Consider the following 106,814-nt stretch of genomic DNA (forward strand, 5'->3'; position numbering starts at 1 on the left):
TCGCCAAACGGGTGATTTAACAAGCGCATTCGCGAAAAAAGCACTGTCGTTGCACCAATGTACCTAACTATATACATCAAATCCTTTCTTAAAATCAATACACAAGTGTGTTTTTTTAAACCTGCATATTTAGTTAAAATAAATTCGTTAGCAGGCAATATTAACTAGGGAAATTGTGTCACTTCTCTTGCGTTCTGTGCAAGCAGAGTCAGGGTATATGCAGCAGTTTGGGCCGGCTGGCTCGTTGCGAACTGTTTGAAGACCATTTCTTCCTAACAAAGACCGTAATTAATTTGCCAGAATATTACACAATTATGGCATAACATTGAAGGTTGTGCAATGTAACAGCAATATTTAGACTTATGGATGCCACCCGTTCGATAAAATACGGAACGGTTCCGTATTTCACTGAAAGAATAAACGTTTTGTTTTCGAAATGATTGTTTCCGGATTTTAACATATAAATGATCTAAGGCTCTTATTTCTGTGTGTTTAATATAGTATAATTAAGTCTATTATTTGATAGAGCAGTATGACTGAGTGGTGTTAGGCAGCATCAGGCTCGTGGTAGGCAGCCTATCAACTCCCTAGATTAGGCTGGCAATTCTATAGTGCCTATAAGAACATCCAATAGTCAAAGGTATATGAAATACAAATGGTTTAGAGAAATAGTCCTATAATTTCTATAATAACTACAACCTAAAACTTCATAACTGGGAATATTGAAGACTCATGTTAAAAGGAACCACCAGCTTTCATATGTTCTCATGTTCTGAGCAAGGAACTTAAACGTTAGCTTTTTTTACATGGCACATATTGCACTTTTACTTTCTTCTCCAACACTGTTTTTTGCATTATTTAAACCAAATTCTACATGTTTCATTATTTATTTGAGACTAAATAGATGTTTATTTATGTATTATATCAAGTTAAAATAAAAGCGTTCATTCAGTATTGTTGTAATTGTCATTATTACATATATATATATATATATATATATATATATATATATATATATATATATAAAAATCGGCCGATTAATCGGTATCAGCTTTTTTTGGTCCTCCAATAATCGGTATCGGCGTTGGAAAATCTTAATCTGTCGACCTCTAGCCTATACAGTATGTCTCTGTGTATGACCATACAAGTCTAATTTTATTTGTCACATGGGCCCGATACAACAGGTGCAGTTTTTACCCTGAAATGCTTGGTTACGAGCCCTTCCCAACGATGCAGAGTAAAAAAATATATAATAATAAAAACAGTAACACAAGAAGAATAAAATACACAAGAATGGAGCTATATACAGGCAGTACCAGATCAATGTTCAGAGGTACAAGGTAATTGAGGTAGATAATTACATAAAGGCAGGGTAAAGTAACTAGGCATCAGGATAGATCATCTCCTCTTGTGACACTAGTACTTAAGTATGGCCATATTTAAATCAGCAATCAACAGGAGAGGACATCATTTACTACAATGTCACTCTCACTTTAAGCCCATTAGGCTTTTGACAGCTAGTGTAATTAAACAGTTTTGTTTCTAAAGTAATGCATTACCACCCAGTCTTACAGGGCTCCAGAACATCCGTTCATCTTGGTGTCCGACATTCCCATCACTTTTAATTCAGTGGTGAGACCATCAATATTGATTGGCTTTAAACAAAGTTGATGAAGACAGTCATTGTTAATAATATATATGTGTTTGTGTATCTATTGATCCCAGAGAAGAGTGCCTATGTCACGCCCTGGCCTTAGTTATCTTTGTTTTCTTTATTATTTTAGTTAGGTCAGGGTGTGACATGGGGGATGTATGTGTTTTGTATTGTCTAGGGGTTTTGTATGTTTATGTGGCAGTGTCTAGTCTAGGTGTATGTATGTCTATGGTTGCCTAGATTGGTTCTCAATTAGAGACAGCTGTCTATCGTTGTCTCTGATTGGGAACCATATTTAGGCAGCCATATTCATTAGGTAGTTCGTGGGTGATTGTCTATGTCTATGTTGCATGTTAGCACATTGTTTCTATAGCTTCACGTTCGTCGTTTTGTATAGTTTCTATAGTGTTCTTCATTTTTCGTCTTCAATAAAATATGTATTGTTATCACGCTGCGCCTTGGTCCTCCTCTCTTCCACCATACGACGATCGTGACAGCCTACTGGCTTCTTGACACGTAGGACTGTATATCTGACCTCACCCCTATTACTGGTGTGGTGCATATGCAGAAAATACTCCCATGTAAAAACAAGAAATGTGACAACACTGAACACTGTCCCAAATGGCACCCTATTCCCTGATCAAAAGAAGCACACTATATAGGGGAAAGGGTGCCATTTGTGATGTAGTCTTTTTGAATGACCCACTCTGTATGCACCCTAGACTGCGGTGTTTTAGTAGATAGTCCTCCTAATACATAAAAACATCTCTCATTTCAATTAATTTACTACTGCAAGGTGATGACTCTACAATCTCCACATAGATAATACCCTTTTATAATCAGAATGACAAATTGTATGAAGAGACTCCCCGCCTTCCTTTCGGCAAATAAGACCACAACTCTATTTTGCTCCTCCCTTCCTATAGGCAGAAACTCAAAACAGGATGTACCCGTGCTAAGGACTATTCAACACTGGTCTGACCAATCGGAATCCACGCTTCAAGATTGTTTTTGATCACGCGGACTGGGATATGTTCCGGGTAGTATACGCTGATTCGGGTGAGTGAGTTTATAAGGAAGTGTATAGGAGATGTTGTACCCACTGTGCCTATTAAAACCTACCCTAACCAGAAACCGTGGATAGATGGCAGCATTTGAGGAAAACTGTAAATGCGAACCACCGCATTTAACCATGGCAAGTCGACTGGGAATATGGCAGAATACAGAGTAGACATTCCCTCCTTAAGGCAATCAAACAAGCAAAATGTCAGTATAGAGACAAAGTGGAGTTGCAATTCAACGGCTCAGACACAAGACGTATGTGGCAGGGTCTACAGACAATCACGGACTATAAAAGGAAAACCAGCCACGTCTCGAACACCGTCTTGCTTCCAGACAAACTTAACACCTTCTTTGCCCGCTTTGAGGATACCACAGTGCCACTGACGCGGCCTGATACCAAGGACTGTGGGCTCTCCTTCTCCAAGGCCGACGTGAGTAAGACATTTAAACGTGTTAACCCTCGCAAGGCTGCCGGCCCAGACAGCATCCCTTTCCGCGTCCTAAGAGCATGCGCAGACCAGCTGGCGGGTGTGTTTACGGACATATTCAATCTCTCCCTATCCCAGTCTGCTGTCCCCACATGCTTCAAGATGGCCACCATTGTTCCTGTACCTAAGAATGCAAAGGTAACTGAACTAAATGACTATCGCCCCGTAGCACTCACTTCTGTCATCATGAAGTGCTTTGAGAGACTAGTCAAGGATCATTTCACCTCCACCTTACCTGTCACCATAGACCCACTTCAATTTGCTTACCGCCCCAATAAGTCCACAAACGATGCAATCGCCATCACACTGCACACTGCCCTATCCCATCTGGACAAGATGAATACCTACAATTGAAGTCGGAAGTTTACATACACTTTAGCCAAATACATTTAAACTCAGTTTTTCACAATTCCTGACATTTAATCTGGGTAAAATTCCCTGTCATAGGTCAGTTAGGATCACCACTTTATTTTAAGAATGTGAAATGTCAGAATAATAGTAATAGTAAACTATGCCACTTTATGTTTTTATACCCTACATTACTCATCTCATATGTATAGACTGTACTCTATACCATCTACTGCATCTTGCCTATGCCGTTCTGTACCATCACTCATTCATATATCTTTATGTACATATTCTTTATCCCTTTACACTTGTGTGTATAAAGTAGTAGTTGTGGAATTGTTAGGTTAGATTACTTGTTGGTTATTACTGCATTGTCAGAACTAGAAGCACAAGCATTTCGCTACACTCACATTAACATCTGCTAACCATGTGTATGTGACAAATAAAATTTGATTTGATTTGATTTTGAGAGAATGATTTATTTCAGCTTCTATTTCTTTCACAGATTTTTCACAATGTTCAAGTTTGAGCTCAGCAGACCAGAAATTTGCTCAGTACCGAGAAGAACTTGAGGGAACATTGATCATGACTCTTTTCAGTTCATAATTCGCCAGTAGGGGGTGCTGCATTCTCTGGGCATTACTGAATCAAATGAACAAAATGAGAAGAAACATTTGTTCCTCTACCTGAACCAGTCTAAAAGATCCATCAGTAAAAAGAGCCGAACTTTCCATCACTACTCTCTATGCCTCTTGTTGACGATGTGTTCTGTTCCTCTCCGTGTCTGTCTGGCACACCAACAGGCTTGCCCCGGCAAGAACCAATGGGAACAGGCAACTGTAGGCGCAATGGATTCTGGGCATTGTAGTAAATTACAATTGTCCCACAGTTGAGAGGACCGGCGCGTTGAGATGACAGAAAAAAACGAACTAAATGGAATTCCAATAATTGAACCAACGTCAGTGAATTAGTTATTTAAAAAACAAAAATAAAATAAACTTTTGGCTAATCGCTCAGCATTACTAGGCTATGTAGGGAATAGGGTGTCATTTGGGATGCACACCCAGTCATTATAAATGTGCAAGAGCATCCCTAATTGATGGGCTCATTAATTGTGCTCTTAAATCCCAGTCTGAATGAAAAATGCAGTTAGGCTATTGTGTCTCTCAGAGACATGAAACAATCTACGCTGTACTGCAGCAGGATCATGAATGTGTGTGTTGTTCTGTGTTCATCTGTCAAATCTTCTCTCCTTCTCCTCCCCCTCGCTCTCTCTCTCTCTCTCTCTCCTCACCCCACTCTCCCGCTGTGAGGCCTCTTCCCTGGGGCAGCCATGATCCTGTCCACAGCTGATAATGAGAAGCAGATTGTGCCTCTGACCTGGAGCTAGTGTACTGCCCTGGGGAGCAGCCTGGTACAATACAAACACCCAACACAACACACACTCTTTATACAACACTACACTGCTTCCTTCTGCCCTGCAGCCGTTTACACTGAGCCAAAACTGCCGAAACGGTCGCTGTCTCCGTTCTCTTCGGGATACGCCGTTGGTCCTGCGTGGCCATTCTTTCAATCCAATTAGAGATGTTTCTTTGACCATTCATCGAGAGACTACTAGTTGTTTCTACACAACATATTCAGATAATAATATTCTCTTTTTATCCAGACAAAATGTGTAGTGTGCATCGTTCCTGTCAAGAGTGCAGAGTGCGTACTGCGTAATACACTACAGCATGTTTCATACCAGTGGATACACTAAACCACTACCAGGGCCACATCACAATCTTTATCCTCCACCCAGAGAACACAATGATTATTGTCTAAGACAGCCCTAGGAAAGACACCTGGCTGTGATAACCATGCTCTGTTGCTAATCGGCCCAATCTCCCTCCCTGCTTTCATCACCTCACAATGGACCACTTCAGCAGAGCAGGTGAAGAACACCTATAGCCTGGAGGTGTGAGCCATATGGGAAACAGTCAATTGGAATGGGTGGTGGGGACTGGTAGAGAGGTATGTAAGGGATGGAGAGGTGGTGGGAAGGGAGGTGGGGGGACTGGGAAGGGGGGAGAGGGGAGTGAGGGGAGAGAGAGAAAGACTGGCAAATGAGAGAGGAAGAGGAAGCGAAAGAGGTCTGGGGAAAGGAGAGATTGCGTCTGGTCTGTCCCACAGAGGTCCATCTGCTGAACAGACTTACCCTAACCTGATTATCACAGACCAGGATGACAGAATGAAAATGGCTGATTGACTTATTAAAAATCTGAGGGGTTTTAAGGGGGAAAGAAAATAAAGTGGGCAGTGATATGGGTGAAGCCAATGAGATTAAAATGAGTCTGGACAGCCAGTTCTTTCTCTCTCTCTGATTCTAATATAGGACTTGCAAGTGATGGTCATGGTGATGTTGGTAGTTGTGATGGTCATGGTGGTTGTGGTCATGGTGGTGGTTGTGATGTTCATTATGGTGCTGGTCATGGTGGAGGTTGTGATGGTCATTATGGTGCTGGTCATGGTGGAGGTTGTGATGTCATGGTGGTGGTGGTGGTTGTGATGGTCATGGTGGTGGTGGTGGTTGTGATGGTCATGGTGGTGGTGGTGGTTGTGATGGTCATGGTGGTGGTGGTGGTTGTGATGGTCATGGTGGTTGTGATGGTCATGGTGATGTTGGTAGTTGTGATGGTCATGGTGGTTGTGGTCATGGTGGTGGTTGTGATGTTCATTATGGTGCTGGTCATGGTGGAGGTTGTGATGGTCATTATGGTGCTGGTCATGGTGGAGGTTGTGATGTCATGGTGGTGGTGGTGGTTGTGATGGTCATGGTGGTGGTGGTGGTTGTGATGGTCATGGTGGTGGTGGTGGTTGTGATGGTCATGGTGGTGGTGGTGGTTGTGATGGTCATGGTGGTTGTGATGGTCATGGTGGTGGTGGTGGTTGTGATGGTCATGGTGGTGGTGGTGGTTGTGATGGTCATGGTTGTGATGGTCATGGTGGTGGTGGTGGTTGTGATGGGCATGGTTGTGATGGTCATGGTGGTGGTTGTGATGGTCATGGTGGTGGTGGTGGTGGTTGTGATGGTCATGGTTGTGATGGTCATGGTGGTGATGGTGGTGGTTGTGATGGTCATGGTTGTGATGGTCATGGTGGTGCTGCTCATGGTGGTGTTGGTGGTTGTGATGGTCATGGTTGTGATGGTCATGGTGGTGCTGCTCATGGTGGTGGTGGTGGTTGTGATGGTCATGGTGGTGGTGGTGGTGGTTGTGATGGTCATGGTTGTGATGGTCATGGTGGTGTTGGTCATGGTTGTGATGGTCATGGTGGTGCTGCTCATGGTGGTGGTGGTGGTTGTGATGGTCATGGTTGTGATGGTCATGGTGGTGCTGCTCATGGTGGTGGTGGTGGTTGTGATGGTCATGGTGGTGGTGGTGGTGGTTGTGATGGTCATGGTTGTGATGGTCATGGTGGTGGTGGTGGAGGTTGTGTTGGTCATGGTTGTGATGGTCATGGTGGTGTTTGTGATGGTTATGATGGTGCTGGTCATGGTGGTGTTTGTGATGGTTATGGTGGTGCTGCTCATGGTGGTGTTTGTGATGGTTATGATGGTGCTGCTCATGGTGGTGTTTGTGATGGTTATGATGGTGCTGCTCATGGTGGTGTTTGTGATGGTTATGGTGGTGCTGGTCATGGTGGTGTTTGTGATGGTTATGGTGGTGCTGGTCATGGTGGTGTTTGTGATGGTTATGATGGTGCTGGTCATGGTGGTGTTTGTGATGGTTATGATGGTGCTGCTCATGGTGGTGTTTGTGATGGTCATGGTGGTGCTGGTCATGGTGGTGGTGGTGGTGGTTATGATGGTGCTGGTCATGGTGGTGTTTGTGATGGTCATGGTGGTGCTGCTCATGGTGGTGTTTGTGATGGTCATGGTGGTGCTGCTCATGGTGGTGTTTGTGATGGTCATGATGGTGCTGGTCATGGTGGTGTTTGTGATGGTCATGATGGTGCTGGTCATGGTGGTGTTTGTGATGGTCATGATGGTGTTGGTCATGGTGGTGTTTGTGATGGTCATGGTGGTGGTGGTGGTGACATATGGCAACTGTACATCCCAAAATACAGTCATGCTTGGATGAGGATGTGAGAGTGGGTGATGAGTCAATTACGTAACCACACCATGAAATACAGAAAGAGGCTTTGTAGCTTGGCCTGTTGTTGTATATCAGAGAGTGGTGGTAAACGGCATGTGTCACACCAAGAGGGATGAAAGAAGGTACCATCGCGCTCAACCAATTTGGGAAAAGTAAAAGCATACGTCATACGGAGAGGGGGCTGATAAATAAGGTCAGTATCATCATGTTTCCAGAAGTATGATTCAGGTTCAAGGTGTGACACTGGGGAGACAGGTGTATGAATGTGAGACTAGGCATGTCTTGGCTGTGGCCTTTAGGCCCCACAGCATCTGCTACAGTGTTATGATAAAGACATGAGGTGGATAAACCTTCCTTGTGAATCTGGAGTCAGGCACTCAGTTGATCGTTTGGAGCCAACTGGGGTTTGAACCGTTGTCTCCTACGCCCTGTACGCTACAAGACTGTTAACGCAAGTCTTGCAGTCTGGAAGGTTACTCATCAAACCAGTCTATGGGCCCTGGTCAAAGGTAGTGCACTATATAGGGAATAAAGTGCCATTTGGGACACATACAGGGAAGAGTCCGTACAGACTAGAGACTGGGACAAAGCTAAACTCTGCTTTGATCCTCTCTCTCTCTCTCTTTACTGTGTTACCGTTGGCTTAATGAGAGCTTTAAAAGGTGGTGTATTGCTCTGTATGTGTCAGACCGTTTATAAAACACAAAGCTCTGTGTTTGTTTGTCGCAGGCAGCATCGAGATGCAAGAACAAAATGGCTTTATATTTAGCTCCGCGGGTGCTTTGTAAAACGCTTAGGCTCCGACTCTCTGCAGATCCCACTTCTGACAGCACCAAGGCCATCATGAATCCTTGGCCTCCATGGGAGTTAATTGCAATGACTGCACTTAGATTGCTGGAGGTGGATAATTAGGGAGAAGAGTAAACGAACAACGCAAATAGAAATAAAGAAAAGGCCTATGTCTTTGTAGCTCTAACAAGAGAAAGTGAGTGGATCTCTTTTGGGTGAGACAGAGTTCATTTGGATGCAGGATAGCTGGAAAGAAAGTGTGAGGATGGATCTCTTTTGGGTGAGCAAGAGTTCATTTGGATGCAGGATAGCTGGAAAGAAAGTGTGAGGATGGATCGCTGTTGGAAGAGCCAGAGTTCATTTGGATGCAGGATAGCTGGAAAGAAAGTGTGAGGATGGATCGCTGTTGGAAGAGCCAGAGTTCATTTGGATGCAGGATAGCTGGAAAGAAAGTGTGAGGATGGATCTCTTTTGGGTGAGCCAGAGTTCATTTGGATGCAGGATAGCCGGAAAGAAAGTGTGTGGGTGGATCGCTGTTGGAAGAGCCAGAGTTCTTTAATCTGGATATCACTGTATACAGTTGAAGTCGGAAGTTTACATACACTTAGGTTGGAGTCATTAAAACTCGTTTTTCAACCACTCCACAAATTTCTTGTTAACAAATTATAATTTTGGCAAGTCGGTTAGGACATCTACTTTGTGCATGACACAGGTAATTTTTCCAACAATTGTTTACAGACAGATTATTTCACTTGTAATTCACTGTATCAGAATTCCAGTGGGTCAGAAGTTTACATTCACTAAGTTGACTGTGCCTTTAAACAATTTTGGAAAATTCCAGAAAATGATGTCATGGTTTAGAAGCTTCTGATAGGCTAATTGACATCATTTGAGTCAATTGGAGGTGTACCTGTGGATGTATTTCAAGGCCTACCTTCAAACTCAGTGCCTCTTAGCTTGACATCATGGGAAAATCAAAAGAAATCAGCCAAGACCTCAGAAAAAAACTGTAGACCTCCACAAGTTTAGTTCATCCTTGGGAGCAATTTCCAAATGCATGAAGGTACCACACTCGTCTGTACAAACAATAGTACGCAAGTATAAACACCATGGGACCACGCAGCTGTCATACCGCTCAGGAAGGAGACGCGTTCTGTCTCCTAGAGATGAACATACTTTGGTGTGAAAAGTGCAAATCAATCCCAGAACAACAGCAAATTACCTTGTGAAGATGCTGGAGGAAAAGGTATTTATATCTACAGTAAAACGAGTCCTATATCGACATAACCTGAAAGGCCGCTCAGCAAGGAAGAAGACACTGCTCCAAAACCGCCATAAAAAAGCCAGACTATGGTTTGCAACTCCACATGGGAGCAAAGATCGTACTTTTTGGAGAAATGTCCTCTGGTCTGATGAAACAAAAATAGAAATTGTTTGGCCATAATGACCATCGTTATGTTTGGAGGAAAAATGGGGGGGCTTGCATGCCGAAGAACACCATCCCAACCGTGAAGCATCTCAAGACATCAGTCAGGAAATTAAAGCTTGGTCGCAAATGGGTCTTCCAAATGGACAATGACCCCAAGCATACTTCCAAAGTTGTAGCAAAATGGCCTAAGGACAACAAAGTCAAGGTATTGGAGTGGATATCACAAAGCCCTGACCTCAATTCTATAGAAAATTTGTGTGCAGAACTGAAAAAGTGTGCACGAGCAAGGAGGCCTAAAAACCTGACTCAGTTACACCAGCTCTGTCAGGAGGAGTGGGCCAAAATTCATCCAACTTATTGTGGGAAGCTTGTGGAAGGCTACCTGAAACGTTTGACCCAAGTTAAACAATTTAAAGGCAGTACTACCAAATACCAATTGAGTGTTTGTAAACTTCTGACCCACTGGGAATGTGATGAATGAAACAAAAGCTGAAATAAGTAATTCTCTCTACTATTATTCTGACATTTCACATTCTTAAAATAAAGTGGTAATCCTAACTGACCTAAGACAGGGAATTTTACCCTGATTAAATGTCAGGATTTGTGAAAAACTGAGTTTAAATGTATTTGGCTAAGGTGTATGTAAACTTCCGACTTCAACTGTAGTCGTTGTAAGTTTAAACACGGGACAGACTTTTTCCCGTCTGATTTCTGGCTGCTCAGTGGATAGTTGAGTCACTTGGTTGGTTTGGACTACAGTCAAACTGATGAAGCGCTGAAATAAGTAATTCTCTCTACTATTATTCTGACATTTCACATTCTTAAAATAAAGTGGTAATCCTAACTGACCTAAGACAGGGAATTTTACCCTGATTAAATGTCAGGATTTGTGAAAAACTGAGTTTAAATGTATTTGGCTAAGGTGTATGTAAACTTCCGACTTCAACTGTAGTCGTTGTAAGTTTAAACACGGGACAGACTTTTTCCCGTCTGATTTCTGGCTGCTCAGTGGATAGTTGAGTCACTTGGTTGGTTTGGACTACAGTCAAACTGATGAAGCGACTACATTGTGTACGTATGACTGAGGGTGCCAAATGAATTAGGCTAAATGGTTCGGATAAAGTCAGTTACTGAGGGTGGGTGCTCAAACTAATGGTAGGCCTCAATCAAGTCTATATGGTAAATTATTTATTGTGATCAATGAAAGTCTATGGTTTAATACCAAAGAACCTACAAGCAGAGATCAATTGTTCACAGGGATCACATCTTTGAGGAAATCTTGGTTTGAAAGACCCCTGAAATGATAAGCAAGGTCATGCATTCTAACTCAACAATGGAGCATCTCGTCTGCTCTCAGGAAAGACCAAGGACTGTTTTTCCTCCATAATTTAGTTTCGTTTTTTCAAAGGAGAGCTCTCTTGGAGTCATACAACACAATGGATGCACATGCCAATGAAAGAGAATTGAATAAAAATCATTACTAACAAGGGTGAGCAGAGGAAATGTCTAGGAAATCCATTGATTGACAGGTGAAGCACACACAAACACATACCCTCACACTGCAGCATACACCATTCAATAATAGCAGATTACCTTGATTGCCCGTATCTATGTAGGCCTATGCTGGTGTTCCAATACAACAGTCCTTGTATTACAGTGACTAAATTACTGCATATACTGCTGAAGAGCCACATTAAGGTAGAAAAAGCAATTTGATCTTGTCCAATATTTTCAACAAAATGAAACAAGCTCACTAATAAGATTAGTTATAGCTTAAAGGGGTACCAATTCCCACCAGCAGTGCTGCCTCTGTCTATACCAGACTACTAGCTGTGCATAGGGGCTCCGACCACTAGGGGGGCCCCAACCAATTTTTTTATTTGAACATGGCATAAATCATGGCAAAAGGGCCCCAAAACTCTAGAGGGATCGCGGGCTGCCCACCAGACTAAGTTATTCCACATCAATCACAAGTGTTGGTAAAATGAGCTGCAGTGAGTGAGTGAGCCTTGTTCGTCTACTCTTATCTTCCTCTAGAGGAGAGGGTGAGGACGGATCGTTGGAATGGATGAGATTGGATCTGCCTCTCTGATTGTTTGCTCCGGTGTCAGATAGCACTTTTATCAAGCTTTCACACATAAATGGTTTAGGGGAAACACTTGTTCACCCAACTCACAGACTAAGGCAGGTTCCATCTCAATGGATCAAAAGGCATCTGCAAGTTTATGATGTTATTTTTATGTTTGATAATCCAAGATTCTCCACTCACAGTATGTGATAAATTTGTTTTTAATTCTTGCTAAATATTAAATCCATGAAATGAAATCCTTTAAGACAAAAACATATTCAATATTTTGAAAGGTTTAATTAAATAAATACTTTCCACATTGAAAAGGCCTAATATGCTCTGTAAAAATAAGAAATTGATAGGCTTACTCTTGTGTTTTTGTTTGTAATGTTTTGTGTTAACAATTTTTACGAAGGATGTATAGATTTTTGTAACAAACCTGAATTTGTATTCTTCAAAACGCATTGAATTTTAATACAAATCCGAAATAAACGCAGCGAGACACACAATGGCTCGAGCAGCCCTGCTTGGAACTTGACCGCCCACATCCCCAGCATGCGCCCTAAACCCAACCAACGCGCACGGGCTGCTCATCGCATCTGTTCACAACTACCCTCCTCTGACAGAAGCCGCTTTGAAACTCCCGCTTTCAGAAAGTGTTTACTGATTTAATTATAGAAAAATAGGCAGCTTTAAAAACACATGAATTAACATATCGTTCTCTGATCAAAACACATATCAAAGTTGGAGACAGCTGTGGTGAAGGATGATAGATGGACATTAGCATCCAGTGCATTATTAAACAATGGACCGCAGTATTGCAGTTTAACAGGTGCGCTATCTCGGTATTCTAATAACGCCGACACTTATTAATCAAGCGAGCCCTGTTTATCCACGTCTATCCACGTGCACAAAGGTATTAAAGCTTGGAAATGGTTTTATGCAACGTTGACCATCCAAACATGCGTACGTGTGCATGTGCGCTCATCGCTATTATAAAACTAGCACCTATATTTAAAATTAACCAACCCAAACATTTATTTTCTGAGCAAAGACACCATGATAACAAAATGCATATTTTCTTGGCGTTTTATTGTTCCTCTCGACAAAATAACGTCCGTGATGAAGTCCAAATTATTAATACAAAAAACTGATTTTCTGAATGTTAAATCAGTCATGTCCCGATGTAGCAATAACTGCATTTTGCTGTATTATTATGCAGCACATACTTAATAGCAAGCAGAGAAAGGGTTAGAATACGACGTGTTTACAAAAAGGCTACATAGACCGCAAAGCACCAGAACGTGCTCAGTTGCGCCAGACAGAATCCATTGAACAAAGAAATCACACAAATCTAGCCAACGCCAACTTTTCTTTTAAGCCAATTTTCGAAAAGGTCAGCTATCGATTATAATAATAGGTCAAGTCCAGACAATGCATTAAGGCACGAAAATTGATGATACATTGAAGTGAAATCAATGTGGGTGCTTTGTCAATAACAGCGTACTGGGTAGGATATAGAGCAGGCTCTGACAGTCCAAAGCAATAGAGGCTTTTAGGCGACCTATGACCTGGAGGTTGGCTACTTACGGGTACCATCGAAGCGGGTGGCGATAGTGTCCAGGAAGGTGTTCTGCGGGGCTAGCAGACCCCTCATCACCGGCATCCTGGTCCGGGTCGACTGGGTCCTCCTGCCTAGGCGACCCGGGGCAGTGGACTCCTGGTCAGACCCGAACCCGGGCAAGAACCTGGATGTTCCGGGCGCGCATCCTAGCCCCTGGAGGAGCGCGCCGATCCGAGATACGCGTGGCTCCACTTTGAGACCGGGGTTGTGACCATATCCTTCAAAAGAAAACGTGCATACAGGGTCTTGGAGAACACAAACCTGGCACCAGCTTTTAGCTATAGACAACCAGCTATAAATAACGTAGTGTGTTTATCTGTTGCAATGATTCTGTTGTTGAACCAGCCCAGGGTAAGGACAGCGCAAGTTTCGGTGCTGAGGCTGTGAACTGAACTCCGGAGGAAAGCTCCTCCTCGGCAGTATACAGAACAGCACGCGCTCTCCCCCTTCGCTGTTCCCTCTCCCCCTCGCGGTTGCCTGGTTTCTCTTAGTTACTTATGCGAGCAGATGTCATGTCACGTGATACATTTTGGGGACTACTTCCAGAGACCTATGCTCCTGAGTGCATTGGAGAGGCTTGGCAGGGTGATGATCCCTTGTGATGCCCACAGACTTTCCTTTGGGTTGGATGAGGATTTGACAATAGTAGAGCCCTCTTGAACAGAATAAAGGAGCTCCACTGTTGTAAACATGTCATATGCTATATCTCTCCAACTCACTCCATAATCCAAAAGTGTGTCCCTTTGATATTTTAAGTAGAAATTGTGCACCAATATGGAATTTTAAAAGCCTGCTATATTCAATGAAGTGCCCTTTAATATAGACCACATAGAGAATTTAATAAATAAGATTTTATATGAATGACTTCTGCATTTTGACATGTCCCTACATACACCCTCTGTGACTTCCAGGAAGATTTTAAATTCCCTCAGTTTAAGGGCCACCCTGCTATGTGAACCGAACTCTTGTTTTATTATGGTGAAACTATTCCTTTTCCACATAAAAAAATCGAAAGAATCATTGAACATCTAATAGTCAAATCATAGTGTAAAAGCAGGTGGGTTGGTTCTACCTTTTTGGCAATTTTCTGGTGTTTTGTGGTGGAAAACTGAGTGGGTCAAGCATAGCATGTCAACTCTGTTACCCATAGACAGGCTAGACATTTTTAAACAATTTCATTTTTTTGGTGAAGCTTGCATTCAATTGCCCATCCATGTTGCACACAACAAGATCTCCATTCCCCCTGTCACAAGGGGATTTATGGCTGATTTAAGATGAATTGTCAACCCTGTTATGGTAAACCCTGTTACTTTATTTGGCACTTAATATGCATTTACTAGTTTATGACAGAATGTTAAAAGTAGGTGAACTCCAACGTTTTTTTTCACCAAGTTACACATCTCAAAAGGGACTGCGAATTGGTGGAAAGACCCCAAAATATAGGCAAAATCCAAATATATTTCTTTCTGGCTTAAACAAAATCCGCCCAAAAACAAAATAATATGTACAGATAGGCCAAACAGCCCCAACATGTGTTTCTCTCCGGTGCAGTTGCTATGGTGGCAGGCAACTGCTGTGATTCAATGGTGCCGGTCAAATTAGGGAATCAATTTTGACCTGTCCCAACATACAATAACAAAACCACAATAGCCCTGTAAAACATTTTCACCGAAAAACGAAAACCCAATTATGTTCTCAGGGGAGTACTAAATTGCTTGAATCAATGCCACAGAGGTGAAAGCTTTTGACATGTTCCTCCCTTTTTAGCTGTGTTTTGACATGTTTGAGATGTTTTGGTGCCTCCTCGGCTCTCTAACCAATGCCTACCTGTTGTTGTGGTAGTAAATAGGCTACATTCAGAACATGAAGACGCGTAAAGGGCATGCGGTGCAGACGGTTCATCATCATGAATAAATAAACAACGTTTATTCAGTCCAACACGCTTCCCTTGAAAAGTCATTTGACTTGTTCATGTTTTAGTATTGACTAAAATAAAAGTTGGTTGCGCAAACATATTTCGAAGAATTGAAAGTCCTTAACGGTCCTCCAGAGAGGCCGCATTTCTGCATGTAAAGTGAAATCCTGCCATCTTCTGGGCAAATTGCTCCTTATGGCTTTTTTGTCTTAATTTAAGGTTTGGGTTAGGCATAAGGTTAACAGTGTGGTTAAGGTTCGTTTTTTATTGTAGAAATGGGCGGGGTTTAGCCAAATGTATGACTTTGACATGTTAACCATAGATGACTAACAGGTGGTGCTGTTTTGACGCCACCGCAAAGCCGTTTTGGTACTCCTCCATTGTATTTTTTTGGGGGGGGGCTATAGAAATGCATTTATTAATGTCTACATTAGAGGAGAGGATTGGCAAACTCTGGTATGGAGGACTGCTCCTTCTCAGGAGTACCAATATGGCGGATGGTGGCTTCAAAACCTCTCATTGGCTATTACATAGCATCAGCAATAGAGGCTTTGTACACATCATTGGTGCCAACCTACTGTAATAAGATTTTCACCCAGCCTGTATTGAAGTAGACCTCTGTGCCTTATAGCCTACAGTATAGTTTTAGTTATTTCTCCAATTGATTATTGGCTCAATACAACCTCTATGAGCTCTCAAAATATCAACCTAACATGTAAGGCTACTGTCAATTATTTTTCTTTTAATTAGCCTATACATTGAAGAATAGAGTTGAAGGAGCCTATATGTCATTAGACATTGTCCCTATGAAATGAAATGTGTTGGTAAAAGGGGCAGTCTGTAGTTCAAACAATAACAAAGCGGCTATCCGCCTCAAGCTGAGGGATGGGCTGGAGAAATGTAACCACTTAAATTCATAGACAGAATATGGATACAAGGACCAACAATCTATGATATAAAAATATAGTTTTAACCATTTGAGGCTATACCGTAAGTTTACAATTACATTGTTTATAAACAATGTAGTAAAGCACTTATATTTTGGGTTGTGATGGGGTAGGCGAGTTTAACTAAGTTCATGTGGCATTTAGAAGTTATATTCTTCAAAAATTAATGGATATTGGAGTATGGACGCTAAAAGGTGTTGAAAGCGTGACACAGGGATGCTGGTCCATGTTGACTCCAATGCTTCCCACAGTTATGTCAAGTTGGCAGGATTTCCTTTGGTTGGTGGACCATGATAGATGTTTCCTGATAGATACAGGAAACAGTTGAGTGTGGAAAAACCCAGCAGCGTTGGAGTTCTTGACACACTCAAACCGGCGCACCTGGCACTTACTACCATACCCTGTTCTAAGGCACTTAAATATTTTGTCTTGCCCATTCACCCTCTGAATGGCACATACAGTGGGGAGAACAAGTATTTGGCACACTGCCGATTTTGCAGGTTTTCCTACTTACAAAGCATGTAGAGGTCTGTAATTTTTATCATAGGTACACTTCAACTGTGAGAGACGGAATCTAAAACAAAAATCCAGAAAATCACATTGTATGATCTTTAAGTAATTCATTTGCATTTTATTGCATGACATAAGTATTTGATCACCTACCAACCAGTAAGAATTCCGGCTCTCACAGACCTGTTAGTTTTTCTTTAAGAAGCCCTCCTGTTCTCCACTCATTACCTTTATTAACTGCACCTGTTTGAACTCGTGACCTGTATAAAAGACACCTGTCCACACACTCAATCAAACAGACTCCAACCTCTCCACAATGGCCAAGACCAGAGAGCTGTGTAAGGACATCAGGGATAAATTGTAGACCTGCACAAGGCTGGGATGGGCTACAGGACAATAGGCAAGCAGCTTGGTGAGAAGGCAACAACTGTTGACGCAATTATTAGAAAATGGAAGAAGTTCAAGATGACGGTCAATCACCCTCGGTCTGGGGCTCCATGCAAGATCTCACCTCGTGGGGCATCAATGATCATGAGGAAGGTGAGGGATCAGCCCAGAACTACACGGCAGGACCTGGTCAATGACCTGAAGAGAGCTGGGACCACAGTCTCAAAGAAAACCATTAGTAACACACTACGCCGTCATGGATTAAAATCCTGCTCAAGCCAGCGCATGTCCAGGCCCATCTGAAGTTTGCCAATGACCATCTGGATGATCCAGAGGAGGAATGGGAGAAGGTCATGTGGTCTGATGAGACAAAAATAGAGCTTTTTGGTCTAAACTCCACTCGCCGTGTTTGGAGGAAGAAGAAGGATGAGTACAACCCCAAGAACACCATCCCAACCGTGAAGCATGGAGGTGGAAACATCATTCTTTGGGGATGCTTTTCTGCAAAGGGGACAGGACGACTGCACTGTATTGAGGGGAGGATGGATGGGGCCATGTATCGCGAGATCTTGGCCAACAACCTCCTTCCCTCAGTAAGAGCATTTGAGATCGGTCGTGGCTGGGTCTTCCAGCATGACAACGACCCGAAACACACAGCCAGGGCAACTAAGGAGTGGCTCCGTAAGAAGCATCTCAAGGTCCTGGAGTGGCCTAGCCAGTCTCTAGACCTGAACACAATAGAAAATCTTTGGAGGGAGCTGAAAGTCCTTATTGCCCAGCGACAGCCCCGAAACCTGAAGGATCTGGAGAAGGTCTGTATGGAGGAGTGGGCCAAAATCCCTGCTGCAGTGTGTGCAAACCTGGTCAAGAACTACAGGAAACGTATGATCTCTGTAATTGCAAACAAAGGTTTCTGTACCAAATATTAAGTTCTGCTTTTCTGATGTATCAAATACTTATGTCATGCAATAAAATGCAAATTAATTACTTAAAAATCATACAATGTGATTTTCTGGATATTCCGTCTCTCACAGTTGAAGTGTACCTATGATAAAATTACAGACCTCTACATGCTTTGTAAGTAGGAAAACCTGCAAAATCGGCAGTGTATCAAATACTTGTTCTCCCCACTGTATACACAATCCATGACCATGTCTCAAGGCTTAAAAATCCTTCTTTAACCTGTCTCCTCACCTTCATCTACACGGATTGAAGTGGATTTAACAGGTGACATCAATAACGGATCATAGCTTTCACCTGGTCGGTCTATGTCATGGAAAGAGCAGGTGTCCCTGTTATGTTTTGTACTCTCAGTGTATATTATTAATTTTAAATTCCAAAAATGGACGCACCAATCACAGATTGCCCCTTTATGCCAAAATAATTATTATTTAACCACCATCTCTCATTTGCGTATTCTTGCACTTGTGCAGCCCAATCTTTGCCGTGTAAAAGTCAATGTAGGCTAGGCTTAAAATGCACAAGGCTAAGCCAGATCAATAAAAGCAGGGTTATTCCTACAGTGGAAGAGTTGTTTGATATATTTTTGATATTTCCTAAAGATTCTTCTTGCTGCATTTGCGTAGCCGATCATCGAAATGTTACAGTGGTAATGATAATGAATGACAGCCATCACCGCTGACACTGAATTAGGATACTAATCGACCTAGAACAACTGTGGTAGCACATATTTCCATATTCAATCATAATAGCTAGAGGTCAAGGATAGGGGAGAGAGACCTTGAGTTTAGAGAGTTGTAGCTCCCATTTGTTTTATCCTTTCACTCATCCATTTTATTCCTATAAATTGGGTATTGGACACACAACAGAAATAAAAGGGATAAATGCTGGAGTTTCTTCAAGAGGCATGGATTGTTTGGCACTCAACTAAAAGACAAAATAACTATTGTGTTTAACAAGGTAAATTGGTTGCAGGTGTGCTCAGAGCATAGAGATGTATAAAGGACTGATGTTGTGATCTCTATACATCTCTATGGCACAGAGGTGCCTGCAGTTAAAGAGACAGTTCCCTGAAAAGTGAAATTAAAGGAACAGTTAACTAAAGTCTAAAGAAATGTTAACCTTTTCTACATATACATTTTTTTTCTTCAAAAAATGGAAGCTCCAATCACATTTAAGCCTAAATAATTATTATTTAACCACCATCACTCATTTGCAAATTCTTGCACTTCTGCAGCCCAAACCTTGGCTTGTAAAAGTCCATGTCGACTAGGCATAACATGCAATTTACCCACAAAACAATGCGTGTGTCGTTTTAATTGATCTGGTTGAGCCTAATAACACCAGGGTTATCCCTACATTGGGAGAATTGTTCTGTATTTCCTAAAGAGTCTTCTTACTGCATGTGCATAGCCTATCATCTCCGTTTTAGTGGTAATGACAGCCATAATCTCTGACACTGAATCAGGCTACTAATCGACCTAGAACAAGTGTAGTAGCACATATTTCCATATTCAATCATGATAGGCATATGCTTTCCTGGAAGTAGCAGGAAACAAGTGAAATAGTTAGTGTAATTGATCGTTAGACCTATATAACCCAATCCACACGCACATCATTATAATAGTGAATGTTGTAGACCAGGGGTGTCAAACATACGGCCCGCGGGCCGGAACCGGCCCCCAAGGAGGTTCGATCAGGCCCGCAGGATAATTTGAAAGTGGAAAAAATGCATAAAAGACATGGAATTAATATTTTTAATTCGCTGCAATTCATGGATTATCCGCTAAGGGGCGCACTCTTTCCATCAGAGTAGAAGACAAGCCGCATCACTGAGACAGACTGAAAACAGCAGACGGTATCAATGCGCCATCTGCTGCTTGTTACGACGTTGTTAATACCTTGGTCTCTACCTCTCCGCTACACCCTCATTAGCCAAAATGTCGTTATCCAAACGGAGAAAAGTAGATAAGGAGTGTAGAATTTTCAAAGAAAAATGGACCACGTCCTATTTATTTACAGAGATGCACGGAAAACCTTCGTGCTTGGTGTGTTTGCAACAAGTTTCGGTATTTCGGTACCTTTAAAATGCTGCCTTAGATACTGTTTGCATTGAAAGAATACAGCTCTGTGAAGATGAATCCTTACTGTGGTGATTTAAAAAATGTGCACTTTAATGTTAGTCAGCAGCTTCAAAACAAAAGTTGTGTGATGGAATTCTACTGTTCATACAACTCCATAAATTTTCAGTATGTATTGTATGTGTATGTATGTTTCATGTATGAAGTTTACAGATTTACAGGACAGGCGAACACTTTCTTCATTACACATTTAAAATCACTCTCCTTAGTTTGTAAGGTGTACGCAGGGATTACATTTAGATTTTATATGCGTATGTGTAAGTGGTTTAAAAATTCCTTTCTTTAAAAGTCTCATTTAATCTTAAAGTGCATTACTATATTTTTCAGTACCAATTAAAGTTTTGTGCCTTTGTACAATCAGTGGGATCAGTTGCAATGCATATTTGTGAATGATAAAAGTAAATTGCACATTTGTCTAAGGAAATATGAGGTGTTTCATGAAATGTTTTGTAAAAGGATAGTTCATTAAATTTCAATATTTTCCTAATGTTCTTGTGCTTCTTTACACCAAAACAAAGGAAAGACATGATATTTTGGTTATTTATAGCAGAGTATGGTATAATTTTAATGGTCCGGCCCACTTGACATCTCCCTAGGCCGTATGTGGCCCACGATGCGAAATGAGTTTGACACCCCTGTTGTAGACTGTGGGACCGCAAGACATGTTATCATTTATTTCAAAGGGGGTTTATTAAACCCTTCCAATTATTCATTTTGTCTATAAAACTATCCCCGATCCAGTGTAAAGAATAATAAAATAACAAAATTAAGTTTATACATTTGTCTGGGGACCCATCATATACTTTTGCTTAAACAATCTGAATTTACGGGTTTTACGCACCAACTAAACTTCTGGGAGAGCGCGATGATCCCCTTTTGATTGTCTAGCAACTTGTTCCCTCAGTTAATCACATCCTATCTAGCCAAATCACCAAAGGCACCCCACCCATAATGCACAACGTTGCACTCTGAAACGAACCCTCCCCCCACGCAATAGCAACGACACCGCCGGAATAATTGTATTTTCTAAACGTGAAGAAGGCAGCTCCTAACAAATTAGGCTACTTCATTTACAGAATGAATTTCGTTCGTAGACTACATATTCACAGTTATGCGTGACTGATGCCACTATGGGCCACCTTCTCTTCGGATTAACCTGTTACGCCAGACGACGACACGCACGGCGATAAAGTAGGAACGCCAGAATTATTTGATAGCACAGACAATCTATTATATTAACAAGATACTTCAGTGGCCGCTCTAATGATGAAAAAATCGAAGGCAGTCGGGGGAGCGGCAAGATCAGGTGGGACAATTCTAGCCAATGAGAGGGCAGATACGCGTGTGCAACAGGCACAATGGTTTCCACTAGTTACCACAGCCAAAGTCAAAATTGGCTATATGGGTCATTCTTGGCCTCGGGTAATATTTCAGTCCCTCTGACTTTTTATATTATATTTCAAGTATTGGGTCACCAAAATGAAATGTTAAAATATTTGTATATAAATTGAAATGTCCAGTATAATGAATTGAAATAAATATACATTAATTTAAACTTTATTATTAAAATAATCGTATTATTTAACTGACACTAAGAATTGTGTCATGTCCCCCAGGAATTTCACTTAATTTTTACTTGGGAAATTAATATTAAAATGTGTACATAATTCATAAATCTTGCCATTAATGCAAACATATATTTGTGTTCTTTTGTTGAGAAAGCATTTTTATCAAATAAATGCATAAATAACTATTGATTAAAAATCACACAATTTAGCTCTGGCCCTCTGTCTACAACCCTGTCACGCCAACCAAACTCCGCCAATAAAAATGGTCAGTCCATCCTTATGTGCCATCATTAACAGGAAGTGACATCATTCAACAATTTTCAACTGCATGGTACAGAAACAGGCAAGTAATCACATTATTTTATATCTGTATTTTGTTGTTTTTTTAAAGTCAGGTGGGGATCGTCGATCAGACCAACTCAACCCCGTTACATTAAATAAAGATGGAAAACTAGTACTTATCAAAATTATACTTTAACCCATAAAAATGTACAATCTATTAATTTCATGCACATTATGTGGTCTCCTGTCCTTCACCACATGAGGAGCAGAGGCCATTTTGAGCCAAAAAAAACTCAACCCCGTCACGTTTCATTGTAACAGGGTTGCTCTAGATCCTAAACTACTCAAGGAATATAGTGGTTACATGTATATATTCTAAGGCACAAAGGCCCTCCTGCTATATGTAAACACCTCGATCCAGTGCTAGACTACCTTCAGGCCACACATCCACAAGTGTCTGTATTGCACTTTTTTAGGGGTGGGCCTTGCACACAGTATAAGCAGAGGCAAATTCCTGCTTTTCACAACAGAATTACACAAACGTGGATTCAAAGCTGGTACATGTAACTTTTTTGAGTCAAGCCATGGAAAAGGGTCTCCTGATGGTGTGGGAGGAACGTTGAAGAGAAAGGCGGACAGGTTGGTGGCTAAGGGCCGTGATATCAGTGATGCACAGGAGCTTTACAAAGCTCTCCGTGAGACAAGCACATCAGTGAAGCTGCTCTTTCTGAAGAGTGCCGATGTTGAACGTATGATGGAGATGATGCCAAGTCTGATAAAAGCAGTGCCCTCCACCATGAGAATACACCAGGTCATCACCCTTGCTCCTGGTGAGCTGATGTCTCGTGATGTCAGCTGCCTTTGTTCAACAAAAAAGGACCTAAACTGTACATGCTTTAACTCACAGCACTTCAGTTTCAGGCTGCTCCAGAACAGCCAACCAATGAGGGAAATCCACAACCTGTGGACGAAATTCAGTGGAGAAATGCAGGTGTTCTTGGGCAGTGGTGTGTAGTGGAATATGATGATGACCTTTATCCAGGCATCATCCTCGGCACGGATTAAATGAGTGTACAAATGAAATGTATGCATCGTGTAGGACCAAACAGATTTTTCGGGCCTTCTCGAGACAACATCCACTGGTATCAGTTTGGTGAAGTCCTTGATGATTCCACCCCCACAGCGTGTGACATCCCGCCACGTAGAGCTTGAGAGAGATCTGTGGGCCAGACTCTCAGGAAGAAAACCATGAATGAATGAATATGGTGCTCCTGAGAAGGAGGATAGTCATGCTGACACTAGTACTGTAGTTAACAGCTGTTCTAGCTTTCTAAATGCCCTTGGAAAATGTTCCTACAGTTTGATGACACTTAACTTTTCTGATGAAACCTGTTGAATGTTATTAATTACCTTAATGTTGACATTTTTATTTGTTTCAATATTTACTGCAGTTTGGTTAATAAAACCCAGATTATTTTAAATATATCTAATGTCCTTATTACATGGTTGCATACAATGAAATGCAATGTTTTGGGGTAAATCTTGGGAGGGATTTTGATAGTAAACTAAATTAGTTTATATGGAAACCGATCTCTTCAACGCCGTTACAGTATTCAACCGTGTCACCCTAGTCTCAACCCTGTCACATAACAATATTTGTTAAATAAAATGGTAAAGATTAATAAATAGGAATTTAAAGTTTTCTGAGTTCAGTCTGAAATGTTAAGGACAATCCCAAAAAGATTAGATAGGTTAAAATTCTGAATTGAAAACATTTATTTAAATGATGATCCCACTGACACATAATGTGTCTATTTCAAGGTTTAATATAGCAAAATTCTGAGATTTTACATACATTTTATATTTATAATTTAATTGGTTTAGGGGACACATGAGCATTAGGTACATGTTGATTTACATAAGTATCTTTCAGAATCACATTCAGACAACTTCCATATTGTCTGGGACGGGGTTGAAAATAAATGGTTTCCATATCCGACAAAAATTGACAATAAAAGAGCTTTAATGCCTGAGGTGGTAAAATATGTTTTCTTGAAGGTTTAATATGTACTTAATGTTGTGGGGTTTTCAGAAAACGCATTTATTCTTTATTTAAAAACAATGTTATTGCAGCGCAAGAATGACTCCTATCATAAAAACATTAATGTGCTTTTTGGTCTTAAATTAAGGTTAGGCATAAGGTTAGGTTTAAAATCACTTTTTAAGAAGATACATTGTAGAAATGGGTGGGGTTTATGACTTTGGCTGTGGTGTGAAGACCAGGCACAAAGTTACCAGGATGTCACGTGTCCTACTTATCAGTACACTCGTAACAAACTAATCATTACGAAACTTCTATTTGATCAAATAAGCCACGTAGCAATAAGCCCTTCATATTTTTAACTAAATTCGACACTCATTGACCGCCATACAAAAACGAATGACTTGGTGAACGAAAAACGCCACCTGCTGGACAAGACCGATTTCTGACCCAGTTATCCTTCTCGTTTAGCCCTTTGCTCTCTGGTGATAGCCTAGCAACTACATCATTTTGAAATAGGTTTATTTGAAATCGCATGAATGTCATATGACGCATTTTTTTTGTCAAAACCTACCACAGATGATCTGATCTATAAATCTACCGAATGTCTAAACAACTTGGTTATGAACAGGTTCTTATGTTGCAATGATTAGCATAGCACACACCGACCCTCTTGAACAAACACCTACCCGATACCCGCCAATAAAGACGCGCCCACAGCTGTGGGGGTTACTTTATTGGCTGTTTTAGATTATACATCTCCGTTGATTGGTACAGGGAGTGTCTTTCGAGCGGGCGAGTGCACGGTTGCCGAAAAGGTTGACGCCTCTGTTGATACTTCAGGAAGTCGGTGTAGAACAAGACGTTCTACTGCTTCATCGAGTATTACTTGTTCAGATTGTGGTTCAGGTAGAAAACAAAGGTAGGCATTCATAACATCTTCTTATGCATTTCAGGAGAGTCGCTTATTATGCCTAAAAGCTTAAATGTGTGTTCATCGCAAATCCCCATTGTGTTCTGCAACAGTAACCATTGTTGGACTAAACAAAAGCTATTGGGGTCCTTTAAACCATGAAACCGCTACATGAAACGGGAATATACACTGCACAATGCATTGAAATGTTGCTTACAGATCGTTTTAATGTAGCCAGAGATGTAGGCCTGTTGAAAATCAATCACAAGTGTGGAGCTTTGTTGTAAAGGATGATAATGACATCTATTTTCACACCCGGCTCACATACATTCAGGAAGTAGAAAATCAGGATTAACATTAGGTAATTCAGACAGACTGTAACGTGAGATCTAAAGTTTATAACTTCGTCTAGTCTTTGCCAGTGTATCCCTATATTACTAACTCCTCCTCGTCATACGATGTCCATGTGTGTTTTCGTGTAACATTCTGCGGCTGCTCTTTCTGGGTCGAATGATGAAACATTGATACAAAGTTTTCAGAAGAAACAGTGTAGGCTATCTACTCCAAACTAGCACCAGTACTGCATTGTTGATTGGTTACATTTTAACTCCAGGGTTGTTGTTGGTCGAAGTAACTGAACACATCCTGCCTGTCATGTATCCCATGTTCACATTCAGAGAAATAGGAAATAGTTGTATAAATACATTTTGGTCGAGATATTTGTTAGACTTGTGAAACTAGTCACCCAGAGTTAACTGCGTTCATGTTAGTCTGATTAATCAGGCTGTAATACACAATTAATTGGCCTGAAACTAATGCCAATATACCAATTAATTGTGTATTTCAGCCTGATTAATCAGACTAGGTTCATGTTAGCGCCAGTATCGGTGCATGGGTAAAATCACTGGGAAAGCCAAGCCATATTACAACCTATGTGTTGTGATAATTGCGTTGTTTGTTTTATAACCTGTTAATTCATATGCCTTGCGACCATGATATTCAGGCCTAAAGGCCGAGACAATAAGAAGACACAATGGCAGAATAAATTCAATCACACCTTTTTGTTTTGTCACAAAACTGGATAGCAATCTAGGCTACCTGGCTAAAATGCGTGAGCGCTAGGCTAATTTCCATTAATGGACAACTTTAGTTAGTTAACATTAGCCTTCTACATATAGCTACAAATTGAACTTCCATCCTCTCAGGCCAGGGGCACAACAATGTATGAATTAATGGTTGGATCAGAATGGTCCTTATAATCATTGGCCAGTCAGAGAATTAAGTAAAGTCCAAATCCCTAGCTCCATCCATGGCTAATTTAGAAAAGTTCCAATTTTAGCTAGCTAGCTAGCCACCGGAGGACAACAACATAACCAATGGGATTTGATAGGAGTGACGCCAAAATCCAAGCCGGCTTCCGTTTACTTTTTTTTTGTTGGTGAGCCAGAACAATTCACAGTTGAGCTCGCTCAAAGCTGATTGGCAAATTTTGTATACTTTTTTTAATCAATGGAAGCCAAATGCTTGCTGGCTTCCCTTGCCTTCAATGCTACGGGCGGCAACAATGTCATACTTGTTTGGACCAGATAGCATCAGATATATGGCCTACACGTAGATAGACAGAGGGGCGCTGTTTCGCTCGCTCGGATGCTTTCTCCTGTGAGTTACATTCATCCTCTTGCAAATTGAAGGAAAATTATGAAACAGAGAAACTAAAGATATTTATTTATTTTGTATATATTTGGGGAGTGGGGGGGCTGGCTTCCCTTGGCATCCATGAATACATGCCACTGGTAAGCGGCAGGTAGCCTAGTGGCTTTTGGGCAGTAAACAAAAGGTTTCTTGTTTGAATCCCCAATCAGACTAGGTGAAAAATCAGTAGATGTGCCCTTGAGCAAGGCACTTAACCGTAATTTCTCCGGTATGTCGCTCTGGATTAGTGTCTGCTGAAAGACTAAAATGTACATATAGCTGGCTAAAATGGCCATAACAGTATCACTCCTGAAATAACTTCCAACGCTCAAAAGGCTTGGCAGTATAGTCTCAAGCTTGCCAGTTGCCCCTTTCTTGTTACCATTGACTCTGACTCTCTCTTCCCTTGTCTATCTCTCCCCCAAGTTCCAGATGTCTCAGAAGATCAAGGCAGGGTCGGTGGTGGAGATGCAGGGGGATGAGATGACCAGAGTCATCTGGGAGCTCATTAAGGAGAAGCTCATCTTCCCCTACCTGGAGATGGACCTGCACAGGTGAGTTATACCTGCTGACTGTATTCATTAGTGAACACCGTAGAAAAGCGTTTTGTAACGGGAAACGTCTTTCAATGAAAATGAGCGCTTCTTAAGAAATTCACGTAGACCGTCCCAGTTCGGGGGGGGGGGGGGGTTGTTAATGGGGGGTGGGGGTAGAAGACTTGTCACACCAGACGAGCTTGTCAACACCTGCTTCAGCTCCTCTGTGATTCAGTTTTTACCTGATTTGTCGATACTCTCTTTTTCCTGGTCAGGTCACATAGTCAGGAAAACCCATTTCCCTGTAATTTCCAGGAGTACACACAAGTGATGTGGAAATGCTGATAGTAGCTGTGCACGGCACGTCACTACGCTAACCCTTGACACTAGCACAATATCACCAAGGACACACCTGTGTGTTAGTTGTCACTGCATATTATTGCGCAGTATACAACGGGTGGGTCTAATCTGGAATGCTGATTGGTTAAAAATTCATTCCAGCCGTGTCTATTCCACCAGCTAAATCTATGACGTTAAAATGCCTATTTACTGATTGCGCAATCCACTGTCTCATCAGCCCAGCCAAGCAATTTATAAAATTGATCTCCACTATAAAAAGCATCTGGACATTATCTCACATTTCTTTTAGACTAACATTTAGTTTTCAACAGTGGCGATTTGTATAAATCTTGCTGTCTGTCTCTCTGACATTTGCAACATTGTTTCAATATTTAAATTCAATCTCCAGCTGTCCCATGGTAATGAACGTGTCGGGACGAGACAGACAGGCAGGCAGTTTCTCAGCCAGTCGAAATCATGAACAGCTGGCATAATTTTTATGGATATATACAAAGGAATGTCAATTGAAAAAAGGTCAAATGAAATTAAGTGCAGCTAGTTTGCAGACTTTCCAGCTTCAGTTTGAAGTGATTGTGTTAGCTGTGTTGTTGGCTAGCTCCTCTGAACAACAGTGTCCTGACGAGTGAACAAATGTTGTATGCCAGACAAAATCACACCTCATTAGCTCATTGTTATGGATGTATCCAAATAAATGTCATTAGAAAACAGCTTAAAGAAATGCAAATGTGGCTACTTTACTGTTATTCTGTCTACACTTTTTGACGTGACTGTAAGTTAGCCGTAGTTGGCTAGCTAGCAAGCAAGGGATAAGAACGTTGCCAGCCAGTATGGCAATGGAACATTTAGAACAAACGACTGGGACACGTCCATAGATACAGAACAAAAAGACTGAATGACTGGGTCGTGTCTCTAGCAACCAAACTGATTGGCTTGGGTAGTAACCCTAGATTTGTTTCTGGCCTATATCTTGTGGAAGGATGAAATGCATGAATAAAATCATAAAACATTTTTTTTTTTAATGAAAATGTCAATCATTTGAATATGTTGGTAACCCGTTGTATAGAAGTGATAATACCCTTGAAGCCGGTGTTTGGAGGATATATTGTCACGGTTTGCCTAACATCACCTGTGCCAATATACCCTCCAAACACCGGATTCTCTGGCATTATCACTTAAATTTGTTTTTATTGTACTCTTATGCTACCCAGTGTTAGATGTCTGTTCAGCATGTGTGGAGTGTTTCAAGTATTAGATAAGAGAGAAGTGTGCTTCTGTTGTGCTGCCCAGATCAAAGGGAGTTGGTATAATAATTGATCACTTGTATAGACAAATGCATATTCAAATTCTGAGGACGAGTCTGTCCCTAGGTGTAGCATAAAGACCAATGTATTATCCAAACCTGCAGACAATCTGATCACATGACATCAGCAGTCTACTGTAGTTGCTACTCTACTGACTGACCTAGGACGATCAAGAAAATATAATTTTCAAGATGTACAACTCTGGTCTGTATATCTGAACAGTTATAGTCTCATTCTCTAGTACCGTCCATTGATTTCCCACTCCTCCTTTTTGCACAGCCAGTATATGCCCTTTAGACTGGACTGATGACACACACACCAGTGTTAATTTTGGCACAATTTATTTTTATTTAGTCTAGTCTTCTTTCATTAAGTCTTAGTCACATTTTTGTCATTTGAATATTGATTCAGTCTATTGTCAAAATGACAAACAGTGGGCCATTTTAGTCAACTAAAAACCCTTTAATTGTAGTCACATCGCATATTTACTGCCTCATTAACTTACAGTAAACATAAATCACTGACTTCCATGTGCACAAACATATTTTTATGCATTACATTCTATCGCATGATTCTCTTCCCAATAGCCAAATTGGCAGAAGAACACATTACTCAGCAGCAGATTGAAAATCCCCCCTTGACAGGGCTCCAGACTAGCATTTTCTCCTGGTGGGATTGGTGCCAATTACTTTTTCAGTTGGCGGCACCAGCCCATGATTTGGTTGCACCAATTTTCCCCCGCGGCATCACACCATATAAAAAAGGTGTTATCACATCATTCACAGTGCTTTAGACTGTGTAATATACTACTGAGGTGGTAGGCTATTCAATAAATAAGTTGTTTCATCTAACATGTCCAAGCAGGAATGCATGATTCACTCGGAATGGCCGATCCATGCTTCCTATCTTAAAGCCATGTCAAATATCTTGGTTGTAAAATAGTTGCTATTGAGCTCAATATTAAGAGATGACAAATAAATAAAAAAATATAGCCAAAGAAAGTTGAGAACAACAGTAGTTGCATCCAAAGCTTTGTATTTCCCACAATTGCATTTTGAAATGTACAATCAGAAGCCTTTTTTCCCCTCTCCCGGAGCACATCCGGGGAGAGAGAGGGGCTCGCTCATTATTGAAGCAGGCCCAGGAGCTGGGTAGACTTTCATTAAAGGAATTGTGAGGATAATGCACTTTACTGTTTGACCAAATCATGGTTTTATCTGAAAAAATAGGACGTTTTGAAACGTTTGATTAATGTGACCCTAATGATGATCAGCTGGCACTGATGCAACCAAGTCAAAATGTGACTAAATGTTTGCAGTCTGGAGCCTTGCCCCTTGACATACTGTAGCTAAATTGCAATCAAAGTTCTGTCAAGTAGTGGTCTGTTAGGTTGGAGCAAACTAACTAGCTAGCATTATAAATATTTTATTACCTGAACATATACGGTATATTGGGATGGTGCGCTTTCAGATTTCTCTTGAGGTTGGTAGTATTTTCCCCAGTCAACTTGTGGGTGCCAACGCTGTCTACTCCAGTGGTGGAAAAAGTACCCAATTTTCATACTTGAGTAAAAGGAAAGATACCTTAATAGAAAATGACTCCAGTAGATGAGGAAATTCACACAGTAAAATAGCACTTGAGTAAAAGTCTAAAAGTATTTGGTTTTAAATATACATAAGTATCAAAAGTTAAACTTATAAATCATTTCACATTCCTTATTAAGCAAACCAGACAGCATGATTTTCTTATTTTAATGTATACTCCAACACTCAGACATCATTTACATACAAAGCATTTGTTTTTAATGAGTCTGCCAGATCAGAGGCAGTAGGGATGATCAGGTATATTCTCTTGATAAGTGTGTGAATTGAACATTTTTCCTGTCCTGCTAAGCATAAAAAATATTACAATTACTTTTTGGGTGTCAGGGAAAATGTATGGAGTAAAAAGTACATCATTTCAGGAATGTAGCAAATATAATATGTAGGTAATATAAACTCATCAAAAAAAGAAACGTCCTCTCACTGTCAACTGCGTTTATTTTCAGCAAACTTAACATGTGTAAATATTTGTATGAACATAACAAGATTCAACAACTGAGACATAAACTGAACAAGTTCCACAGACATGTGACTAACAGAAATGGAATAATGTGTCCCCGAACAAGGGGGGGTCGAAGTCAAAAGTAACAGTCAGTATCTGGTGTGGCCACCAGCTGCATTAAGTACTGCAGTGCATCTCCTCCTCATGAACTGCATCAGAATTTGCCAGTTCTTGCTGTGAGATGTTACCCCACTCTTCCACCAAGACACCTGCATGTTCCCGGACATTTCTGGGAGGAATGGCCCTAGCCCTCACCCACTGATTCAACAGGTCCCAAACGTGCCCAATGGGATTGAGATCTGGGCTCTTCGCTGGCCATGGCAGAACACTGACATTCCTGTCTTGCAGGAAATCACGCACAGAACGAGCAGTATGGCTGGTGGCATTGTCATGCTGGAGGGTCATGTCAAGATAAGCTTGCAGGAAGGGTACCACATGAGGGAGGAGGATCTCTTACCTGTAACGCACAGTGTTGAGATTCCCTGCAATGACAACAATGATGCTGTGACGCACTGCCCCAGACCATGATGGACCCTCCAAATCGATCCTGCTCTAGAGTACCGGCCTCGGTGTAACGCTCATTCCTTCGACAATAAACGCGAATCCGACCATCACCCCTAGTGAGACAACCGCGACTCATCAGTGAAGAGCACTTTTTGCCAGTCCTGTCTGGTCCAGCGATGGTGGGTTTGTGCCCATAGGTGACGTTGTTGCTGGTGATGTCTGGTGAGGACCTGCCTTACAACAGGCCTACAAGCCCTCAGTCCAGCCTCTCTCAGCCTATTGTGGACAGTCTGAGCACTGATGGACGGATTGTGCGTTCCTGGAGGGATTGTGCGTTCCTAACTCGGGCAGTTGTTGTTGCCATCCTGTACCTGTCCCGCAGGTGTGATGGTCGGATGTACCGATCCTGTGCAGGTGTTGTTACACGTGGTCTGCCACTGCAAAGACGATCAGCTGTCCTTCCCTCTCTCCCTTTAGCGCTGTCTTAGGAGTCTCACAGTACGGACATTGCAATTTATTGCCCTGGCCACAACTGCAGTCCTCATGCCTCCTTGCAGCATGCCTAAGGCACGTTCAGGGAGATGAGCAGGGACCCTGAGGATATTTATTTAGGTGTTTTTCAGAGTCAGTAGAAAGGCCTCTTTTTAGTGTCCTAAGTTTTCATAACTGTGACCTTAATTGCCTACCGTCTGTAAGCTGTTAGTGTCTTAATGACCGTTCCACAGGTACATGTTTATTAATTGTTTATGGTTTATTGAACAAGCATGGGAAACAGTGTTTAAACCCTTTATAATGAAGATCTGTGAAGTTATTTGGATTTTTAAGAATTATCTTTGAAAGACCGGGTCCTGAAAAAGGGACGTTTCTCTTTTTGCTGAGTTTGTTTGTTTGTTTTATTTATTTATATATATATATATATATATAATCTCCCCAAAAAATACTTATGTATTTTTACTTAAGTACTTTACACCACTGGTCTTCTCCCGTGGAAACGTTGCATTCGGTCTTGTTTGAATCGACACAATAAGTACAGTGGCTCCAAAAGTTGCCCCCTTTTCTACGGGGAGCTTGTGCCGTGCACCGGGAGAGTAGCCATGGTGTGTACCTTATTTGCATCAATGATGTGTGTCCACCAGATTGGAGAGCTGTTCAATATCTCCAAAAACTCTTGCCCATTCCATTTACAAGTCAGATTTTAGTCACAGAGATAATTTAGTCTCATTTTCGTCAACTGAAATTAAAAATAATTTTCATAGTTTTTTCTGGGTCTAGTTAATTGCCACTGAAAATAGGTGTTTGATGAATATTTTCATTATTTTTTTTGACAAAATTAACACTGACACACACACACAGGAGTTTAGCTGCAGTGCAGTTAATATCACAATTCACATGACCTCACCCTCTGTCTTAACTCAACTTCAAAACTGAGTTTTGGACCGAATCACCTAAAGGCCCGGAATAAATCCATAAGGTCGGTTTGTAAGAGCTGATTTCACAATATTTTCAGTATTAATGCAAGAAGGTGTATAAAGTGTAATAGTAATTATATAACCAACAGAGCCACATGAGCACAGTCAAGTCATGATACAAACCTCCAAGTGTTCCAAACCCATGACATCAGTTTCCACAAGGAAAGGCCTACAAGCAAATTATGGGTATTTATGCTTAGTCTTGTCTTTTTGGAAGTACGAGTGCACACAAAGTACTATTTTTGTGGGGTGATGAAACTGGTGTTCCTTCCTACACTACCTTGTTTTTGTGAGCAGAGCATCCCCATCCCTTGCGAGGATGTGTTGGGTCTTTCAGAGGAGTTTCTTTTGTTTGCATCTTCTACTATGCCTTCAGAAAGTATTCACACCCCTTGACTTTTTCCACAATTTGTTGTTAATAAGTGGGATTAAAAATGATTTTAATTGTAATTTTTTTTGTCAATGATCTATACAAAACGCTAATGTCAAAGTTGAAATGAAAAGGGGGAAAAAACACTAATATATCTTGATTTAGGTAAGTATTCAACCCCCTAAGTCAATACTTGTTAGAATCACCTTAGGCACCGATTACAGCTGTGAGTCATTCTGGGTAAGTCTCTAAGAGCGTTCCACACCTGGATTGTGCAACATTTGTCCATTTATTAATTCTTCAAGCTCTGTCATATTGGTTGTTGATCATTGCTAGACAACCATTTTCAGGTTTTGCCATAGATTTTCAAGTAGATTTAAGTCAAAACTGTAACTCGGCCACTCAGGAACATTCACTGTCTTCTTTGTAAGCAACTCCAGTGTAGATTTGGCCTTGTGTTTTAGATTACAATCTCCCAATGTATGATGGAAAGCAGACTGAACCAGGTTTTGCTCTAGGATTTTGTCTTTGCTTAGCTACATTCTGTTTTTTTTTCCCCCTGGTAAAACACCCCAGTCCTCAACGATTACAAGCATACTCATAACATGATACAGCCACCACTATGCTTGAAAATATGGAGAGTAGTACTCAGTAATATGTTGTATTGGATTTGCCCTAAACGTTACACTTTGTATTCAGGACAAGTGAATGAATTGCTTTGCCACTTTTTTTTTCTTCTTCAGTATTACTTTAGTGCCTTGTTGCAAACAGGATGCATGTTTGAGAATATATTTTTATTCTGTACAGGCTTCTTTTCACTCTGTCAATTAGGTTAGTATTGTGGAGTAACTATGTTTTTCATTCTTCCTCAGTTTTCTCCTATCACAGCCATTAAACTCTTAACTGTTTTAAACTCACCATTGGCCTCAAGGTGAAATCCCTGTGCGGTTTCCTTCCTCTCCGTCAACTGAGTTAGGAAGGATGCCTGTATCTTTGTAGTGACTGGGTGTATTGATACTCCATCCAAAGTGTAATTAATGCTCGAAGGGATATTCAATGTTTGCATTTTTTTTCCATCTACCAATAGGTGCCCTTCTTTGCGAGGCACTGAAAAACCTCCCTGGTCTTTGTGGTTGAATCTGTGTTTGAAATTCACTGCTCGACTGAGGGACCTTACAATTATCTGTATGTGTGGGGTACAGAGATGAGGTAGTCATTTAAGAATCATGTTAAACACTTATTGCACACAGTGAGTCCATGCAACTTATTATGTGACTTGTTAAGCACATTTTACTCCTGATCTTATTTAGGCTTGCCATAACAAAGGGGTTGAATAATTATTGACGCAGGACATTTCAGCTTTTCATTTGTAAAAATGTCTAAAAACATCATTCCACTTTGGGGTATTGTGTGTAGGCTACTGACAAAAATGTAAACCGAAATAATTTGTTTCCTGGGTCCCATGCTGCTTTGCTACAGTGTGGCTCTGTGAACTGGTAGAGCAGGGGACTCCATGGTGAGGTGGTTCAGTCATCTGAGGTAGCGGTTTGGATTGGGAATCCCCACTGACTTCATTATAGAAGGCTTAAAACCAACATAAAAAAACACACATTGTATCAGAATTAAATATGATTGTATCATAGTATAGCCAACTGTAAAACAAATAATATAATGTCAGATTAGTTTCACAGCCCAACCCACTTTTCATGGCATTTTCCCTCCCATGAAACCTGAATGTAACTAAATTCTACTTTCTCCCTACCCTGCTCCTCTCTTCTGCTACCCTCCCTGCACTTCCATCAGCTACGACCTAGGCATGGAGAACCGCGACGCCACTGACGACAAGGTTACCGTTGAGGCGGCGGAGGCGACGCGACGATACAACGTGGGCATTAAGTGTGCCACCATCACGCCGGACGAGAACCGGGTGGAGGAGTTCAAGTTGAAGCAGATGTGGCGCTCGCCCAACGGAACCATCCGTAACATCCTGGGAGGCACCGTGTTCAGGGAGGCCATCATCTGTAAGAACATCCCCCGCCTGGTGCCCGGCTGGGTCAAACCCATCATCATCGGCAGGCACGCCCACGGAGACCAGGTAACCTTACCAACCGTTCAGCAGTAGAACCCTTACTAACCATTCATCAACCCTCCTTTACTCTATGCACCCCTAATGAGTCTCTCAAGGTCGCTCTCTAGGCCCTTCTTCGTCCCTCGCTTCCTTAAATCTACCATTTTTGAAGGTAATTGATTACCTCAAAGGTGGAAGGATGGATGCTAGGCCGTAGGTAGACGACACAATGTGTTTATTAGTTCCTTGTATCTGTTAACACGTTTTCAATGAAGGGAGATCTTGTACACCAGTCTCAAAATCAGTAACCGACCCAGTTGATCACATGTTAACTTCATGCCGACTAGAGCTGTGGTTGTCAGGCCTGCTCACAGGGAGACAGATGGGCAGGCAGGGGCCTGGTGTTGTCGCTGAAGGCTCAGTCAGTCACTGATTAAATGGATCTGTTGCCCTTTGGACCATGATGTTGACACTTGTCTCCCTGGATCAAAGTCTCAAACTGCTACATCATTCATACTGTACAGCAGCTAGAGGATAATAGAACATGTACGTGGCACCATGCCATAGTTAATATGCTCAAATGACAAATGAGGTGAGCGCTGGGTTGGTTACTGATTGTTGAGAATCGTGTCACGTTACGGCCTGGATGCATGATACATGTTTTGTTTTACTGCTATTTCTCGATTTGCTTTTTCTGTTGCATCCACACTCCTGATTGGTAGAAGCCATTCGGAACAATGTTTCATATTAGCCCAATATACAACAGCATTGTAACCTGTCATCTATTCATAAAGAACTGTTAGCATATCCCCCTGAGACGCCCTTGGAGAGTGGGGTCACAACCAGGGTCTGCCATTATTACCTGTTGCACCAGACAGGGGGTGGCATTGCTGTTTTTCTCCACTAGATGGAGTCCTGTCTGTATTACATCTATTGACCTCTCCTCCTGCCTCTTTTCACAGTACAAGGCCACAGACTTTGTAGTACCAGGGCCTGGGAGATTGGAGATGAAATTCACACCCAAGTCTGGGGAGCCAATGAACTTTGTCGTCCACGACTTTGAAGGTAAAACAACATGTTTACTTGTCGATGAAAATATTTATTTGTTCTTGTATAGGCAATAATGTCCAGTACAGATTGTGTCCCTTATATAACACTGTGTTAGCCTATGGTGCCAGCCTGGGTACATCATATTGACTATCTTTACATTATGTTTGCAGTGTAAATATTACAAAATGAGAATAGCGTTATCTGATTTAACTCTGCTTGTAGGATAAATCAGCCATGGACCTCCCTTTCCTGAACATACTCTAGACAAACCTTGAACTTTGATTAAGGTTGGCTCCATCGTTCTGTTTGAATGAGAAAAGGCTGTCTTAATGAGGCTGTGTGTGTGCATGCATGTTTCTTTGTGTGTGTTTGTGTGACTGTGTACCGTATCTACATGAGAATGATGCATGTGTCTGTCTCTCTGTCCTCCAGGTTCAGGTGGTGTAGCTCTGGGGATGTACAACACAGACAGCTCCATCAGGGACTTTGCCCACAGCTCCTTCCAGATGGGCCTGGTTAAAGGTTGGCCTCTGTATCTCAGCACCAAGAACACCATCCTCAAGAAGTATGACGGACGCTTCAAAGATATCTTCCAGGAGATCTACGAGAAGTAAGACTGCCTAACCTCAGAACATTTAATCAAGTCGAGTAAATCATTATTGTCCCTACTGGCAATATATTTTTCAGGAAGTAGATCATACATGATCATCATACATGAAACATGATCATTATAAATAAAGTATGGTTGATATATGGTCAATGGCAGGCAAGCCCCCCCCCCCCCCCAACTACCATGCCTCTTTTCAATGTATGGCTCACAAGTTTAGAATGGACAGATTGAGGGTTTGGTGTGTAAACCCTGTCCTCAGACCTGTTCCTGTGTGTGTCGCAGGGAGTACCGCTCTAAGTTTGAGCAGAAGGGGATCTGGTATGAGCATCGTCTGATTGATGACATGGTGGCTCAGGCTATGAAGTCTGATGGAGGATTCATCTGGGCCTGCAAGAACTACGACGGAGACGTTCAGTCTGACTCTGTAGCACAAGGTGAGATAGTCTACATGTGTACTACAGTAGCTAGCTCTGAGGGATAAACAGTATCACGAGGTGAGTTACTGTTTAGCTAGGCTTTCTGAATGAAAACAATGTCATTGGCTACATTGCTATATTTCTCACCTTAAATGTAGGTTTTCAAGGCAGACTATACACTGTATTCTGATAGAAATTTAGTTTGCTGTTAAGCACTTTGCGACTAATGTATTTGTGTGTCCACCAGGCTATGGGTCCCTGGGTATGATGACCAGTGTGCTCATCTGTCCTGACGGCCGTACAGTAGAGTCAGAGGCTGCCCACGGTACAGTAACACGCCACTACAGACAGCACCAGCAGGGCAAGGAGACCTCCACCAACCCCATTGGTAAATAACACATAGATAGAAAGGAAAATAGAACATATTGTATCTCTATGACTGATAATACCTGCTCTTAAAACCTCTAGTCTAGCTTCTTCCTTTTCACTGTTTTTATATCTGAATGTACCAGCCAAGAGAAATAAAGGCAATACAAGGACCTAGGAAAAGATTTCCCTTATGTGTTGTGGTCGTGTGTGCGCAGCGTCCATTTTTGCGTGGTCGCGGGGGCTGCTGCACCGGGCGAAGCTGGATGACAACGCAGAGCTGCGTGTGTTTGCTGAGGCCCTGGAGGTCGTCTGCATTGAGACCATCGAGGCTGGCTTCATGACCAAGGATCTGGCTATCTGTGTCAAAGGCATGGCAGAGTGAGTCACACACACACACACACACACACACACTTCAAACTTTCTTACTTTTCCCCTCTCCTCCTTTCTTAGTACCAAACGCTCAGACTACCTGAACACCTTTGAATTCTTGGATAAGTTGGCGGAGAACCTGAAGATCAAGATGTCCAACCAACCCAAACTGTGATCTCCTCATCTCTCAATTACACACACACACTGTTGACACCCGGGACTATGGGTCCCAAGCCAACACTAAACCACTGACGGAGGGACTGTTTGACCCAGTACTGAATCAATCATTCCCATCTCCAGGAGTCTGTCTGCTAAAGGAGATTCCTTGTCCAGGAGGAGGGGATGTAGGCTTCAGATGTAGGCTGAGCTGAGGCCCCTCCATTGATCATTCACCACTATAGCAAAGCCATATCTTATGGTAACACTCATCCAGTCTAAGTGTCCTGAATCTTAACTTGAGATCCATGAGCATAACTCATGTTTATCATGATTTTAAGAAATCTGTGAGTTAAGTGTGATTATCCAAGTTAGGATTCTCGCAAGTATGATATTATGACTGTCAATACCATCACATACAGATGGTTCCAGAAATCAGACTGGACACAGAGTCAGTAATATATTTTACGATAATTGCACTGTTTTTTTTTTTTTATGATGACGTGTGTGTTTTTAAGTGTTGTCAGTCAGTGATCAGTAATAGTGGCTTGTCCTGCCTGAGTTTGTCTGAGGGTTGTCTTACCCTTGTTGCCTTATTTGTTTTATGTCAAGTAATTGATCTCAGTGTCACACATAATATATTCCATGATGACTACTGTGGTAGACGAAAGCCTGCTTGATTTTTGACTATGTTGACTTTGATTCACACAAAGGTGTTAGCATCACTTACTCCTTATGGATGGTTGTGGAAGGGGTTGTTGTGGGCCTGCTCGTTGTCTTTGTGTGTATAATCCATAGCGTAACACTTTACTCCTCAAATACAGAAACCAGTGTCAATGTACGTCTGCCAGTATCAGGGGTTGTTGGTTTGTACTCCACGGTGTGTGTGGTTAGAATATTAACTCAATAAATATTTTATTTTATTGTGGTCTTGTGCTTTTAGTTTTTCTTGTCTATTACCCCATCAATCCAAATTTTAAAAAAGAAAAGAGAACTGTTTATCTAGCTCCACTATATCTTACAAGAACAGCTTTGGAAGTTTGTAGAAATATAATTTTCCTCTTAAAGTTTGCCACCAGATGGTGCCATAGTAATCCATGTGACATTGTCATGATTGGTTGTCGTGACGATGTATGTGCATATTCCTTTTAACTGCTCTCAACTCTGAAGATAATGGTAGGTTTGCAAAGTAACACTGGGTACGAAGCAGTATCCGTGTAATCATACAAACCAACAAGACTACTATTAATGTACCGTATCATAGGCTGTCAGATTGAATTTGACAACCTGGACTGAGCCATTACTCAGTCACTGAAGTGGAATGAATATATCATCTGTAGCTTCTTTAATTTCATGCATAGATAAGATAGACAATAGGCTATTCATATCCAATGTATTATCAGTTGCAGCACGACATCCCTATAATCCTAATATATCACTGTATGGATGACTGACTGGGTCATGCATCCACATTGGGAGTATAGGCCTACAGCAGTGCACTGTCCTCATACACACTCGGGGACACCCTTGACATGATTAGCTTTTTGCACCAGATGGCATCCACTTGGTTAATCCTAGCGGAAGCTGAGATGGGTGGATAGATAGACACAGAGGAAGGGAAAGCAGAGGCACTTGGTTCTCTCCATCGGATGTCCAAGGTTTCCAAAAAGGTATCAGAGCCTGCAGGGCTGCTACTATTGTCCCAAAGTAATTGGATTTGGTCCGGGGCAAGGATGTCTCATTTGCCAGTCTGAGGCTCCACAAAGATGGCTGTGCCACTGAAAGAGCAGGATCATTATCTGTGAATGTGAACAGTGGTTACTGTTTTCAATCAGGGATGGATGGGACAACATTGCATGTTGCTTGTTGTTGATATCTCTGTGTTATTGATCTGTCAGCCCTCAGAGGGAGTAAACCCAGCTAGCACATAACATTCTGAAAATGTTTCTTAGAGCTTGGTGAGAGTGTGGTTGTCCTATGGTTATTTTGCATTCGGCCATCCTAAAACTTTCTGAGAATGGACCAGGATAGTGGCTTGGCTTTGGAACATTCTCAGCACATTTTAAGGAAATTGACAAAAAAATATTTTCTTGGTACTTCATTACTTTAACAGAACATTTACTGAAAGTTAAAACATGGTTACATTTAATGTTGGTAATTTTCTAAGAACATTATCCAACTGGTTTGACATTGGGAATGTTTTCAGATTGTTCCCAGAACATTACGAAACAACATTCTGCTGTGGGAATGTCAATACTTCAGCATAACGTTTCCTCGTGGTTCTATTTAAAGTCATGTTCTCATATTGTTCCAAGAACAAAGAAAATGTTCCACAAAAACCACAACTTTAGTAACGTTCAGAGAACATTCTAGGAATGTTATTTAAAAACATATGTTCCATTCTTAGCATCAACTAAACTGGCCTCTTGTTTAGGTGTGTTGCCCTCGCTCGCTAATTGGCCACACCTGATCTTAATGAGTTCTTGTTTCCTTTGAAATGGGTTATGTTTGAATAGACTAAAATTAACAACTTTATATGTGTAAAAAAGCAAGGCACTACCTCCATCCTGGTGGTGCAGTGGACTTATTCCATTGATAGAGAACAGAAGATTATAGGTTTGAAACTCACTGATGCTGCTGAGGGGAGCGCCGCTCATAATAATGGCTGGAATGGGGTGAATGGAATGGCATGTAACACACAGAATCCATGTGCTTGATGTACAGTATTTGGTACCATTCCACTAATTTCCCTCCAGCTATTACCACGAGCCCGTCCTACCCAATTAAGGTGCCACCAACCTCCTGTGCTTTCTATAGCTGCATGTCTATGGCGACTACAAATCTAGCACATCATGTTGTAAAAACCATGTTTCTTAGAGCTTGGTTAGAGTGTGGTTGTCCTCTGGTTATTTTGCATGCAACCTTTCCACAACTTTCTTGGATTGGTGCAGGATAGTTGCTTGGCTTTGGAACATTGTCAGCACATTTAAGGACCTTGACAAAAAAAACGTTATTTACTTGGTATTTCATTAATGTAGCCCTTTAAACTTTTGGATTGGTGTCTAAATTTAAACGCAGCGGCTGTACAGTAACATTCTATACATGACGTCAGAGCTCTGGGTCTATGCTTTACAGCTCTGATTGGGTTTTGACTGACAAGAAGTTGCCCCCATCCTTCCCGCTAATTGGGCAGCTTTTGTAAAAGACAAATGTACGAGTGAGGGAAATACTGTAAATTAAGGGAACTCAATGCATTTTAAAAGATGAGAGGATTATTTTATTATTGTTCAATTTTTTTAATCCTGTTTCCTCGGTATCCAATTGTTCGTAACAGTCTTGTTTCGTTGCTGCAACTCCCACACGGACTTGGGAAAGGCGAAGGTTGAGAGCCGTGCGTCCTCCCAAACACAACCCAACTAAGCCACACTGCTTCTTGACACAATGCCCATTTAACCCGGAAGCACCAATGTGTCAGAGGAAACACCGTACACTTGGCAACCATGTCAGCGTGCACTGAGCCCAGCCCGCCACAGGAGTCACTAGTGCGCAATGGGACAAGGACATCCCTGCCGGCCAAACCCTCCCCTAACCCGGACGACGCCAGGCCAATTGTGCACCGCTCCATGGGTCTCCTGGTCGCAGCCGGCTGCGACAGAGCCTGGACTCGAACCCAGAATCTCTAGTGGCACAGCTAGCGATGTAGCGCCTTAGACCACTGCGCCATTCGGGATGCCCCAGGGTGTCATGTTCAATGGCGCCCTGAGACCACTAAGTAAAAGATTAAAAATATATAACAAAATACAATAACAAGTACACCACACCAAAACATCACCAACATCACAGCCATAATAAACAAGTGACTAAATAAATGAAAAAATAATTGCACACCTCGGTGAACTAATTTATCATCAGGGTTTTAAAATGCCCTAGTGGTACCAGGGAATCCAAATGTAATTAATTTTGTAAGTGATTCCAAAAATGTGGAGTGTAAAAACTAAAAGCGGATTTACCTAGTTCGGTGGAAACCCGAAGAATCTGAAGAGTTAACCAGCCCTAAGAACGGGTTTGGTATCTCATTATTTTATATGTTAGCGATGAAGTTAGGTCAATCAAACAAATGTATTGATAAAGCCCTGTTCACATCAGCAGATGTCACAAAGTGCTGTACAGAAACCCAGCCTAAAACCCCAAACAGCAAGCAATGCAGATGTAGAAGCACGGTGGTTAGGAGAAACTTCATAGAAAGGCTGGAACCTAGGCTCTGAGCGGTGGCCAGTCCTCTTCTAGCTGTGCCAGGTGGATATTATAACAGTACATGGCCAAGATGTTCAAATGTTCATAGATGACCAGCAGGGTCAAATAATAATAATCACAGTGGTTGCAGAGGGTGCAACAGGTCAGCACCTCAGGAGTAAATGTCAGTTGGCTTTTCATAGCCGATCATTCAGAGTTAGAGACAGCAGCAGCACTCTCTCTCTCTCTGAAAACAGCAGGTCCGGGACCAGGTAGCACGTCTGGTGAACAGGTCAGGGTTCCATAGCCGCAGGCAGAACAGTTGAAACTGGAGCAGCAGTACGACCAGGTGGACTGGGGACAGCAAGGAGTCATCAGGCCTGGTAGTCCTGAGGAATGGTCCTAGGGCTCAGGTCCTTTGAGAGAGAGAGAGAGAGAGAGAGAGAGAGAGAGAGAGAGAGAGAGAGAGAGAGAGAGAGAGAGAGAGAGAGAGAGAGAGAGAGAGAGAGAGAAGAGAGAGAGAGAGAGAGAGAGAGAGAGAGAGAGAGAGAGAGAGAGAGAGAGAGAGAGAGAGAGAGAGAGAGAGAGAGAGAGAGAGAGAGAGAGAGAGAGAGAGAGAGAGAGAGAGAGAGAGAGAGAGAGAGAGAGAGAGAGAGAGAGAGAGAGAGAGAGAGAGAGAGAGAGAGAGAGAGAGAGAGAGAGAGAGAGAGAGAGAGAGAGAGAGAGAGAGATTATTAGAGGGAGCATACTTAAATTCACGCAGGACACCGCAGGACAGGAGAAAATACTCCAGATATAACAGACTGACCCTAGCCCCCCGACACATAAACTATTGGAGCATAAATACTGGAGGCTGAGACAGGAGGGTTCGTGTGACACTGTGGCCCCGTCCGGCAATACCCCCAAACAGGGCCAACCAGGCATGATATAACCCCACCCACTTTGCCAAAGCACAGCCCCTACACCACTAGAAGGATATCTTTAACCACCAACTTACTACCCTGAGACAAGGCCGAGTATAGCCCACGAAGATCTCCCCCACGGCATGAACCCGAAGGGGGCGCCAAACCTGGACAGGAAGATCACATCAGTGACTAAACCCACTCAAGTGACGCACCCCTCCTAGGGACAGGATGGAAGAGCGCCAGTAAGCCAGTGACTCAGCCCCCGTAATAGGGTTAGAGGCATAGAATCCCGGTAAATTAGGTAAGTTAGAAGCTAATGGCAGGGATGCAGGGTTGTGTTCCAAACAAAACAACTACAAGTGTGCTTGCTCTAGTTCGTCAACGGCACAGCTAGGAGAGCTCAAAAAAGCACCTTATAGTTGAAGAGTCTTCTTTGAGTCATAAAAATGCATTTAAATTACTTGGGAACTGTGCACAATGTGTCACTTGGAGTCACCAGTTTGACCTCTCACTCAAACCCTTGTGATTTTTTTGTCTTATGTTGCAACTAACCCAAATTATCCAAGAATATTCTTATCATATTACTGAATGTATACAGAGTATTTTCAGATTTCGTTATCGACAAATGCGGCGAAAAGTACAGTAAATGTAAAATGCACATAAAATCAACAGTGTAATGTTTGGATTCAGTCTTGTGTCAGGTGAACTGTTGTGTCCTCAGCTTTAGTTTAATAATGTTTCCATAATCTCCAAACTGTTCCCTTTTAATTGCTATCATGGTTATGCATATGCTTTCATATTTCTTCTATGAGAAACTTTTAAATTTAGCCCTATCCATATAGGCCAATTCCCACTAGTGTGAAGGGTTAACAGAATGTTTCCTGAAAGTTCAAACATGTTTACATTTCATTTCAAATTTGGTAATGTTCAAGGAACATTCTCCAACTGGTTTGACATTAGGCATGTTCTCAAATAGTTCAGAGAATGTTAAGAAACAACATTCTTCTGTGGGAATTTCAGTACTTCAGCATAATGTTTCCTGCAGGTTTCCTCATGGTTCTATTTAAAGTCATGTTCTCAAATAGTTCTGAGAACGTTAACAAAACTTTCCATGAAAACCACAAGAAAACTTTAGTAATGTTCAGATAACGTTCTAAGAATGTTATTTAAAAACATACATTCAGTTCTCAGTATCAACAAAACTCTATCTTGTTAATTGTGTTCAGGTGAGTTGGCCGCACCCACTAACAGATCTTAATGAGTGCTTGTTTCCTTTGAAATCTGTTTGAATAGACTAAAATGAACAGCTTTGTATGTGTAAAAAAAGATGGCATGCTAGCTCCATCCTGGTGGCGGGGTGGACTTATTCCATTGACAGAGAACAGAAGATAATAGGTTCAAATCTCACTGATCATTTAAAAAAAAAGTGTTTTCATGATTAATGTTTAAGGAAATTAAGTTCCATGTGTCCTATCTGTGCTTGCAGTTCATAAAAGTTAACTCAAAAGAAGCTAGCAGTGTTACTGAAAGTCATATTGAAACATTCAGTGAAAGTTTTAAGGAAGTTATTCAAAAACCTCCAAATAACCTATAATGTCCGTTCTCAGAGCATTAATAAAACCTCCCAGGAAAACGTTCAAGGAACCAGAGTAAAACATTCTCAGAACCTCCCTGCAACCTAAAAATAATATTCCCAGAAAAGTCAGGAAACATATGGCTTTGTTCCCACAACAAATGTGAAACCAAAAACATATATGTTCCCACAACTTCCAAGGAACCAAATGTGCCAGCTGGGTACATCCAGCCAGGAAGCTGTCTCTTCAGGTTGGTCATATGTTGATACTGTTGGTTTAGTCAGTGCTTTGAATGAACACATTCAGGAGGTCTAGTTTTGTAGTCCTAAATGTTTACTGCTATACATTGGGCCCCCTTTCAATTAAGTCTTTGTCCATCCTCCCTCTCACATCCTATAGTCATGATATTCATAATTATAACATACTATGCCCTTTACAGGCCCCTATGGAACAGCATATATAATGGCAACATAATGGCATGATTATGATTGTTCTGTTTTACATAGATTGAAATGCACTAGATGTCTACTGGTATGTGACTTAGCCTTGCATAGCAAACAGACATCCTGGCAAAAAATGCCATTCCAACATGAAAAAAAAACAGATCATAATACACAGTCAAATTGCCCCTATTTCTCCTGAAATCACTTCCTTTTCACAGATTTATAAGATAAGAGCTGTGTTTTCCTTTGTGTTCTTCTGTCTGTACTCTAACTCTGTCTCTGTTCTGTGGTGAGGACACCTTGCTCCGGTAGGGAGGACATAAGAGGCCCCTGTGCTGCCGTTTCCATGGGGACCCAACAGCCACTCTACTCTTCAAAAGCGGTCGAGCAGAGCAGAGGTAGCGGGCCCTTTGTGTTGGAGAGGGAGAGAGCAGAACAACACTGGCCAGATGAAAGCACTGCCATCCTTAAACCCAATCATAATTTAGTCATCAGAACAGGAGGGTATAATCAAAATATAGGGGGGAGATGGATGGGAGAAACAGACAGAGAGAAAAGAGATATAGATAGATAGAGTGGAGTGCGTGGGTCAAGAAACGAGAGAGGGAAAGAGTGCTGTTAGATGGAAAGATGAGGGGATACAGACAGAAATGGTCTTGTTCTTGATGTTGATACTCAACCTTATTTGCAATGTCAATCTTGTATCCAGGCAGCGCACTTAGATTGAAAGTTTTGTTGTGTCTTGCTGGATACAGACACTGTGGGAGGAAAATAACATATAATATGTATTATTGTATTACACAAATAAAATCATTATGTGACAAATTTGCATTTATACTTTACTTGGTGAATGAACAATTTTTCCTTCAAGTCTCTGAAGGAAGCAACCAATACCATTCAATGTTAGTAATGCCCGTGCTACAATTGTGTTCAATGCCATGATGTCCTTGAGGTTATCACATTATATACTGCTCTATTTATGTGTATATTATTTCAATATAATCCCATTTCAAAGGGTATTTATCCATTATAGTATTGAGCTATAAAACAGAACTACAAGTCCTTCTCTGCCTCCTGCATCGCTCCCAAAAGCAGCTAGGCCTAATCCCTGACTGCCATAATTGACTCTCCTCTCAGAACAAAAAAAAGAGAGGAGAGTTTGCTGGGACAAATAGAATTGAGCAGGAATTCACATGCAGCTCTATGTAGGTCATGCACAATATGGCGTCTGCAAGTTTACACCTGGGGCTCATAGCACCATTATCCCACAACAATGCTTCGGAGAGGAACTTATTTGAGCCCATTAGCCCGGGCCAGTCCCCCTCATTAGAGAAGGCTTTTTAAATGAGCCTAGACAATAAGCACACAGAAAGGGTACAGTGGAGCGCTGAGGGACCGAGTGAGGGGAGGTCGGAGGTTTAGCCAGAGAGCCCACGATAATTACTGTGTTTCTCTCTCTGGCCTGAATGAGACTTGAATAATGTTTCTCTTTCTGTGGGGCAAGCACAATGGACGCTGGGTAGCTTCAAGGACCGTTAGCTCTGCCCTATTAGGAAAAAATATGCTCTGTTCTCTTTCCTCCACCCCTCCACTCAGATTCGTCATTAGAGAAATGTCTTTATGACCTCTGTAGGAGGACTTTCAGTTTGAAATGTCCCCCCCGCTGCTGTCACCTGCCTTAGTCATTCGATTGGTATTATACTGGTCTTGAAGCAACTGTAGGTTAATTTGTGTGAATTAAAAAATACAATAAATGGTAAAAATATATATATATAATAACAAAAGGGGTGATTGAGACAGAGGGATACAGGATGAGGCAGTAACTGAAAGGTTTAGCAACTCACCAAAAGGTTGTCCATTATTATTACACACTTAGGTTCTTTCGATTAATGTTGAGATTATAGTAACACCAGCATTATCATGTTAATATTACCATACTATTACATTATTACTTATACAATAATTCATTACTATGCATGATATTGAAGAATGTACAACTCTGTACAGTAATTCTTCTGACCTGATCTGGGGGAATGCATGGCAAACTCACACAAATTGTAAGACCATGCAATAACTCCCCCGGCAGAATTGAGACGGAACATTTAATGACGGAACTATCAGTTCCATCCGGTGAACGTTTTCGCTGACGGACCAGAAAATTACATATTTGTAAACAGATTCAGGTGAGTCACGATGTATATATTTGTTTTACGTACATGTGGGTATTTAGCTAGCTTTATGTTGTTTTTGAAATACAATATTAACAAATATTGATAAATATTTGCGCGTGTAGATGGTTTTACCCCTGCTATCAAAATGACATTGTTCAAGGATGGAGGCTAGCTAACGTTAGCTAGCTTGCTAAGTTAGCTAGTTACAGTAGAGGATGGACGTTCACACCTGCTAGCTAGCTGAGTCGTTTATCTGGATTGGTACCGTTAGGCAAACTCTACAAGCTAGCTAATTATTGTTTCAATGACGAATGTTGGAAGTGGTCTAATATTCTGTGCTAATTTGGGGCTTGCTAACTAGTTATGTCAGTGAACCACTCAACCAGGATGCAGCTGGTCAGGATGTCTAACCTTATGTAAAACTGTAATACTTGCGTTGATGACAACTAGTCGACTGAAGTTCTAAGAAAGACACCTGTCTTGACTGCGCTTTCCCCTTGTATTGATCAAGGAATTGCTACCTACACTAGAGACACTTTCTCTGTTAGCTAGTTAACGTTACCACCATTTCAAATTAATATATAAAATAAAGTGCATAGTCTCTCTAGCTATAGACTATATGTTCATGCTTACAGACACACTGATGCTAGCTACTGCCCTAAATCAAAATGTATTGGTCACATACACATGGTTAGCAGATGTTATTGCGAGTGTAGCGAAATGCTTATGCTTGATACCCTAAGGGGGGATGCAATGCCTGCTGTGTGCTGCTGTGTGAGAGGGATATAAAAAGTCAGTGAGGAGGCACTGTGTGCTTCTGTGTCACACAGGGTGGTCTGCTGGGAAGGTGAGGACACAGTCGTGACTCAGCTGCTGGTGGTGCTGCTAGCCTCAGACAGTCATGCACTTAACCCATCACATGCAACCAAGCCTTTTTGAGTCAAGGTCACTCATGTCAAATGTCATGATTTGTGTTTTCCTTTTTACCGTTTGCTCTTGGGGATGGTTGAATATGTTTTCCTGGTGTTGGGCGTACTCTTTAGTGCAGGATGATTGTCTGGATGTTAGTTTGCTATGAGCATACAGTACATAGCCATGTTGACATAGTGTTTCATTAGATGCAGTGAGGTCATTGCTGAAGAGAGATTGATGAGTCCGATAGCTGCTGAAGCTGGAGTCACAACCTGCCCCAGCCTCTGGCCAGGGTTGTTGTCACGGAGATAACATTCCTAAGCACAGCCTCATCTGGCCTGCCTGCTCTCTGATCCATCCACCTCCCCACCATCACCCCCTTCCTCCACATCACCCTTTCTAAGTGAAGTACTGACTGTATGCCGTCCAGCGATTGGCTAATGGTGATGTAATGCCCTCTAAATAATTCATTACTGGAAGAAAGTGAAAGACCCTGAGCCAGAAGGGGCAAGGGAGGGAGGCAGGGAAAATCGATGGGCCTGTCAGAGAGAGAGAGAGAGAGAGAGAGAAAGAGAGGTAGCGATGGATGAGGAGTCAGAGGTTGCATCGGGGAGGAAGAGAAAAATAACAACAAACCCTGACAGTGAGAGGCTAAACTGGCTGGGCAGATGAAAGGGAACCCCGCTCCAACCAGGTTGGTCCATGCCTGAGGCACAGGTTGGCTGTGTGTTAGACTATTCCATTTACTCCCTCAAACTGGGATGATCCGAACATTTGAGGGAGCGTCTGATGATGAGTCTGACTTTTGAGGAGACGTCCATTTGAGACCCTTTTTAGCTGATGATTGAGGGTAGGTTCAGATTGATTTACAATGAGTTAAGATTGTTGGTAGTGAGTGTTTTAACTATTTTTAGGCTGTCAGGATAATGTGCATGTTCTATTATAATGGGAAATGTGAAGCTTGCTAAGCCTCGTTCAGTGCTAAACCTAACTGATGTTGACCCTGTTCTGTGTTTCTTACTGTCCAATAATCAACCCTGACATGCTTCCTTTTTTTTGTTCCCTCTTTTCCATGACACAGTGAATCTTCATATTGACATCATCACCCAATGTGGAGGAGGAGCATTCTTCTTTGTTACACACATCCATATGTGGATTCATGTGAAAGCTCTCTCTCTCTCACACACAAACACACAGCACCACAGTTCTTCAAGTGTGTGTGTGTATCGGCCTGTGTAAGAAAAACAGTGCCACCCAAAACTGTGCCATGAGAATTTCTGGCAAAGGCCAGACCTACTCCTCTTACTGTGCCAATCTCTGCATTAACTCAATAGGATCGTCCGCCTCTAGCTAGTTGATTAACAGAGCTGTGTTAAAGAGGGATTGTTGTCCTGGAAGGAGCTTCCTGCCCTCGAGGAACACCATCCGCTCAGACTGCCTCCCTCTGGGGCTCAGACGGCAGATGCTCCGGCTGCAAGTTCCAGAGCCACCCTGCCCCATAGAGGACCACCCCACCCCATAGAGGACCATCCCGGCCCATAGAGGACCACCCCGCCTGCCCTAACAGCCTCTCGGAGGGACCCACCCCGGGAGCACCATGGAAGGGCTGGAGGTGGAGGACATTAGTCCTGCCCTGGAGGCCACTGAGGACTTCCTACACTGCCTGGATGGGGGTGGAGGCCAAAGCCACTGCCAGGGTGGGGATGGGTTCCGGCAGCCCAGGCAACACCACCCCAAGCTGCAGGAGATGTCTGCAGCCCTGGGGAAGCTGAGCTCTAGCGGGGTTTGGGGCCTGCTGGCCAGGGAGCAGGGGACTGAGGTGTCCCCCCGTAACGTGGCCTGGGCTGACCAGCCCTCTGCCTTCAGTGTGCTGGCTCTGAGGCAGGGGAAAAGGAGTCGTGCTCGTTCCACCAACGACCTGGCTGCCCACACCAAGGACACCAACAACACCACCTCTAACTCCTCCAACACCGCCTTTAAGAAAGGCCACAACCGCTCACGTTCTGATGTCAACTACAGGCCGTCCTACACAGACAACACTAATGGCCTGCCTGCTGTGGACAAGAACATGCTGAAGAACATTGCTCTCAACGACCAGAGAGAAGAAGGTAAGGCAGGAAGGAAGAGTATGTCCTTCTTTGGTTAGCTGATAAGGACACACAGCTTATGTATTATTGGTTAATAATAGGGCTGTGACGGTAATTGAATAACCGTGTGATGGTTATGGAGGAAGACAGTCATGAAAATAAAATAACTGTCAAAACCATTTAAAAATAGGCCTACATACATTTTTTTGAAAAACATTTTTAATAAATATATTTTCATATAGATAAACTTGACCTATTAGCGGTATTATTAGCTAACAATTATAAGCAATTGTTTTGCTAACTAAGTCTGTCTATTAAACTGTCAACATCTCCTCTTTCCAACGGTCATTTGATGATCCAGCAGCTAAACCGCTAACGTTAGATGCGCGGGGGTGTAGAAGCGCTAGCCTATAGGCTATGCCACTTGATGAGTGGACTTTCTTTTATACAATGCATGTTTATAGACTCTTATTCCTATAATACGCCAACCCCCCCCCCCCCCCCCCCACACAATTATGTCAGTGACCGTGTACATTGCCCTGGCCAATTACCGCAACCTCAAATTCCAAGACCTTCACAGCCCTAGTTGATACTCAAATCAATGCTAGTGTCTGAGCTTTAATTCTATTAAAAATGTGATAAATAGGCTTATGCTATAATGACATGTACTTTTCCTTGCTGTGTCAGAGACTGGGTTAAGGTTAGGACTAGTTTCCACTTTTGTCTAAATGAAGATAATTTCAGCGTCCTAGAGAAAACAAATAGGCCTAGGCTATGACACAGCTGTACTGCATGCAGCAGCCAGTATTGTATTCTTCTGGAACACAGCAATGGCCACTCAGGATCAAATAAATCAAATGTTATTTGTCACATGCTTCATAGACAACAGGTGTAGACTAACAGTGAAATGCTTACTTACGGGTCCATTTCCAACAATGCAGAGTTAAAGATATATAACAAAATAGAAACTGATGAGGAATAAATGCACAGTGAATAATTAGTAAAAATAACATGGCTATATGTAGGGAGTAGAAAATAACATGGCTAAATACAGAGAGCACCAGTCGGTTTAGGGGTATGAGGTAATTGAGGTAGCTACAGTATGTACTGTACATACAGTACCAGTCAAGTTTGGACACACCTACTCATTCCAAGGTTCTTCATTTTTACTATTTTCTACATTGTAGAATAATAGTGAAGACAAAGTGTGAAACAAATTTAAATATATTTGAGATTCTTCAAAGTAGCCACCCTTTTTTGCTCGATGACAGCTTTGCACACTCTTGGCAGTCTCTCTACCAGCTTCATGAGGAAGTCACCTGGAATTCATTTCAATTTTTATTTTTATTTAACCTTTATTTAACCAGGAAGGGCTCATTGAGATTTAAAATCTCTTTTTCAAGAGCGTCCTGGCCAAGATAGGCAGCACCAAGTCATTACAAAAATTACAGACAGACAACATGAAAAACTACAAGTAATCTAGTAAAAACCATTGAATTCACAAGAGTATAACAATATCAAAAACAGCAAATTAAAAACATTGACAGGTCAGGGAATCAGCCTCAAAATCCTTCATCAGTGATTTAAAAACACCAACCGGGACAAGTTCTTCCAGTTTAAAAGTATTTTGTAAGGTGTTCCAAGACGATGGCGCAGAGTACATAAAAGACCTTTTACCAAATTCAGTTCGGACATTTAACAGGTGTGCCTAGTTAAAAGTTAATTTGTGGAATTTCTTTCCTTCTTAATGCGTTTGAGCCAGTCAGTTGTGTTGTGACAAGGTAGGGGTGGTATACAGAGGATAGCCCTATTTGGTAAAAGAGAAATGACAGTCCATCATTACTTTAAGACATGAAGGTCAGTCAATCCTGAAAATTTCAAGAACTTTTAAAGTTTCTTCAAGTGCAGTCGCAAAAACCATCAAGCGCTATGATGGAACTGGCTCTCATGAGGACCGACACAGAGTAACCTCTGCCGCAGAGGATATGTTCATTAGTTACCAGACTCTAAAATAGTTACTTCAGAGTTCAAGTAACAGACACATCTCAACATCAACTGTTCAGAGGAGACTGTGTGAATAAGGCCTTCGTGTTCAAATTACTGCAAAGAAACCACTACTAAAGGACACCAGAGGGATGGAGACTTGCTTGGGCCAAGAAATGAGCAATGGACATTAGACCGGTGGAAAGCTGTCCTTTGGTCTGATGAGTCCAACCGCTGTGTCTTTGTGATGCAGAGTAGGTGATCTCCGCATCTGTGGTTCCCACCGTGAAGCATGGAGGAGGTGGGGGGATGGTGCTTTGCTGGTGACACGGTCTGTGATTTATTTAGAATTCAAGGCACACTTAACCAGCATGGCTACCACAGCATTCTGCAGCGATATGCCATTCCATCTGGTTTGGGCTTAGTGGGACTATATATTTTTTTTCAACAGGACAATGATGGAAGGGCTGTGCTGTGTAAGGGCTATTTGACCAAGAAGGAGAGTGATGGGGTGTTGCATCAGATGACCTGGCCTCCACAATCACCCGACCTCAACCCAATTGAGATGGTTTGGGATGAGTTTGACCGCAGAGTGAAGGATAAGCAGCCAACAAGAGCTTAGCATATGTGGGAACTCCTTCAAGACTGTTAGAAAGCATTCTAGGTGAAGCTGGTTGATAGAATGGCAAGAGTGTGCAAAGCTGTCATCAAGGCAAACGGTGGCTACTAGAAGAATCCCAAATATAAAATATTTAGATTTAACACTTTTGTTTACTACATGATTCCATATGTTATTTCATAGTTTTGATGTTTTCACTATTATACAATGTAAAAAAATAAAATTTAAAAAAGACCTGGAATGAGTAGGTGTGACCAAACGTTTGACTGGTACTGTATAGGTAGGGGTAAAGTGACTAGGCAACAGGATAGATAATGTGGTGAATAATTCGAACCTCCCTGATGCATGTTGTTTAGTCTGCTTGTTTTGTATTTGTTTAGGGAGAGACCATAATATGTAATTCTGTCACCAAATGTACTCAAATGAGGAGAAAGAGAGAGGCCCAATTATCCCTCATATTAGGAGGGATTAGCATACGACTGAAAAGACATTAGTTGGCTCTAGGCAGGGAAGAGGGATGGATAGTTAGGCTTCACAAGAGGATAGTAAAATCATGGGCTGCATTCAACAGCACTTAGCATCCGAACAGATACTGCTGTTTGCCAGTCATTATAGTTGGCAATGCTTTTATGTAGGCCTAATTGTATTCTCTCTTGTCCTGTACAACATATTTCCATGACATTTGATTATGTGTGTACTGTGTAGGTAGGCCCCTAGGTGCACTTTTACCCCCTTTTTCTCCCCAATTTCGTGGTATCCAATTATAATCTTGTCCCATCGCTGCAACTCCCGTACGTACTCGGGAGATGCGAAGGTCGAGAGCCGTGCGTCCTCCGAAACACAACCCAACCAAGCCGCACTGTTTCTTGACACAATGCCCGCTTAACCCGGAAGCCAGCCGCACCAATGTGTGGAGGAAACACCGTACACCTGGTGAGTGTCAGCGTGCATTACACCCGGCCCGCCACAGGAGTCGCTAGTACGCGATGGGACAAGAATATCCCTGCCGGCCTAACCCGGACGACGATAGGGCAATTGTGTGCCACCCCATGGGTCTCCCGGTCGCGGCCGGCTGCGACAGAGTCTGGACTCAAACCAGGATCTCTAGTGACACAGCTAGCACTGTGATGCAGTGCCTTAGACCACTGCACCACTCGGGAGGCCCAGGCTGTCTCTTCTTAGAACAAACCTAAGCAGAACTGTTTAATTGATAAGAGAAAACCATGAAATCCCCACCATCTTGAATAATGTGAATAAAATGGGGATCCACTGCAGTTGTTGTCACATTAGATGCAACAGGGAAAGGAGGCTTTGGTGCCACTGGCATGCAAGAATGCTTCCTCCCTTTCCCACTGCCAGCGGTAAACGTTCCCTCATAAAGACCCCAGCCCACGTACTCCTGCAGAGTCCCTGTGGGGTGATATTTACTGATTTCCTCAGCAGCAACACTCACACACTAATGCTGATGGATCTGTTGATTTCAGCATGGCCAGAAGCTAGCCAGTGAGAGAGTGGGCTTCACAGCGACCTTCAGCTGTCAGTGTTATAGTGCTGTAGGGATTTTACTTAATTTACCAATCTACTCGTTAAGGTTTTATATTTTTGTTTAAGACATTAGACCAGACATGTACTTCTGGGATTTTAATGTATAGCCTAGCTTTATTAGCTGTTAATTGGTCTTTCAATTGGTTAACCTCATCTCTATTGAATCTCTCAGTTCTGTTGGCTTTTCATCAACACGGAACAAAAATATAAATGCAACGTGTCGGTCCCATGTTTCATGAGCTGAAATAAAAAAAAATCCAGAAAATGTCCATATGCACAAAAAGCTTATTTCTCTAAAATGTTGTGCACCAATTTGTTTACTTCTCTGTTAGTGAGCATTTTTCCTTTGCAAAGATAATCCATCCACCTGACAAGTGTGGCATTTCAAGAAGCTGATTAAACAGCATGATCATTACACAGATGCACATTGTGCTTGGACAATAAAAGGCCACTCTAAAATGTGCAGTTTTGTCACACAACGCTACAGATGCCTCAAGTTTTGAGGGAGAGTGCAATTGGCATGCTGACTGCAGGAATGTCCACCAGAGCTGTTGACAGAGAATGGAACATTAATTTCTCTACCATAAGCCGACTCCAACATAATTTTTGAGAATTTGGCAGTACGTCCAACTGGCCTCAACCGCAGACGGTCGTAACCGACTTCAGAGGGCAAATGCTCACCTTCGATAGCCACTGGCACCAGTGGAGGCTGGTGACTTGAAAAATTGAGGAGGATGGGAGACCTACGGTACAGGCACGGGACGCACAGAGACGTCAAAGTGTGTTTCAAAAATCATCAAAGTAATTATTTTAACCTAAACCATTTAATATTGTACTATAAATGTCTTTATTATTGGGAATGGGAATGAGAGGGCTAATTAGTGTTGGGAAGGGATCACAGCAGTGATTGAATGAGGGTATGAGGCAGGAGTTGAGGTAACACAGAGGCTTAACTTCAGGGGTTGACTGGGAAGACAAACAATAACAAAACACACCACACAGTTAGACTAAAGAGTTAAAGCGTTTGTCCAAGCAAGTAAAATCAATGTGTAATTGTGTATGTGATTGACTATATACAGTAATGAGAGAGAATTGATAGGGTTACTCAGTGATTGGAGAGGAAACGTTCAATGTGCCAGTTGATGAGCGGGCACATGAGACGTGGCTTCAGTTCATGTCAGGACAGAGTTGACAATGGTAGTAGTGTGGAGTGGTCATCACCTCTTAATCAGGGAACAGGAGAGGACTTAGTTGGAAATACAAATAGCAGATACAGTTGAAGTCGGAAGTTTACATACACCTTAGCCAAATACATTTAAACTCAGTTTTTCACAATTCCTGACATTTAACCCTAGTAAAAATTCCCTGTCTTAGGTCAGTTAGGATCACCACTTTATTTTAAGAATGTGAAATGTCAGAATAATAGTAGAGAGAATGATTTATTTAAGCTTTTATTTCTTTCATCACATTCCCAGTGGGTCAGAAGTTTACATACACTCAATTAGTATTTGGTAGTACTGCCTTTAAATTGTTTAACTTGGGTAAAACGTTTCAGGTAGCCTTCCACAAGCTTCCCACAATAAGTTGGGTGAATTTTGGCCATTCCTCCTGACTAAGCTGGTGTAACTGAGTCAGGTTTGTAGGCCTCCTTGCTCGCACACATTTTCTATAGGATTGAGGTCAGGGCTTTGTGATGGCCACTCCAATACTTGACTTTGTTGTCCGTAAGCCATTTTGACACAACTTTGGAAGTATGCTTGGGGTCATTGTCCATTTGGAAGACCCATTTGCGACCAAGCTTTAACTTCCTGACTGATGTCTTGAGATGTTGCTTCAATATATCCACATAATTTTTCTTCCTCATGAAGCCATCTATTTTGTGAAGTGCACCAGTCACTCCTGCAGCAAAGCACCCCCACAACATGATGCTGCCACCCCCGTGCTTCACGGTTGGGATGGTGTTCTTTGGCTTGTAAGCATCCCCCTTTTTCCTCCAAACATAACGATGGTCATTATGGCCAAACAGTTCTATTTTTGTTTCATCAGACCAGAGGACATTTCTCCAAAAAGTACGATCTATGTCCCCATGTGCAGTTGCAAACTGTAGTCTGGCTTTTTTATGGCGGTTTTGGAGCAGTGGCTTCTTCCTTGCTGAGCGGTCTTTCAGGTTATGTCAATATAGGACTGTTGTTCTGGGATTGATTTGCACTTTTCGCACCAAAGTACGTTCATCTCTAGGAGACGAACAAGTCTCCTTCCTGAGCAGTATGACGGCTCCGTGGTCCCATGGTGTTTATACTTGCGTACTATTGTTTGTACAGATGAACGTGGTACCTTCAGGCATTTGGAAATTGCTCCCAAGGATGAACCAGACTTGTGGAGGTCTACAATTTTTTTTCTGAGGTCTTGGCTGATTTCTTTTGATTTTCCCATGATGTCAGTTTGAAGGTAGGCCTTGAAATACATCCATGGGTACACCTCCAATAGGCTAATTGACATAATTTGAGTCAATCAGAAGCTTCTAAAGCCATGACATAATTTTATGGAATTTCCAAGCTGTTTAAAGGCACAGTCATTTCTGACCCACTGGAATGGCTATACAGTGAAATAATCTGTCTGTAAACATTTGTTGGAAAAATTATTTGCATCATGCACAAAGTAGATGTCCTAACCGACTTGCCAAAACTATAGTTTGTTCACAAGAAATGTGTGGAGTGGTTGAAAAACGAGTTTTAATGACTCCAACTTAAGTGTATGTAAACTTCCGACTTCAACTGTACATTCCATTACAGCTGCACCATAGGTTTGAACAGCAAGTTTCTCCATTAAGTTAAACACAGAGTGCGCATCTCACCCACTTGACACATCAAAGTTGCCCAAGAAACATTCCTGAATAATGCCCTGGTCATCCACATAACTGACAACTGCAAGCAGACTGGTGGCTCCATAGGTCCCAGAGTGGCGGGGCAATTTTTACCCCCTGGGGCCCAGAGTTTTTCCTTATCTGTTAACCTAACCAGGAAAACTTGAGACCCTATAAGGTGTGACAGTGATTAATCCGTTGTAAAAATGAAAGAGCTATGATGGGACCAGTTTTTCCCAATCAGGTCACATGGTTTTTAAAAACTCCTGGCCCCTGGGGGGGGGGGGGTGAAAACCCTGTCCAACTGCAGCAACATTATACTTGGTCATATGAATTATAGTTAGACTAGATGAGCAAACTCTACCCAGACAGAGACAACAACTGATAGACAATAGCACTCACAGGGCTGAGCTTGCTTGCAGTTCTATGTAACTGTAGGCCTAGTATTTTTTTTAAATGACTCACATCTGTCATCACTATTATGTTGATTGATTAATTCCAGTTAACAATTTGGGATTGAAAACGAATAGGCAGCCTAGCCAGCCACATTTTGAATATAAACCAAATTGGATCACATTCACATTTCTCCTTAGTTACCCTGACCAAATGGACAGCGCACGTAGGCTGTATGCAGCTGCTCTTATTAGTAGCCTACTGTTGATCAGACTGAAGAAATAGTCTCGTTTTCAACCCATAAAACATTTGTGTAATACGTTTTTGCTTGGGTCTGTCCGGATTGATTGAGTTATATTTCTAAATAAATACCGGAAGAAAGTGGAAAATGTACTTGAGCGCGTGCGGAAAAATACGCAGCGTCCACCTCTTTCTTTAATCTAACTTTTAATGGATGATGCGATGGAAGCTATCAAATCATTCTGAATTGATTTGACATCCTAGAAAAGACAGAACGTTCCATGTGTTCAGCAAGTAAAGCATCGTAACGTGCAATTACCACTGCAAGTTCATTGTAGTTGCACTTGTTAGCGGAACTTTCCCTTTCGTCGTGTCCTTTTAAAAGCCAATTCTTGAAAACCCAGTGGTGTTGATAAACCGCTTGAGAACATTCCTGTTCCTTCTTACTTTATCGTTGTGTTGCGCAGTTTGAATACGCAGACCTTTGTCATGATCGATGCAGCTTTTCCCCAGAAGCTTGAATCTGATGTGGCCATTTATATGCACCTTGCTTTTGTTTTGCCGTTTAGCTGAACGATTAATGTTCTTCAGGTCTTTGTACCCTCTTTCGCCCAAGGCACAGACTTTCCAAAAAGCAGGCAAGGCCAGCAATATCCATAGCAAACACCCAAACGGCGTTCCATAGTTGGCGGCAAAAACGGCACACTGGAGCTGGTAGATAGCTAGCTAGCTACGGCTACTTGCTACTGAAGTTAGTACAATTTATTTAAATTTGCCTTGTAAACTGGACACAAAAATAAAGTTCTAAAACCAAGAAAACAATGTATAATCTCACCCCCATCTCCTGTAATTTGAAGAAACTAATTTGAATGGAATAATAACCAAAAAGTTCAACTATCACTTTTCATCTATCCAATAATGTCACCAAGCTTCTCTTCATCTTCTTTGATGAGGTTTAACAGCGGTTGGCATCCACCAAGCTTCTCAATACATAGAACCCACCATAATGCTTTGCGGCACAACCCCAATACAAAACACCAGGTTCGTTCTCTGGTCCTAATCCTATGATTGGATGGACAACATGTCAGTTCATACTGCAAAGGTTTTAATTGGTTTGAGGTTGTCCTCCAGAAGTGGTCATAATTACCATGTATGTCTATGGAAGGGGGTAAGGCCTTTGAGCCTCCTAGGTTTTGTATTGAAGTCAATGTATCCAGAGGAAGACAGAAGCTAGCTGTTCTCCGGCTACACCATGGTGCTACCCCAGAGAGTGCAGTTGAAGTTACTATAGACCATTAAAAACAGTGTGTTTTAATCAATTATTTGGTGACATATATATTTTGTATAGTTGTATCTAAAAAGGAAAACTTTTTTAGTGTTTCACAATTTTTATTTTTATGAAATTTCACTGAGGAGGATGGTCCTCCCCTTCCTCCTCTGAGGAGCCTCCACTGACTGGCACGCTGGAGAAGTGTGCTCTTCATGGATGAATCCCAGGTTTCAACTGTACAGGGCAGATGGCAGACAGTGTGGATGGCTTCGTGTGGGCGAGCGGTTTGCTGATGTCAACGTTGTGAACATAGTGCCCCATGGTGGTGGTGGTGGGGTTATGGTATGGGCAAGCATAAGCTACGGACAATGGGAAAAAATAGCATTTTATCAACGGCAATTTGAATGCACAGAGATACCGTGACAAGATCCTGAGGCCCATTGTCTTGCCATTCATCCGCCACCATCACCTCATGTTTAAGCATGATAATGCACAGTCCCATGTTGCAAGGATCTGCACACAATTCCTGGAAGCTGAAAATATCCCAGTTCTTCCATGGCCTGCATACTCACCAGACATGTCACCCATTGAGCATGTTTGGGATGCTCTGGATTGACGTGTACAACAGCGTGTTTCAGTTCCCACCAATAACCAGCAACTTTGCACAGCCATTGAAGAGAAGTGGGACAACATTCCACAGGCCACAATCAACAGCCTGATCAGCTCTATGTGAAGGAGATGTGTCGAGCTGCATGAGGCAAATGATGGTTACACAAGATACTGACTGGTTTTCTGTTCCATGCCCCTACTTTTTTTTAAAGGTATCTATGATGTGACCAACAGATGCATATCTGTATTGTTAAGTCCATAGATTAGGGCCTACTGAATTTATTTCAATTGACTGATTTCCTTATATGATCTGTAACTCAGTAAAATCTTAAAAATGTATGCATGTTGCGTTTTATATTTTTGTTCGTTTTAACTAGGAACCAGCGAATTAAATAGAACACTAATAATATATATGTATGTTTGGGATGTTTTCCTTACTGGAAACACATTATTCCTTTCTGTTCTCTTTGAGTCTGTCTGTCCTGGTTATGGTGTCCAGGATTCACCAGGGGGTCCATTGGTAAAACATCTCGTCTCTAAAGGCCAAAGTTATAAAATGGCACTTGTTCTGTTGTGATTGGCTGTCCTTGGTCTGTCTGGGTGTGGCAGTCAGTCATTACAGTAAGAGTGACTGCTCTAGCAATTCTGTCTGGACTTTGGCAGCCTAACCGGTACTCCCTATTCCTGGTACAACCCTCCCCCTCCCCCCCAAATTACACCCTAGCCCATGTACAGTGTTTATTGTCACGTCCCCATGTAAGCCTAAAGGCAGCTGCTTTAGTGTGATTACAGCTCTGGATGGACTGATATCCTATTTCAGCGTTTTATCTGCAGGACTGAGGCAAGCGTTAGCTACGTGTTGGTGGTTTTACAGAATGTCAGTTTTGATTTCAGGCTGTTGGGGCCCAAGGCTGCGTGGCGTAACGTTAGCTTGTTCATGTCTCACAGTGTTACCGGAGCATGATGTCACGGCACACAAGCGGTGGTGTAGTAATTGAACAGTGTGTGTGTGTGTCTCACCTCTTAATTCTGCTCCACACTCCACCGAGCGTGGCGACTGTCGAGCGGAGGCTGAATCTCAATCAGGCTCCTGGCTGCATTTACATATTTATTGGTCCCTAAGGAGTATTTTAGCATGCAAGTGCAAGACTCAAAGTGACACCTTGTCTGTCAGTGTTTTTGTGCAGTAAGATGGATGGGACACCCAACCACCACCTTCGTTTACCTCAGTAGTCAAGAAAGAAGGAAGGAAAGGGACCATTGCCCATTTGAACCACATTTAGCCTCGTTTCTAGAAGTATTTTCCCATCTTATTAGGCTAGCCGAGTTCATCTAGTGAATCTATTATACTATCACTAAGGGACAAGGTACAGCTAAACCACACAGTTTTGAGTTGAGTATAATATGAACTGATGGCTCAGACACCAACAATGAGTTCATAACAAGATGTCCTCTCCTCACCTGCCTCTGGGCCAGACCATTCACATCACGTTAATGTTAAGTCCCTGTGACATTTCAGCAATGCTATCGCATCAGGTGGCACTAACGGCCATGCAGGGCCAGGCCAGGACAGCCAGTTCAATCCAGTGGAAGTGTAGGGCCGTGTAGGGCTAGGATGCTGCTGGTTGACCAGGCCCAGCAAAGCAAAGCGCCGACTGAGACTCTACTAATTGAGTCATGTCCGTGCGCCTCGCCTCCTTTGTAGCGTGAAATGAACAGTGACCTACACCGCACCCACGTGCTCACAGGAGCCTTTGAAGCCCAGGGGGACAGGCGAGCCCCCTAGCACCCCCAACCTTTGCCTGAGGGGCTCCCGAAGGACAAAGCACAGCGGCCAACTGGCCCGGCCGTCTGGTCGTCTGTCCCGGGCTTCTGGCATCTGCTCTCTCCGTCTGACAAACGTAGACAAATTAGCCTACAGACCCACAGCCGCCTTTTGCCACCCTCGATTGACAGAGGAGAACAGGGAGTAGGTTGGGTCAGAGCCTATTGGGTTTTAAAGGGGAGTGAAACAGCAGGTAGGCTACATAACAGTATAGTACAAGATACATTGAACTGAACTCTGAACTTATTTTTTGGTCAGTTGATTATCAGTTATTATCATTGATTGGTCAAGGATTACACCCACCTGTTAACCCTGGTATAACATCATTTCTGATAAGGATAAAAACAAGTATACGTCAAGGCTGCGAGTTGTGCTCCAATGACAACTAGTGTATGCTGGAGCACTACAGATAAGGAAAGTGGCTCCTATATGTCTCAGACATTTCTATTTACGTGCAATGCTATTTGGCTTCAGCAATGCTCCTGGGCCACTGGTAGGTGGAGACACGTCTGCCCTTCTACACCCTACGTGCAGCCACAGCACAAGTCAAAATCCACCATGACCACTGAACAGGAAGCTGAGAGATGAGATGCAAAAAGGAGGAATGGAAAGGAAAAGAGATAAAGAAAGGAGTGTGTAAAAGAAACGGATGGAGGGAGGAAGGGCAGAGAGAGGGTGTGCCCCAGATAAGTGAGTTTCTCCTGGTTCTCTGTGTTTGCACAGCGTTCTGGGTAACAATGCTGTTTCTTCCTGCTGACCTCACAGGAAGGACTTTCAAAGCTAACTCTGCTAGTTGCTATCACAAACCAAAATATAATCTCTCACGTTCAGACCTGAGCATCTGTGTTTGGCTCCGATAAATAACGTGTCAAAAGTGCTATCAGACTTGTGGCCCTCAAATGGTGGGAGTTGCATGGTAGCCTAATTCATTTAGTGAAAACGCTGGCTAAGCAAGCTGACCCAGAATAGGCTAGGCAGTTAGAAGTTTGCCCCTGCACTTAGTAATGTGTCGCATTTGAGTTGTTTAATAAGTTGAGAATTTTAGGCTGCGGTTTGAAGATGTGTCCTTAATGACGGGAGAATGAATGTCCTACGCGGTATATTAGCCAAGAGCACACTGCTGAGTGCTGACTGTTGAATGGAGACCAGTGTTATTGATCCAATGAGCAGATAATAAGATGAAATTGCTGCAGAGACATTCTATGAGTGGTAATAGCATGTGTGGCTGGCAGCATAGCCCATTGGAAGGGCCTGCACCCCCCCCCCCCCCCCCCCCCATTCCGCCGCACCCATTTACAATCAGATAGTCACTGTTCTTTTGTCTGCCCTCTGAATCTTTCTAAGGCAGTTAGCTTCTACATGTAACCTCTTCCAGTAGGCTATACATTGTTCAATATAACAAGTAAGGCCTAATAAATGTAGTTCTAGCCTATGTGTTTAGCAGTGGGGTAAAAATACACTGCTCAAAAAAATAAAGGGAACACAAAAATAACACATCCTAGATCTGAATGAATGAAATATTTTATAGAAAAATACTTTTTTCTTTACATAGTTGAATGTGCTGACAACAAAATCACACAAAAATTATCAATGGAAATCAAATGTATCAACCCATGGAGGTCTGGATTTGGAGTCGCACTCAAAATTAAAGTGGAAAACCACACTACAGGCTGATCCAACTTTGATGTAATGTTGTGAGGCTCAGTAGTGTGTGTGGCCTCCACGTGCCTGTATGACCTCCCTACAACGCCTGGGCATGCTCCTGATGAGGTAGCGGATGGTCTCCTGAGGGTTCTCCTCCCAGACCTGGACTAAAGCATCCGCCAACTCCTGGACAGTCTGTGGTGCAACGTGGCGTTGGTGGATGGAGTGACACATGATGTCCCAGATGTGCTCAATTGGATTCAGGTCTGGGGAACGGGCGGGCCAGTCCATAGCATCAATGCCTTCCTCTTGCAGGAACTGCTGACACACTCCAGCCACATGAGGTCTAGCATTGTCTTGCATTAGGAGGAACCCAGGGCCAACCGCACCAGCATATGGTCTCACAAGGGGTCTGAGGATCTCATCTCGGTACCTAATGGCAGTCAGGCTACCTCTGGCGAGTGGCGAATTTGCCAATCTTGGTGTTCTCTGGCAAATGCCAAACGTCCTGCACGGTGTTGGGCTGTAAGCACAACCCCCACCTGTGGACGTCGGGCCCTCATACCACCCTCATGGAGTCTGTTTCTGACCGTTTGAGCAGACACATGCACATTTGTGGCCTGCTGGAGGTCATTTTGCAGGGCTCTGGCAGTGCTCCTCCTTGCACAAAGGCGGAGGTAGCGGTCCTGCTGCTGGGTTGTTGCCCTCCTACGGCCTCCTCCACGTCTCCTGATGTACTGGCCTGTCTCCTGGTAGCGCCTCCATGCTCTGGACACTACGCTGACAGACACAGCAAACCTTCTTGCCACAGCTCGCATTGATGTGCCATCCTGGATGAGCTGCACTACCTGAGCCACTTGTGTGGGTTGTAGACTCCGTCTCATGCTACCACTAGAGTGAAAGCACCGTCACCATTCAAAAGTGACCAAAACATCAGCCAGGAAGCATAGGAACTGAGAAGTGGTCTGTGGTCACCACCTGCAGAACCACTCCTTTATTGGGGGTGTCTTGCTAATTGCCTATAATTTCCACCTGTTGTCTATTCCATTTGCACAACAGCATGTGAAATTTATTGTCAATCAGTGTTGCTTCCTAAGTGGACAGTTTGATTTCACAGAAGTGTGATTGACTTGGAGTTACATTGTGTTGTTTAAGTGTTCCCTTTATTTTTTTTAGCAGTGTACTTTCAAGTACTCCTTAAGTAGTTTTTTTGGCTATCTGTACTTTACAATTTATATTTTTGACAACTTTTACTTTACTTCATTACATTCTTAAAGAAAATAATGTACTTTTTAATCCATACATTTTCCTTGACACCCAAAAGTAGTCGTTACATTTTGAATGCCTAGCAGGACAGGAAAAATGTAAAATTGACACACTTATCAAGAGAACATCCCTGGTCATCCCTACTGCCTCTGATCTGGCGGACTCACTATAAACACAAATTGTTCGTTTGTAAAGATGTCTAAGTTTTGAAGTGTGCCCCTGGCTATCTGTAAAATGGTGCCACCTGGTTTGCTTAATATAAGGAATTTGAAATGATTTATACTTTTACTTTTGATACTTAAGTATATTTAAAACCAAATACTTTTAGACTTTTACTCAAGTAGTATTTTCCTGGGTGATTTTCACTTTTACTTTAGTCATTTTCTATTAAGGTATCTTTGCTTTTACTGAAGTATGACAATTGGGTACTTTTTCCACCACTGGTGTTTTGCTGTATATCAAATAGTGTTTTCTGCAGATGATCCTGTTGCTGAATTTATGTTGTGTTTGTTCCAGCCCATAAGGACAGCAGCAGCGGCAGTGTGGTGAAGCAGGGTTCCCTGGAGCATCGTGAGGGTCAGAAGGGTCGTTGGAGCATCTGCCACCTAGAGCTGACCCCCTGTGAGCTGCGTCTCTACAGCCTGGACAGCAGTGGTAACCGCCAGCTCTGCACCGCCTACTCCCTGTCCCACTGCCAGGGGGTTAGCCAGCCCCAGCCACCACAGGACGGACGAGTCCTCCAGGCCCTCTTCTTCAACAGGTAAATTAACGGTGCTCAACTCTTAGGAGACCTCTTGCCAGGTCTCCTTCCTAAAATAGGTCTTCTAACCTCAACGGAACTTCCTGGATAAATAAAATAAATCAAAGATTGTTTGAGTCAACGGTCAATCACATAAACATGAGTTGCAATTGAAGCTATTTCTCTCATAACATGTTTTAATAGACCACTCACTGACCTCATCTTCAACAGCTCCACCCGCCTGCAGTTACGTGCCGCCTGCCAGTGGGAGGCGCTAGACTGGAGGAGGCAGATCTGGGAGAGAGTATTGGCTGCCCGGCCCGCCCACAAACAGGCAGAGGCGCCTCCAGTCTTATCCCCGTCGTCATCCATCTCCTCTGGAGGTCTCGACACCAGACCAGACCCCATTGGTCCTGCTGAGGCTGCCCTGACCCCTCATACCTCGCATCTCCCCCCAGCCCGGCCCACGGCCCTGCCCCTGTTCACCAAGCACTGTGCTGATGTCCTCAAGGTGGGTCTGCTCCACCAGCAGACTGACCTCAACAACTGGAGGGCCTTCACCTTCGTGCTGAGTCGTTCCACGCTGCAGGCCTTCCCAACCGAGGGCCGGGGGCCCGTGTCCGAACCTGTCCTCCACTACCCGCTGGCCTCCTGCCTGGTCGTGCAGAGGGACGAGGTCGAGGGGGACAGCGCCGCCCGTTTCCAGGCAGTCTTCCCCAGAGAGGTGCTCCGTCTGCGGGCTGAGAGCCAACTCAAGGCCCAGGACTGGATGGAGGCCCTGCTGACGGCCGTGGCGGCCCAGAGGCCCCAGGGGGAGGAGGGTCAGGGCTCCATCCAGGCCCAGCCAGGTGCAGTGTCGATGGGGACGGGGGTGCTGCTGAGGACCAAGCCCTCCAGGGAGAGGAAGCAGAGGGATGCCCAGAGGGCCAAGAGACAGTCAGTCACCACCAGCTTCCTCAGTATCCTCACCTGCCTGGCTGTGGAGAAGGGCCTGACCACCCAGAGCTTCAGGTGTGCAGGTAGAGACCTCCTCCTGTTACCACACAGACACACACACACAGTCAGTCTGAGCAAGACACTTACCCCTAAAGTGACACATTCTTCACTAAAGTTCCAAAAATATAATCTGTTACATCACTGGTTCATCTACATATCTCTACTCTTTATGGAAATATTTTTTACAACATAATCCATCAAAACCGTGGCTTTATATTGACTCAAGGAGTAACCACTGTCATTACTCAAAAATCTATTGATATTACTACAGAAAGAGACAGCATACTTCAGTAGTGCTCTGCAAACAGATGCATTACACAATCTCAGTCTGCTAATGAGTGTGTTCAAGAGGCCTACTTGTTAACTGGATGCATACTCCCGTGAGGGTAGCTAGCTAATGACTGTCAGATGGTGCAATATAGGCTTTGTATCTCTCAATCCTATCTACAGTGCCTTCAGAAAGTATTCACACCCCTTTACTTTTTCCAAATTGTGTTATATTATAGTCTGAATTTAAAATGGATTAAATTGAGGTATTTAGTCACTGGCCTACACACAATACCCCTTAAGGTCGAAGTGGAATTATGATTTTCCAAAAAATTTCTAATAAAAAGTTTAAATGTCTTGAGTCAATAAGTATTCAACCTCCTTTGTTATGGCAATCCTAAATAAGTTCAGGAGTAAAAATGTGCTTAATAAGTTCCATGGACTCCATCTGTGTGCAATAATGGCGTTTAACATAGTTTTTTTATGACTAACTCATCTCTGTACCCCACACATACAATTGTCTATAAGGTCCCTCAGTCGAGCAGTGAATTTCAAACACAGATTCAACCACAAAGGCCAGGGAGGTTTTCCAATGCCTCGCAAAGAAGGGCACCTATTGGTAGATGAGTAAAAATAAAAACAGTCATTGAATATCCCTTTGAGCATGGTGAAGTTATTAATTACACTTTGCATGATGTATCAATACACCCAGTCACTGCCGCTTTCCCTCCAACAAAACAAACACAAACAGACAGACAAACAGCATCCCTCCAATGGAACACTTGGTAGATCAACAGATTTTTTGGGGTCTGTAATTTTATGAGTTCCTATTTTATGAGCCCCTATTTTGTTTCTCTTTATTTTTCACTGCACGACGACATGGCATTACCCAGAGTCCTGTGCGGTGGCGTTACCTTTGTTGGCAAAGCAGCTTTGTTGTGGAGGGCTTCATAAGGGCAGCTGGGAGACGGCTGGGGATCAAGGTGTCTGGGGCTCTCACCCACAGCCACCAGTCCTTTGAGCTTAGACCAGTCACCTGTTACACCACTGGGGGTCACAGACCCCCCCTCCCCAAATAACTACCTTTCTCACACACACACACACACACACACACACACACACACACACACACACACACTGGCTGGCTGCAGCAGTTTTTGTATTTACTAGGCTTATGACCTGACCTGTATGTTTGTAGGAGTTATAGAGAGGTAGCTACAGTTCATAGTTCCCCTTAGAGATGTCGCCACCATTACATCTGTTTCGTTCCCTAAGCCTCTGGACCATAACTGATATCTCACTACCAGATAGCCCTCTCTTCTGTCTGACAGCTCAGTAAATGGAGCCATGGCGGCTCTGTGTTTGGTCTTTCTGGGTGTGAAATCTGTGCTCACTAAAAGGGGATGAATGAGGTGGTTTCCTCCTTCTCTTCTGTAACCAGCGCTCTATTAATGCATGCCGTCTGAAAGGGCCACTGAACAAGGGGAGCGGGCACCTGACGATAATTGGCCGGCATAAAGCAGAGGGAAAAAATATTTTTTTATAATCAAAGACAGGCGCCCGGGAGGCTGGGATGCTATCGTCAATGCGGAAGCTAATTGTTTGATACAGGGGCTCTTTTTGCTCGGGCTGCAGACCTGTTTGAATGAGACACAAGCAGAGAATAACAGCTGGATACAGCTTGTCCCATGCTCTGTTCACAAAACCCTTTAATTATGCGCTCTCTTTCTCTCCCTATTTCTCCTTTCTCTCTTTCTCGTTCATTCAGACTCGCACAGTCTCTCATGCTGTCACTGTGTTCACTGAACTCTACTCTTTCTCTCTGGCTCATTCTCTCCCTCTGTCCCCCCTCTATCTCCCTCTCTCTCTCTCTCTCTCTCTCTCTCATGCTCTCGCTCGCTTTTTCCTCTCTCTAGCTCTTCCCGCCCTCCCCAATCCCCTTGCCTGGCTCCTTGGTAGAGTGCCAGTTTCCTTTTGACTGCTTGTTCTTGTCAGTCACTTAGCTTTGGATGGAGAGTCAGGAGCCAGCCTGTTGTATTACAGTTTAATGGCTTTTCCCTAAACAAATATCCCTGGCCTCCACGGCTCTGTTAGGGGGATTAGGGGATGCGCGATGAGGAGGGGTGAGGACAACAGGCAAATAGAGGGAAAGTGAGAGAGTGGGAGAAAGAGAGGAGAGTGGGAGAGAGGGGAAGTTACCATTGTTGGGTCTGACAGAGAGCACAATGGCCAGGGAGTGTAGGAGGGGGGCGTGGGGGTTCAGGGGTCCCCATTACTGTAGCCTTCGCCCCTCTGTCTATTTGGGGGCTGTGATTGAGCACCCTGTGCCTCTTCTGTCCCCCACCTCCCCACCGGCCGACACCCTCTGGCACCAATTTGTTAGCCCCCATAAAGTATAGATGATGGATGGTGGATTGGCCCCGCCTCCTCCTGTGCCTGTGTGTGTGATTCTGGGGGGAAGGTTGAGGGAGCATGTGCACCCTCTTTTCAACTGGGCTCTGGTGTCTACTAATTACCCATCAGACCTCAGCAACTTAATGGTCTAGGAATTTGTAAAGAGGCCAGAGCACAATAGGCAAAAAAAATGCAACAAAACAACCAAAAACAATCCTTGAGTTGAATCTTCTTGCCTTCATTCCCCCTGTCTTGCCCTGCTCTTCCCTGTGCTAGCCAAATCATCAAATGTATTTATGAAGCCCCTTTTACTTCAGCAGATGTCACAAAGTGCTATATAGAAACCCAGCCTAAAACCCCAAACAGCAAGCAATGCAGATGTAGAAGCACGGTGGCGAGGAAAAACTCCCTAGAAAGGTAGGAACCGAGGAAGAAACCTAGAGAGGAGCCAGTCTCTGAGGGGTGGCCAGTCGTCTTCTGGCTGTGCTGGGTGGAGAATCTAAGAGTACATGTCATTAAGGACAGATTGGGGAGGAGAATCTGACTCAAATCTCATGTGCTTTACCATTTCTTTTTCGGCTGTTCTTTTGACCCGAAAGTGAAGTCAAAATATCCTTGTTAGAACAGCGGCCTGTAATGAGGAGTTTTGGCATTGCGTCTCAAAGCTTCAGATGAAGGGTCTTAATTTGATCACCCTGTTATTGCAGAAAACTTGTAGTGTATTCTAGGCAAAAAAAAATGCTTCTAAAGTTTGTAAGTTCCACATTAAAATATCAGACTTGATTTACCTTAACTAAAAATATATCAACCCCTATAAAAATATCCGTTCATTATAATCCACACAATAATTTACATTTTCACATTATATGTTCCTGCTGTGAGAAAGGGTCAAATTAAGATCTTACATCTGTATTCACATGAACCAGAAACAAAATTCCCAAAACAATTCTGGGCCTGGCTGAACACAATTTTTTTTAAATCAGTTATTGATGAATATTGAACTGTGACCTAAATGCATCTATAAGATTGTCACTGGTCAGATGGATACTACTATGTGAATGCACTATATTCAGGTTTGGGTATTTTTTTTTATTTTTTATTTTTATGTAATCCGTTACTAGTTACTTGTCCAAAATTGTAATCAGTAACGTAACTTTTAAATTACCCAAACTCAGTAACGTAATCTGATTACATACTTTTAGAAGACAAAAATGTATGTTACCAATTGAACGACATCTATTGCAGGATAAATCAATGTTAAAGTTTACATAGCTGGTCATATATAGATGTTAAATTTTACTTTATGGGTTGGTTATGTAGTCTTCTTCTAACCCATCGCTTTCTACTACATATAATAATACAATTAAATTATATCTTTACATTAAAAACCAAAGTCTATCAGAATTCCAGTCATTCCAATAAATGTTATACCCCTTGATCTTCCAGAATAGGACTTGGAAGTATAGATTAGCTAAATTGTTTTACCTGAGCATAACCCCAAAACTAAGGACTTATTATCCAGCCCTACTCTGTTTATGATTTTGTTGTCACGGAGGACTGATTGGGCTCATTGATTCGAGTTGAAAAATAAATGCTGCCCTTATGGAATGGCATGCTTTGAGCGCACCTGAAAAGTGCTATTTACTTGTGAAAAATGAATGCCATATGCTGCATTTGCTATAGGCCTATTGTTTACCTTTTTGTTGGTGACACTTTGATATCTTGCTAATATGCAGCTGTTTAAAGGGCAAATCCACAGACGAAACAATAACAAAATGTACACCCCGCCTCTGTTTTGGTAAAAACCTGAGGGATGGGACTGGAGAAATGTAATGACTCTCAGAATAATAGACAGAGCAATGGATGCAAGGACTGACCATCCTTGATAACATGGTTAAAACAATAATTTCGATATGAGGCTATACAGTTTTTGTTTACATCTACAATGTTTACAAACATTGGAGAAAAACAAGCGTATATTTTGGGTTCCTTGTGGTGTATGACAGTTGAACTAAGCTCATGAGGCATTTATAAGTTATATTCTTCAAGAAGCAATGGATATATACAGTACCAGTCAAAAGTTTGGACACATCTACTCATTCCAGAGTTTTTCTTTATTTTTTTATATTTTCTATATTGTAGAATAATAGCGAAGACATCAAAACTATGAAATAACACATATGGAATCATGTAGTAACAGAAAAAGTGTTAAACAAATACAATATATTATAATTCTTCAAAGTAGCCACCCTTTGCCTTGATGACAGCTTTGCACACTCTTTGCATTCTCTCAACCAGCTTCAGGAGGTAGTCACCTGGAATGCATTTCAATTAACAGGGGTGCCTTGTTAATTTGTGGAATTTCTTTCCTTCTTAATGTGTTTGAGCCAATCAGTTGTGTTGTGACAAGGTAGGGGTGGTATACAGAGGATAGCCCTATTTGGTAAAAGACCAAGTCCATATTCAGCAAGAACAGCTGAAATAAGCAAAGAGAAACAACAGTCCATCATTACTTTAAGACATGAAGGTCAGTCAATGCGGAACATTTCAAGAACTTTTAATGTTTCTTCAAGTGTAGTCGCAAAAACCATCAAGCACTATGATAAAACTGTCTTTCATGAGGACTGCCACAGGAATGGAAGACCCAGAGTAACCTCTGCCGCAAACATCCTTTCTGAATTTAATTATCTAGTTTTTCAAAAGTATCTGTAATCTGATTGGAATATTTTTGCTGGTAGCGTAATGGATTACAGTTACCGTTCTTTTTGTAATCTGTTACATCCCCAACCCTATCTATATTTGCCAATCTATAAAATAAGATTTTTGGTACAAAGCAGGTTTAAAGTATCTGTCCAGTGAACATCTCACTTTTAAGAGTTCATATTCTGTTAAATAATGTTGTTGACTCGTCCTATACTCATATTTGTGTCCATTTAAAAAATATATAGCTATTTCCTCATAGACCTTGATGTCATCTCCCTGAGGAAGATGAGTTGGCCAATCAGCGGTCTAGAGGAGAATGAGCTGGCCAATCAGTGGTCAACTTGCATGAATATCTTTAATGACCGTTATACAGCCACACCATTCCAACACAGAAAAGCAGATTTTTAACATTATTATTTTTTTTTTTTAAGAAATACTATTTCTACAAATACTACTTTTTAAAGAAATACTATAACTACTATTTCATATTGTTAGTAATTATAGGTAATATTTCATAGATATCTGGAATCACTGGGCAGTTACTTTTGCTAACCAGTCATGCAGGTCAGGACCCTACCATGAAAGGCCAGTGACCCTCCACCTGCGTGTTGTCTTTGTCCTTTTGTTTCATAAGAATTGTGCCACATGCATATGGGGCAAGTGATTGTTCACATCAAACCCATACTGAAACAGAATTTAATGAGCAATATTTATTCAGCTAATTGCACATGGGGAAACACATGGTTGTTTTTTTGTTGCCGATGTTCGTTTGAAGCCTGATTACCCCCCCCCCCCCCCCCCCCGCCTAACACCACCTCTACCATTCTATAAGGGGCTGAATGTACCCCCAGGTTCTTCTCAAAGTTTGCTTGACCCCGGTCTTTCAGCCTGTGTGGATTCACAGGGTCCTCAGAGGAGAGGGCTTTGTAGGGAGGAGGACTGGAGTATCCAGAGGGACAACCAGGGAGAGGAGGTTGAGAAAAGAGAGATGCTTTGGGGTTGGGTGGGAATCTGTAGGTGGAAAGGGGTGTTAGGGGAAGAGGTGGGCGTTCACATCAAAAGATGGGCAGCGCATCCCCCACCCTCCCCCCACACACAAGCACTCTCACTCTCTCTCACATACAATTTTCTCCCTCACACACAAGTGTTCATCTGCCTGAATGAGACACATCAAAGCAGAGGCCTCTTGTCTTTGCCCCCTGTGCATGCACACATACACACACACACTGGTCAATGTCCCCTCAGCGGTGCGGTGGTGTAAAACGTCAGACAGTTGAAAGCGTGGCTGAGTAGGAACCCCTCTCTGAGGACGACAGAGCAGAATGACCCTCTCTAGCTGTGGGACTGGGACCTGAGGGGCCACAGTTTCATCATAGCAGCAGGTAGACCTGGGGTGCCTCAGTATTACAACAGTGGATTTCTCTCACGTTCCATCTCCTCCCATCACCTCTTCTCCCCTCAGTGTCAGCCATTTTGAGGCGACACTGGAGGTTTTGGGGAATCCCTACAGTGGCCTCTCAAGTGGGAGCTTGAGATGGTGGGTCCATGGTTTTATTCCTCTTCTTTCCCACACTGGTGGGCATAGACAATCCTAGAGGGCATGTTGTTACCATGAGCACCACTGCTCTGCCCTCTGCACTCTACACTAGAAGGCTACTAGAATGTACCTAGCTGTGTTAGGGGGCTGTGGCTTTAGGGAGGACATAACCATGAAGTAAGCTCCCGTGTGGCTTAGTTGGTAGAGCATGGCCCTTGCAACACCAGGGTTGTTGGTTCGATTCCCATGGGGGACCAGTATGGAAAAGTATTAATGTATGCACTCATTACTGTAAGTTGCTATGTATATGAGCGTCTGCTATATGACTAAACTGTAAAAATTTAGATCAATTTGCGTTTTTTTTTTTGTGTGAGGGTTTTTCTTGTTGTTGTTTTTTTACTGACAGTGACAGCAGACCCAGCGGCCGTTCCAGCTGTGGTTTGCTAGTGGCCAGCTCCTTCCCAGCAGTTACACAGCGTTTGGCCGCTGGCACTGACCATCCTCTCCTCTCTGCTGGACATTGCTCATGGAGGCCCTAACATCCATCACATACTCACTAAAATAAGCCACATCATCCACATCATTAGTATAGGATCTGTATTGCCAAGGCACCATCCAACACAACAAGTTACCATCCAGATTTAAACATGCTGGATCCTATTTCAGAGAATCTAACTTATACAGAAGCCAAGGTGTAGTTCTGGAAACGACAATGTTAGTGAATGCTATCAATAATTTCCGAGAACACTTGGAGGAGCCCTTTTCAGAACCCCAATGGCTAAATCCAGCCCTAGTGAGTGAGTTGATGGGCATCAGAGCAGCAGCAGGCTGGTTTGTTTTCTGGGGGAGTGGATGGGATGTGTGTATTTATGGAGCGGAGTGGTTAGTGTGGGTTTGTGCTGCGCTCCTACACTGATTACAGGGCAGCCCCGACACACGACACCCCGCCGCATGGTCTGTGGTACACTCCACACTGCAGCCTCCTGTGTGTGTGTGTGTGTGTGTGTGTGTGTGTGTGTGTGTGTGTGTGTGTGTGTGTGTGTGTGTGTGTGTGTGTGTGTGTGTGTGTGTGTGTGTGTGTGTGTGTGTGTGTGTGTGTGTGTGTGTGTGTGTGTGTGTGTGTGTGTGTGTGTAAGCACAGGGATGGATGGTAAAGAGGGAACTAGAGTTGAGGGGGGAAGACACCAACTCTCTTTTTATAGTTTGGGGTCCCTGCCGCAAAAACCTCAAGTTGACATTAGCTCCAGTGTGCCTGATCGGCTGATTGGTGCGTGGCTAACTCCTTACCTCAGCCAGTGGCAGTGCAGCCCCTGTGTTTATGCCATATTGCCTTGGGTTTAGGAAGGCATAAGGAGGAGATGGGTTCTCTCTCCAAGAGAAACGGGCACACCACATCGGTCCCTGCTTAGTCATTTATCTGACTCATTGGGGCCTCTTATATTGCTTTGGGTTGTGTTCTTCACCGGCTTTCCCTCTGACTGAATCACAGTAGAAACTAATGGGCCTCAAAGTTTGTCCCCAGAGTTTGAGGTAATTAAGATGTTGGCTGGAGAGGCTATTGGGTTAATGTAGTGTTTGCGGTCTGTAAGGTTTTTACATTGGTGTCCCTTATGTACACAGTGGTGAATGTTCAACCAATTACTCCCAAATTTATTTTACACCTGGACTAAAAAGCATGCTCATTGAAGAATCTCCATTACAAGTGCTCGGCCTAATGTCTGTCCAGGAATAGGCTTGAGCCACCGGCCCGATATGTTTTTATTTGAGACGCATTACCCTTTGGTTTCTCTCTGTAGTCATAGAAGGGCACTAGTGCTCTATCAGGTACTTCAACAACAACATCCCATAGAAAGCCTCCGCAGATAAAGCAGACAAAATCAGAGACTTGTATTATGTTCATTCTAAGTCTCTCAGGTCCTGATCTGCTGCTCTGATAGCTGGCATCGGTGTCCGGCTATGGAGACGGTGTTTTCCTCTCTGTCTTTTCCTCTCCTCTGTCTCTTTTCTTTCTTTCTCTCTATCCACGTCTGATCTCTTGCCCCTCTCTTGTCTCTGTGAAGTTAAGAGGAAGGCACCACGCTCCATCGAAAAAGAGCAAGAGCGTGCAAGTCTTTATCCATCTGATGTCCTTCCCCCTCTCCCTCCATTGCCTTCTCCCTCTTCTCTTGTTCCTTTCTTCCTCCGTGGCGCTCCCGGCCCTACCAGATCATCCTGGGGATAAGGGATACCTGCCGTTGCCCCGTTCACCTGTTTGGGTTCCAATCGTCACCCGTGGCGTGGGACCTGAGTATTTGGGGGAATGCAGACAGGAACAATAAAAGAGGGTTTTCAGAGGATAGCAGCACTACTAAAGAACCTCAATAGAAGCCTAGGATCTCTCTCTTTAGTGTTCATTAGACAGCAGAGCATTGAAGTCCTTTCTTGTTGTGACTGCAGGTAGGAGTGGGGGAACCTATTGATCTCTACCTCAGTCTCAACTGAGTTTGAGGGATTTACTGAACAGGTGATGTGGCTGCAGTTGAATGGTTCTCGTAGTTATAGATGTTTGTTTGCTTGGTTGAACGTGGTTAGTGTGGCAATTAAGAGGTGCCATAAACTGCTACATATTAACACTGTGTTTAAGGGCCCAGACCGACTGGGTCGCTCCTCTCTAATCATTAGCCGTAGCAAATGGGACTTTCAATCTCCTGACACACACACAGTTCAGCTGTAGACACACACACACACACACACACACACACACACACACACACACACACACACACACACACACACACACACACACACACACACACCCTTATCCAGTATCTCCTCTCTATCTCTGTGCAGGGTGTCAGAAGCCAGTAGGGTTGTCGCGGGGCAAGGCCAAGGTGTGTTGCTACAGTGGCAGGTACTACTGCCAGAGCTGTCATCAAGACAACCTGTTCCTCATCCCTGCCCGCCTGCTGCACAACTGGGACACCAACAGACACAAGGTGAGAATCAATGGTGATAAATGCACACATTTCAGAAATATGTCCAGCTTATTGAGATACACTCTAAAATGCACTTGGGAACGTTCCCTAGTTACACACATGCTTATCTTAAATTGGGTCGACCCATGGATGTGGGTTTGGGTGCCACCATACAGTATAGAGATTGCTGCCAGGTTACATTTTCCCTCCAAACTACCCCATGTGGTCCCACAACTCTCACACACACACACACACACACACACACACACACACACACACACACACACACACACACACACACACACACACATACATACATACATACACATATGTATACACAGTCACAACCCCACATCCCTATGCGTTCTCCACCACTCAGCCCTCCCATCCCTCCCCTGTGTGTCCTGTCCAGGTGTCCAAGCAGGCCAAGGAGTTCCTGGAGTTTGTGTATGAGGAACCGCTGCTGGACGTGCAGCAGCTGAACCCGTGTCTGTATGAACACTGTGAGGGCCTGGCTGCAGTACTGCGCCTGAGACAGCAGCTCCAGTCCCTTAGAGCATACCTGTTCAGCTGCCGCGCTGCCGTGGCCGAGGACCTCCGTAGAAGGTGAGAGCGGGGCAATTTCCAAACGGTAGTAGACCCAGTTCCTCCTCAGAGCATACCTGTTCAGCTGCTGCCCTGCTTTGGCCGAGGGGCGCTTTGAAGGCGAGGGGCATGGGGAGAGGGGAGGAGTTAAAGAATGATTCATCAAGGCCTTGATTGTTCATTGAGTCAGGTGTATGAGCACTGAACTGAAACTCCATGACCATCTTTAGTGACTACAGATATAAAGAGTTGTGAATGGGCAAGATGTTGGGGGGCCACGACAGTGAAGGGTGATGTGAAGGAGGAAGAGAGAGAATGGTGTGTAATGAGACTGCAAGCATCAAAGTAGGATTTCATAAAACACAGGAATATAGTGAAGAAGTTTGGAATGGTAATTGTATGTCTGATGTCCATTGAAAGACCCTTTGTTGACTTGATTCCTAGCCCATGTTGAGTATGACTGTATGTAGGCCTTTAGGCCCCTACATGCTCTCTCTGTATGATGGGAATGAGGGGATTGTGTTTATGTGAGGGGGTCCAGACTAAAAGGCCTGTCTCTGGGGTGATGGATGCTCACTGCCCTGGATGGGGTCACTCCCATGGACTACAGACACTCTTCGTACCCCCTCCCCACACTATACTCTTGTACTCGCACTTTGTGAAGTACACTCAACACATCTCTAAAGAACTGGTTAGTAAGCTTCTCATTTTGTCCAGGTTAGTCACATTTGTTTTTAAAGACAGTCCTGGTCCATATACTTGTGTCTAAAACATGTCCTTCTTTATGTGCTTTTGAGAGTCTGACTGGCAGGTTTATGTCCTCTGTCTACAGTGAGTGTGTAGGTCGATGTAGACTGCAGACATCCCAGGTTCACCTGTCCTTTTGATGTCTGTCTCTGCTGTGCTGAGGTCTGTTTGAAGTAACCTACTGACAGAAACCAACAGAGAGGGTGGGGCTCTGAGACCCTCCTACTCCTCCACACCCACCCTGGGCCCTCAGAGCCATCCCATCTGGCTGTCGGAAAGAGGGTGTAACTTCATCTAGCTGTGATGTTTACGGCAATGGTGGCGACCCCGGAACGATGCTCGCTCACCGGGGCCCATGTTTACCGCTACACCATTAGCCCACAGCGACTAATGCCCCACACTTCAAAACACTACAGGATTAATGAGGCCGGAGGCGCTAAAACCTTCCCCCGGCCATCCATCGGCCCTCCATAGGCCTACCATGGCCCTGAACAGGGCTAAAGGGCTAGGGAGCTCGGAGGAAGCCTGCCCTGTGTTTATGCTCAACCCCTGGGAGATGGGAGAGAGCTGTCACGGCCCACACTGCCTGCGCTGATCTAACGCACACCTCTGAACCCCACGGGTACCCCACATACACAGACACACAGAAACGCTGCAGACGCTCAGACACACAGAAACGCTGCACATGTGTGGATAGTCTGCACACATACATATGAACACACAGGCATGCACCATACTGTTTACAGACATCGTTCATAGTTCACGCTAAGTGTACAATACTTTATCTCCTATTCACATAAGCCGAAGTCATAACCTCCATTAAACAGTGAACCTGTTGTAATCAATATATAATAGTTGTAGTCTTATCAAACCACACACTGACTGACTGGCTGTGATCTTACCCCAGCAGGGTGTGCTGGTCGGTTACTGGCAGAGCCAGCGCTGATACCCACAGGAAGAGTCAACACTGCAGAATCAACACTGTGTGTGTGTGCGTGCGTGTGTGCGTGCGTTCAAATAAAATGTTATTGGTCACATTGTTAGCAGATGTTAATGCGAAATGCTTATGCTTCTAGTTTCGACAGTGCAGTAATATCTAACAAGTAATCTAACAATTACCTAATACACACAAATCTAAAGGGGTGAATGAGAATATGTACATATAAGTATATGGATGAACGATGGCCGAGCGGCATAGGCAAGGTGCAATAGATGGTATAAAATACAGTATATACATGTGATATGAGTAATGTAAGATATGTAAACATTATTAAAGTAGCATTATTTAAAGTGCCATTGTTTAAAGTGACTAGTGATCCATTTATTAAAGTGGCCAGTGATTGGGTCTCAATGTAGGCAGCAGCCTCTCTGAGTTAGTGATTGCTGTATTGCAGTCTGATGGCCTTGAGATAGAAGCTGTTTTTCAGTCTCTCGGTCCCAGCTTTGATGCACCTGTACTGACCTCACCTTCTGGATGGTAGCGGTGTCAACAGGCAGTGGCTCGGGTGGTTGTTGTCCTTGATGATCTTTTTGGCCTTCCTGACATCGGGTGCTGTAGGTGTCATGGAGGGCAGATAGTTTACCCCCGGTGATGCGTGGTGCAGACCGCACCACCCTCTGGAAAGCCTTGCCGTTGAGGGCGGTGCAGTTGCCATACCAGGCTGTGATACAGCCCGACAGGATGCTCTCGATTGTGCGTCTGTAAAGGTTTGTCAGGGTTTTGGGTGACATGCCAAATTTCTTCAGCCTCCTGAGGTTGAAGAGGCGCAGGTGGGCCTTCTTTACCACACTGTCTGTGTTGGTGGACCACACTCCGAGTGCCCTCACCTCCTCCCTGTAGGCTGTCTCGTCGTTGTTGGTATTCAAGCCCGCTACTGTTGTGTCATCTGCAAACTTAATGATTGAGTTTGAGGCGTGCATGGCCACGCAGTCATGGGTGAACAGGGAGTACAGGAGGGGGCTGAGTACGCACCTTTGTTGGGGCCCCAGTGTTGAGGGTCAGCGAAGTGGAGATGTTGTTTCCTACCTTCACCACCTGGGGGCGGCCCGTCAAAGTCCAGGACCCAATTGACAGGGCGGGGTTGAGACCCAGGGCTCCAGCTTAATGATGAGCTTGGAAGGCACTATGGTGCTGAATGCTGAGCTGTAGTCAATGAACAGCGTTCTTACATAGGTATTCCTTTTGTCCAGATTGTGCAGTGTGATGGCGATTGCGGCGTCTGTGGACCTGTTGGGGTGGTATGCAAACTGAAGTGGGTCTAGGGTGGTCGGTAAGGTGGAGGTGATATGATCCTTGACTAGTCTCTCAAAGCACTTCATGATGACAGAAGTGAGTGCTACGGGGCGATAGTCATTTAGTTCAGTTATCTTTGCCTTTTTGGGTACAGGAACAATGGTAGCCATCTTGAAGCATGTGAGGACAACAGACTGGGATAGGGAGCGATTGAATATGTCCGTAAACACACCAGCCAGCTGGTCTGCGCATGCTCTGAGTACGCGGCTAGGGATGCCATCTGGGCCAGCAGTTTGTCTGGAAGCGTGACGTCGGTGTCCGTGACGTGGCTGGTTTTCTTTTTGTAGTCTGTGATTTCCTGTAGACCCTGCCACATACGTCTCATGTCTGAGCCATTAAATTGCGACTCCACCTTGTCCCTGTACCGGCATTTGATTGCCTTGCGGAGGGAAACACTGTTTATATTCATCCATATTCCCAGACCTCTTTCCATGGTTAAATGCGGTGGTTTGCGTTTTCAGTTCAGGGGAGGGCTTTGTATGCATCGCGGAAGTTAGAGTTGCAGTGGTCGAGTGTACTACTCCTGCGCGTAGTGCAATCAATATGCTGATAGAATTTAGGTAGCCTTGTTCTCAAATTTGCTTTGTTAAAATCCCCAGCTACAATAAATGCAGTCTCGGGATATATGGTTTCCAGTTTACATAGAGTCCAGTGAACTTCCTTGAGAGCCGTCTTGGTGTCTACTTGTGGGGGAATGTACACAGCTGTGACTATAACTGAGGAGTATGCTCTTGGTAGGTAAAATGGCCGGCATTTGATTGGAAGGAATTCTAGGTTGGGTGAGCAGAAGGACTTGAGTTCCTGTATGTTGTTATGATTACACCATGAGTCGTTAATCATGAAGCATACACCTCCTCCCTTCCTCTTCCCAGAGAGTTGTTTATCTCTGTCGGCGCGATGCATAGAGAAGCCCGGTGGCTGAACCGATTCCGACAACATATCCCGAGAGAGCCATGTTTCCGAATGTTACAATCTCTGATGTCTCTCTGGAAGGCAACCCTTGCTCGAAATTTGTCTACCTTGTTGTCAAGAGACTGGACATTGGCGAGTAGTATACTCGGGAGCAGTGGGCGATGTGCACGTATACGCAGCCTGACCAGGAAGCCGCTCCATCTGCCCCTTCTGCGGCGCCGTTGTTTTGGGTCGGCTGGGATTAGATCCATTGTCCCGGGTGGTGGTCCGAACAGAGGATTTGCTTCGGGAAAGTCGTATTCCTGGTCATAATGTTGGTAAGTTGACGTTGCTCTTATATCCAATAGTTCTTCCCAGCTATATGTAATAAGACTTAAGATTTCCTGAGGTAACAATGTAAGAAATAATACATAAAAAAAACAAATACCTCATGGTTGTCTCACTTCGAGTTCTTAGGAAACTATCTCTGTCGGCGCCATCGTGTGTGTGTGTGACAGTCGTGATACAGTCCCGTCGAGGTGCTAAGTCACCACTGATAAGTGTCCTCCTAGCTGGCTCTGCTCTGTTTGCTAGCCAGGCCTGTATCTGGGGGTTACCACCACTGCAAACACTTGACCAATGAGAGGAAAGGAGAAAAGGAGATTACTGTCCAGCCCTTGTGGACTGGCACGCAGGCAGGCAGGCCCCTGAGAAAATGACAATCACACAAACCAGGGGATTTAACAGGGATTGACACGGCAGACTGGGTGGCTACTGGATGTCTCTATTGGAGGCTTAAACACTCAGGTTAGATATCACAGTTATGATGCCTTTTTTTAAACCACTTTTTCTGTCTCCAGTGATTTGTTGTTTTGGGAAGGAGTTCTCCGGGGGTATGTTCTTTACAATGTAGAACGGAAGTGAGTGAAGATGAAGATCCATAGTGGGTTGTCATGTCATATGGCCAAAACATATTTTGCAGCAATCAGGGTGAGAGGCAGGTAGTCTCCCCTAAATATGTCTGTCAGTAGACATACACCCTATGCTCCTGCTTCCTTGAACATAACACTGATATCCTCCAATTAAAGCTGGTGCTGTCCCTCTGATGAACCCTGTACTGTAGCAGTTACATTAGTCAGTTATGGCATGGACTGTACATTCCCTAGCTGTGTGTCTGGTATGTATGTATGCTCTATGTTGTTCTGACTCTGGTTGCGTTCCATATGCTACCCTATTCTCTATGAAGTGCACTACTGTTGTCCAGGGCCCATAGGGCTCTGATCAAAAGTAATGCACTATGCAGGGAATAGGGTGACGTTTAGGACGAAGCCTCTGACTGCTGGCTTCACTCTCTCAGTAGGGGCTAGTCTCTCTGACAGTCCCCCCAACTCTCTGTCTATCTCTTACTGACTGGAAAGCTACACACACACACCTCCCTGGCTATCGCTTAACTGTAAAGCTTCCCACAAACACATGAAAAGGGAATTCATCCTCAGCTAAACAAATTGCCCGCCCTCTGAGCCTGTGTGTGTGTCAGGTTAGTGCTGTAATGAAGCCTGGCTAATGAGGCCTGAGGCTGATGTGTGAATGGGGCTTTGCTCTCTCTGACTGGACCTTTGCCATGCCTCCTCTCACAATGACCACATAAAGTCTGCCTGTCTGTGGGCATACACGCACACGCTCTGCCTCTATATCTGAGCAAACTCATACATGCTTGATCACACACTCTCTGTCTCTCTCTCTCTGTCTGTCTCTCTCTCTGTCTCTCTCTCTGTGTCTCTCTCTGTGTCTCTCTCTGTCTCACTCTCTGTCTCACTCTCTGTCTCTCTCTCTCTGTCTCTCTCTCTGTCTCTCTCTCTGTCTCTCTCTCTCTGTCTCTCTCTCTGTCTCTCTCTCTGTCTCTCTCTCTGTCTCTCTCTGTCTCTCTCGCTCTGTCTCTCTCGCTCTGTCTCTCTCTCTCTGTCTCTCTCTCTCTGTCTCTCTCTGTCTCACTCTCTGTCTCTCTCTCACTCTCTGTCTCTCTCTCTGTCTCACTCTCTGTCTCTCTCTCACTCTCTCTCTCACTCTCTGTCTCTCTCTCTGTCTCACTCTCTGTCTCACTCTCTGTCTCACTCTCTGTCTCACTCTCTGTCTCACTCTCTGTCTCTCTCTCTGTCTCTCTCTGTGTCTCTCTGTGTCTCTCTGTCTCTGTCTCTCTCTCTCTGTCTCTCTCTCTGTGTCTCTCTCTGTCTCTCTCTCACTCTCTGTCTCTCTGTCTCTCTCTCTCTCTCTGTCTCTCTGTAAAATACTGATGTACACACACATTCCACATAATTTATATAGATATTGCAACCCTCTTCAGATTAAGGCGTGCCATAGAACCTGCATAGAGCTGTGTATGTGTGTGCCTCTCTCCACTCTCAGGAGTCACATTAGAGTTGTGTGTGTGTCTCTTTTCACATTGTTACTAGTGCAGAGAGTGAGTGCACCCAAATTGTCCATGTGATCCCATATCTCCCCCTCTCCATCTTCTTCTCTCTCTCTCTCTCTCTCTCTCTCTCTCTCTCTCTCTCTCTCTCTCTCTCTCTCTCTCTCTCTCTCTCTCTGTGTCACTTTGTGGATTCTCGAGCTGTAATGTGAGCTAGCGTGGGCGAGAGTGTGTGTGAATTAGTGTGTGTATGTTTGTCTGTGTGTATGTGAGTATGTATGCTAACGTTTGTATGTATGTAGTTCAGGCAGATGAGCGTAGAGAGGGCTGTAATAGCGAGACAGGCAGGATGAAGAGAGCATTGAGGGTACCCCGCTTCACCCCGTAATAAAGGCAGAGGGATTTTAAACCCCTATACCCCAGCCTCCACTGCCACCCCAACCCAGCTCCCACTCTATTGAATTGACCCCCATTTTCAGGGCAATTTGGCCACTCGTTGCCACAGTTACACAGGCCCGATCATGGCGTGTGTGTGAGAGATGTGACTCATGGTGTGCATTCTGTTATCGTCCTAAATTAATCTGAACATGAAAGCAGAATCTCCTTTCTGTCATGTATGATACTGTCATGTTGATGTATGAATATACTTTCATGTTTAATATGCTGTATGTAATACTGTAATTAAAAATAATAATAATAATAATAATTTCACCTTTATTTAACCAGGTAGGCCAGTTGAGAACAAGTTCTCATTTACAACCACGACCTGGCCAAGATAAAGCAAAGCAGTGTGACAAAAACAATAACACAGAGTTACACATGGGATAAACAAACGTGCAGTCAATAACACAATAGAATAATCTGTATACAGTGTGTGCAAATGAAGTAAGTAATTACAATTTAGCAATTTACACGAGTGATATATGTGCAGATAAGGATGTGCAATTAGAAATACTAGTGTGCAAAAGAGCAGAAAAACAAATATGGGGATGAGGTAGGTAGTTGGTTGGATGGGCTATTTACAGATGGGCTGTGTACAGCTGCAGCGATCGGTAAGCTGCTCTGACAGCTGACGCTTAAAGTTAGTGAGGGAGATTTAAGTCTCCAGCTTCGATGATTTTTGCAATTCGTTCCAGTCATTGACAGCAGAGAACTGGAAGGAAAGGCGGCCAAAGGAGGTGTTGGCTTTGGGGATGACCAGTGAAATATACCTGTTGGAGCGTGTGCTACGGGTGGGTGTTGCTATGGTGACCAATGAGCTGAGATAAGGCGGAGCTTTACCTAGCAAAGACTTATAGATGACCTGGAGCCAGTGGGTTTGGCGACGAATATGTAGCGAGGACCAGCCAACGAGAGCATACAGGTCGCAGTGGTGGGTAGTATATGGGGCTTTGGTGACAAAACAGATGGCACTGTGAAAGACTGCATCCAATTTGCTGAGTAGAGTGTTGGAGGCTATTTTGTAAATGACAACACCGAAATCAAAGATCGGTAGGATAGTCAGTTTTACAAGGTTATGTTTGGCAGCATGACTGAAGGAGGCTTTGTTACGAAATAGGAAGCCGATTCTAGATTTAACTCTGGATTGGAGATGCTTAATGTGAGTCTGGAAGGAGAGTTTACAGTCTAACCAGACACCCAGGTATTTATAGTTGTCCACATATTCTAAGTCAGAACTATCCAGAGTAGTGATGCTAGTCGGGCGGGCGGGTGCGGGCAACGATCGGTTGAAAGCATGCATTTGGTTTTACTAGCATTTAAGAGCAGTTGGAAGCAACGGAAGGAGTGTTGTATGACGTTGAAGCTCGTTTGGAGGTTTGTTAACACAGTGTCCAAAGAAGGGCCAGATGTATACAGAATGGTGTCGTCTGCGTAGAGGTGGCTCAAAGAATCACCCGCAGCAAGAGCGACATCATTGATATATACAGAGAAAAGAGTCGGCCCGAGAATTGAACCCTGTGGCATCCCCATAGAGACTGCCAGAGGTCCGGACAACAGGCCCTCCGATTTGACACACTGAACTCTATCTGAGAAGTAGTTAGTGAACCAGACGAGTCAGTCATTAGAGAAACCAAGGCTGTTGAGTCTGCCGATAAGAATACGGTGATTGACAGAGTCAAAAGCCTTAGCCAGGTCAATGAAGACGGCTGCACAGTACTGTCTTTTATCGATGGCGGTTATGATATTGTTTAGGACCTTTTAATGTATGATATACCATTAAACGGTGTTATACATTTACATACGTGTACTTTGAAGTTACCGGTCAGTTTATTTCAAGTAAAACATGAAAATATATGCACGCACTGCTGTAAAGTGTCTGTCAAATGGTATGTATTATTATATATTATGAAAGGATATAAGTCATGGTTCTAAGAAAATATTCCAATATTTGAATACATACGGTAAAAAAGTCAATCTAACTCGACCAAAACAATGGAAATGCCATGGAAATGCATAGGGGAAAGATCTGCGGGGAAAGATTCCGAATATCCTCATTGCCCCCCAGCAAAATTAGCCTACATTTTGGCTATTATTTATTTGTATTTCACACTATGTTGAGGTAAAAATCTGAGTATAATGCTTGTATGGATGTTAACCCCAACACATGTCCATGTCACCTTAACCAATCAACTGCATTACAGTTCAAAATGTCTTTAACTACCACCACCAATTTTTTATGCTAGCTATGCTACCAGCTTATACGAACGGGAGTTAGCATTTAGCTGTCACTTCTTCTAAACCTTAAAAAGGACCATTTCTAAATGTTATGCAGGGAAAACAGCGAAATAGATACACATCGGACTTTAGTAACCACATTGTGGGCCTGTTACTTATACCAATCATTACGGATTTGACAAATATCTGCTTTGTTAGATCAGATTTGTTAAATATGCACCAATCCAACGTCCTCCGTCTATTCCCCAGTCTGCTTTCCATTGACCTCTTTACTGCATCTATGCATTAGTGTAATGCTCTCTCTCTCCCCATAGGATCTTCCCCAGAGAATACCTACTGCAACACATCCACCTGTACTCACTGGCTGACCTGCAGCAGGTAAGACACACAGGCTGCTTTTAGGCCATGTCTACACTTGATAGTTGATGCAGCTTTTGTATTCTGATCATTGAGTTCTGATCATGGAATTTCGAATATGTCATGCTTCTACACTAGGGATCATCAACTAGATTTTTTTTCTTGAGGGGATGGTCAGTGAGCCGGAATATAATTACAAATCATTTGTAGACTGCAAATTGACTGCAAGAAGCACAAACGGATATAATATTTGACTAAAACATAATCATTTCAAACCTTACTTACATTTGTTTACAATCACGTGTCTCTCTATTATGCGTGGGAATACTTGGGAGCAGAATTCCACAATTAAAATCACTTGGAGCTGATTTCCTGGTGTTTTTACAGTCTCATGTTTTTTTATTACATTTTCTTAAACTTTGGGGGACAAATAAAACCACCGGTGGGACAAATTCGACACGAGGGCCACCAGTAGGGGAACCCTGGTCTACACCTACATTTTAAATATGTCTACCGTGTCCACATTGTATCCGGATTCCCTTATCCCACACTATATTCAAATGCCTGTATGCATTCTGAAAACGGTGGAAAAGGCTAAATCTGATAAAACAACAACAACTTGATTGTAGCCAACTACTGTAGCTAACTAGTCAGCTAACCTCTCTAACTAGCCAGCAAGCTAGCTAGCAAAGCTAAAGGGATTGCAAATAGGTTAGCATTTATGAAGCCAGCAAACACATTCCTCATACGCTAGGAATGCATTTCCTCCAACGTTTAAAAAGATACTTTGGGATTTTAACTTGATCTACTTCCCCCAGTCAGGTGAATTTTTATGTCTCTGTGTCCAGTATGAAGGAAGTTCGAGGTAGTTATGCGAGCCAATGCTAACTAGTGTATGCTAGCAGATACCCATAGACTTCCAGTCATTGTGCTAACGCTAGTTAGTATTGGTTCACAAAACTACTTCTAACTTAACTCTGGGGAAGTAGATATTTGGTATTTTATTAGGATCCCCGTTAGCTGTTGCAAAAGCAGCAGCCACTCTTCCTGGGGTCCACACGAAACATAATACAGAATGACATAATGCAGAACATCAATAGACAAGAACAGCTCAAAGACAGAACTTTTTTTAATGGCACACATAGACTACATATCAATGCATACACACAAACTATCTATGTCAAATAGGGCCTCATTGACAAAATATAGATAAAGGGCCTCATTGACAAAATCCCGAAGTATACCTTTATTAATAACCCCCTAAATTCAATCGAATTAGCATAATAAAACAATTCCCTGAATTATCGTTTGTTTATGTGTCAATTAATCCTGATTTGACACGGGGGGAAAAATGTCATTCAAAATGTCATTCGTTCAGTCAGTTTAAGCTAGAGATATCTGTTTTTTGCATTGGATGCGTCTATATGTTGTTCCATGTAGGGAATCTGTTATTGAGTGCGTTTGTATGGGCTGATGGCAGTTTCTTTCATCAAATAATGTTTTCATATTTTTTTTTGTTATGCTTCAAGGGGTCTTAAAATTCTAAATCAAATAGCAAAATTATCCTTGGTATGACCTTCTTAAACAATTCCATATACACTATATATACAAAAGTATGTGGACACCCCTTCAAATGTGTGGATTTGGTGTGGATTTTGATTTGGTGTATAAAATCGAGCACACAGCCATGCAATCTCCATAGGAAAACATTGGCAGTAGATTCACCTTACCGAAGAACTCAGTGACTTTCAACGTGGCACCGTCATAGGATGTCACCTTTCCAACAAGTCAGTTCATAGCATTTCTGCCCTGCTAGAGCTGCCCCGGTCAACTGTAAGTGCTGTTATTGTGAAGTGGAAACGTCTAGGAGCAACAACGGCTCAGCCACGAAGTGGTAGGCCACACAAGCTCACAGAAAGGGACCGCCGAGTGCTGAAGCGCGTAATGCGTAAAAATCATCTGCAGCACAAGAACTGTTCATCGGGAGCTTCAATAGACTGGGTTTCCATGGCTGAGCATCCTCACACAAGCATACGATCACCATTCTTAATGCCAAGTGTCGGCTGGAGTTGTATAAATCTCGCCACCATTGGACTCTGGAGCAGTGGAAACGCGTTCTCTGGAGTGATCAATCACGCTTCACCATCTGGCAGTCCGACGGACGAATCTGGGTTTGGCGGATGCCAGGAGAACGCTACCTGCCCCAATGCATAGTGCCAACTGTAAAGTTAGGTGGAGGCTGTTTTTCATGGTTTGGGCTAGGCCCCTTAGTTCTAGTGGAGGGAAATCTTAACGCTACAGCATAAAATTACATTCTGGACAATTCTGTGCTTCCAACTTTGTGGCAACAGTTTGGGCATGATAATGTCCCCGTGCATAAAGCGAGGTCCATACAGAAATGGTTTGTCAAGATCGGTGTGGAATATTTGTCTAAATATTTTGATATTGTTTTGTATTTTTTACCTCTTTCTCCCCAATTTTGCGATATCCAATTGGTAGTTACGGTCTTGTCCCGTCACTGCAACTCACAACCCTGCCAAGCCGCTCTGATTCTTGACACACTGTTCGCTTAACCCGGAAGCCAGCCACACCAATGGGTCGGAGGAAACACCGTACAACTGGTAACCAAAGTCAGCATGCATGCGCCCGGACCGCCACAAGGAGTCGCTAGAGCGCAGTGTGGAAGAACTTGACTGGACTGCACAGAGCCCTGACCTCAACCCCATCAAACATCTTTGGGATGAATTGGAAGCCAGGCCTAGTCGCCCAACATCAGTGCCCAACCTCACTAATGCTCTTGTGGCTGAATGGAATCAAGTCCCCACAGCAATGTTCCAACATCTAGTGGAAAGCCTTCCCAGAGGAGTAGAGGCTGTTATAGCAGCAAAGGGGGGACCAACTCCATATTAATGCCCATGACTTTGGAATGACATGTTTGATGAGCAGGTGTCCACATACTTTTGATCATGTAGTGGGGGACTGCTCACTCCCTCTCTCTCTCTGACCCCCCCCCCCCCTCTCTTAACAACCCAGGGAGAGTCCACAGCCCTCTACTCCCCCTTCCCTGCTCCCTCCATGTCCCCCTCTCCCCCTGGCCCGTTCACTAATTACACACATTCAGAATCAACAGGCAGGAAAACAAGAGTGTGACAGTCCACCATTCTTCCCTACATCCCCTGCCCTGACACTGTCTCTCTCTTCCCCCTCTTTTGCTATCCTTCTATCTCCTTTCTCCTCCGCTTTACCCCCTCTATCGCTCTGTACTTCTATCCCCTCTCACTCCTCTCTCTATCCCTCTCTCCCTCTCTCTCTTTCTCTCTTTGGGTGTCTGCGTGTGTCATTGTCACATTCTCCAGTGGACTGCACACAACACTCAGCCAGGTTATGATGCCCATGTCAAACAAACTCTAATAGATGGCTTAAAGTGTACCTCAAGTTGAGGACACCGCAACATGCTACTACAGACATGCTGCTACAGGCAACTTACTCAGGGCTTGACAACTGCTTTAAAAGTTGCAAACAGCTCAACAAATAAATTGATGGATGGCTGCATTTGTTTTCCCCATAATTGATCAACTATATTAGAACCTATTTGCCAAGTACACTTTTCCCCATATATTCTCTCTCTCTCTCTCTCGCTCTCGCTCTCTCACAGCTTCTTAATTGGCTTTCCATATTAACGAGCTGTTTCTTTTATTTCTCCTGAATAATCAGAGCTCCTTCATCAAGCCTGGCTTTTATTGTTGCCCGGCGAGATCAATGAAGACTGAACCGTCTCTCCCTGGCTAGTTATAGACTAGACCCAGTCCTTCATAGAAAGCAGCAGTGCACTTGGCTCTTTGCTATTGAACTCCCAACAAACGCGTCCTATTTGGAGCAGCCTCCGTCTTTAAACCATCAGACTGTTGGCCATATTTGTTTGCCCAGGGCCTGCCCAGAGGCTGGACTTGTTTGGCTACTGGCCCTTTTGTTGCTTCATTGAAATGTTTTTTTGCTTTTCCAGTTGTAAAGTAGTGGGATGGGGAGATAGGCTTGTTGTGGAGGACTGAGGAGTACCATATAGATGCTAATTGTATTGTGTGTCGTGTACCGGGGCAGCAGTCCTAGTCCTGCCAACGACCTACAAACAACTGGAGGGGACAAAGGGGCATTGAGCAGCCCCGGCCCGGATTGCACGGTGGCCATGGTGACACGCACATACGTGCAATAGGGCAGATTCCCACACTGACACCCTGGCATACAACTTACGCACACCACAGGCTATCTAGTAGCCACACTGACGTATACACAAGGACTTCCTAGTTGAGCCCAGATACAGACATAGACACAGGCATTAGGCATGTATGCCCTTACACTGGCACGCTCATTGGAATAGGGGCATGTTGGTCATCTTGAGAGCTGTTGGGTAAATCGTAATTATGCAGCTTTTTCGGAACTGTAAGATATTGATTTTAAACTCAAAAGTTGCATATATTTCTGCATTTAAACATTTAAAAAAAGCTTGAACACCGCTGCCTCTCAGTCCCACACAGACCTACACGGACATTCTCTCTATCTCTCACTCACTCTCATCCATAATCACACTCCCCACTACACGTCTTACACACACACACACACACACTGGGGCTGGTAGTAATCCTGTTTGGTGAGAGGGGTGTTATCCAAACAGAGCTCACCCTGTCTTTATGTGTGTAATCCGGGTGGCTTTCTGAGCATCACTAATGGAGGCCCGGCCTTCATCAGCGGAACACTAGAGAGGGATAACGTAGCGGGTGTTAAACAGAGGTTTTAGGGGATTAAGCCGTTTGGACCACAAAGCCCCCCACACGGGACAGGGCCAGAGGGGTGTGACTTTATGAGGAGTGGGGGGTGAGGAGGATTTGATTGAGGGGTGTTGGTGGAAGGAGGGGGGGTGCTGGGGCTGGTGTTCCAGGAACAATGACACTGCAGCGAAGGAAGGCAGCTGCAGGCAGGACAAACGAATGGTAGCCCCGCTCTGACTGCACCCCTCCCTCAGACCAGCTGTAGGTGGGGTATCACTTCTCTGAGGAGAATGTATCCACCTGGTTGGCAAAGAAAGGGAAACCTGGGGCTACTGCCATTTTCTGTTTTTATTTTTTCCTAAAGCATCTCCCATTCACACCTCTCCTGCCCTTTCTCTCCCTTCAATTCCAACTCTCTCTATCTCTCTCACTTCCTCGCTCTCTCCCTCTGCAACTTTTGCCTTCTCTCTGTCCCTTTCCCTCTGTTTCCCTTAATCTCCCTCTCTCCTTGTCCACTGAGCATCAGTCCCAGTCAGAAGAACCCAGTGTGGTGTGTTGCCAGTCGTTTCATTCTCCTAAACTAAATTATGGAGTGTCTTAATTACCTCTGGTGTCAGCATTGATCAGGGGTGGCATATATCATCTGGGCTGGGCTTGGCTAGGGGATGGGGAACACTGCCTGGCTGGCTGGCAGGCTGCTCTGCCTGTCTGGCTCTCTGGATTGCTGGCTGACTCACTGACTGGCTGCTCTGCCTCACTGCTCCACACTACACACAGCCTTTGATTGCTGGGCTACAGCCTGACTCATGTCACCATGCTAGACAGCATTATTCACAGTGTTGTAGCTCTCCCAGACTGGGGTTGCCACAGCCTCCGGGCTGGAGGGATGGAAAGATGGAGGGATGGAAAGATGGAGGTGTGGTGTGTTTTCAGCCACTGCTTGAGGAGTTATAAGGACTGTTCCTGGTTGTCGCCCATTCTCTAGGTAGTTAGTCATGAGCTGTTGTAGACCAGTTAGTATTACATTATGTAATCTCTCATTCTCTGTCCAAACCATACAGACATAACCTCCCCCTCCCCTGCAGAGCACCTTTTCAGTTATACATCTCCATTGTGTGTACGTATGCATGTGCGTGCGTGTGTAGGAGTGGGGGTCGGGGTGGTCTCCTCTCCTTTCTTCGTTCTCCTTTCACCTTCAGCCCCCCTCCTCACCCCCATCCTCCTTCTTCAGCCTCTCCTTCCCTCTGTCCCCCTCTCCCTCTCTCTCATCTTTTCTCCTTCTCTTCTCTCCTCCAGGCTGAAGAATGCCTGGCAGGCCTTAATTGGTGCAGCCCCAGCGCTGCCAGGTGTAGCCACTTGTCTCTGCCCCCTCAGCTTCCCTCAGTGTTCTCTGGAGGTCCACTCAGGCCCATTCCCTTCCCCAGCCCCATTCAACAGAGCCACAATGCTCTCTACCAGGCCCTCACCAATCAAAGGCCCTGCCGGTTTTAACTACTCGCCCACCGGCATTCACATATCATTTTTTGCTAAAACGGCCCCCAAAAAAAGGAATTCCCCCCGCCCCCCAGGCCTCTCCAGCCAGCCTTTCTCCCAGGGCCTTCATTAGTTTTGATGTAAATTCCCGATGTGAATTCCTGACGTGAACTCTTGTCCATCTCCTCTATGCGCTGCGCTGCATTGGCTCCCAATGGGACCTGTATTAAAAGTGTTTATCCTCCCAGGGAAAATTCTGCTGTCTTCTTCTCTCTGTATAGTAGAATATATTACAGCAGTACATTCTTATAGATGGGAAATAGAATGGTTGAATTAGAATGAAAATGTTGAATTTGAATTCTATCGTGGAGAATGAGGAAGAGAATGTTTTGGAAAGTACATTTTATTTCACTTCATCCATTATTCCCTTTTTTCCTTCTCTCTCTCTCTCTTGTCTATCTCCATCTCCTTTTTTTCCATCTCCTTTCTCTCTCTCTACAGGTGATTGATGGGAAGCTGGCCCCCTTTCTCTCCAAGGTGATTAAGTTTGCCAGTTCCCACGTCTTCAGCTGCAGCCAGTGCAGAGAGAAGGGCTTCATCTGTGAGATGTGTCAGAACGGACAGGTCATCTACCCCTTCCAGGAGAGCGCCACTAAGAGGTGAGGCCCCTTCATGCACAGATATAGGATCAGCTCAATACTTCAACAATCTTAACCTTATTAACTATTCAGGGTAAAAGAGAAAACGGATGTTAGATCAGCGACTTGCATGATGGCATCCTGGAAGAATGAATGGAGTAAAGAGGAGTGTGTCTCTGTCTCCTGTTAATTACACGCTGGCAGGGGCACGGGTGACAGGGAGAACATGGTGTCCTACTGGAGAGGAACAGTTCATCCCCCTAGTCCCTGGCTCCGTCCCTGTTTCTGTCCTTGTCTCCCTCTGCCTGAGCCTTATGACATGCCACTGTTAAGGAATGGCCCTCTCTCACCTCAGGGAGGTTTCATTCACTTTGGAGAGAACAAGACAGGAAGGGGGAGAAGAGGAGGAAAGAAGATCCTCTCTTTTACAGGAGAGGATGGTGGAGAAGAGGAGAAGAGAGGACACAGAAGAGGACAGGGTAGAGGACAGGGGAGATCGCCAGACGTGGCTGTGCTGCTCTTGGCCAGAAGCCAGAGAGCGAGACAGGCAGATAAAACATTCATTAATGTCTAGTCTGTCCACACACTCTTAAATTATTGATCTCTGCTGCCTCAGCTCACACACATCTCTCTTCTGGGTTAACGGAGAGCCTCTGAAGGCAGGGCCGTGAGAAGCAGCGGTTGTGTGTGTGCGTGCGTTACGATCTTTGCTGAAGTGAATATATAATATATATTAATCTGTGCTCAACTAGCTTTAAAGGTATCAACTCCCCACATAAACATTATGCTGTTTCTTCAGCTGACAGAAGATGCTGTAGACTAGAGCTAATGATTTAATTGCAGTGCTTGGTACACACACACACCCTTCACTATCAGGCTGGATGGCACACCTCAACTGTTGACCAGGGTTTATTGCCCTTGGCTAGGAAGTATCACATTAACTGATAGTGATAGTACACCAGTTATACTGTAGTACGAGTAACAGCTTAGTCCCTGGGCCAGACTTTGACCCCCGAGAGCAGGACCTGCTCCTTTCCTGGTTGCATCAGCTTTACCACCTCATCCATGACATAGCCTGGGACACTCAGTTAGTTAGCCTGCCATATAGACACTGTTAATCATCAATATGTGAAGAATTGGATTCTTTGGGACTGGTGCCCCATTTTGATTAGAGTGGCTATGAATATGTTGTGTCGGATGCATTCCATAATCGTTTCTGAAATATGTTCTACATTGTTTATTCCAATTTATGGTCTTTATTTTTTTTTACTTTCTAAATGTCACTACAAATGTATTTATTTTCAGGCAAAGTAAATGCTTTCACCATTCCATGTTCCAGAAGTTTTATGGTGAACTGTGTAGCCTAGTTAAGTGGATGCTGAACAAGGTTTCTCTCGTCTTATCTTCTATACATATGCTCAGCAGATCGCTAGATACTGCCACCTGTGTATAATGCTATCCTGTCCTATAGATACCTGGGAGGGTGGCAACGTGATCAAGCCTCCAGACGGGGCTGGACAGGGCTGGGTGAAACTAATGTTCATCCACTCTTTTAGTACAGTGATGTGTTCATCTGGAAATGTATATTTCCAGCTCATACATTTCCGACATCAGTGACCAACCTACAAGCTAAAACTAATATGCTTTTTCCCACCCTTCAGATTTGTGTTGTATTGATGTTTGTGACTCTGTGCTTGGTCTGTATGTGTCCAGATGTGATGGTTGTGGAGCGGTGTTCCATACAGAGTGTCATCAGAAGGCCCAGCCGTGTCCACGCTGCGTACACAGAGAGCTCCACCATAAGAGAGCCTCGTCTTTCTGGAGCCCTGACGACGATACACCAGGCTGCTTCACACTGCCTTACCAGTACACCTGATCACAAATACACACACATCCTGGGACAGACAGACACACACACACACACACACACACACACACACACACACACACACACACACACACACACACACCCAACACACGGAGATACACACACACACACACACACACACACACACACACACACACCCAACACCCGGAGATACACACACACACACAGAGATTGAAACAGCGGTTCCACTCCACAGAGCTACTCTCACCAAAGTCAATGGAAGCATGTGTGTTTGTGTGTGTGAGCCGGCCAGGATACACAGTGAGAGTGTTGATGACTAAGAAAGGGTTATGCTCTCTCACACACACCTGCTTTGTGAGCTAAGCTGACATCACTCTCACCTGGGAGAGATGGATCCCAACGCAACACCCACCGGAGAGGAACTGCTCTGCCTCTTAGCCTCTCTGCTATGTGCTATCTTCATAGTGCTGCACACACACACACACACACAAACACAGATACACACACACACACAAACACAGACACCACAAATAAAGGGAGAGGGACTATGCTGACTCAACAGCAGGGATTGGTCCTCTTGACTTTCTGGACACAGTCGCACACACACACACACACACACACACACACACCACCTGAAGGTGTTACGAGGTGACCTGTCCACATAGACATACACACACCAGGTGACCAAACAGCTGCTTAAAAGAAGAACAGCTGGTGTGATGTCACTATAGCCTATATCTATAGCCTATATCTGGACTGTTGGTGTGATGTCACTATAGCCTATATCTGGACTGTTGGTGTGATGTCACTATAGCCTATATCTGGACTGTTGGTGTGATGTCACTATAGCCTATATCTGGACTGTTGGTGTGATGTCACTATAGCCTATATCTATAGCCTATATCTGGACTGTTGGTGTGCTGTCACTATAGCCTATATCTATAGCCTATATCTGGACTGTTGGTGTGCTGTCACTATAGCCTATATCTATAGCCTATATCTGGACTGTTGGTGTGCTGTCACTATAGCCTATATCTATAGCCTATATCTGGACTCTGTTGGTGTGATGTCGCAACTCGCTATATATTTGGACTATATATCTGAACTCTACATGTCCCTCCTTCCCCACACTGTCCCTCTGCCCTTCACTCTCTCTTTATCCTCCCCGTCACATGTTTTTGCACTATTTATGCATGTTCATTAGGATGTCAAGCCACAGACTGGGCTAGTAGCCACTGTATTTAAGGATGAGTTTGCTTATTTAACTCACCTCTTAGCCCTTAGAGCCCCTCTAACCAACCAACCTTTATCCAGACATATTCAATAGGAGGGTCCAAGTGGGGGGACGCTTATTATGATCAAGACACACTTGAAACTAGAATGAGATTGAGTCATAGTTATTTTCAAATCACATATCATCCTACCATGTATACTTTTTCCTTGAGAGTGATAGGACAGCAGTAGGGAGTAGCTGCCCCTATGGGGCTAGAGGCTGGTGGATGTATTGACTGTCTCCATTATACTCAGTAGGAAAGGCTCCATCAGGTCAGCCCTACATCCCCCAGGCCTCAGCCACAGAGGGCCCAAATTACAGTCTATGGAAAAGACCATGCAGGGCTTAGTTATGTTACGCAAGCCATCTCAAACCCACAGGAGCTGGGACTCTTCTACTGCTATGACTCAGTGCTCTCACTCTAGAGCCATATCGTGAGTGAGTGAGTGAGTGAGTGAGTGAGTGAGTGAGTGTGAGAAAGGTGGTTATTTGGGGAGGGGGGGGTCTATGACTCCCTAGTGTGACTGGTCTAAGCTCAAAGGACTGGTGGTGGAGGATGAGAGCCCCAGTGTGTGTACTGTATGTGTGCTTTAGGATCCCCTTTTTCCATTACTTGAACTCTACTTGGGCAATAATATGTTTTCTCTGCATTGTTGCCTTTTCCTCTCCTCTCTTTCTTCTACTTTCTGAGGTACTGTGCTTTAATCGTACAAACTTTACAAGACAGAAGCTTTAGCTTGAGTCATGTCTTCCTTATGCAGCTAGGCCTTTATTTTCAGATTCTGCTTTCCCTAGAATGTCTTTGTTTATCACTTTCCACATTTCTTCCCATTTTGTCCCATCTCTCCTGAAAGGGCCTTAGTACCCCTTAAGCTGCTCATCCAAGTTTTGGTTTGTTTATTTATTCACGTATTTGTATGTAAGTGTGTATGGTTTACATTTGAAGTTACAAGTCATGTCACCTTCTGGAAAAAGGCTTGATTGAAAGCTGGATAACAGCTAACTCTGGTTCAGGCTGTTTGTGTGGCCTGCTAACACTGAGCCAGTGTTACCAAGCAGCACTAATGCCCTGAACAAGAGCAAGATAACGGCTAGCTAAGTGGCTGTGCTTGTTTAAATGCAGCTACATTATCATTTGGTTTTCAGTATTTTTACATTTTGCACTATCAATTATTTTGCTGTTATAATGTTTGGGGTTGTATGCTATTATGTCCAGTAAATCAATCGCTTGTTTTTTGTGTGAATTATAATTACCTGCTCTGACCATTTCATTCATGTTATTTATTGAGTGTCTTTTCGCCTGCCTTAAAATGAAAGCCAATCCTGTTACAGCGATAATGTAGTTTGTGTGAGACTGACGTGTGGGCTTCCATCTTTAATCATCAAAATGCCTCAGATGCCCATGTAGTATTAAGCCATGTTTCTGTTTTTCATTGTATAGAAGAGATCCAAAACCGATGGTCACTGTTGCTTGAATAAAGGTGTTTACTCCAATCTGGAAAGCAAAGGAGATAATATCTTAAATATGATATTTTCTTTTAATTGGCTTCTAGCAAAGCTCAATGTACTAAGAGCAGAAAGGGAAGGCTTATAAACCGTCTGTTCTTTGAAGTAAAACTCTGTGCATACTTGCAGTAAAATGTACATAACTGAAGTCTATCAGAGTGCCGGCTCTCATAGACTGTCTTAAAAAGCTTATATGACTAGTAGTGTTACTGCTTCTCTTAATGTATGTTGAGCTTAAACATCAGGAATTCACTGCACTGGAAATGGTGGACAATACAGTCACTACTGAGGGACTGATGAGGGCATTGAACCTAAGGGAAGTATTCTCCTGGACATGTTTTTCCTGTTCAGATGGACCGACAAATAGGGATATCTTTCTTTCCACATACTTTCTCCAACCTTCACACCATGAGCACTTAGTTCCTGGATTAATGAATACACCCTGCTATTCAATACTGGGTTTTTATTGTGGATTTTACTCTGCCTTTGTTACATTTTGTTATTTTGTATCACTTATTTATTTTATTTATGTTGTGCACCAACCAGCACTTTGGACTTCAGCACTGTTTCAGGTTTACCTACTGTTCTATCTACTGTTTCGGTATGTATCACAGCCAACAGCCAACCTCTTACAGAGACTTGTGTTTCAGTACCTGATCCCTCCTTCCTCCTGCTTTTCTTTGTCTTTTTTTTCAGTTTTTACCACTGATGCCAATAAAACAAACAACTTAATACAGGCTGGTGTGGACAGTGATTTTCTGATCTGGAGTGAATACTCATTGGAGGCAGGTGTATGATGACACTGTAGGGACAGGAGTTTCTCCATAACAGGTAAAAAGCCAGTCCCTAGAGATTTACCTTCTATGGTCACATGGTCTGGTTAAACTGGTCCTAGTTAGATAATACATTTGTGAAATACATAAGTCCCTGCTTGTGAGTCAGAACCAACCTAAGAATGGTAACAGTCGAACAAATTATTCAGTCCTGTCTATTTATATTCGTAGTCCTGTTGATCGCCCTAAATTACGTTTCATATTGGGCTTGGTTTGGTTTAGGGCCAGAGCAGGTCCAAACACTGACTCTCTGACTCTCACTAATCCCAAATTACAAACCTGACTGAATGTATCAGGTTCCTTTCCTCATGGAGGAGAACCAAGACCCAGCCAGCCTGAGGACCTGTCACAAACCACACTTTACTAGCAGCCTTGTAATCATCAAGGCTCTGACTGCGTTCCACCACTCGCTTTGTGGCTTTTTTTAATAGTGAATTGCCTTATATTGTTTATGCTGGCACAGGCTGGTACATTACCTTGTTCTGTCCTTATTCAAAGGTTAAGATCTGAAAGAATCCTTGAAAGAATGGATTAATCCAATGGCATGCCCTCATGGGCGAGGCAGGGTCCACCTGGCATCACCCAGCCACACCTCTCCAGCCTGGCATAGGATTGGGGAGGAGTTGTTCCTAACCACTGATACAGGGTCAGATATTATTTCATCTAACCCAATGGTTAACAATAGGACTGGATGCAGGGTAGTCTCATCCTAGATATGTGGTTAGGGCCAACTTCTACCTCGAGCCCTGGCATACAGCAGCCAATGGGATCCCTGCTCCATCTGTCAGAGCAAACCACTGAGTCCACACAAAGCCTGAGAAACCCACTCTCCCACCATCACCCCCACGCCCCCCTTTTCTCCCTGCCTTTTTGGCAGCAGCCATTCCTCCAGGTCTTGTCCAGGAGAGAGCACTAAAGCTTTCCACCTGACACAGTAATCCACCGGGATCTGAGGCCCACCGATGGGCTGGAACATGCCCGCCCACCATGTGTGCGTGTGTGTGTGTGTTCGACACTTTTTTGTTCTCTGAAGTGGCAGAGAGGTTTGGGTGGTTTTTAGAGGGGCCTTGAGCCTCGCCGCTCTGTTGATTCCAAACTCCATTAAGTTCTTAATGTTGGACAGGCCAGAGTTGATCTCTCTCTCTTTTTTTTCCCCCTTCCCCCCCCCTTTCCTAAATGGAACCCTCACACATTTCTTTCCCTAGGGGACACGGGGGTTACAGGCGTTGTAACCCTTTAAGATTTTAAACAGATTTTCAGTGTGAGGTATTAACGACACCAAGTGTTTGTACTTGTATGCAATGAGTGAGTGGAGCGGTTGACACATTCCTTCCCTTCTATTGGAAATATATCTACTGTAGTTACCAGAGGAATGAAAGCCCTGTAAAATGTCATTGGACTTTGAAACAATAACTCTGTATGTAAATTCTGTATGTAGTTTGCCGACATGACAAAAGATATGTGTCCAAACATGGTTGGGAAAAAATGTTGCTCAGCCTTTATAGTTCCTATCCTTATTCTCCTCCCGAATCTCTCAGCAGGCTTCCCAAACAAGACGAGTAAAAGTGTAACAAAACTGTGTGTGTGTGTGTGGATGTAAGTGTGTGTGTGTGTGGGGGGGGGGGGGGGGGGCACGTGCATGTGTGTGTGCAGACTGTGTATTGCCTGACTCATTTGCCTGTGATTTGTATTGAGGAGAGGGCAAATTGAACCTGAGTGTCGACCGCGCTTAATTGTCATCGCCAATTAGTGCATTGTCAGCGGCCACAATGGCTCAACTGTACCGAGTGGAACACGGTCCTTTGTGCTTCTCCAGTGGCCCGGGGGCCAGTCAAGACTCATTTAGGGCCTTGACAACAAGAGAGGAGAAATGCAATAAAATAAAAAAAGAAAGAAAACAAAAGGCGGTTTAAGGAGAAAAAGACGATTGGAGAGAGGAGGGGTGGAGAGAGGGTAGAGGGAGGAGGGCGGTGGACACCGGTAACATGGGATGGAACGCAAGGCTGAGGGTCCTTTTGAAAGGGGGAAGAGAGTAGTGCTACGACCCCCCTTACTAACCCTCCCCTTCTCTGACACATACACATACACACACATACACACAAACTGGCCCTCTGACATGGGGCAGCCACACAAAGGCACACAGGACCCTGCTGTTCTGGGTGACCTGGATCAGAGGAGAAAGAGTAGCTAGTACTTCTGCTCTGTACAGTTACAACTGTTGCCTAATGGTGCATTCTGACTGGGGCCTCTAGCATAGACCTATGTCCATGTGTAAAAGCCTATGAATCTAAACTAGGTCATTGCTCTGCTCAGTCCACATTATCAAAAACATTGTGCTTTACTCAAGTGAGTAGCTACACTATTTTGATTGGTTGGGGTCAGTTCCATTTTATTTCAATTAAGGAGATACAGTACATTGAAATTCCAATTCAATAATTTGAAAGAGGCCATTTATTTTCAATGAGGATTTCTCCATTCCTGAAGTGGAATTCCAATCCACTTTCTCTAGTTTACTGAATAGAGATGGAGTTGACCCTAGCTCTGGTTGCTAATGGCTACTGATGCCTGCTGTGATTGTTGCTTTCTGTTGGACAGACAGGGATGGACAGTGATGGACTGCTACGAACACACAGCAGTTTAGCCATCTCTGACAGGCAGATTCAGTGACTTCCCCAGGTAGACGCTAAATTCCCACAGCAGCACCCTAACCAACACCAACCCAACCCCCTCTACAACATGTCACACCACTCTCAGTCTAGTGATGCTCTCTTTGCCCTCTGACTAAAGGTTTGAACTGGTTATTAAGTAATTTGTAGGGCCCAGGCTCATGGATAGAGTCACATAGCAGGATATATTCCTGGCCCCAGGTATGTGTTATAAATAGGGCCAGGGTTGTTTTCCAAACCATGTTAACTGACCAGGAAAATCTCTGGTCCTTAGCTGAGGCTCCTCACTGTATGACAACACTGAACAACACTGAAAATATTACTGTTATACAAAACACTCAAACTATTATAGAAGTGGGGATTGGAGTTACAATCTTATCACACAAAAAGTGGGATTTACACATGATTGTAGGTCCCTAAATGTGGGATTATGGTTGTTTTGAGTAATTATGTCCGGTATTGTGTATCCCTGACCTCATGTCTATGTATATAAAGGTTAAATCATAGAGTGGGAGGGGGAGTGGAGACAGGAAAATGTGAATGCATTTACAAATGTAACATTGTGTGATTAGCCTTTTGTGTGTGTGTGTTAGTGTGTGTGTCTATGGAGAAGGCTGAATGAGGAGCAGGATAAAGGCTTTTGTGTAGACACCTGTACGGGCACGTAGGCTCATCCCTGGCCCTGGAAAGAGAGAGAGGGGAGGGAAGGAGGGAGGGAGGGGGACGGAAAAGCCAGGGAGGGGAGCATTGTGCCACAGATTTTGCCACAACACTCAATTTTACTCACATACCCAAGCTAACTGATATGGAACCCACAATCTTTACTGTGTGTGTTTTGTAGGTGAGCTCAGGTCGTTATTTTGATTCCAAAGAAATCAGAAGACCTAAATAAACTGACCTGTGATTAGATGTTGTGTCCAATCTCTGAGCAGCTCTGCCTGTGTGGTCAATTGTTGATTAGGTTTGCCTAGCTGTCAGATTTGTTGATATGCTGTTCTCTGTAACCTGTGGTTACCAGACTGGTCAATGATGCAGGTCAGGGTTTGTTTGAATGTGTCAAGTCTTAGTCAAACATCTCAGGTACCAGGGAAATTTAGCAAGAGTGACCCAGCGTGTGTGTGTTTTTGTGTATGTGAGGTTTAGTGTGTGTGTGTCACAGTTTTTTTTTTAGTTTTTTTTTTACATTTAACCTTTATTTAACTAGGCAAGTCAGTTAAGAACAAATTCTTATTTACAATGATGGCCTGCCCCGGCCAAACACTAACCCGGACGACACTGGGCCAATTGTGCGCCGTCCTATGGGACTCCCAATCACGGCTGGATGTGATACAGCTTGGATTCTAACTAGGGACTGTACAGTAGTGACGCCTCTTGCACTGAGATGCAGTGCCTTAGACCGCTGCGCCACTCGGGAGCAGTCTTTTGATTGATACCACAGAGTCTTTCAGGAATGTGGACCTTTCTATTGACTCATTTATCTTGGTAACATGCAGTTTATCCAATGGAATCTGGGTGTGAACAGGTAATCGAAACGCTTGACTAGGCAGTTAAGAGACACAGTCAGTCAGACAGACACATAGATGCATTTGCGCACATACACACACAAACACACACACACACACACACACACCCTGCAAGACCTTTGGACTTCAGAAAGCCTCAGCACCTCTATGTCACCTGGGCAGGAAATGTGTGTGTGTGTATCAACCCTATCCTGTATGAATGTTCCCTGACCTTAAAGAGACAGGTCAAAAGAAACAAGCTGAGTGAAACCATTGGCTACGTCCCAAATGGCACATTATTTCCAATATAGTGCACTACTTTTGACCAGGACCCAAAAGTAGTGCACTATATAGGGAATAGGGTGCCATTTGGGACACATACATGCTTTGTGGAGGGGCCTTCCATGTGATCACAGTGTATGTCTTGTGTGTGGGACCCATTGTCATGAATGTTTAGACTCACTCCTGCTAGGTCAACAGACTCACAAAGCACGACTGTTGTTTACCTTCCCTATATGCCTACTTATTTACCTTACCTATATGCCTACCCTCCCTCTCTACCACAGGAGGCTGCTGAGGGGAGGACGGCTAATAATAATGGCCGGAAGGAGCTGATGGAAGGGCATTAAACATGTGTTTGATGTATTTGATACCATTCCACTGATTCTGCTCCAGCCAGTGGATGACCCCGTCTTCCGCAGTTAAGGTGCCACCAACCTCCTGTGCTACCTACCTGCCTCCCTATCCAGCCTGGTCTCATAGACTAGACATAACATAGTAAGCATAAATCTGGGACACTCAAATTAGTAAGATATGCTACATTTGGTATGGTTACAAAAGACAGAAGGTTACTTAAGGCAAAAACGAAAGAAGGGTGGTTGGGTGGGCATATATAACGCGAACGTCTAGCAACCTAAAGGTTGCGTGTTCGAATCTTATCATGAACAACTTTAGCATTTTAGCTAAGCAACTTTGGAACTAGTTATTACTTTTTAGCTACTTTGCAACTACTAAACCTTCCCCTAACCTTAACCATTTAAACTAACTCTTAACCCTAACCTAAACCTAACTCCTAACCCTAACGTTAACACTAACCTTAACCCCTAACCCAGGTATTCCCGTTGGGGGTACGCCAAATAAAAATGTGATTAACATTTTATTTTTTTATAATAAAAAATCTTCACATTTTCAAATAGTACATTTATATTTTCCAACGGGGCTATACATTTGGGTGAGTTTTTTTCTCGCATGAGTAGCCTCGTTTCACTGCCAAAAATAAAATTAAACCATCTAGTGTTCAGCAAAACAACAACACAATGTCAAATACAGGTAGCCTAGTCAAATAGTTAACATCCAATCACATTAACCATTACTCTCTTGCGGGAAACCTTCACTCGTGCGCAGACATTTAGAAACCAAACATGACAATTTGAAAAATAAGCAACTGTAGTTTTTTGAGCGAGAATCAAGACAACTTTCGAGTAGTAACTTGTTTAAGAAGTTTTTTTTACATTTTAAGACACTGATGCCCTTTGCAACCACGTACCTACAGTTGAAGTCGGAAGTTTACATACACTTAGGTTGGAGTCATTAAAACTTGTTTTTCAACCACTCCGCAAATTTCTTGTTAACAAACTATAGTTTTGACAAGTTGGTTAGGACATCTCATTTGTGCATGACACAAGTAATTTTCCCAACAATTGTTTACAGACAGATTATTTCACTTATAATTCACTGTATCTCAATTCCAGTGGGTCAGAAGTTTACATACACCAAGTTGACTATGCCTTTAAACAGCTTGGAACATTCCAGAAATTGATGTCATGGCTTTAGAAGCTTCTGATAGGCTAATTGACATCATTTGAGTCAATTGGAGGTGTATCTGTGGATGTATTTCAAGGCCTACCTTCAAACTCAGTGCCTCTTTGCTTGACATCATGGGAAAATCAAAGAAATCAGCCAAGACCTCAGAAAAGAAATTGTGGACCTCCACAAGTCTGGTTCATCCTTGGGAGCAATTTCCAAATGCCCGAAGGTGCCACGTTCATCTGTACAAACAATACTGTAGTACGCAAGTATAAACACCATGGGACCACGCAGCTGTCATACCGCTCAGGAAGGAGACGCGTTCTGTCTCCTTGAGATGAACATACGTTGGTGTAAAAAGTGCAAATCAATCCCAGAACAACAGCAAAGAAACTTGTGAAGATGCTGGAGGAAACAGGTACACAAGTATCTTTTCCCACAGTAAAACGAGTCCTATATTGACATAACCTGAAAGGCCACTCAGCAAGGAAGAAGCCACTGCTCTAAAACCACCATAAAAAAGCCAGACTACAGTTTGCAACTGCACATGGGGACATAGATCGTACTTTTTGGAGAAATGTCCTCTGGTCTGATAAAACAAAAATAGAACTGTTTGACCATAATGACCATTGCTATGTTTGGAGGAAATAGGAGGAGGCTTGCAAGTCGAAGAACACCATCTCAACCGTGAAGCACGGGGGTGGCAGCACCATGCTGTGGGGGTGCTTTGCTGTAGGAGGTACTGGTGCACTTAACGAAAGGAAGGCAATGCTACCAAATAATAATTAAGTGTATGTAAACTTCTGACCCACTGGGAATGTGATGAAATAAATAAAAGCTGAAATAAATCATTCTCTCTACTATTATTCTTACATTTCACATTCTTTAAATAAAGTTGTGATCCCAACTGACCTAAGACAGGGGATTAAATGTCAGGAATTGTGAAAAACTGAACTAAATGTATTTGGCTAAGGTGTATGCAAACTTCCGACTTCAACTGTATGTGTGCATTCTCGGCCCTCACTAGCATGAAAACGAAATACAGGCGCAGACTGTGTGTGGAAATGATTTAAGACTGAGACTCTCCAATACAACCCAACATTGCAGAGTTATGTGCATCCTTTCAAGCACACCCATCTCATTAACCTGTGGTGAGTTATTCACCCTTTTTGATAAACAAATAAGGTGTTATATGTAAGATGGCTAAAGAAAGAACAAAATTATTGATTATTATTATTTGTGCCCTGGTCCTATAAGAGATCTTTGTCACTTCCCACGTGCCGGGTTGTGACAAAAACTCACACTCATTCTTATGTTTAATAAATGTATTGTATAGTGTGTGTGTGGCAGGCTTACAATGATGGCAAAAAACAACATTTGTGATTGAACTGACCCTGGTGCTAGAGGGGGTACGCAGCTGGAGGTTGAATCTTTGAAGGGGTATGGGACTTTAAAAAGTTTTGGAACCACTGCCCTGACCCTTAGCCTAGCTAATGTTAGCGTTAGCCACCTAGCTAACGTTAGCCACAACAAATTGCAATTCGTAACATATCATACGAATTGCAATTCGTAACATATCACAAGAATTGTAATTTGTAACATATCATATACGAAATTAGATGATGGACATCCACAAATTAATACATACCATGTCATACTAAATAGATTTTCCTGGATTTACATACAGCATAATAGAGAATTCTCTGAGACCAGGCTGCCCTTTTATTTAACTAGGCAAGTCA

General features: G+C 43.4%; 3 protein-coding genes across 3 annotated transcripts in view; 2 read left to right on the forward strand and 1 right to left on the reverse strand.

Annotated features, from left to right (window-relative positions):
• LOC139546727 (voltage-gated delayed rectifier potassium channel KCNH8-like) overlaps nucleotides 1-14,048 on the reverse strand; it is a 187,522-nt gene extending 173,474 nt beyond the window's left edge. Inside the window, exon 1 of the mRNA XM_071355448.1 lies at nucleotides 13,565-14,048. Coding sequence (XP_071211549.1) covers nucleotides 13,565-13,640 — 76 coding nt within the window. The 5' untranslated portion in view covers nucleotides 13,641-14,048. The remainder of the gene's footprint in view (nucleotides 1-13,564) is intronic.
• Nucleotides 14,049-25,131: 11,083 nt separating this feature from the next.
• On the forward strand, nucleotides 25,132-39,563 carry LOC139546728 (isocitrate dehydrogenase [NADP] cytoplasmic-like). Its single transcript, XM_071355449.1, has 9 exons — nucleotides 25,132-25,271; nucleotides 27,381-27,508; nucleotides 35,401-35,692; nucleotides 36,628-36,730; nucleotides 37,148-37,325; nucleotides 37,608-37,759; nucleotides 37,989-38,129; nucleotides 38,326-38,488; nucleotides 38,561-39,563. Exons 2-9 carry the CDS (start codon nucleotides 27,387-27,389, stop codon nucleotides 38,652-38,654), a joined length of 1,245 nt encoding a protein of 414 aa, XP_071211550.1. The 5' UTR covers nucleotides 25,132-25,271; nucleotides 27,381-27,386; the 3' UTR covers nucleotides 38,655-39,563.
• An 8,309-nt stretch (nucleotides 39,564-47,872) lies between these two features.
• LOC139546729 (pleckstrin homology domain-containing family M member 3-like) lies at nucleotides 47,873-99,002 on the forward strand. Its single transcript, XM_071355450.1, has 9 exons — nucleotides 47,873-47,973; nucleotides 49,955-50,981; nucleotides 65,734-65,977; nucleotides 66,188-66,975; nucleotides 76,683-76,828; nucleotides 77,220-77,413; nucleotides 86,721-86,784; nucleotides 93,501-93,658; nucleotides 95,351-99,002. Exons 2-9 carry the CDS (start codon nucleotides 50,471-50,473, stop codon nucleotides 95,511-95,513), a joined length of 2,268 nt encoding a protein of 755 aa, XP_071211551.1. The 5' UTR covers nucleotides 47,873-47,973; nucleotides 49,955-50,470; the 3' UTR covers nucleotides 95,514-99,002.
• The last annotated feature ends 7,812 nt before the right edge of the window (nucleotides 99,003-106,814 follow it).

The sequence above is a fragment of the Salvelinus alpinus genome, chromosome 20, assembly GCF_045679555.1.
Source record: "Salvelinus alpinus chromosome 20, SLU_Salpinus.1, whole genome shotgun sequence".
Lineage (NCBI taxonomy): Eukaryota > Metazoa > Chordata > Actinopteri > Salmoniformes > Salmonidae > Salvelinus > Salvelinus alpinus.

Coding starts and splice junctions, on each gene's coding strand:
- LOC139546728 (XM_071355449.1), top strand. CDS start 27,387: ATGTCTCAGAAGATCAAGGCAGGGTCGGTGGTGGAGATGCAGGGGGAT. Junction 35,693..36,627: donor GGCACGCCCACGGAGACCAG/GTAACCTTACCA, acceptor CTCTTTTCACAG/TACAAGGCCACAGACTTTGT. Junction 37,760..37,988: donor GTCTGACTCTGTAGCACAAG/GTGAGATAGTCT, acceptor TGTGTCCACCAG/GCTATGGGTCCCTGGGTATG.
- LOC139546729 (XM_071355450.1), top strand. CDS start 50,471: ATGGAAGGGCTGGAGGTGGAGGACATTAGTCCTGCCCTGGAGGCCACT. Junction 65,978..66,187: donor CAGGCCCTCTTCTTCAACAG/GTAAATTAACGG, acceptor CATCTTCAACAG/CTCCACCCGCCTGCAGTTAC. Junction 76,829..77,219: donor GGGACACCAACAGACACAAG/GTGAGAATCAAT, acceptor TGTCCTGTCCAG/GTGTCCAAGCAGGCCAAGGA.